Here is a 124,257-nt window from a genome sequence, read left to right as displayed (position 1 = left end):
CCATACAGTGGAATACTACTGAGTAATAAAAAGGAATGAATTACTGATATATATGCAACATCAGTGAATCTTAAAATAATTCTGTTGAATGGAAGACATCACACCAAAAAATAAAAAATAACTTTTAAAAGAGTACATACTGTGTGATAGCACTTATATAAAATTCTAGAAAATGAAAACTTTAGTACAAAAAACAGGTGGTTTTTTGGGGCTGGGGCAGGAAAAGAGCAGGCTGCGATGGAGAGATTATAAAAGGGCGTAAGGAACTTTTGGGGGTATGTTTGTTATCTTGATTGTGTTATTGTTTGAGAGGTGTATACATATGGCAAAACTTATCAAATTATACACTTTATGCGTGGTTTATTGTATGTCAGTGACACCTTAATTAAAAAAAATACATACTGGAAAGACAAGATAATCTTAAGATGCTTGTGTCCTTGTTCTAATCCTGCTAGGACAAACCTGAAGGAAAAGCCACTCATCAGGGAGGAGAATCTGTGGCCTGAAAGTGCTCACTAAATTCGAGGAAATGTTAATGGGGAAGAACCAGCAACAAGACATGGCCTAGTGAAATTACTAATCTTGAAGATTTAAAGTTCCGCAAATTTCCAGACGAAAAGGGAAGCAAAATCAGGTTGCCTCAAACTTCTTCTTGGCAACATTAATGCCAAGACACACACATGGACCAGGGTCTGGAGTAATGCTTCTCAAACCTTAGTGTGCCCACAAAGTCACCTGGCAGCATTGTCAGAGTAGAGTCTCATTTCCACGAGCTTGTAGTTCTGATAATCTCCCAGGTGACGCCAATGCTGCTGGTCTTCAGGTGACAATTTGAGTAGCAAAGCTCTAAAAAAGTGTTTTTTGGGCCGGGTGAAGTGGCTCACACCTGTAATCCCAGCACTCTGGAAGGCTGAGGCAGGTGGATCACCTGAGTTCAGAAGTTCGAGACCAGCCTAGCCAACGTGGTGAAACCCTGTCTCTACTAAAAATACAAAAAAATTTATCTGGGCATGGTGGTGCGTGCCTGTGATCCCAACGAGGCAGGAAAATCGCTTGAACCTGGGAGGCAGGGTTGCAGTGAGCTGAGATTGCATCACTGCACTCCAGCCTGGGGGACAGATCAAGACTCCATCTCAAAAAAAAAAAAAAAAAATGTGGTTCTTTGTAGAACCATTTTATAATTAGGGAGTTAAAAAACTACTGATACCTAGGACCTACTTCCAGAGGTTCTGAAGTAATTGGTCTAGGATTCAGCTAGGCATTGGTATTAAAAAGCAAAAACAAAAACACAACACCCCAAGTGGTTCTAACGGGCAGTTGGGTTAAGAGCCTCTGGTATAGAGTGTGGAGGGAAATGAACTTAGTCGAAGAAGTGTATGCCCAACATGGTACATTCCTTGTAGAGTATCCATCAGTACACACCAGCCCCTTTGGCTGCCCTCCTCACCAACAGCAGTGAGCCCCAGATAGCCACATAAATACTATGTAATCCTGCTCCCCTGCCCAAAGTTGAATTAATCAAGAATGAATATATGACCTGAATGGGACCAGATCACACTCTCTCCCTGTAATTCAGAGTTGAGACAAAGAATAGTCATTTCTTAGCAGGGTCCAACTGTGGACAGCCCTACTCTTGAACAAGTGTCATTTTTTTGTTGAGACAGAGTCTCACTCTGTCACCCAGGCTGGAGTGCAATGGCGTGGTCTTGGCTCACTGCAATCTCCACTTTTGGGTTCAAGCGATTCTCCTGCCTCAGCCTCCGGAGTAGCTGGGAACAGGCACCCACTACCACACCTGGCTAATTTTTGTATTTTTAGTAGAGATGGGGTTTCATCATGTTGGCCAGCCTGGTCTTGAACTCCTGACCTCAGGTGATCCAGCCACCTCAGCCTCCCAAAGTGCTGGGATTACAGGTGTGCGCCACCATACCCAGCTAATTTTTTGTATTTTTAGTAGAGACGGGGTTTCACCATGTTGACCAGGATGGTCTCGATCTCTTGACCTTGTGATCCACCCGCCTCGGCCTCCCAAAGTGCTGGGATTACAGGCGTGAGCCACTGCGCCCGGCGAAGTTGGTTTCTTAATGACAATTCTGGTCTTATCTGGTGATATAACAAAAAGAAAAGAAAAGGCCAGACACGGTGGCTCGCACCTGTAATCCTAGCACTTTGGGAGGCCGAGGTGGGCAGATCACTTGAGGTCAGGAGTTTGAGATCAGCCTGGCCAACATGGCAAAACGCTGTCTCTACTAAAAATACAAAAATTAGCTGGGCATGGAGGCGTATGCCTGTGGTCCCAGCTACCTGGGAGGCTGAGACATGAGAATCACTTGAACCCAGGAGGCAGAGATTGCAGTGAGCCAAGATGGTGCCACGGCACTCCAGCCAGGGTGACAGAGCAAGACATTGCCTCAAAAAAAGAAAAAAAAGAAAAAGAGAAGCAAAGGAAAAGCCAAATTTCAATCATTAGCTGAACTACAGGAGAAAGTCAATCAAGTGTTACTAGCAGACTCTAAAATGGCTGCATAAGGGCCAGAGGAAACAGGGGCAGAAAACTGAAGATGCAGATAATAGGATCGCACAGAAAACGGAAGATGCTGGTAATGAACGGGGTGGGTCAAAAGAGGAGCTATTTGTCTCCACAAGCAGTGTGACAAGAATAGAGTGTAGAGGGAGATGGAGCAGGTCCCTTCAGGGTTGGAAGAAGGCTAGAGAAGAGTGAGCGGGAAGTGGGGAAGCAGCAGCAAGAGTGTGGGAAGAAGAAACAGGAAGTGACCGGGTCTGGAGGAGCGGGCCCAGTGAGCAGCCGGAGCACCGCAGCACATCCAGCAGACTGAGGAGCAACCCCGTCTCTAAAAAATACAAAAATTCAACACATCCAGCAGGCTGAGGAGCAACCCCGTCTCTAAAAAATACAAAAATTCAACACATCCAGCAGGCTGAGGAGCAACCCTGTCTCTAAAAAATACAAAAATTCAACACATCCAGCAGGCTGAGGAGCAACCCTGTCTCTAAAAATATACAAAAATTAGCTGGGTGTGGTGGTGTATGCCCCAGGGCGCAAGCCATCCTCCCACGTCAGCCTCCCAGCTTCTCAGAGGGTGAGCTGGGAGGACGGCTCGAGCCCCAAGGGTCAGCACTGCAGTGGACCATGATCACACCACTGCACTCCAGCCTGAGTGACAGAGCAAGACCCTGTCTCAAAAAATAGGAAAATGCAAAAAGAAAATAGAAAAGGAACCCAAACTGAAAAACCACATCGCCTCCTAATAAAGTTCAAAGACATAATTTTACATTATTGCTCAGTGTCAACTCATCACTTCATTCTCTTTTTCCATAAATGGGACGCTTATAATTTTTTATTACTATCAAGGTAATAAAAAATTTCAAGTCTTAAATTCTTTCAGTGAGCCTTGCCACTGGTCCACCAAATGGCCCTCCTTAAATCCTGAAAGCAGGCTGGCTCACACCTGCAATCCCAGCAGTTTGGGAGGCCGAGGTGGGTGAATCACCTGAGGTCACGCGTTTAAGGCCAGCCTGGCCAACATAGTGAAACCTTGTCTCTACTAAAACTACAAAATTAGCCAGGCATGGTGGTGCATGCCTGTGGTCCCAACTACTCAGAAGGCTGAGGCATGAGAATTGCTTGAACCCCAGAGGCAGAGGTTACAGTGAGCTGAGATCACACCCTTGCACTCCAGCCTGAGGAACAAGAGTGAAACTCCGGCAAAAAAAAAAAAAGAAACCCTGAAAGCAATATTGGACACTTTATCTGATTATCTTCTCCCACAGGCTTTACACTTCTCCTACTTTCTAATTATAATGTCCCATCTCATCATAATCACAATGCCATATGCCCCAAACCCCAAAGTGTTCTGCAAACTCTTCCAACTCCAGCAGCCCCAGAAGGCAGATGCAGAGTGATGATATGGCGCAAGCGTGGACATGAAGAAGAGGAAGTACTGCCATTTCCTACCCGGGGAATAAAAGACGCTCATCGATACGGTCCTCAAGTGTGAGAACTCAAAATGAAGTTAGGAAAACAATACCATCCTCAAGTGTGAGAACTCAAAATGAAGTTAGGAAAACAATACGGTCCTCAAGCGTGAGAACTCAAAATGAAGTTAGGAAAACAATACGGTCCTCAAGTGTGAGAACTCAAAATGAAGTTAGGAAAACAATACGGTCCTCAAGTGTGAGAACTCAAAATGAAGTTAGGAAAACAATACGGTCCTCAAGCGTGAGAACTCAAAATGAAGTTAGGAAAACAATACGGTCCTCAAGCGTGAGAACTCAAAATGAAGTTAGGAAAACAATAACAACTTAAACAAGACCAGAAGACATCAGTATTCCACAACCAGGAGCCCAGTGGAATCCCTAATTTGAGGTGCAATGGGTGTTGAGAACATGAGGGGCTCACAGGGAGTGAGACAAAGGATTCAGGCTATGAGGGGATGACCTCCCAGGAAAAGTGAGATCCTGAAAGAAATGTACTATTTGGACAGGTGAAGGGCTGGCCTTTTCAGATGAGGGAAGCAGCAGGAAGAAAGGCACAGAGGGAGGAAGTATCACTGCATGTGAAGAAGATAAGGGAGGCTCTGGTGGGGCCCGGGTAGAGCAGGCATGTTGGAGAGGCAGAGGAGAGAGGACGGGAGAGTGGCAGTAGGGCTTAACTGCAGATAGCCCTGTTCCATCGATGACTTTCTTCCTAGTATGCCACTTCTGATGCTGAATGAAACTTGCATTCCATTTGAAGGTTTTCCCGCACTCCTTACACTCAAAAGCTTTCTCCCCAGTGTGAACTCGCTGATGCTGAACCAGAGTGATCTTCTGACTGAATGTCTTCCCACATTCCTGGCATTCCTAGGGCTTCTTCCCGGTGTGGATTCTCCGATGCACTATGAAGCAGGAGCCACAACTGAAAGTTTTCCAACATTCGTTACATTTGTAGAGTTGTTCCCCAGTGTGGAACCTCTGGTGCTGAAGAAACACCGAACTGCGGTGGAAGGCCTTGCCACACTCTTTACATTCATAAGGTTTCTCCCCAGTGTGCATTCTCTGATGCTGAATCAGGACTGTATTAGAACTCAAAACTCTTCCCGCACTCCTTACATTCATAGGGCTTCTCCCCAGTGCGAATTCATTCATGGATGAAGCAGTCATAGCTACACCTGAAGGCCTTCCCACATTCCTTACATTTAAAGGGCTTCTCCCCAGTATGGATTCTCTGATGCCGAATCGGTTTTGAATTATAGCTGAAGGTTTTTCCACAGTCAGCACATTCATAGGGCCTCTGTCCACCATTGAGTTTCTGATGCTGAAGAAGGTGGGAATTTTGACTGAAGGCTTGTCCGCATTCCTCACATGAATATGGTTTCTCTCCAGTGTGGATTTTCTGATGCCGTGACAGTTTTGAGTTATATCTGAAGGTTCTCCCACATTCTTTGCATTTGTAGGGCTTTTCACTAGTGTGAATTGTCTGATGCTGGTGAAAGTCTGAATGTGGGTTGTAGTAACTGCCACACTCGCTACATTTATAAAACACCCGTTCTTCAGCAAAGTCCTGCTTTGTAATGAGATGTGTGCTGACACTACTTTCTTCCAATTTCCCGGCTCTCTCTTCCCTTTCAATGGTGGAAGATTTATGATCCTGGACTGTCAAGTCTGTGCAATCTCCTATGTTTGTTTCCTTCCCTGTATCATGGAGCTGTGACTTCCCTAACCTGCCCTTGAAGTCAGGGTGCTGGGGAATGTCCATCAGCAGTCCCTCCACTATCAGTCTGCGGGACTCTGATTCTTTAGAAACGTTTAGCTGTGCAGTTTCTTCCTTAGCCTTAGTCTTGGTTTTACCATCTAGCATGATAAAAGGAAAACACAAGAGAATGCCAGAAGGGAAAGGGATTAATCAGTATCAACTTGCCCTAGACACATTAATTTTTTGAGAGAGACATAGCCACCTGATGGTACCTCAAAGGGAAAGTAAAAAAACTGGAGGTGGAGAAGGTAAGCAATCCCGTATGAATGATAAAAACAGTGTGGATGGCAGAAGATACCGACTGAGGCAAATGGATAAAGAAAAATGGGAATGGGGTGACGTTGCAGGAAGGGGAAGCAATGAAGAAAAGCAGAGGAAGCCAAAGGTGAGAAAAGCGATCTCTAAACCGGAGAAGAGAAAGATGGGCAGGCAGCTCTAGCACCACATGGTACCCAGAGGTCTGGGAGCTGTCTGCGACAGTGGACCTCCAAGCCCAATCAAGGCATAAACCCTGTCAAAGACTTTAAAACACTCTGTAATTTTTAAAGAAATGTTCTCTAGTTCTCTATCACAAGCCTGGCTGGACAGAAAGCAGTTCATGACACTGCCGTTTATGAAGGGTTCATGAGAACACCACAATTTTAGAACCTAAGTGCTGTCCTCTGGGAGACTAACCTTTGAAAGAAACGAAGGCCCAGCCAAGAATCTGCCCAGAACGGAAACGGCAGTTGGAGTTGGGATATGGGGATCATGCTTTCACTGGTAGCACCATAACACAGAAACCTTCTTTGCCTTGTCAAGCACCAGCAATACGACAAATGAAACTTCCATTTTAATGTTTTTTTGTTTTTTTTTTTTGAGACAGAGTCTTGTTTGTCGCCAGGCGCCAGGCACCAGGCTGGAGTGCAGTGGCGCGATCTCCGCTCACTGCAACCTCCGCCGCCCGGGTTCAAGCAATTCTCCTGCCTCAGCCTCCCGAGTAGCTGGGACTACAGATGCGTGCCACCATGCCCAGCTAATTTTTTATATTTTAGTAGGGACGGGGTTTCACTATGTTGGCCAGGATGGTCTTGATCTCCTGACCTCATGATCCGCCCGCCTCAGCCTCCCAAAGTGCTGGGTGGGATTACAGGCTTGAGCCCCTGCGTCCGGCCCATTTTTATGTTTTTTGAGCCTTGTTGACCATGACTCACATTTTGGATCCTAAACCAATACAGACACACACACACCTCACTCACACACCTGAAACAGAAACAATGTCCTTAATAAGAGCGATGTATCCATTTGTTGGTGTAAATTCTTCTTTATGTTGGTGCTCTTTACTTTTTGGTGTATTTTTAGAAAGGCTAATACTGGTTGTTTCTTTCTGTGTGTAATGCTTCTTTCAGAAGCATTGTAAAGCAGGCCTGGTGGTAATAAAATCTCTGAGTTCTTGCTTGTTCATAAAAGATTTTATTTTTCCTTCAGTTGTGAAGCTTAGTTTGGCTGGATATGAAATTCTGGGCTGAAGGTTCTGTTCTTTGAGGATGTTGAATATTGGCCCCCACTCTCTTCTGGCTTGTAGAGTTTCTGCTGAGAGATCTGCTGTAAGTCTGATAGGCTTGCCTTTGTGGGTAACATGACCTTTCTCTCTGGCTGCCCTTAGTATTTTCTCCTTCGTTTCAACCCTGGTGAATCTAATGATTATGTGCCTTGGGGTTGCTCTTCTTGAGGAATATCTTTGTGGTGTTCTCTGTATTTCCTGGGGTTGAATTTTGACCTGCTTTGCTAGTTTAGGAAAATTTTCCTGAATAATATCCTGAAGGGTATTTTCCAGCTTGGATTCATTCTCTCCGTCGCATTCAGGTACACCTATCAAACGTAAATTTGGTCTTTTCACATAGTCCCACATTTCTTGGAGACTTTGCTCATTCCTTTTTATCCTTTTTTCTCTAATCTTTTCTTCACGTTTTATTTCATTAAGTTGGACTTTGACCTCTGATATCCCTTATTCTGCTTGAACAATTCGAGTGTTTAAACCTGTGCATACTTCTCGGAGTTCCTGTATTGTATTATTTAGTTCCATTAATTCACTCATGCTCCACTCTAAGTTGTCAAAAATAAATAATAAATAAATAAAAAGCAGGAGTTGCAATTCTCGTATCGGAGAAAATAGATTTTAAAGCAAAAAAGATATAGTGGTAAAAGGATCAATGCAACAACAAGAGCTAACGATCCTAACACCCAGACACGAGACTTAGATTCAATGAGACAGAAAATTAATAAGGATATCAAGGACTCGAACTCAGATCCGGAACAAGTAAACTTAATAAATATTCATAGAGCTCTCCACTTCAAATACACAAAATATACATTCTTGTCAATACCACATCACACCTACCCATAAGTTTAAATGAAACATTGATTGGCCATTATTAATACTCAATTTTTTTCAAAATAAAGCAATATTTCCATTTACTCTCCCTCTTTCTCTTCCTCTTTCTTCCTCTCCTTTACTTATTTTTTTTTTCTTTCCTTCTCTCAAAAAAAAAAAAAATAAACTTGTAAACCTCTAGATCCAGGTCGGCAATGTCTCTCTCATTGCTTGATTTCCTTCCTTCCCTTCCCTCCCTCCCTCCCTCCCCGCTTCCTCCCTTCCTTCCTTCCTTCCTTCCTTCATCCCTTCCTTCCTCCCTACCGTCCTTCTTCCCTCCCTTCCTGCCTTCCTCCCCCGACCCCCCAAAAAAAAAAAAAAAAAAAAGCGATGTATTCACGCCGGGCGTGGTGGCTCATGTCTGTAATCCCAGCACTTTGGGAGGCCAAAGTGGGCGGATCATCTGAGGTCAGGAATTCAAGATCAGCCTAGCCAACCCTGTGAAACCTCGTCTCTATTAAAAATACAAAAAATTAGCTGGGCGTGGTAGCAGGCACCTGTAATCCCAGCTACTTGGGAGGCTGAGGCATGAGAATCACTTGAACCTGAGTGATGGAGATTGCAGTGAGCCGAGATCGCACCAATGCACTCCAGTCTGGCGGACAGAGCAAGACTCTGTCTCAAAAAAAAAAAAGTGATGCATTCACAATAGGCTTTATAGTATTTTAGACTTTATTTATAGCTAGTACAGTCTAATCTAATTTTCAAATGCTGGTAACAACTTATTGATGAGTTGCGACCCAGAGTTTAAAGAATATGGTTCTAAATGTTCAAGAACAGTGGTCTCAAATGGTGGTCCCTGAACCAGCATCGTCTGAGAACCTCTTAGAAATGCAAATCACTGGGGCTGGGTTTGGTGGCATGTGCCAGTAGTCCCACCTAATTGAGAGGCTGAAGTGGGACAATCACTTGAGCCCAGGAATTTGAGACCAGACTAGGCAAAATAACAAGACCCTATCTTGAAAAACAAAATGCAAATTCCCAGGCCCGCCCCAGTCTACTGAATTTGAATCTCTGGAGGTGTCACCTGGCAATTGTGTTTTAATAAGTTCTGCAAGTAATTCTGATACATACCAGAGTTTGAAGTTTACTACTCCATAAACTAGATAAGACAGATTGAGGCTGCTCTTTTCAGTGTTCAAGGCTGCACCTTCCCAAAAGGCGGCCACTAGCCACATGTGGCTGTTTCAATGTCAATGAATTAAAATGGAATAAAATCAAAAACTCAGTTCCTCAGTTGCCCTAGGCACACTTCAGGTGCTCATGTGATTCTTCTGGCTAAACAACCATGTGCACCTGTGGCAAGAGGCGACACTAAGGACTGCAGGAAGGATGCCAGGAAAGCCGCTGGATCACCTCAAATGCTGGTCAATTTAAGGCACAGATTAAGGCAGAAGTGGGGGAATTAGAAAGGAGCGTTTGCCTTATAGCGGCTCCGAATACCATACAAGATTGACGGAATATGAGAACCGAGCAATCGAATGAGGAAGGCTGTATATCAAATCTCTGATTGGTCTTTACATTTATCTCAATTCAGTATCTTTCATAAAAGAAAACTGTTTATTCCCAATATAGAAACAAGCTTTCTTTCAAAAGCCAATGTAAAATTCAGTGTTTAGGAATTCAGAAAAATTCCACTTAGATATATAGTTTTACACACACACACACACACACACACATGTTCTTACAAAAACAACTTCTAGCTGAGCACGGTCGCTCACACCTGTAATCCCAGCACTTGGGGAGGCCGAGGCAGGTGAATCACTTGAGGTCAGGAGTTTAAGACCAATCTGGGCAAAATGGTGAAACCCTCTCTCTACTAAAATTACAAAAATTAGCCGGGCATGGTGGTGGGCGCCTGTAATCCCAGCTACTTGGGAGGCTGAGGCAGGACAATCGCTTGAGCCTGGGAGGCAGAGGTTGCAATGAGCTGAGATAGTGCCACTACACTCCAGCCTGGGCGACAGAGTGAGACTCTGTCTCAATCAATCAGTCAGTTAATCAATAAGAAGCCAAGTTCGTGGCTGGGTGCAGTGGCTCATGCCTGTAATCCCAGCATGTTGGGAGGCCAAGGAAGGTGGATCACAAGGTCAGGAGTTCGAGACCAGCCTGGTCAACATGGTGAAACCCTGTCTCTACTAAAAATACAAAAATTAGCCAGGCATGGTTGCGTGTGCCTTAAGTCCCAGCTACTTGGGAGGCTGAGGAAGAAGAATCACTTGAACCCAGGAAGCAGAGGTTGTGGTGAGCCGAGATCACGCCACTATAGTCTAGCCTGGGCAATAGAGCGAGACTCTGTCTCAAAGAAAAAAAAAGAAAGAAAACCAAGTTCTTACTATATTGTATTTATATTCCTGAGCTGACCAACCAACAGAAGTCTGTCTGAAATATATACATATATGTATATGTATGTGTATGTATATGTATATGTATATGTATGTATATGTATAGATAGATAGATTACAGATAGGGTCTTGCTCTGTCACCCAGGCTGGAGTAGAATGGTGTGATCCTAGCTCACTGCAACCTCAAACTCCTGGCTCAAGGGATTCTCCAGCCTCAGCCTCCTGAGTAGCTGGCACTACAGGCACATGCCACCATGCCCAGCTAATTTTTTTGGTTTTTTTTGTAGAGACAGGGTCTTGCTATGTTGTCCAGGCTGGTCTCAAACTCTTGGACTCAAGCACCCTCCCACCTTGGTCTCCCAAAGTGCCAGGATATCGGTGTAAGCCACTACACCTGGCCTGAAATCCTTTAGCTTTACAAATAAAAATGGCAGAAAATAAAATGGCTGGACTGGTCTTTTCTAGTTTGGGGATGAAGTTCTGGTAAGCAACACTTCTTTGACTATTTTCATCCCCACAACCATCATAGGACAAAGAAGAACCTTTTTCATGCTAAATTGTTAACAGAAAGGTGGAGGCAAAGCTAGAATGAAGGATGGTGGGTTTTCCCGCTCACCTGTGCACAGGCCTCTCAGGGCTTCTTCCCCACTAAGGGTGCAGGGATCTGGGCCCCAGAGCTAGAATGAAGGATGGTGGGTTTTCCTGCTCACCTGTGCACAGGCCTCTCAGGGTTTCTCCCCACTAAGTGTCCAGGGGTCTGGGCCCCAGAACTAGAATGAAGGATGGTAGGTTACAGGCCTCTCAGGGCTTCTCCCCACTAAGTGTGCAGGGGTCTGGGCCCCAGAGCTAGAATGAAGGATGGTGGGTTTTCCTGCTCACCTGTGCACAGGCCTCTCAGGGTTTCTCCCCACTACGTGTCCAGGGGTCTAGGCCCCAAAGCTAGAATGAAGGATGGTGGGTTTTCCTCTCAGGGCTTCTCCCCACTAAGTGTCCAGGGGTCTGGGCCCCAGAGCTAGAATGAAGGATGGTGGGTTTTCCTCTCAGGGCTTCTCCCCACTAAGTGTCCAGGGGTCTGGGCCCCAAAGCTAGAATGAAGGATGGTGGGTTTTCCCGCTCACCTATGCCTCTCAGGGCTTCTTCCCCACTAAGTGTCCAGGGGTCTGGGCTTCTCCCCACTAAGTGTGCAGGGGTCTGGGCCCCAGGCTGCCTCTCCTTGGTCCAGCTGGAATACCAGATCAGGTTTGGGGAATGGAAATGCTGCTAGAGGAGAAACAAAAGGAACAGGAGGCTGAGGAGAATCACCAGTGACTTTCCTCTCTCTGCTTTGCCAGGTAAAAATAAAAGAGGATGCCCCAGACTAAGTGAAATCAGAGAGAAGTGAATCTGCAGAATCTAAGGAAGGGCTTGAAGCTTGCTCTGGCCTCTAAGAGGACAGAAAGCTCCCACAGTTTCTGGAGGGGTGTACACGAGGGCCCTAGGGGACTCACAGATAGTCAATAGAGCCAAAATCAGCTCCCAGGAACTGGAAGATGGAAGGAATGAAGGCAGTGCACCAGGAACCTTCTCAGTTCTCTCTGTACCCAGGAAAGCCCCCCTGCATTAAGTCTCCATTAGGAATCAGGGAAGAGGAAAGTGCTGTTAGACACCTAAGTGAACCCAGCTCTTTCTCCATCCAGCTACTCCTGGCACAGGGGATTTGGGAGCTCAACCCATAGGGCAACAATTCTGATGGTATTCGAGATCCTAGATCTGCTAAGGAGGAATCTAGTAGTCCCCAAGGGCAGAAGCCGAGTTTCAGAGAGAAAGAAGGACTTACACCAGGAAGTTACATTTGCATAGTTCTCCAGCATCACCTCCCTGTACAGGGCCCTCTGAGTAGGGTGCAGGCTGGCCCATTCATTCTGGGTGAAATACACAGCCACATCCTCAAAGGTCACTGGCTTCTGAAACAAGTTCCTGCTCGAGCCCTGTGTAAGAACACAGGGAGAGGCCTGAATTCCAGGAAAGGGATAAATTTCCTGGAATCCATGGCACTGAGCCCCACGGAAGGTTTGTACTGGCAAGGAGAGCCTCACAGCACCCCAGCTTGGACAGCCCTGAGTCAGCATTCCAACTTTCCATGTGCATACCTCTGCGGCCCTAATACTATCATCCTAAGCGCACAGCCCAGCACCTGCTGTTCTCTGCTTGGTGATCACGTCAACCCATGGCTGGTTCCACAGGCCAGGTATATTTTCTGGCATGCTTTCTAAATCAGCCATAGCATGTAACCATCTTTCACCCTGCCTCCATCCATCCTGAAGCACCTATCATGGCCTTCCACTCAGCTTCTTTCTGGTCTTCCTCCTCTACGTCTTCTGCTACAGATAGGGGGTGATTTCACGGGGATAAGGTTCCTTTTATCCTGGATATTTCTCCCCTTTCTATCATCTTGCCTTATCAGAAGCTATTAACAGTTCTCCCGTGGCTGGATATGTTGGCTCACGCCTGTAATCCCAGCACTTTGGGAGGCTGGGCCAGGCAGATCACCGGAGGTCGGGAGTTCAAGACCAGCCTGACCAACATGGAGAGACCCCGCCTCTACTGAAAATACAAAATTAGTTGGGTGTGACAGTGTATGCCTATAATCCAAGCTACTTAGGAAGCTAAAGCAGGAGAATCGCTTGAACCCAGGAGGCGGAGGTTGCAGCGAGTCGAGACTGTGTCATTGTACTACAGCCTGGGAAACAAGACTGAAACTCTGTTTCAAAAAAAAAAAAAAAATTCTTCTTCCTCCTTTGAAGGTGATGTGCAGTGTTACTTCTTTGTCTCCTAACACACTTCACTCCAGGACAGGTTGGCAAGCTCCCATCCTTCTGCAGAGATCTGCCCACTGCTGTCCTCTTTTTTTTGAGACAGAGTCCAGCTCTATCACCCAAACTGGAGTGCAATGGCACCATCTCCACTCACTGCTTCCGTCACCTCCCAGGTTCAAGTGATTTTCCTGCCTCAGCCTCCCTAGTAGCTGGGATTACAGATGCCCGCCACCATATCCCAGCTAATTTTTGTATTTTTAGTAGAGATGGGGTTTTACCATGCTGCCCAGGCTGATCTCAAACTCCTGACCTCAGGCGATCTGCCTGCCTCGGCCTCCCAAAGTGCTGGGATTACGTTATAAGCGTGAGCCACTGCGCCCAGCCAATGCTGTCCTCTTCACTGTGTGTCTCTCTTTCTGCTTCCCATTAAAACCACCTCCAGCTTCTCAAAGAAGAAGGAAACCATCACAAGCTGTTTAGAGCTTTGTCCCTGTGTCAGTTACTTTTAAACCAATTTGCTCAATCATTATAGCACATCTGTGAAATAAGAATTTGATGGGAATCAGCATTATTAAGCACTTTGAAATAGACTAAAACGAGTCCTCTTTGAGTATTTATTACAAGGGTGTATATGGAAGCAAAAATGTCAAAATGGGCTGACCACTTTTATATAAATTTGTCCCACTGTAACATCTCTCTGACTCACACTGTAGTCTTTCTCAGTCCATCATGTCAACAAGCTTCTCTTTGTACTTAAGTCTCTTCCGAGTGAAGAAATATAACATGAAGTACTAGAAGATTTGCAGTCCTCATTGTAAAGATCATCAACAACAAAAATCATCAATGGATGCTAAATCTAGGAGGAAATTTTGATGAGAAGCAGAATATTTGCATGATCTTAAATGTCTTCTCATAGACTGCTTATTAGTTCCAAAAGGGAAACAGTAATTATACAGTAATCAGATAAAACCCCTTAACCAGGAAGTTCAAATGTGGCTGGCGTGACTGGGGAACTGAATGTTTTTTTAATTGATTTTAATTTAAATAGGCACATGTGGCTAGGGAGTACCTTACTGGACAGTGCGGAATAGATACAGCTGTTAACACCCTTGTCTGACTTCCTTCAGAGTCAGCAACTGGAAACACGGGCCTCACATCTCCATGCCTCTGAAACACTGCTCTGATTATCAGCGCATCCTTTGGTTCCTTGCTTTCTGAAACACTTAGCTTCCTCAGATCCTGCTCTCTCTGTGGTCACCCTTCTTCTGTCCTTTACCTGCACTCACTTTCTTCATTAAGTGGGGCTGCTGACTCCCTTCTCTGGAAGTGGGTTACAGAGGCAGCACAACATAGTGGCGAATGGCACGGAAGTTAGAGCTGTGGTCCTCAACATGGGGCCATTTTGTCCCCCAGGGAGTAGGTGGCAACGTCTGGAGACATTTTTAGTTGTCACAGCTCAGTGTGGTGGTAACAGTAGAGCTACTGGCATCTAGTAGATAGTAGGCCAGGACTATTGCTGAACATCCCATAATGCACAAACAAAGAATTATCTGGCCCAAATGTAAATGCTGCCAAGGTTGAAAAGCCCTGCTCTAAGCCAGACTCCCTAGGTTCAAATAGCATCTCTAATACGCATCAGCTGTTAATCTCGGATGAGACAATTAAACTTTCTCTACCTCAGCTGCCCCATTTGTAAAACTGCGATAATAATAACTATTTGATAGGACTTTTACAAGGATGGCATAAATTATTATCTGTGAAGCACTAAGATATCACCTGGCACATGATATCATATAAATCTCAGCTCTTACTACAACCACAAATGAGATTGGAAGAACTTCCTAGAAGATTCTAAGTGACAAATGTTCCTCTTAGAGATTGTAGCAAAGACTGACAAGTGTGTGTGTGGGTGTGTGCGCGCACACCCCCCCTTTCTTTCTTAGTACTGGAACCCTAATTATACCTGAGGTTGCACTCAGCCCTGGCAACCAAGTGGGGCCAATGAAATGCAATTAGAAATATTGTTGGGGAATTATGGGAAGGTTCCTACAAGAGAGGTTCATGTTCTTTTGGCGGCTCCTCTTCTAGCTGGAAGGCACACACGATGGCTAGAGATCAAGCAGCTACTTTGGACAATAAAGTGGCCTAGAACATATGAAATGCTGCTAGGACGGTAGAGCAGAAAGACAGGGCCTGAGAGCATCCACACTAGCCCTGGATTGACTCTAGACACTTCTGTATGGGAGAGAAGCGTTTACCTTGTTTAATCCACTGTCACTTGGGGTCCTCTTTGTGGAATCTAATCCTAAGTGATTACTGCACTTCACGCAAAGCACAGCCTACCCCCACAGATATTTAAACACTTCCTGACTTGCAAGAATAAATTTTTGCCAAAGTGCTCCAACAGTAGTGGATGGTCCAATATCCCCAAAAAGAAGGACACACACATTGCTTTTCAGTCCTTGGGATGGGGCTTTCTCGTTACATGTTACATCCGCTACATGATAAACTCAGCTTTCTCATTACACGATCTAGGACACTGGAGAAAAACCCAGTAAAACCATCAACTACCACCAAGAACTCTGGAGGGACAAGTGTTCCCAATGCTACATGAATTTGTGCCAAGAAAGGCTGCAGTCTCACAGAGGTTAGACTGATGTCTTCGCATTGAGCTAAAGGCACTGGCTTCAGCTCCAAACTCATCATTCCTCTAAAAATACACCTCCCTCATCAATCCACACCTTCCAAATACTTCCAGTTCTGCCTTCGCTGAATGGTCTGCAGGGCAAACTCCTCCCTTGGAAGTGTCTATTTAACCTCAGAAGTGTCTTTTCTTTGTGTATTGTGACGCAGACAAGCACTCCTCAAATTTTAATTTGCCCCTTAATTTTCCAGATTTAGTAAAAATGTAGGTTCTGATTCAGGAGATCAGACATTTTGCCTAACAAGCACCCTCTATAATGCAAAAGCTGCTCATCTCCAGGCCACGCTTTCAGTTCTTGTGGATGTAGACTCTCACTTTCTAGGATAATTAATTCCTTCATTTCCAACCTACCTGACCCTCTCAAATTCACCAACTCTCATCATCAAACCCCTCGCATACTCTTTTGCCATACTCTATGAAGGATGGTCAACTGAGCATGGGACTGTCCAAGTCAGGCTTCTAGGCCTGTGCTGACTTTCCAAATCTGTTCTGAGTATGGAAAGCTGAAAGAAAGCTCTGCTCACCTGGAACCACAGTGTCTGGAGCATGGCTGATGACCCCTGGCTTCATGCACTGCCCTCTAGGTTTGGAAAAGCAAGAACCTGTGGAGCTAAGAGAGAACCTCAGTGAGACTGTCTTGTCTCCTACACTTCCACCTCTTCCCTCTGTCTCCTGCCATTAGCACTGCAGATGTTCTTAGCACAGTAGCTGCTCCCATTCACCCTCTCCACTGATTCATGGGATGCTGCAAATGCTCCTTCTGCATATTCTCCTGTGGATCTGCTTGGTGACACTGGAAACTCTAGAAAGAATATCTGTAAAATACGAGTCAGGTACTGCAGTGGATTCGTGGCTGTTTAGAAAAAATATTCTTGGCCCCACTATGAATACATTACTAAATAGTTTGTACTGAATGCTGCTAGGGATCATGGCAATCCAAAACAAGTCTCTGGAGAGAGAGCAGGATGTAACGGGGACCCCTAAACAAACCACAGGCTGCACACAAAATGTAAGTGGTGACCTAGCCCTGGGTGACAAGGGTGAGACGCTCAATGTCCCAGTGGGTGATGCTGACCGAAGACCTAACCGGGATCTGAACGCTCCACCCCAGGAAGCAGGGGACCCTATAGTCACAGCTCCCATCCTCCCCATGAATACCGCCGCCCAGAGGACATCAGGCCAGCTCTTCAGAGCGGCAAGGTCGATTGCATCTGAGGACGGGGTGCTGGGCCCAGGCTCGGGCGACCTCTGCAAGGGCCCAACGCCCGACCTCCAGAACAGGTGGCCGAGAGAGGGAAGACCAGGAAACTCTACCCGAGCGTTCGCCAGGTGGCCAAGGCAGAAGCACTAGCGGCCGGCAGTCGGTCCCTACTGCCTCTCTAGGAAGCCGGGAGGCTGGCCCTTCTCTATGGTCCCCCCGAAGCCAAACTCCCACCCTTGCCTTGCCTTCCCCACAATCGCTCTGCGCCTGGTTTGTTTTCTATTTTCTATTGAAATTGGGGATCTCGCTATATTGCGCAGCCTGGTCTCGAACTCCTGAGATCAAGCGGATCCACCTCGGCCTCACAGACGTAAGCCGCTGCGCCCGGCCGCGCCTGGTTTTTTATTTTCTCTTACGGCTTGGTACCCCAACTACATGATAAATTCCTCCATATTTAACAATTAATTCCTACGGCCGGGCGCGGTGGCTCACGCCTGTAATCCCAGCACTTTGGGAGGCCGAGGCGGGTGGATCACAAGGTCAAGAGATCGAGACCATCCTGGTTAACAAGGTGAAACCCCGTCTCTACTAAAAATACAAAAATGACGGCCGGGCGCGGTGGCTCACGCCGTAATCCCAGCACTTTGGGAGGCCAAGGCGGGTGGATCACGAGGTCGGCAGATCGAGACCATCCTGGTCAACATGGTGAAACCCCGTCTCTACTAAAAATACAAAAATTAGCAGGGCATGGTGGCGCGTGCCTGTAATCCCAGCTACTCAGGAGGCTGAGGCAGGAGAATTGCCTGAACCCAGGAGGCGGAGGTTGCGGTGAGCCGAGATTGCGCCATTGCGCTCCAGCCTGGGTAACAAGAGCAAAACTCCGTCTCCAAAAACAAAAACAAAAACAATTAATTCCTAACGTAATTAACTTAATTCCTAACTTCTTACCTAATTTACTTAATTCCTAACAACCTTCCAATGGCTTTATAGCCCCTGTCTCCCACTTAATGACTGTGACCTAAGACCATGGGGTCTGCACTCTTGCTGGCTGCGTTCCTGGCTCCACTCTGTATGGACTTGCTCAAGTCATACACAACTCGTTTGAGAATGGTAAAAGTTTGTAATTTATAAACTCAGTGCATTAACTGAGTCAATTCATGCAACAGTTTTGTAAACCAAAAATAAAATTCTAACTGAATGGACCACTGCTCTCAGCCAAAAGCATTCCAAAGAAAATCTGATGGGAAGTAGAGAGGCTGGACTTGGAATTCAGGAACTACAGATCAGCATTAGCATTAAGACAGAGATCTCGAGACTGACTAAAACTCTATATAGCAATAAGACACCAAATTCCAACCTGACTCTGTAGTCTCACATGACAGCTAGCAGGCCCTGAAAGAAATGGAAGTATTTTACCCTAAAATATATTTCTTTGACATATTTTGAAATGGCCCTGTAAAGCTGTCGCTGGTGGTGAAAATCTACATCCTGTAAAGAGTCCCCTTCACTTTCAAGGTCTTTTCCTTGATCCAGGAGAGAATCTGGATCTAAGAGAGTGTGGCACCTTTTGAAGTCTGATAAGAAACATTTACAAACGTTTCTCTCTGAAGCCTGCTAGCTGGCGGTTTCATCTGCATAGTAAGAACGCTGGTTTCTAAAACTCCTTAACTCAGACATTCCCTTCTATCGATTCCAGGTCTTTCAGTAATAACTCTGTCAACTAAGTGCCAGCTAGAAACCTTTGAATCCGCCTATGACCTGGAAGGTGCCCCCACACTCCCCACTTGGAGTTGTCCCTCTTTTGTGAATTGAGTCAACGTACATCTTACATGTATTGATTTCTTACGTCTTCCTAAAACATATAAAACCAAGCTGTAGCCTGAACACCTTGAGCACAAGATCTCAGGACCCCCTGGGGCTGTGTTGTGGGTCACTGGTCCTCATATTTAGCTCAGAACAAATCTCTTTAAATATTTTAGTTTGATTCTTTTTATGGACAGAGTCCAGTTCTGTACCAAAAGAAGTCAAAATAAGCGCTATATTACTGCTGACATTATTCTTGCATATCTCACATCTCTCCTGTAAGACACTCACTCCCATATCTCTTTGTGCAGTACAGGTTTACTAATAGTCATGGCAATAGTGCCTCCTATTGGCCAGGCATTGTGCAGCTAGCTTGGAGCTAGAGGTCTGGATTTCAAACTGCCTGTTGATTTCTACTTGATTATTCCACAAGAGCCTAAAATTTGAAATGTTCCAAATTAATCTCGTCATCCTTCCCTCATCCCCCGTTCCTCCTCCAGGGTTTCCCCACTTCAGTGAATGCACCAGTTTGCATCCACCCAAGCAACTCAGTCATCTGGTAGTCATCACTGACTCTTCCTCTGCATCTTCTTTCCCCTGGATTACTGTCTTCTCTGGTCTCCAGTATAGACCCCTCCAAATCCTTTCTTTCCACACTGCAGACAGGATGATTTAAAACTCAAGTCTGGATGTGAATTGTTCTGCTTTGCAAAACCCTTCAGAAGCACCTGGATCTTTTAGCTATTTTCCCTTTTCAGATTTGAGAATAGCTGCCCCTAAAACTTTTTTTTTTTTTTAGAAAAAAAAAAAAGATACTATTTTGTCACCCAGGTTGGAGTACATTAGCATCATCGTGGCTCACTACATTCTCTTAACTCCCAAGCTCAAGGAATCATCCCACCTCAGCCTCCTGAGAAGCTGCAAGTACAGGCACACATCACCACACCTGGCTAATCTTTCTCTTTTTTATTTTCTGAGATGGAGTTTTACTTTTTCACCCAGGCTGAAGTAGCGCAATCTTGGCTCACTGCAACCTCCACCCACTGGGTTCAAGCGATTCTCCAGCCTTGGCCTCCCAAGTGGCTGGGATTGATTATAGGCATCCACCACCACACCCGGCTATATATTTTTATTTTTGGTAGAGACGGGGTTTTGATTCTCAGTGTAGAACTAGTAATCCCAAATTGTCCATATTTTCCTTATTACACCGTACCACTTGCCTATTATCAAGCAACTCAACGTGCTTTTTCCTTTACCTCGGTAAAACTTGAATTCAGCTTTTGGTTAGAAAATGAGCATTTAAAACACATTCCTGGCCGGGCATGGTGACTTAACGTCTGTAATCCCAGCACTTTGGGAGGCCAAGGCAGACAGATCACCTTAAGTCAGGAGTTTGAGATCAGCCTGGCTGACATGACAAAACCTGGTCTCTACTAAAAATACAAAATTAGCCGGGTATGGTGGCACATGCATGTAACCCCAGCTACTCAGGAGGCTGAGGTAGGAGAATCGCTTCAACTTGGGAGTTGGAGGTCACAGTGCGCAGGTTGTGCCACTGCACTCTGGCCTGGGAGACACAGCGAGGCTGTTTCGTGTACAGCTTTGTAGTATTCAAATCTATCCAGGATCTTTTACTGCCCCAAATTATCTAAATCTTGTAGTAGACAGAACCAGAAGTCCAGTCTACTATATACAGGCTGAGTATCCCTTATCTGAAATGCTTCGGATGAGATGTGTTCTGATGTTGACATTTTGGGGATGGGACCTAGGTCTATACAGGAAATCCATTTATGCTTCATATGCACCTATCCTTAAGTATGTCTTCCTTACACACTGCTGTGTAACTGCAATGACTATAACCCACCAAGAGGCTAGGCTAAGGATTTCCAATTGCAATGTCACAGCTCAGTTCCAGCTGTTGAAACTTTTTGGATTAGAAATATGCTCAACCTATGTACCCAGAAGGTCCCTCCGCACTCCCCACTTGGAGTTGTCTCCTTTGCGGATTGAGCCCCTGTACATCTTACATGTATTGTTACCCTACGTCTTCCTAAAAACATACAAAACCAATCTATAGCCTGACCACCGTGAGCACTCGATCTCAGAATCCCCTGGGGCTGTGTTGTGATTTTTATACTTGTTTTTTATAAGAAAATTTGCGCAGGCATGGTGGCTTACGCCTGTTATTCCCAGCATTTGGGAGGTCAAGGTGGGTGGATCACCTGAGCTCAGGAGTTCAAGACCAGCATGGCCAACACAGTAAAACCCCATCTCTACTAAAAATACAAAAACTAGCCGGGCATGCTGGCACACACCTGTAGCCCCAGCTACGCAGGAGGCTGGGGCAGGAGAATGCCTTGAACCAAGAAGTGGAGGTTGCAGTGAGCCAAAATCTTGCCACTGCACTCCAGCCTAGGCATCAAAGGCTGCCTCAAGAAAAAAGGCCAGGCGTCGTAGCTCACGTCTGTAATCCCAGCAGGTTGGGAGGCTGAGGTAGGGGGATCACCTGAGGTGAGGAGTTCAAGACCAGCCTGGCCAACACAGCAAAACCCCATCTCTACTAAAAATACAAAAAAAGCCTGGGCGACACAGCAAGGCTGTCTCAAAAAAAATTTTAAAAATCCGCTGGATTATTAGGCATCAAGAGGCTGTCACTTTACTTATCTAGGGCAAACATATTCGTAAAATAGAAAAAAATGTTCTGAAGCTAAAGTGACCTAAAGAAAAAAAAAATGCCTCTTGGTGTTCTAAGTTATCATGATTCCTCATGAAATGAGTTATGACTTTGCAATGTGCACTATCCATCCAAGTATGGGCAGAACGTGAGATTAAGGAACTGATTAATGTTTATTATAATCCTACTATCAGTCTGCCTCCTAACCCAGCCCCAACAACAGGCTTTAAATCCAAACACTTAAACAGATTTGCCAACATGTTGAAAAGAACCTTTATTACTCTGTATAACTGCCTCTTATGCTTTCTTGCCAGATGCCTTTGGAGCAGGTGCTTTCTTGGCTGGAGCTTTTTGACCCTTCTCAGCTTTTGGAGCAGGCGCTGCCTTCTGGCCTGTGGCCTTCTGGGCAGGAGCCTTCTGGCCTGTGGCCTTCTGGGCAGGAGCCCTCTTGCCTGCGGCGGTCATCTTTTTAGCTGGGACTTGAGCGGCAGCTGCAGCAGCAGCCTTAGCAGCGGGTGCTTTTTTGGGAGAAGCTTTCAGGAGAGCTGCCTTTTGAAGCTTCTTAACTTCATTCTTGATTATTCTGTTCCTCTGAAAATTATCAATATACGAAAGCACTTACTGTGTATACAAAAAACAAACTTCAAATTATGCTGGTTTAGAAAGGGCCATTAGGTGGTCTCTTCCCCTACAACTAAATCTAAATAAAGGTAACAGTTCCATTAGAACATCAGGAAGCACAATGAGGGTAAATTCTCCCTTTTCACAGAAAGCTCCCAAGAGGCTGGCAGCTTGAAGTAAGATTTGGGTACTGCTCCCGTGTTAATCTAAAGCTAACCTACACAAAAGTACACATCTTACATCTTACCATTTTCTTTGCCTTCATAACTTTAAAACGATCAAAATCTGTCATCTTGGCTTTCTGTTAAAAATAAAAATAAAAATTATCCCTCTCACAACACCTTGAAATCGCCAAAAAAAGAAAAAGCCAGAGTTCGAGTGCCCCTAAGTGATTACCTTTTCTCTGGCTTCAATCTTCTTGGCCCATCGAGTGGCTGCCCATTTCGTATTGATGTCTGCCTTCTGCCAGGCTTGCCGGACATACTTCTGGCGGGCACTAGAACAAGCCAAGACCACAGAGTCAGGAATCAGCTTTGAAGTCACTCCCTAGCAAGGACACTTCCTTTGTTCCTCGAAAAGCACTCTTCCTGTTACACTTCTTTGTCTGCATAAGACAACATCTGGCACAGTATGTACTTATTTTTATTGTGTTTTGTAAGCCAGAAGAGCTTGTAACTTCAAGCATATTTTAATCATAACTGTAATCCAGTCCCATTTTTTTTTTTTTTTTTGAGAGAGGATCTTGCTTTGCCACCCAGGCTGGAATACAGTGGAGTGATCATGGCTCACTGCCACTTCAACCTTCTGGGCTCAAGCCATCCTCCTGTCTCAGCTTTCCAAGTACCTGGGGCTACAAGTACATACCACCACACCCAGCTAATTTTTGCATTTTTTGTAGAAACAGTTTTGCTACATTGCCCAGGCCGGTCTCCAACTCCTGGGCTCAAGCAATCCTCCACCTTGGCCTCCCAAAGTGCTGGGATTACAGGCGTTAGCCACTGCACCCAGCCCAGTCCATTTTAGGAATTTAAAAACTACCTCTCAACCCAGCGCGGTGGCTCACGCCTGTAATTCCAGCACCTTGGCAGGCCAAGGTGGGTGGATCACCTGAGGTCAGGAGTTGGAGATCAGCCTGTCCAACATGGCAAAACCCCATCTCTACTAAAAACACAAAAATTAGCTTGGCATGGTGGCAGATGCCTGTAATCCCAGTGATTTAGGAGGCTGAGGCAGGAGAATGCTTGAACCCAAGAGGCAGAAGTTGCAGTAAGCTGAGATGGCACCACTGCACTCTAGCCTGGGCAACCAAGTGAGACACTGTCTCTCGAAAAAAAAAAAGTTCCCCAAAACCAAAACCACCCCACTTCTAACCATACATAATTCCACTTTGGCAGGGAATGTGCTGAAAACCATTCATTTTCTTTTTTTATTATTTAAAGACAAGTCTTGCTCTGTCGCCGAGGTGGGAGTGTACAGGTGCAATGTTGGCTCACTGCAACCTCTGCCTCCTAGTTCCAAGCAATTCTGTCTCAAGTCACCTGAAGAGCTGGGAGTACAGGTGTACCCATCACACCTGGCTAATTTTTGTACTTTTAGTGGAGATGGGGTTAGCCAGGCTGGCCTTAATTCCTGTCCTCAGGTGATCTACCAGCCTTGGCCTCCCAGAGTGTTGAGATTACAGGTATGTAATCCAGCTAACCCATTCGTTCTCCTAACAAACAAGGTATTAATGTTCTTATTTATTTATTTAGAGACGAAGTTTCACTGTTGTTACCCAGGCTGGAGTGCAATGGCGCAATCTCGGCTCACCGCAACCTCCGCCTCCCGGGTTCAAGCAATTCTCCTGCCTCAGCCTCCCGAGTAGCTGCGACTACAGGCGCGCGCCACCATGCCCAGCTAATTTTTCTATTTTTAGTAGAGACAGGGTTTCACCTTGTTGACCAGGATGGTCTCGATCTCTTGACCTTGTGATCCATCCACCTTGGCCTCCCAAAGTGCTGGGATTACAGGCTTGAGCCACCACGCCCGGCCATCTGTTCTTTTTTTTTTTTAAATTTTACAGTAAAAATTTATGGCCAAACATCCTAAAAATAAAATCCAGGGTGTCCAAGAATCCAAGGCAGAATTACAAGAGTCCCTAGTGAAAATCTAAGTTACCAGATATTTTCTACTGCTTTGAACTTTGATGTATCCTCAAGCTTCACCTCAATTGTGCTTTCAAACATGGTATGTCATAGCAGCTGCACAGCCATGATCACTCCAGGTTGTTCAAGTGGCATGCTTTCGACCCCCAGTCCCTGAAAGTCCACTATGTGTTAATATACGTCAGGCAGCGTCTGTAGTGCTCAGCATACATTTTTGACTATTTTAAAGCATGCAAAGTTACATTATATCTACTTTATCTGTAACGGCCATGTGATAGGACACATTCCACTGCAACCATCATTGTGGGTTGAATTAACTGTACAGAAACCACCAAAGTGCTTTAATTTATATGTCAAAAAAGAACCACTATGCTACTCGCTGCCTCATTTAAATGCAAGCCAGGGATACAACCTCTCATATAAAATACTGTGTAACACACACACTAAGAGCTTACTTAATGACTTATTATGGCTACTTTAACCTAAAAGTTTCGCAGAGACCAAGGGAAAGGAGGATGGCAAGTCTGAACAGAGGCAAAACCCTAAATTACCGAGGTAGAAAGGTGACCTTAGGACATTTTATTTTTTTTGAGACAGTCTCTCACTGTCATGCAGGCTGGAGTGCAGTGGCATGATCAGGGCTCTCTGCAGACTCAATCTTGCTCAAGTGATCCTCCCAACACAGCACGCCCCCCTGCCCTGCTCCCATGCTGGGGATTATAGGTGACTTGCCAAGGGACCATCTAATTTTTTTGTATTTTTTGTAGAGATGGGGGGGGGGGTTCACCATGTTGCCCAGGCTGGTCTTGAACTCTTGAGCTCAAGAGATCCTCCCACCATGGCCTCCCAAAGTATTAGGATTAAAGGTGTGCACACCCAGGACATTTTAAAAGTAAGTAATCCCTGTTTACTTCTATGACGTAAAACCCTCTGCAGGATGGCTCTGAATCTTTCATACCGTTTACTCTAAAACAAAGTTTTACTAGTATAAAAAAATCTGGGGATGGTAGGAAGGGGTGATGATTGCTGGATAATTACCTGTGTGGAAACTTGAGGATGAAATCAGTGAGCTGCATGCACTTGAAAGGCATGGCCTGTCTCCTCACCTGAGTGCAAGGTCCATCAACCAAAGCCTAGAACGCCAACATCAAGAACTTCAGTGCAAAATCTAATAGAATTAAAATGGTCAGATGGTTCTGTACAATTACTTATCCGTTCAGGGTCATCAAACTCACATTACTATTTAAATAAATTGCTTAGAAAAGACAAGAATTACTCTATTTGAGTCACGTGCTATCTATATGCTGGATCTGTTCTAAACTCACTTTACGTATCTAGTAACTCATTTAAACCTAACCAGCGTTTTAGCCCATAACTGGCTCTAGCTAAAATTCAATGTTAATAGCTAACTCAAGGCTGTGCTTAAAACCCTTACCCTACATTGCCTGTTTCCTCAATGGTAAAATGAAGTTACTACCCTAGCATACTTACCTTACAGTCATCGCGACAATCATTGTTGCCAGCTGCAGTGCACACGTCCAGTACCACGTTTAGTAAAAAGCTATGACACTTACCCTGTTTTGATCAATAACATCTACAATCGCCACCAACTTTCCGGCATGAGGTCCAAAGGAGACGTAGGCCACCCGGCCAACCTCCACGAAGCGCCTGAACACCTAAAATTTGGGGAGAAAGGACAGTGAGACTTATCTAAAAATACTCGCTAGTTTATATGTCACTTTCTGCAGCTAGAGACGACATGGTTAAATTCAGCGAAGAAGAACGCTGCAGGGAAACACACGCCCGAGCGCCAGGCGCCAACCTGAATGGACGAAAACGGGAGACGCCGCCGTAACTAAAGCCCGGTTCCCGTCGCCACCACCTGCCAGCTCCCAGCTCCGCAAGGCCCGGGCGGCGGGACAAGGCTCTCGGACCACGGGCCGCATCAGCAGTCCAGCCCCAGCTGCCGAGGCGCGCACGCGTGGCCCAAAGAACGCCAGGCCTGCCGGGTCCTCCACGCGCTCGTCAGCCGCAGTCCGGGAAGTACCAGATTCCGGGGCACAGCCGGCCCAGGGACCCTCACCATGTGCTTCCCAGGACCCTCCGGGAGCCGTTCCGCGCCTCAGCTTCCCAGCGGAGGCGGAGGTAGAGAGGAAAGATCGCCAGCCCAGAAGCCCGCGATAGTAAGACTCACCATGTTGGCGGCGTTAGGCTAGAAAGAAGGAGGCCCGCCCAACCGTGCGCAGGCGTAGAAGAATGCACCGCCCCTGCGGTGAGACTCCGACGTGGACACCGATTGGTTGGTGCGTGCGTACGCGTGCGTGCGTGCATATGCACGCGCACGCAAGCTCACTGGGAAAACATGGCGGAGCCGGCTGGATTTAAATTGCCTTTTCGCAAAGTTGGGCGGCGAGACTGTTTTTTGATTTGGATTGGAGAGCTGCAGGAACGTCACCTCTTAGTAATTTAGGATTAAGAGTACGGAAGCTATGTCTTCCGTTGATCGCATGCCATTTGACTTCCTTTTTATTTCCCGAGTTTTATTTAAATGTTGGTTATTCATAGCTTAGTACTAGGTCTGTTGCCTCCTCATATTCTTAATTAATCTCAGTAACTTTGTTAGCCTTTTATTTTAAAATAATTCACACTTATAAATATATTGCTAAACGAGTACAAGTAATTCCCAGAAACCCTTCTAGATTCTACAAATGTCAGCATTTTGCATTTGCTCTGTCATTCTACCATTTGAGAGGAAATTGCAGACATGATGTCGCTTTATCTCTACATTCTTTTTTAGAGACAGGGTCTCGCCCAGTCGCCCAGGCTGCAGTGCAGTGGCGGTTCCCTGCAGCCTCTAACTTCTGGGCGAAGACGATCCTCCTGCCTCCGCCTCTCAAAGTGCTGAGATTCCGGCGTAAGCCACCATGCTCAGCCTATCTATACATTCTTAAAATGGGTATTTCCAAACAACAGAGATTCTCTTACATCATCAATAGACTTATCAAAATTAGGAAATTAATATTGCTATTATCTAACCTGCAGTCCTTATTCAGATTTATCAGTTGTCCCTCCTATGTTCTTTGGAGCAAACGGGAAAAAACTTTTTTTCCATATTCTTGATATAATGGAGGATTACAAATTGCATTTAATTATCAGATCTCTAGTCTTTGACTGATAGTTGTAGATTTAACCGTTAAATTTGTAACATGGGTTTGTTGGAGTTTTCCTCATTCGATTCAGATAGTGAAGTTTTGGTAGAAATGCTATGTTCTTGTTGCATCACATCAGAACACATCTATCTATCTACACATAAACACATATTCTATTTAATTTAATTTTTTGAGACGGATTCCCTCTCTGTCACCTAGGCTGGAATGCAGTGGTGATCTCAGTTCACTGCAACCTCGACCTCCCGAGTTCAAGCGATTCTCCTGCCTCAGCCTCCCGAGTAGCTGGGACTACATGTGTGCACCATCACACCCAGCTAATTTTTGTATTTTTAGTAGAGACGGGGTTTCACCATGTTGGCCAGGATGGTCTCGATCTCTTGACCTCATGAACCACCCGCCTCAGCCTCCCGAAGTGCTGGGATTACAGGTGTGAGCCACTGCACCTGGCCATGCCTTTTTAAAAGAGATAGGGTCTGGCTGTGTTGCCCAGGCTGGAGGGCAGTGGCTATTCACAGGTCTGATTGTGGCCCACTACAGCCTTGAATTCAGGGGCTCAAGCAGGTCTGCCTCAGCCTCTGGAATAGCTGGGGCTACAGGGACACACCATCACACACAGGTTCCCAATATCGTGGTGATATTTTATTTTTTAGATTTTACCCATGCCAGTGCAGAGAGATGTTACCTTTTACCTCTTGATTAAGGTCATGGTCTTTGCCATGACAGTTCCCAGACATATTTCAAGCCTTTCCGGTTGTGTGCCTCAGGAAGGCCCGCCCTACTCGTCCAATCACCGAGAGGGAGGGCACTTTGAGGGTAATGCCAGGAATCAAGATGGCGCCCTGAGTCCGCTCTCAGCTACTTCGATCTCTGCTTGAAAAACCACATCCCGTCTGCTACACCCAACCGGTTGGTTCTTCAATCACAGGAAGGGCAGCATAAGCATGACGTCAGGCACAAATATGGCGTTTTGGACGCGCTCAGTAGTTTGCGGCCTCTAATAGGGCACAGCCGGACTTCCAATCACCAAGGAGCGCCATCCGCTTTAAATGTGGAGGCGGGGTACTAGGGGCTCAGGCTTAGGAGACGTCGGCTGGTACTGTGTGCTGTCCTGTAAGCCGTCGCCCGTGCCCCGAGGCCGCGCCCCTTTTCTTTCGCTCGTTGCGAGGGACGGATGAGAAGGGCTGGGAGGGCGTGGAGCCTGGGGTTCTTGCTGTGGGGCGTACACCTGGGGCACTGGTGCCGCGGCCCAGATAGGGGGACAGCAGTAGCAGGTCCCTTTGTCCCACAGTGTCTGCGGTGTAGGCGTAGCCAGCACTGCCTACCTGTAACCAGATTGACCCTGTATTTCTGTCAGCTTCAGCTGACTAGACGTGTCTTGGTTTTTTTGTTGTTGTTGTTGAGGCACTGGGGATGGGGGCGTCAATTTAGCAGACAAATTATTTACCTGAAGCCCCAAAGCAAAAGAAATCTAAGCCAGTGCAAGAATCGAACTAAGAGCTGTGCAGACCCCTGACTTTCTTGTTCCTATAACCCTCCCGAGAAGTGAACCAACCCTAGTTCAGGTGCATTTATATTTAGGAGTGGCAGATGTTTGTTGTTTCCGTTTTTGAAATCTGCAGTCTTAGGCATCCTGAAGCTGAGCAAGACTGTTCAAGCCTAGTCAGCCTAAGACCACCAGAGACAAACCTGTAGTCAACAAAACCAGGTCTATCGACCTTTTTTAACGAGGGAGATTGCACACCAGAGACACCATGGGGGCATTTTACCAAAGGAAGGAAAAGATAAAATTACAGGATTTTGAGGAATTGTAAAGTTTAGATCGAACTTAACTAAAACAGTTTTAATAGCCTCAAAGCAAAGCAGGACTGTGAAAAAGGGTCAACATGAGGCCTAGCCTGCAGAGTGGAGCCGTGGTCCTGTTTCTTTGAAAACCTCTTTTCTGCACCTTTGCAACTGGCTTGTAAACTGAAGCTATGTCTCTGTGTTAAAGTGACTTAGACCCTCCAAGCAAGGTGTTTTATTCTTACTGAGAAAATTTCAAACAGCAAGTTTCTGAGGGTCTTTGATCTTAGATAACAGGGTTTCTCAGTGAGAAAGTGAAAAAGCCATAGTCACTCAGAGGGTGATTATGACACTCTAGATTAAGCATGTCCTTGGCAGCAAGTTTCTTGTTAACTTTGCAGTTATCTTTATTTGTATTTGTTTTTCCTGCCTGACGAATAACCAGGCAGATTTTTCTTCTCAAACTGAACTTGTATTTACCCAGGAATGCTGATGGTATACCAAGAAGGTATTCTGAGCATTATATCAATGGGGAAGTTCTAGGTCTTTCCTTTTGCAAAGCAGGAAGTAAACTCACAAACCATAGGCAATGACACACTCTGGAATAAGAAATAATAATGAAGAGGAACATTGGCCTATTACAGAAATCTGAGTGAGATGCGAATGAAGGTTATCTTAGCAACTCAGTGATTGCCCACTTCCAACTTCCTGTTCCCAAAGGGGCTGATAGACTCGGGAATGGGTCAGGACTCTTGGGATGCAGTGCCCAACTCCTCAGTAGTACAGGTTTGTCCAACACTCCAAATGCCTAGATAGGGTTTATATGTGTGTGTGTGTGTGTGTGTGTGTATGTGTGTGTGGTCTTCCCCTTTAACAAGGAGGTAGTGTTGTTTCTGAAAAAAAAATTTTTTTTTTTTTTTGAGTTAAGGTCTGGCTCTGTCACCCAGGCTGGAGTGCAGTGGTGCAACCACAGCTCACTGCAGCCTTGCCTTGCTGTCTTGAATCATCCTCCCACTTCAGTCTCACAAGTAGCTGGGGCTACAGGCACATGCCACCATGCCCAGCTAATTCTTACATTTTCTTTAGAGATGAGGGTTTCATTACGTTGTCCAGCATGGTCTCAGACTCCTGGACTCAAGTGATCCTCTTACCTTGGCCTCTCACTGCACCGGCCACGTTTTTTTTTTTTCTGTACATATTTCACATCAACGGACTGCAAAGTCAGTAGCTAGAGAGCAGCAAGCAAAATCAAGATTTGACACTCTTTACAACAACATACACAATAGGTGGGGTAATATAAACTGGGAACCCAGGGTTGAGTCACTGGTGTGTGCCAAGTGACTACAACAGTGTCTGGAGTAGAATAAATATTTTGAGTGCATGACTAAAAAGGCAAAGCCTTAGAACATACTAAATGTCCATCGAAAGAGGTCTGTTTAAATAAACCTGCTTACGGAACTGCTGAAGAGCATCAGGCAAATCACATCGCTAGCTGTACTGATTGAGAATGCTTTCCAGGATAGGAATGGAAAGTTCCATGTGTGTTGGAGTCTTAACAACACTAGAAATAGAAGCATGCTGCAAAGAGCTTTCTGAGAGGCCTGCTAAGCAGGTGAAATGCTCCTGTATCACCATGGAAACAGCTCTCCCCAAAAGGAATGACTACAGGGACAGGTGCTGGGTAATGCAGCATAGTGAACATGGTGGTAAACAAGGATGCAGAATGAGGGATGAGGACATTCAGGGAGGAGAGATGCTGACATGGCGCCGTCTAAAAGGAATGAACGTGAATTAATTTATGTAGCAAATACTGACCGCCCCGTGTGTGCCAGAAACTATTCAAGGCATTGGAGACATAGTAGTGAAAGAAACAGGCAAAAGTTCTACCCTCGTGGAATAGACATTCTAGTGGGTAGATACGGAAAATAAACAAATAGTGTGTCCTATGGTGGTAAATGCCACAGAAAAATGAAAAGGTGGATGGAGAGAACTAGGGTGGAATTGCTCTAGGAGGACAGGGTAGTTATTTTAAATAGGAACGTGTGGGAAGGCCTTGAGGAAAAAGTGACACATGAATAGAGAACTTCAGGAGATGAGTGAGCAATTCATGTGGATGTCTGGGCGATGGCACTTCCACGCAAAGGGAACAGCAGGTTCTCTCAGCATGCGTGTGGAAGAGCAAGGAGCCCAATGAGGCTGAAGTGGGTGACTGGGGGGGGAGATAGTATGAGATGAAGCGACTGGAAGGACTTGCTTTTACTCTTGAGATGGGAGCCAGTGGACGCTTTAAATGGAGCAGTGCCATGATCTGACATGTTTTTAAAGATACAGGCTGTTGGGTTAAGAATGCCCTCCTCATCCTAGACTGTAGGAGGCAAGGTTGTAGCTGGAGACAAGTTGGATGGGTGTTAGGTGTTACATCTTGGCTTTTTTTTTTTTAAGGATTAAATGCATTAACATTGTTAAATGCAGTAGCTATATGTAAAAAGGACAGTGTTGGGCCTGAAAACCTGAGTTTTGTATATCTCTGTACCGGCAGGACACTGTCTCAGAGGTCACTGTGGTATTAATGAACAAATATTAGGAGCCCAAGTTGTACCGAATATTTACCAGGGAAGCAGTACTAGGGCTTAAGTTTGTCTTGGCATAGATCCTGCATCAAAAACATTTCTATTATGAAGAACTTCCACATATACAAAAATAGAATAGTATATATAGTAAAATCCCATGTACACGTTACACTTTCTCAATAATTATCTACATAGGGCCAATCTTATTTCATTTCTACTCAATTACTACTCTCTCTTCTGTTTTGTTTTAAAGACACTTCAGATATTTTAGCAATAAATACCTCAGTATGTATCTAAAAGATGATTTCTTTTTTTTTTTTTTTTTGAGACGGAGTTTCGCTGTTGTTACCCAGACTGGAGTGCAATGGCACGATCCTGGGTCACTGCAACCCCCACCTCCTGGGTTCAAGCAATTCTCCTGCCTCAGCCTTCCGAGTACCTGGGACTACAGGTGCACACCACCATGCCCAGCTAATTTTTGTATTTTTAGTAGAGACGGGGTTTCATTCACCTTGTTGACCAGGATTGTCTCGATCTCCTAACCTTGTGATCCACCTGCCTCAGCCTCCCAAAGTGCTGGGATTACAAGCGTGAGCCACTGCTCCCAGCCCAAGATGATTTCTTTAAAAGAAATATAACCTCGATATTATTATCACATCTGAAAATTAACAAAAATTCCGTATTTTCAAATATTTATTCCAATTTTGAAGGAGTCCTTGCACCTTTATCCATATTTTCTAAGCATCTGTAGTTGGTCAGAAACCTTCCAAGAGACAACATCAGTTTTGGGAAGACCAGTATTTAAATTTTTATCAAACAACTACAGAATTGTGGCTGAGAACCAGTCACACACACCTACTCAAATAGAACATTTGTTTAGCTAATCCTTTTTTTGAGACGGAGTTTCGCTCTTGTTACCCAGGCTGGAGTACAATGGCATGATCTCGGCTCACCGCAACCTCCGCCTCCTGGGTTCAGGCAATTCTCCTGCCTCAGCCTCCTGAGTAGCTGGGATTACAGGCACGCACCACCATGCCCAGCTATTTTTTTGTAATTTTTAGTAGAGACAGGGTTTCACCATGTTGACCAGGATGGTCTCGATCTGTTGACCTCGTGATCCACCCGCCTCGGCCTCCTAAAGTGCTGGGATTACAGGCGTGAGCCACTGCGCCCGGCCCTAGCTAATCCTTATAGCACTTATAACAATAGCCACCATTCTGAGTGCCTTACAAATATTAGATCGTTTAATCCTTGCAGACACTCAAGATGTAACCTCTAGCATAGAGGTGATATTATTATCCCTCCTTTGCAGGTGAGGAAACAGGGACAGGGAGGCCAAATAGCATGTGCCCCCTTAGATGGCTAATCAGTGACATGGTTCAGACCCAGAGTCCATGCTCTTAACCATGCAGAATCCACTGAGGGTGTAAAGTTGGTAGGTGGATCCAATTAGGTTGAGGAAATTAGCACTGATCCTAATCAAGGAATAAAACTGCACCGACTCAAACCTAGGAGTTGAAAGAAGTTATAATAATTAAAGGGAACTTGAAAGATAGCTCAAAGTCTTGTGGTATACTTAGTTGTCCAATCGTGATCTCAAACTTTTTATTTTTTGATTTTACTACAATTTGTTTTTATTTTTAGTTGTTGTGTTTGCACAGTAGTTGTATATATTTATGGGGTGCATGATGTATTTTGGTACAGGCATGCAATGCATAGTCATTGCATCATGGAAAATGGGGTATCCATCTCCTCAGGCATTTATTCTTTGTTACAAACAATGCAATTATACTTTTAGTTATTTTTAAATGTACAATTGAATTTTTATTGACTATAGTCCCACTGTTGTGCTATCAAATACTGTCTTATTCATTCTTCCTAATTTTTTTGTGTATGCATTAACCATCCCCAGCTCCCCCCACCACACCACCCACTACCCTTCCCAGCCTCTGGTAACCATCCTTCTGTTCTCTATATCTCTGCGTTCAATTGTTTTGATTTCTAGATCCCGCAAGTGAATGAGAACATGTGATGTTTGTCTTTCTGTGCCTGGCTTATTTCACTTAACGTGATGATCTCCAGCTCCATTCATCCTGTCACAGATGACAGAACCTCTTTCTTTTGCTGGCTGAGGAGCAGCCCGTCATCGTGTGTAAGTACTACATTCTCTCTATCCATCCACCTGTCGGAGATCGCAGACTTGACACACAGACACGGAGCTCCTCATCTCCCCGCCCTCCCTGTCCATCCACTAACCCTTGTTTTGTCTTCCCCGTCTGTGTCAATGGCAACTCCATCCTGTCAGTTTTCAGAGCAGACGTCCTGAAGTCACCCTTGATCTTTCGCTTTTTTCTTTGTTTTTGTTTTTTTTTTATTTGTTTGTTTTGTTTTGTTTTTGCTTTTGTTTTGAGACAGAGTTTTGCTCTTGTCGCCCAGGCTGGAGTGCAATGGCACAATCTCTGCTCGCTGCAACCTCTGCCTCCTGGGTTCAAGCGATTCTCCTGCCTCAGCCCAAGTAGCTAGGATTACAGGTGTTCCCTTCCTCACCCAGCTATTTTTATTTTTTTTTTGCATTTTTAGTAGAGATGGGGTTTTACCATGTTGGCCAGGCTGGTTTTGAACTCCTGAACTCAAGTGATCCTCCCACCTCGGCCTCCCGAAGTGCTAGGATTACAGGCATGAGCCACTGCACCTGACTGATGTTTTGCTTTCACACCCCATATCCAGTCAGACTAAAAATCTTGTTGGCTCTATCTTTAAAATTGTATTGAGAACCTGACTACTCTCCTCCCCTGTTGCTACCAACCTTATGCAAGCCACCACCATCTCTTGTTTGGATAACTGAGTAGCCTCTGTGGTGGACACTTCTAAAATGACCTCCAATGATTTCTGCCTTCTGTACTCACACCTTTGCATCATCCCTTCCCCTTCAGAAAGAGCTGGACCCAGTGACTTTCTTCTAAGGCATAGACTATGAAGTTGTGGATATACTTGTCAGATGAGATTATAAAAGACTGTGACACCTCTGTCTGTCTCCGTGTCTTTCTCTTTCTCTGCCTCCCTCCCTTTTCTGTTTGCTTGCTGTGATGAAGCAAGCGGCCCTGTTGTGAGCTCTCCTTTAGAGAGGCCCACAGGGCAAGAAAATGAAAGGCCCCCTGGCCAGACAAGAGCTGAGGCCCACGGTAATGCAATAGCCTGAAAAAACCTGAATCCTGCTGACCACTGCCCAAGTAAAGCCGGAAGTGGATCTTTCCGCAGTGGAACCTTGAGATGACTGCAGCCCTGGCTGAGAACTTGACTGCAGCCTGTGAAGGACTCTGAGCCAGAGGACTCAGCGAAATTGTGCCCAGAGCTTTGACCCACAGAGGCAGTGAGATAAGAAATGCTGTTGTTTGAGGCCACAGCGTTTTGAGGTATTTGTTAATGCAGCAACGGATACTTGCTACAGTTTCCTGCATAGTCTCCTCCTTCGACCTTCACACTACAGTGTGTTGTCCACACAGCAGTCAGAGATCCTTTTAAAACATAAGTCAGATCGTCATGGCATCAACCTCCCTTCTCAGTGGCCTGCAAGGTCTTTCACAGTCTGATTCCCTGTCCTCTCTTTCATTGTCTCCTGTCACTCTTCCCCTTGCAATTTTTTTCCAGCATGCTGGTGTCCCTGCTGTTCTTCAGTATGGCAAGCAACCTGCTGCCCAGAGTCCACACAATGACTGTCCCCTGTCTTAGGACACTTCCCTCAGACAAGGGTTCCTGCATCTTGCCTGGCTGGCTCCCACATCTCCTTCAAGTCTGCTCAAATGTCACCTTCTCAGTGAGGCCCATCCTGGCCACCCTGTTTCAATTCTAACACAAAGTAACTTATCCCTTTATCACACCATTGTTTTCTTGTCCTCCCTCCTTCTGTTCCTGCTAAAATTTAATCTCTGGGAAAGCAGAAAACTTCTTGTTCTTTGTTGCAACCCAAGTGCCTCGAACGTTGCCTCATTAATTGCTTGCCCTTAGTCATATGTGCTGACTACATGGGTTAAGCAGTTTATTAGTTGTGAAACTAAATCCCGTCTGAAACGTTTGGAGCAGCTTGTTGAAATAGCAAACAGGTATTCTGTGTTTTAAGTTGTGTCTAGGGTAGTCATCCGTGATGTATGTGGAGCCGGATCCTGTGTCCTGGACTCAGATATCTGACCTGTGGGTAATTATATTTGACCCTTCATCTCAGCTCACCTGTGATGCAGGCTCTACTTCTAAAGTTGGGCGAGAGGAAAACATAGATAGCCATCATTAAGTAAATCGAACCCATAATAATAACATTTTGTTGTTAAATGTAACTAATCTCTGAGTAGTTTTTACTAAAGTATTTCTAATGTTTGAGAGCATCTAACACCTTCATCATATTTCATCTGCCCTCAGCCCCTGCTTGGCTTCCCTCCTGTACTTGTCGGTGCCCAAAGTCCGGGAGGGGCCAAGGTGGCAGCGCTGCTCTGAGTGTGCCCACCTGGCTGTGCTGTGACAGTACCCAGGTTTGGCCCCAACCTTGCTCCATGATTGCAGAGGGCACTGGGAGCAGGGAGAGGCCAGGCAGCGGGAGCAGGCACTTTGCAGGGGGGCTTTCCTGGGCCCCCAAGAGCACAGAGACACCTGGGTTTGCAGCCGGGCTTGAGCAGCTGCAGCGGCACCTGGGAAGGGCGGGGCTTCTGCCTGTCAGGTGGAGTGTGTAATCCCAGCCGTGCCTCCACGCTGCAGCCAATGTCTTGGCAGTGGCCACTCTAGATGGGCCACTGCTGCCACCAATATGACATTAATGAGGTAGATTTAAAGTTTTCAGAGGATTTAATTAATCATGACTTTTAGTGGTGCTAATATTTCTGGAAATTTAATCTCTTAAACTTATTTGAACATTCATCATAGAGCAAGCTAGTTATTGTTTCGAATTTACATGAAAATTACTACCTATAAAATAGAATAATAACTTTATAAGTTGAAATAAAAGGTTTAAGAAAATCTAGGTTTTTAAACTTAAGACTTTAAAAATTAAATATTATTTTAATGGCTAGTAACTGTTGATAGTCCTTTCTATCAGCCCCTCCTTGGGCATTTGAAAATAAAAATCTCTATCGACCATTTTGAAAGAATGAGTTCAAAGCTATATCCACGATTGGAGCTTCAGCATGAGGAGGACATGGAGAGCCCAGGAAGCTTGAACAAAACCACAAAGTCACATCTGAACAAGAAGCTGGTTACATTCAATTCTGGTTACCTGGCCCATTAGAGGTGGCATCAGACCAAGAAAAGGCATCTGGAAAACAACTACAGAGGGGAGTTAGTGTGCATCAATTTTATTTTATTTCATTTTATTTATTTTTTTTTTTGAGATGGAGTTTCACTCTTGTTGCCCAGGCTAGAGTGCAATGGTGTAATCTTGGCTCACTGTAACCTCCACCCCCCAGGTTCAAGTAATTCTCCTGCCTCAGCCTCCCGAGTAGCTGGGATTACAAGCACCCACCACAATGCTTGGCTAATTTTTTGAATTTTTAGTAGAGACGGGGTTTCACCACGTTCAGGCTAGTCTTGTGCTCCTGACCTCAGGTGATCCACCCACCTTGGCTTCCCAAAGTGCTGGGATTACAGGCTTGAGCCACTGTGCCCGGTGTGTGCATCAATTTTAGCAATGAGTCTCCTAATACCTGTGGCTTAAACATTTATTTTCCTCTTCTGTAGGGGTCCTGGGCTGGCCTGGTCCCTCAGCTCAGGGATCCAGCTCACTCTCTACATTTCTAACATCCATGAGGTGGCTCTTATTCTCACTACTTCAGGCCTACAGATCCTGCCCTTACACTTCACAGCAGGATAAAGGAAAAGGGCAAAAGGTGAGTGTCCACCGTTTTCTCAGGAAGGGTCTTGGATGCCACATCAGGACACTTCCACTTCCTTCCCATTGGCCAGAACTCAGCCTCATTACCACACCAACAAGCAATGCTGGGAAATGAAGTCTCCACTTCTGGCAGCTGTGAGCCTTGTTAAAAATCAGATGTCCTAGAATTATTACTATGGAAAAAAGCAAAAGCAAATATCAGGAAATGGGTTTTTAGTACTTTACACCTGTTGTGTGGGCAGCAGAAAGCCATAGGAAATGAAACTGTAAATCTTTATATGGAATAGCACAGTTGAAATAGGGTGGAAGTGAGAGTCATAAGTAGTCACTGAAATGTATACAGGAAAGCATGGGCTTGTTCCTGCAACGTCACAAAACTCCAGCTGGGGATTATGTTCAAAACTGAAAAAATGTTATTTTAGATGTGTTCTCTTAGAATCAGCATTAAAAAAAAAAAAACCAAATTGAGGAACAAATTAGCCTAAGCAGAGGTATACACAGAGAGTATAAATGTGGGTCTGAAACTTTTTCACATATATATGTGTATATAAATTTTGAGATGGAGTCTCACTCTGTCACCCAGCCTGGAGTGCAGTGGCATGATCTCAGCTCACTGCAACCTTTGCCTCCTGGGTTCAAGTGATTCTCCTGCCTCTGAGCAGCTGGGATTACAGGCATGTACCACCATGCTCAGGTAATTTTTGTAATTTTAGTAGAGATGGGGTTTCACCAGTTGGCCAGGCTGGTCTTGAACTCCTGACTCAAGTGATCCACCCACCTTGGCCTCCCAAAGTGCTGGGATTACAAGCATTAGCCATTGCACCCAGCCAAGTATCTTTTTTTTTTTTTGTGGAGTCTTGCTCTGTTTCCCAGGCTGGAGTGCAGTGGCTCAATCTCAGTACACTGCAACCTTCTCCTCATGGGTTCAAGAGATTCTCCTGCTTCAGCCTCCTGAGTAGCTGGGATTACAAGCACACACCACCACACCCAGCTAATTTTTGTATTTTTAATAGAGATGGGGTTTTGCTATATTGGCCAGGCTGGTCTTGAACTCCTGACTTCAGGTGATCCACCCACCTCGACCTCCCAAAGTGTTGGGATTACAGGTGTGAGCCACTGTGCCCGGCCTAAAACTTTTCTATAATTTCATCAATGGCATATTCCTAGGAGAAACCATAAAATGTTGAAAGAAACTGCTTTGCTTACGTAGAAAACAACCTTCTTGTATACAATCCTGGGCTGGAAGTTCTTGTCAACAGGTTACCCTTCTATTTTTTACTTTTTATTTTTTTGAGACAGAGTCTCACTCACCCAGGCTGTAGGGGAGTGGCGTGATCTCAGCACACTGCAACCTCCACCTCCCAGGCTCAAGCCATCCTCCCACGTCAGCTTCACAAGTAGCTGGGACTACAGGCGCAGCCACCATGCCCGGCTAATTTTTTGGAGGGTATTTTTTTGTAGAGAGGAGATCTCACCTGTTGCCTAGGCTGGTCTCAAGCTCCTGGGCTCAAGCAATCCACCTGCCTCAGCTTCCCAAAGTGCTAAGATTACAGGCACGAACCACTTCATAACCACCATCCAGACCAAAATACAGAACATTTCTGCGGCTGAATTAAGTTCCCTCTTCATTAGCTCATTTCTTGGAGTCAACCACTATTGTGCCTCTCTCTCTCTCACCATAGGCTCGTCTTGTTTATTCTGGGCCTTCGTATAAACTGTATCACACAGTATGTGTTCTTTTGGGTCTGCTTTCTTCAGCTCAACATTATGTCTGTGAGAATCATTCATGTTATTAGGAGTTCAATCCTTTTTATTGCTGAGTAATATTCCATTGCATGAATATATCTCATTTTTTTTTTTTTGAGACGGGGTCTCACTTTGTCCTCCAGGCTGGAGTGCAGTGGTGCAATCATGGCTCACTACAGCCTCGACCTCCTGAGCTCCCGAGGATCTGGGACTATAGGCACACATCATCATGCCTGGCTAATTTTTTTTTTTTTTATTGTAAAGACAGGGGTCTCACTAGGTTGCTTCCCAAAGTGCTGGGATTACAGGTATGAGCCACCACTCCTTGCCCAGATGTAAAGTTCTATCTATCAACTTCATCTTATTCAAGATGTTTACCTTAGAGATGACTGAGTGGCTTCATTCTGGCTGTTTCTGGCTACCCCTTCATCGCCATGCTGGAGATTTCCTTCCCTTCTTCTCCCACATTCGATCTCCTTTTTTCCTGGAGTCCATGCCTTTCATTTTCTTGGTTTAGTCTCTTCTTTTGGTGGGACACATCCTCCAGTTAGCTCCCTGTAAAAGGAAGCTGTCTGAAAATGCCTCTTCTGTTCTCACACCTAATTGATCATTTGGCTGGATACAGAACTCTAGCTTGGACATGATTTTCCCTCAGAATGTTGAAGGCATTACTCCCACTACTCCCTTGGCTTGTTGCCTCCAGAGTTACTGTTGAGAAAGCTAAGTCCACTCTTATCTTGATCATTTGTATGTGGCCTGTTTTGTTTTTTCCTCTCTCTCTCTGGAAGTTGTTGTGTTTTTTTTTCTTACATTTTTAAGCATGATGTGGGTTCACGGAAGTTTTTTTTTTTTTATAAGGGGTATTCTTTTTCTTTCTTTCTTTTTTTTTTTTTTTTTTTTGAGATGGAGTTTCACTCTTGTTACCCAGGCTGGAGTGCAATGGTGCGATCTCAGTTCACTGCAACCTCCACCTCCTGGGTTCAGGCAATTCTCCTGCCTCAGCCTCCTGAGTAGCTGGGATTACAGGCACGCGCCACTATGCCCAGCTAACTTTTTGTGCTTTTAGTATAGACGGGGTTTCACCATGTTGACCAGGATGATCTCGATCTGTTGACCTTGTGATCCACCCCCCTCAGCCTCCCAAAGTGCTGGGATTACAGGCATGAGCCACCGCTCCCGGTCGCTAATTTTTAAATGTTTTGTACAGACAGACTCTCCTGTGTTGCCCAAGCTGGTCTGGAACTCCTGGGCTTAAGTGATCCTCCCACCTCACCTCAGCCCCCAAAGTGCTGAGATTAGAAGTGTAAGCCATTGTGCCTGGCCTGTGAAATTAATTTTAATAACACGTTTTATTTTATTCAATATATCCAAAACATTATATTAATACATAACCAGTTTCCAAGTTACTAATGACATATTTTACTTTTTTCGGTACTAGGTCTTCATAATCTAGTGTGTACTCTACATTGGTAGCACATCTCAGCTGCACTAGCTCAATAGCCATATGTGCCTAACAGCCCCTTGTGAGAAAATGTGAATATGCTCACCAAACAGGATTATGGGAAGCAGATCCCAGACATAGTATCAGTGTATCCATAAATATTTCAATATGTATCTGTAATATCAATGTCCATATTTTAAAAGTTTTCCTTAGAATAAATTTTTACAAATGTGGTTGTTGAGTTGAAGAATATGCACTTTTAAAACCCTGCAGCTGTCAGGCGCAGTGGCTCACCCCTGTAATCCCAGCACTTTGGGAGGCTGAGGAGTGTGTGATGGAGCCCGTGTCACTCTCATAGTGTATTCGAATCCCTGACCATGGTTCTGAAATCTGGAGAAAGGCGGTAAGACTTCCTCTCTGTTGTGAGAGGTCAGCTTTTGTTTCAATTTGTTTTTAATGGCTAAAACAAGTTGTATTCTCTTACAGTTCTGAAGGTCAGAAGCCTGAATTTTGTTTCACTGGGCTAAAGTCAGCGCTTTGGCTTTTAGAAATTCCTTTTGGAGGCTCTGAGGGAATGATGTGTTTCCTTGCCTTTTCAGCTTCCAGTGGCCACCTGTGTCCTTTGACTTGTCTCTTCCTCCATCTTTCAAGTGCATCACTCAGTATTTATGTGTATTCATCACAACACCTTTTCATCTGTGAGAGGTCAAGTTCTAGTGATGCTTCCAAGTTGGGACACAAGCAGGAACCTGCCAGGCATAGTGGTGTGCACCTGTAGCCCCAGCTACTGGGGAGGCTGAGAAGGAAGGATTGCATGAGCCCAGGGGTTCAGGTCCAGCCTCAGCAACATAGAGCCCATCTCTCAAACAGATGATAAATAAAATAAAAATATGGACATCTTGGAACTCTACTTTTATTTAGAAAATAAGAAAGCAGCTGAGAGAAAATAGAGGGAGGTAAGAATAATGAGAGAAACAGATTTCTGGGTAAAAATGGCTGATGGAACAGAAACATCAAAGTGTATGTCTTCCTGATGCCTGACGAAAACAATAGTGCAGCTGTCCCTAAATACTTGCCTTGTTTCTTTTCCATTTTTTTCTTTATTTCTTTTTTTTTGTGACAGAGTCTCCCTCTGTCACCCAGGCTGGGGTACAGGGACACAATCTTGGCTCCCTGCAGCCTCTGCCTCCCAGTTCAAGCTATTCTCCTGCCTCAGCCTCCTGAGTAGCTGAGATTACAGGTATGCGCCACCATGCCTGGCTAATTTTTGTATTTTTAGTAGAGATGGGGTTTCACCATGTTGGCCAGGATGGACTCGATCTCTTGACCTCATGATCTGCCTGCCTTGGCCTCCCAAAGTGCTGGGATTACAGGCATGAGTTGCCATGCCTGGCTCCAAGTATATTGTTAAACTTTTATTTAGAAAACTGTAAACATAAAACAGCAGACAAAATACTGTAATAAACCCCTGTGTCTCATCACCCCACCTCAAGGACTATCACCATCAAACTATGGGCCAGTTCTACCTCTGAATTCTCCCCCTCCCCTGTAATTTCGAATCAATTCGTGAAAGTGCTGGGTAATTTTATGTATCAACTTGGCTAGACTATAGCACCCAGTGATTCATTAATCTAGGTGTAGCTGTGCAAGTATTTTGTGGGGGTGGTTACTGCCCATAACTAGCGGATTTTTAAGGGGATTTATCCTGGATAATCTGGGTGAGTCTGATTAAATCAGTTGAAAGTCCATAAGAGCAGAACTGAGACTTCTCTGAGAAGGAAGAAATTCCACCGTGAGTTTATGCAGCGGTAGTTCATGCCTGAGGCTTCCAGCCTGCACTTCCTGACAGATTGCCTTACGGACTGAGGACTTGCCTAGCTAGCCCCATAGTCTCGGAAGCCAATTCCTTGCAATACGTCTCTCATATATAACTCCTACTGGCTCTATTTCTCTGGTTGAACTTGGACTGATAGGCCAGACATAGCATGTCATCTGGAAATAGTTCAGCAAGTACCTAAACCAGGGGTCCCCAGCCCCTAGCCAGGCAGTGTACTGGTCCGTGGCCTGTTTAGGAACTGAGCCACACAGCAGGCATTGAGCAGTGGATGAGCCAGCATCACTGCCTGAGTTCCACCTCCTGTGGCCATGGGAACCCTAGTGTGAACAGCGCCTGTGAGGGGTCTAGGTTGTTTGCTCCTTATGATGATCTGAGGTGGAACAGTTTCATCCTGTAACCATCTCTGCCTCCCCTCTCAGCCCTCCACCGTCCGTGGAGAAATTCTCTCCCATGAAACCAGTTTATGGTGTCAAAAAGGTTGGGAACCACTGATCTGAACAGCAGGGATTCTTGGAAAAAAAAAAAAAAAGTAAAGAAAACCAAGATACCGTTATTTTATTTTATTTATTTATTTTGAGACAGAGTCTTGCCCTTCTACTCAGGCTGGAGTGCAGTGGTGTGATCTCAGCTCACTACAACCTCCACTGCCCGGTTTCAAGCGATTCTCCTGCCTCAGCCTCCCGAGCAGCTTGGAATTACATGTGCGCCACCATGTCTGGATAATTTTTGTATTTTTTTTTTTTGTAGAGATGGGGTTTCACCAAGCTGGCCAGGCTGGTCTCCAACTCCTGACCTCAAGTAATCCACCTGCCTCTGCCTTCCAAGGTGCTGGGATTAGAGGTATGAGCCACGGCGCTTGACTTGTACCATTATTTTACCTAAATAAAAATTAACAGGAATTCATTGATAATATCAAGTGTTCAGATTTACAATTATCTCTTTATTTTATAATATTAAAAATATTTTTGCATTAGAAAGAAATGGTTTGATTTCCTAATACTTTTAGAGAGGAAAAATAAAGGGTAAGAGGCTCAACCTGGGAAGAATTTTTTTCCATGGCTCCGACAGAGGGCGGTCAAGTCTCATGTTTCAAGAGAAAAGACAGTCTCATTTCTATGACACCCTTAGTCATTTAGCTCAGGGCTTCTCACATAGTAGACTGGTGAAAGTATGAGGGGTGAAAATTAATAAGTAAATGGGTGAAAGAAATGTGTTTTAAAACTTGTATTTATTGGCTACCTCCATGCCATGCACAGGCTAAGTGCTATATTTTCTCCTAACTATCCCATGAGGTAGGTATTATGCCTGTTTTATGTATGAGGAGGTCAAGGCTCAAAGAGACTGAAAGACATGCTGAAAACCGTAAAGGTTACGGTAAGGAGCAAAGTCTTGAGTTAGCCGAGATCTGCACAGCAGTGACTTTCCGTTGTCGTATAGCACATACAGATGGTGTGTAAATGGTTGAAAAGGGAACATCTGCAACCACTACCTAGTTGTGGAATAACACTCACCCCAGAAGCCCTGCTGTTATGAACTGAATATTTGCAATCCCCCAAATGTATTATGTTGAAGCCCTAACCCCCAATGTAGGATTTGGAGATGGAGCCTTCGGGAGGGGAGATAACTAGGGTTAGATGAGATGATGAAGGAGTGATCCTCATGGTGGGATTCATGCCCTTGTCAGAGCGTGCTCCCTCCCTCCCTCCCTCCCTCCCTCCCTCCCTCCCTCCCTCCCTCCCTCCCTCCCTCCCTCTCTCTCTCCCTCTCTCTCTCTCTCTCTCTCTCTCTCTCTCTCTCTCTCTCTCTCTCTCTCTCTCTCTCTCTCTCTCTTTCTCTCTGTTCCTGAGAGCTCAGAGGAAAGGCTGTGTGGACACGGCATGAAGACCGTCATCTGCAAGCCAGGAATCGAGCCCTCACTAGGAATTAGCTGATGCCTTGATATTGGAATTCCTAGGCTCCAAAACTGAGAAGATTAATTTCTGTTGTTTAAGCCACTGAATTCATAGTATTTTATTATGGCAGTTCAAGCCGCCTAAGACACCCATTTATCTTTTTCCAGAGGCAGCCTCTATCTCCTCCCAAATTTCAGAGTCATCATTTCCTTGCTTTTTTTTTTAAGAGTTTAACTTCTGTGTTTAGTTTTGTCTGTTTTTAAACTTTGTATTAGTGGAATTATACTACATATTTTTGTGTGTGACTTGCTTTTAATCCCCGACATTATGTTTGTAAGATCCATCAATATTAAGCATACATTTATAGTTCTTTTGTTTTCATTGATGTATCAATGGCTATATCACTATTTATTTATTCATTCATTCTGTGGGATAGGCATCTTGGTTGCTGCTAAAACCATTCTTAGGCATGTATCCTGGTATATCTAAGACTATATATCTCTAAGGTATATACTTTGGACTGGAATTTCTAGGTCATTTTGTGCGTGTATCTTCAACTTTATTAGACAATACTGCAGTTTTACAGAGTGGCTGCATTAGCTTGCATTCCCACAGCAGTATAGGAGAGTTCTGAACCACATCCTCACTAAGACTTGCTATTGACTTTTAATTTTTGCTAAAAGAATGAACATATCGTGCTATTTCACTGTAGTTTAATTTGCATTATCCCAATAATGAGATTCAGCATCGTTTTATGTGTTTATTAGACATTTAGATATCTCCTTTTGTAAAGTGTCTTTTTAAGACTATTGCATGTTTAGAAAAATGGACTCATCTTCCTTTTTCTCACTGATTTGTAGGCGTTCTTCATGTAATTTGGAAAGTATTCCTTTATTAGCTCTACATGTTGTGAATACCTTCTTCCACTGTGTGGCTTGTCTTTTCAGTCATTTAATGATGTTCTTTGAGGAACAGAAGTTTTAACTTTTAATGTATTAAGTACTTTCTTATGTTTAATGCTTTTTGTGTAGTATTTAAGAAACCCTTCCCTTACCCAGACTCCTAAAAATGTTCTCCTATATTTTCTTCGAAACCTTTATAGGTTTTTCACACTTAGGTCTTTAAGCTACCTGGAAACGATTCTTACAAATGGAGTGAGGAAAGGGTCAATGTCATTTTTTTTTCCATGAAGATATCCAGTTGTCCTGCATTTCCCACTGTTCTGATGTGACACCTCTGTTATAAATCAGGTGTCTGTATGTGAATGGGTATGTTAGATTACAGAAAGCTAAAGCCAGATTCCTAGGTACTATATGATACTGCCTTTCTGTGTGAAAGGAAAAGTTATGCAATGGGTTTTAGGTTCAACCAGGCCCGAAGCTCAAGCCCCAGTCTCTATCCCGCAAATCACTGGATAGCTGGATGGTGCTGGCCCATACTTTTCCCTCTGAACCCGTGCCTTTTTTTACGTAGCTGTGGTTAGGAATAGACACTATCTGGGATGCTCATCACTTTATCTTCATCACATATTTCACATCAGAAGACTTGCTTCCTTTGGTTGGAGCTTTGGGGCTTGGAGTTCCATAGTTGTGTTAGTTTACTGTGACTATGTAACAAATTGCCACAAATTTGGTGGCTTTAAACATCTTCTTATTACTTTGCAGTTTTGTAGGTCAGAAGCCAGGGTCGGCTCAACTGGGTTCTCCACTTAGGGTCTCTCAAGGCTGAAATCAAGATATGATCTGGCCTGGACTCTTATCTTATCATGCTTCCAAGTTCATTCAGGTTATTGGCAGAATCCAACTCCTTGAAGCTGTAGGACCGAGATTCCTGGTTTTTGCTGATGCCAGGGATTGCTCTTAGTTTCTAGACGTTACACTTAGAGCCTTTGCACATGGCCCCTCCATCCTCAAGTTGGCAATGGCTTGCGGAATCCTTCTCATGCTTTGAATCTCTGACTTCCTCTTCTGGAGAAAATGCTCTGCCTATAAAGCTCTCATGTGATGGGGTTAGGCCTACCTGGATAAGCTCTCCATTTTAAGGTCAACTGATTTGTAATGACATCTGCAAATCCTTTTGCCATGTGATAATGTCACCACATAATTGGAGTAACACCAGAAGGCAAAGGAGAATTCTGTTCACCACAGTAACAGTAACTAACTATGCTACTTGAACCGTAGATTCCACAGTGGTCTCTCTATAAAAATTCGTGTGTGTGTGTGTGTGTGTGAGAGAGAGAGAGAGAGAGAGAGGAGAGAGAGAGGAGGGGGGGAGAGAGAGAGGAGAGAGAGGTAGAAAGAGAAGAGAGAGAGAGAGGAGAGAGAGAGAGAAAGAAGAGAGAGGAGAGAGAGAGAGAGAGAGAAGAGAAGAGAAGAGAGAGAGAGAGATTGAGTCTTGCTCTGTTGCCCAGACTGGAGTGCAGTGGCATGATCTTGGCTCACTCTAGCCTCCACCTCCCCAGGCTCAGGTGATTCTCCTACCTCAACCTTCCAAGTAGCTGGGACTCCAAGTGGGGCCACAACTCCTGGCTAATTTTTGTATTTTTTGGAGAGAAGAGGTTTTCCCGAGGTTTCGCCAATATTTCCCTGGCTGCTCTCAAACTCCTGGGCTTAAGCAATCCCGAGCTGCCTCAGCTACTCCTGAAGGGCTGAGATTACAGGTGTAAGCTACTGCACCTGGTAAAAAATTATTCGGTCCTTGGAAGCTTTTGCTTATGGTTTTGCATTGGAGGGAGAGCAGGAAAAAAAAAAATTCTTCAGTGTTTGTCAGAAAACCTGAAGTACTTCCTTAGCTTATTCTGACTTCCCAAATGAGTTAGAAATGTTGACGAGGAATTGGCTTCATAGGGCTTTGGCTTTCTTTCCTGCACAGACATGTTTTTTTCTTGCAAACTCTTGGTGATTTTGGATGTTATTTTTTTTACTGATATCTCTGTAGTTTATTGCCCATTTCTTACTCATGGAAACTACTTCAATCAACAAATATGAATAAATACCATGTTCATAGCATATGTCCAAATCCAAAATCACACCTGAAAGGTATCAAGCCATAATAGGTGTTTTTAGATGTTCGTTGAATGAATGAGGAGTGATGTACAATAGGCTTTGCCCTTAAGTAGCCTACTATCTCTTTTAGAAATACGCTGTACACATACACCAAGATAAATAACAATGCCAGGACTTATGTGGCTGGTTTTTAAAAGGTGGTCCAGAAGACAGAGTATCGTGTGTGTGTGCAAGGAAAGCTTTGTGGAAGAAAGAAAGTTCTAGGAAGGTCCTAGAACTGGACCTTGAGAAACATACATGATTTGGATGGGTGGGAGGAAGATCTACTATACAGTAAGGAGGATGTGAGCAAAGGCACAGTCTGGGATAGAAGTAGCCATTCCAGATGAGACTCAAGATCTGAGTGTCAGGTTGTGGCCTCGCAGAGGCTTATGATTTCAAATAAGGTACGGAAGTGTTTGATTCAATAATCTCAAGCAGTCAAAGTTTTATCGAAGTGAGGGCACTTGGAACTCTCTGGAATAAAGGTGACATTAATGAATGGGTTTCTTAATTCACTAGGAAAAAAATTCTCTCATAAATATCGCCTAGGGTCCGTAGGAGAAAGAGTACCATGTGCAAGTGAACACACACGCACACACACACCAACTGCAAGTCAAAATAAAATTATAGTTCTTTATTCCATATTCAGCTAACAAACAGCAATATGAAATAATGTTGATTTTTACTTTGTAACCACTGGATTTGCTGGAGTTCTTTCTCATTTGACTTTGGAGATAAATATTCCTGCAGCTTTCTTTTCTTTCCCCAAAGTCAATGCCTACAACTTCTATGCAGAGAGGTCTATGATCTAGGGAAGTGATTGGCTAGTAACTCACAGAGTAGGAGGTTCTGTGTGGGAACATCAAGTATACTTGTGGGAATGGTGACAAAAATACACACACCATGATAACAATGGAAAGGCAGCCCTTTGCTAAGCAGAAGCCTAGCAGAGGCAGTAAAATCTGGGATGCAGTGTCTTTGCTTGGGGTGAATGTGTTTTTATGGGAGGGAGAGCGATACGATGGTGCGATGAGGATGATGACAGACACACAGGTTGCGATCTAGCGACCAGAGCCCGAGTGGGAATTCCACTTGGAGAATGGTCCGTCGTTTTCCGGGAGAACTTTTTGTGTCTCTGTGCTTCAGGACCCACCTGCATGACAGAAGCCTGGCTGTGGCCACTGCCCTGAGGGAAAGAAATCTTCTCCCCAGATACTATATTCTAATAATCTAAGGGGGTTCACTGCTGACAGGATTGCTACAAGAAAGTCTTAAAGACCAATGGGAAAAAAACTATAAAATGAGATATCTGATCAGGCCAAATGCTTACTGGGTATCTTGCCAGGAAGAATACTGAGGGAGGGAAATGGAAACTGAGCCCTGAGGTCAATTCTTCAACATTAAACTGATATATTCTCAACTTACTCTTCCTCTGGGGGACTTAGAATAAAGAGCCTGACCTTGGTGGCCTGTCTTTCTCTGTTCCCCAGTAGATCAGCACATAGGTAGTGAGGTCTCTGAAGAGCACTATGCACAGAGGAGCCAAAGCACTCCTTCGGCAGAAATCAGTATTGGAGAGGCACGCGACCTAGGTGTTTGATTCTAGTTAGTTGTATCTCCTGAAGGCAGCCACTTCACCTGCATTGCCTGGTGGTGCCACCCACGCTGGATCTAAGCAGCCACTGGGTTCCAGGACCTGCTTTGGAGGCTCACTCGGAATCCACTGCATGGTCAAAGGCATGCTGGGACCGCCTCTTTTTTCTGGATGCTGAGCACAGGTATGCAAGAAATGCCAGACACAGCAAGGCTGCCGCTGTGAAGAAGGCGAGGATGCCCACAAAGATAGGTGGTTCTATGGGCAGACGGATCAGAGGGCTTTCGGCTGGGATCTGGTTGGTCAGGCTGAGCATGTAGCCAAGAGACCAGGCAATGCTGCTATTCCCCACCTGTGGAGTAGAGAAGATGGCTCAGTTCTCAGGGCAAGGCTCATACCCAAGGCACACCACTATCAACCTCACAAAGCTCCCATGGGAAATTGTGGCCCAAGGAGGTCAGAGGACTTGCCCAAGTTAAGACACCACACCGTAGCCACAAAGGCTTGGGGAATCTCACCTCCAGCACTGCAGAAGAAACAGTCAAAAGAACAAATCCTCACAATCTTATCACAGCCAAGATTGAAGAAGGCACAGTTAAGAACATTGAAAATGTTCCTGTTGTCCAGAAGTACAGGAGTGTTTGTGGCTTGAGAAAGAGGCTAATGAGTGGTTTACTGATCCCAGGACCGGTTTCTAGGAATAAGAAATCAGCCCAAATGGGAAGCCGACTATCAATTTCTTCTGGTAGTTCTAACCATTTTTGCTTTACATGTTTTTAGGGTGTTTCATCAGGTGTATAAATGTTTTACTTTTGCCATCTTGAACATTTTATCATTATGTTGTAACCCTCTCTGTCTAGAATGAAGCTCTTTGTCTTTATGACTGCTTTGCCAGATATTAGACAGTTATACCAGCTTTCTTCAGGGTAGTGTTTGATAATTAGGGGCTATTTCTCTATATATTTTTTTCTTCTTTCCTGCCTTAAAAATGATATCTGTGGCTGGGCGTAGTGGCTCACTCCTGTAATCCTAGCACTTTGGGAGGCCAAAGTAGGTGGATCACCTGAGGTCAGGAGTTCAAGACCAGCCTGGCCAACATGGGGAAACCCCATCTCTATAAAAATACAAAAATTAATCAGGTATGATGGCAGGTGCCTGTAATACCAGCTACTTGGGAGGCTAAGGGAGAAGAATTGCTTGAACCCAGGAGGTGGAGGTTGCACTGAGCTGAGATTGTGCCATTGCACTCCAGCCTGGGAAACAGAGAAAGAAACTCCATCTCAAAAAAAAATAAAAGAGGATATCTATGTGTTCCCTTTAACGAGAAGAGAATTTTAGGTTACTCTTATGTCCCTGTATCTTATAATTCCTTACTGCACCCTTACCATGTTGGATATTTTCTACACTTGGGTCATATAAATGGATTCTTCTTGTATACTTTTCTTTAGTGTTCGTTTTCTGTATTTTTAAATACACTTTTTTTTTTTTTTTTTTTTTGAGACTGAGCCTTGCTCTGTTGCCCAGGCTGGAGTGCAATGGCAAGGTCTCAGCTCACTGCAACCTCTGCCTCCCAGGTTCAAGCAATTCTCCTGCCTCAGCTTTTTGAGTAGCTGGGATTACAGGCAGGCACCACCACAATCAGCTAATTTTTTGTATTTTAGTAGAGACAGGGTTTCACCATGTTGGTCAGGCTGGTCTTGAACTCCTGACCTCAGGTGATCTGCCTGTGTCAGCTTCCTAAACTGCTGGGATTACAGGCGTAAGCCACAGTGCCCAGCCTTTTTAATATAAATGTTAAGCCACAGCATCATTTATTCTTACTCCCTATGTTTTTGTAACATCTCCTGGATTTCTTTCTCTTATTTTATTACTTCCACCAAAAGTATTTTCAATATAAGTCTTTGTGCAGCAAATCTTCTTAAGTCTTTTTATACCTTCACATATTAATTTCACATACAAATTTGGCTGGATATAAAATTCTTTACAATTAAAGAGAGGAACTTTTAACTTAGAATATTATGTCAATTCAAACTGGTATTCAAATGGGAAGTCATTCTCCATCTTATAATAAACTTTACTGGTAATTAGATTTATTAGAAGCAAAGTTTAGCAAGTACATGCTACCAACAGTCCTTATGTCTCCAGACAGCCTTATTTTTTTGTAGATGAGTCAGTTTTATTTAGGGAAAAGTAGATAGTCACAGGCCTAATGCAGGATATTGGTTGGTTTCATCTAATATTGCTGAAGCTGGTATTGAAGAGGCTGACTCCAGGCATCCTCCAGGCTTCCTACCAGCTCCTCCTGAAATGAGAAAATTCTCTGGGACCTGGGGAATATACTGCCAGCTGAACATATTCACAAGACTGAGCCCTGCCTGGAAACAAGGTGTGAAGGTTCTTTCACTGGTCACCAGCTGACAGCTGTGACTTCAGCTTTGGACCATTCTGGTCACTTGACCATCATATATATATATATATATATATATATATATATATATATATATATGTGTGTGTGTGTGTGTGTGTGTGTGTATATATATATATGTATATATATGTGTGTATATATATGTATATATGTGTGTGTATATATAATACATAATAAAAACATATATTTGTAGATATAAAAACAGTGAACTAAGAATATCTTCCCCATCCCTCAAATCTTTGTTAGTAAATATAATGACTTCAGGTTCATTGAAAGTTTATTTAATGCTAATGCAAATCCATCAGGCTCTAAGGCCTGTATCTTACTCTGACATAGGCATAAAATGGAGAAGAATTCGTTACTATCCTCTTTAAAAAAATTGTTACATTTAAAGACTTTTTTCAGGATGAAAAGTCTCATATCCTCAACATATTTATTTCTGAATTCAGCAAACGTTGACTAAGCACCTTCAAGGCTCCAGCCCTGGTGCTGAGTGCTGGGAATATGAAGATACTAAGACAAGCCTCTGCCCTCCAGGGCTGCCCAGTCCGCTGGCCGTTGGCTTCCAGGCTTTTCCAGGAGGATGGACACCTGTAAGCAACTCCTCTAAATTCTCCACCATCTCTTCTGGGAAACTCACAAGGGATCGGTCTGATTGGCTTTCACCCGGTGAGTGTAACTCAGTGCCCTCTTCCCTTCTACATTTGTTCTACATACATACATACATACAAACCTCGCTGTTGGGAAGAAGGAGAGAAAATGATTTGTGCCGTGACTTACTTCTTTTTTAAATTGTATTTGGGGCCAGGTCTCCTCTGTGAATTTGTAACCGTTCACAAGCAAGTGGTAGATATAGTTGGCTGAGAAGCAGTAAGAGCGGGCGTATACCTCATCAAATTTGGGGAGCAGGAGTGGGAGCTGAAAGGAGGTTTCAAACAGCTGAGAGGCAGGGCAAGCACGTATGTTTTAAAAGAAACAACTTGGATTAAAACATATTTTAAAGAATCTTATAATAAAAATGACTTTATAATACAATCATACAATCATGTAATATAATTATTAAAATATCCCTGTATAATATCACAATATACTAATCTTTAAACTCACTGAGTGCTTATTATATGCCAAATATTATTCTAACCATTGTATACATAGTTATACCATTAATTCACACTACAGGTATGGGGTAGGTTCCCTTCTTCCCTTTATTTTACAGCTGTGCTGGAACTAGAAGAGCATAAAGGCTAAATTCAGAATATACACACATGAAATAGATTCTACCATACTTTTTTTTTTTTGTACTGACATTGAGCCTTTCTCTTTAAATACTGACCTCACTCCAATTCTGTGAGCAGAAATTCCAGGTGCTGGAGTTGAAGGTGTCCAGGGAAAAGCTACCTGAAAGATTTAAAGCACTGGCTGTGTAGTAGAATCCTGCAAAAGCCTGGAAACAAGTAATATAGAAGGAAATTAGTTTTCAGAATGGGGTTTAATAGAAAGGTTTACGGGTGAGGAGTAAGAAGGTGGCTAACAGGTCAGCAGAGGAGAAACAGAAAAGTGTGAAATAAATATTCCGCAGGGAAAGAAAGGAGCCTTTCAGAAGGTTTTGCTCTTACCACAAATGGCCCTTTAATCTTTGGCTGATAGACCCCGTCAAAGGAACAGGTTTCTTGATCACGGCAAGCTTTGAAGTCAAATACGGAAGCCACCTTCGCATTACATAGTGATGCGTCCCCAGTTCCGTCAACAGCGATGAGATCATCGGGGTTATAACTTTCTGGCCTCTGGTCCGCAGTGCACAGGCTGTCAAATACATGGCCCATGGTGAAGCTGGTGCTATAATCCCGAGGGTAACAGGGATTCGTGAGGTGGGTTTTGGTAGGAGAATTCTGTAGGTGTAAGAGTGAGGTGTTAGAAACCACTCTTTTGTGGAAAGCCAAGTATTTCCCTTTTGCAAATGCTCACTATCACTACCCTCAAATGCCAAGAGAGAAATAAAAAATGCTATTCTATGTCAGCATGTCCTTGATCATAGGTTGTGTAGATAATTGAAGTAGGGACAGGAAAAAGTGTGTGTGTGTGACAGTTACCTTGTGCCAGGCATAGCACTAGGCTGTCCCTCACATTATCTGATCCAGCTTAGGGTAGCTATGAACCAGGGTTTATGAACTTCACTTGTGGTGTTATTCTCACCGCACTACATAGTTCCGTATATTACGGATGAGGAAACAAGATCCAGACTGATGGAATTTACTCACTCAATATTGCATCAATTTATGATGCAGTCATTTGTATGAACCTTCTAAGTCAGGGCTTGGCAATACATATTTGACCTACGAAACTGTTGGTCAGGCAGGTCCTTACATGCATTTGTTGGTAATCCTCATCTCAGCTGAATCTCTACTCTTAGCTGAGTCAGAAGCCTCTAAGGGCAGAGCCACCCTATCAGGCATCTAGAGGTTACCAGGCAAATTGAAGACTTGTGTCCCTGTCCCTGTGAGCTGACTGTGAGAGGCTGTGTTCACTCCTCCACCCCCAGTGCTGGGCTCACATTTGGAGACTGGCATTCTCAAGCCTAAATCAGACCTCAGAAAGGTGAAGTATTTACTTCTCTTCTGTGGACGGCTGGATACATAATCATTGTTTAGGAAACACTGTATAAGGACATAAACACACAGTCACATGCAGACAGACAGAAACACACATTCTGCAGGGCCAGTCAAATTTAGATGGTTAGCTTCCCTGACCTTCACTCGCCCTAGTAAAAGGAGGATTTCACTTGAGCCTCCACATTCTACCCCTGCGAGGGTCAGAACCAGAGGAAAAGGATATGGATACTACGCACCACTAGCAGTAAAAAGAGCTGGAGAAAAGAGGGTTTCCCAGAACTTCTCTCCCAGAAAGAAAGAAGCATGTCCGTTGAACTACTTTAATGAGCAAGTGGGGATGAGTGGTAAGTATTGAGACCCCTGCCAGGGAGGGTTAATTGTGTTACCTGTGGGGTTTGCTTTGGCTGACTGGGGGAGGGAGGTGGAAGTTAGGGTGGGAGCCATGGAAGGTGACATGGGTTGACTTTGTCTCATGTCAAATTGTAATCCCAGTGTTGCAGGAGGGGCCCGGTGGGACGTGACTGGGTCATGGGGTGCGGATTTCTTCCTTGTTGTTCTCATGATAGTGAGTGAGTTCTCATGAGATCTGGTTGTTTAAAAGCATGTGGCACCTTCCCCTTCGTGCTCTCTCTTCCTCCTGCTCTTGCATGTAAGATGTGCTTACTGCCCCTTCACTTTCTAGTATGATTGTAAGTTTCTGAGACCTTCCTAGAAGTAGAAACCTGTATAGCTCACAGAACCATGAACCAATTAAACAAACCTCTTTTCTTTATAAATTACCCAGTTTCAAGTATTTCTTTATAGCAGTGTGAGAACGGATTAATACAGAAGGGTAGTTGAGGGTTGCCTGCAGGGTTCTCACATCTGTCCTTTCCTGGCAGTGCTCAGACTCTCCTGACAATAAATGTCCCATGGATGTGTCCTGGGGCCTCAGCCTTTTCTGGGAGGATTCAGGAGAGGTTGGGGGAGGGGCCATAACCGGAAGCTGAGTTCTCACAACCCACCCTGCATGAACACTGGGCAAATGCAGGGGTCTGAAGTCGTGAGTACTGCTGAAGATGCGCTTTTGTGATCCCCTCAACTCCCCTTCAGGATTGAGTCTGCTCCTGTCTGCAGTTATCAGAGTAGGTTGGAGGAATGTAGGTTAACCTACTGATGTGTCCATTGTGTTCACAGGCTAACCCACCCTAGCCCCCTGCCCTCAAGTCCTGATTTCCACATACTCCTCTAGGTAGTCAAAGTCCCCCTCTTCCTCTCAGCCACCCAGCCACGGCTCAGATTGACGTCCCCTGAGCACTGGAGTTTGGGTCTGGGGTCTCATCTATGGAGTCGGTGCCCTCATGAACACACACTGCATAACGCTGAGTTCGGCATGAGCAGCAGCTTGCCGGCCGATGCCTGGAGTGGCCTTCTGGGTCCTGAGCATTTCCCAAACGAACTACTGACCAACCTGATGGAATGTGGTTGCTCTGAAGTTCTATCACATAAGGGGTATCGAGCCTGCCTAACATAGACCCGTCTAAAAGGAGGCTGAGCCTGGGGAGGGCTCGGCCCTCTTCCCCTTCAGCATGCATTTCTCTTATGACCACTAATATTATTTTGCCTACACCCAGGGGAGTCTCAAAATTCTCAAGCTTATTTAGCTTCTGGTTTAAAACGGTTTGTGTCCGTAGAGGGATTCCAGGTCTTGAGTCATTTACAAAACATGTGAAGCTCTGGAACTTCCCTAGACTTCTTACTCAAGTTCACTGGAAGTGGTAACATGGGGGAGGGGGAGAAAGAGAGAGAGAGGAAAGGGACTTGGACCCCCAGGAGTAAATTGGAAAATGCTGTTATTTCCATTTACCTTTCAACTGAAGTGGAGAGGACAGACCCGAGAAGGCAGGGCATTCTCCCCTCAGCTCCAGCCCTCAAGAGAACACCTGCCACCCCTTATCCCCACCAAGTACCTGCAGGAGCATCGCCAGAAACTTCTTCTCAGCCTCATTCCGGCCATAGCACTGGAAGCTGTGTGTGTAGAGCGTGTACACGTAGCCATACAGGGACACCTGCATGATGTCACTGGTGTTCAGGTCCACCTTCTCTCCTGCCACGAAGGATATTTGGGTGGAGGCACCACCTAAATCCAGGGCACCTATGGTTTCCACTCCATGCGGGTGCACCCACATGTGCCAAAGGTTCTTCTGCACAGTGAGAAAAGGAAGTGAGAAAGAAGGCCAAAGGCACCATCTATGTTTGCCCAGAGTTCTCCACCCAAGCCTCATCTCCTACTGCTAAGAAGTAGGACAGAGGGAGCATTTGGGGCCAATTCTCTCCTTTTCTTTCAGAAGTGGTGAATTGAAATGCTTACAGGAGCTGGGCAGGTAACAAAGGTAAGTAATAAATGAGTGAAGTAGATTAGGTTTATTAACAGGGAGTGGTGGGGTCTGCGGCAAACTGGAGAATCCACAAATTACACACTCTGTCCTCGTTACCATCCAGGAATGTGAGCCTACTGTGACCATGTCCTCCAATTTTGGGGAGGAGTGAGGAGGTCAGGAGAGCTACAAGTATGGATTTTTATATGAAATTTACCAAATGTTAATTATGGGTAATGATTTTAAAACTTAAAATGTATTTGAAGGGGAACAAAATAGGTCTTGGGCTACACATACTCTGGGTAACTCCTGTTTTGTGCCCCTTGTAACATGGCAGTTGTCTCTTGGAGTCAACTTTCCTCTGCACCAAGGGAGCAGGGAGTACAGGGATTGGCCTGTGAGGAGAGCTGGGAACACAGGTGAAGACTTCCTTCTGTCTCTGGGAACTTAGGGATACAGACTTCCTGAGGGCTTTGTAAATTCCAGATGGCCATGGAGCCTGTCTGAAGGGTTATTCTTCAGCTGCCCTCCCAGAGACCCATAGCCTAGTGTTAAATTTAGATCTCACCCTCTTCAGTTTCTTACAAGCTAGTAAAGGGATGAGACTTCCCCCCTCCCAAGCATTTAGTCCTGTTTATGACCATGTTTTCTCCCCAGCTGTATATGTCTTTTCTCAGCTATTGTCTCACAGGTATTTCCCTAATGCATTACCTGATAGGAATGATACAGGATGGATGTCCCTGATGGGATGTGCCTCTACTTAGCCTGCCACTCACAAGGGATAGAACAAACAGTAAGATTAAAAACCATGCGTTTGCTTCCACACACCTCCAGGAAATTTCCCATTAAATAGTTGGCTGTGATCCATCCATATACCCCTTCCTCTTGCCCAGAAATGATTTGAGCACCCCTAAAGTCAAAGGGCTGGGACTTGAAGTAGCTTTGGATGCTTTCAAGGACTTCATTAGCTGCTGTTTCATTTTGCAACCTATGCAAGGCACAGAACAAAAAAGTCTGAGTGCCCACACAATACGAGTCTGAAAATGTGTAGTCTCACTCAGGTGAACATGCAAACTTCCCCATCTCCCTGCTGGTGGGGATGAAGGACTTTCCCCATGTGTGCTGTACACCACAGTCCCTTTTGCAAGTTGAAGACTTCTGGGGCAACCGTGAAGGCAGGATGCACTTGTCACCTGTCAAACTGCCAAGCAGGAAAATCACTTTCAGTAAAAGTACGACTTGTTCTCCCCACCCACATCATCTGTTCCTGTATCAAAAGAGCCTCCTGTTTAACTGCCATTGCTCTGTCTCAGATCAGCAGAGGAAAGGAGATCGTTGAAGGCATAAGAGTGGCATAAATAATCTCTTGGAGGCACCATATGAAGAACCCTCGTCTGACCAGAAGGAAAGGGAGCTTGGTTGGAAGGGGGGAAGGAAGAACATTGAGTTTTCAGCTGTTTCTGCTTCACTCTTTGGGAGGGCTTCAGCATGAAGGGATATGACAGTCATCATGGCTGCCACTGGATTGAAGAACCGCCGGTGTGCTGACCCACGGAGGATTGGCGACACAGCATTATACCCCTGGTGACAGAGTGCTATGGCGTCCATCTGCTGCCACTTTACCCTATGAAAGAAAGCTCACTTGAGAGATTATTTCCTCTTCCATCTCTGGGTTAGGAAAGTGAGGGGCACTGGCTGACTCTTGGCTCAGGAAGAAGAAGGCGCAGGGCTGCAAGCAGAATCCATCCCAAATCAGGGGCTGATTCTCACTGCTTGGAAAATAATTCAAAGTTTTCCCAGTTTCATCAGTTTTCATCCCAGCCAATTCTCATCGTTTTCTTTCCTATTTTACTTGTCTAGTAATTAAAATATCAGCTAGTTCCTCAGAAGAAATAGATCATCATCAGAAAACAGTTTTACAAGAGTTAGCACTTAATTGATTCAAAGGAGATACTCACCTTTTCCCTAAGGGATAAGCTTTCTGTTCCAGGGCTTTTGCCATGAGCTATACATTGCAGAGCCTTTTAATTATTTTTCACTGAAAGACTGGGGGCCGGGGCGGGAAGCAACCAAGAAAAATTCAGAGCCCGTTCAACCACAAAGCCTATATATGTACAAACCCTACTGGTAAAACAAAGATATTTTAGAGTAGCTTTTACAGACATTTAATAGAATTGCACCAATATTTCTCCCTGATTATAGTCACTTATCCCATTCATATTGTCGGTATTGCTCAGGTCCTGTTCTGAAACTTGTTACCTGAAGTCAAATCCCAGGCAGAGTAAGCAGCTTCCTAATATATTCTGAAATGGGAAATTCAGCCTGAAAATGTGAATTGAATAGAGGGAAAGCAGAAGGATTTCACAAACTAAGCTCTAAGCATTCAGTCTCCAAGTTGAAAACCTCATGAGCACATCCTGCTGCTGGCTTTTCTGTAAATAGCTCTACATGTGTCGTGTTAAGGAAGCATCACTACAGCAGATGAGAATTTTAGGTCCATGGAATTAATAGCCTGTAAAGGGGCTGCCTTGTTGTGCTCTCTGAGATTATGTGGTTTCAGCTCCTCCCTTGTTGGAAGAACTGTTTTTATAAGAAGGAAAACGAAAAAGGAAGGAGTTTTGAGGTCATTTCTATTACGCTAAACTAATTTAGAAATACACTGCAGATTCCGAGAGTGAGCAAAGAAATCTAAATTCCTTTCACATTTAACGTGGTCAACCAGGAAATCAGATTAGAAACAAGAATCTAATGGAGAGTACTTCATGATTTCTTTTAATGACCCTGTTAAAGTAGCTCTGTTTGTTCCTTTTTGAGATGGAGCCTCACTCTGTTGCACCGGCTAGAGTGCAGTGGTACCTCGGTTCACCGCAACCTCTGTCCCCCAGGTTCAAGTAATTCTCCTACCTCAGCCTCCAAAGTAGCTGGGATTACAGGTGCTTGGCACCACACCCAGCTAATTTTTGTATTTTTAGTAGAGATGGTGTTTCACCATGTTGGCCAGGCTGGTCTTGAACTCCTGACCTCATGATCTCCCAAAGTGCTGGGATTGCATGCGTGAGCCATCGCGCCTGGCTGCTTGTTCTTTTTATATTTTCTTAATGCCCATACGTAGATAACTTTGCATGGTTGGAATTGTAGATAAAGTGCCTTTGAAGCAGAATGAGTGTTGTCTTCTTTGATAAAACCTTCTGCCAATACTTGGAGTAGCCTCTACCCTGAGTAGATTTAAGTTTGATGTTTCTTTTTGGAAAGTTTTTAAAAAATATTAAGGTCAAGGAAATGCTATACTGGAGTAAAAAGAGAAAATGCATTCAAAAACAATGCAATTGGTCTAGAAGCCATGACCACAAATTTAGAAGGAACTGATTGAGTGAGCAAAATGAGATGCTTCTTTCATAACAACTCCAAAAGCTTTGGCTGCTTTGAGGTACAGACATGCCCTTGTTTTAAAGCAGGTTTCAGCGGTATTTTGTACACGAGCAGAAGCTACATAGCTATGGGTTGTACTTACTACCAAATTTAGCTGGTTGTTCACAGGTGTCAAAATACCAAGTGTCAAACTAGAGTTCTACCCCATGAGCAGATTTCATATTACCTGTCTTTTTCAGAGTTCTCAGTAAAATTACCAAGGGAGAGGGAAAGAATTTTAGAAGTGTTTCTTTCTGGATATTAAAGATTAAAAGTTTCCCAACCTTTAAAGCCCAAATGTATGGCAGAATATGGGCTTCTTTTTGAGGGACAGGGGTTGTTCCCAGAAATAGAGTTACATTCCCGGCGAGGTTCAACACATTCTCTGCTATTTCGGCCAAATGGGCTGCTGTGTGCCGCACAGCCCTTACCTCAGCAGGCGCATCCCAGCCGTGGCTCCCAGGTGAATGGGGGTGGACCCGTGGAGGCGGGATGGAACCTGCCCCTTGACTTTTTGCATGCAATCCTCAAAGGCTTTGGGGACATCTTGGGGGTTATTTCCATAGCTGGAGATTCCCGAGCCTGAAAAGCAAGCAGTCAGCATCTCTCAGCACTTCCAGGAACCATCAACCAGTAATAAAACTTTTAAATGAAAAACGAATTGGCCTTGAAAATTATTGGGGTTTGGAAGGGGGTTGAAAACAGTTGGATGTGCTAAGTCCTATATGGTCACACTGACAGTCTACTTGCTATCTCTAGAAGGAATGAATTACAATTGTGGAAACAGTAAGCCAGGGCCTACTTTCACAAAACGTTTTCAGTATGAGAATTTCAAATATAAATAAAAGTAGAGAAAATATATCTTGAAACCCATGGATCTATCTCCCAGCTTCAACAATGATGGACTTATTATTTCATCTGGGCAGTCTTCCACTTGCTCTCCACAAAGCAAAATGCAGATCTGTCATTTCATCCCCATATTTCAGCATGTATCACAAAGGGTAAATTTCTTTGGAAAAACCTAACTATAGTTGAATTATTACACCTTTACCAATGAAATATATTTCTTTTCTTTTTTTGAGATAGAGTCTCACTCTGTCACCCAGGCTGGAGGGCAGTGGTGGGATCTTGGCTCACTACAATCTCCATCTCCCAGGTTCAAGCGATTCTACTGTCTCCTGAGTGGCTGGGATTACAGGCACGCACCACCACACGTGACTAATTTTTGTATTTTTGTAGAGACAGTTACACTATGTTGCCCAGGCTGGTCTCAAACTCCTGACCTCAGGTGATTTACCTGCCTCAGCCTCCCACAGTGCTGGGATTACAGGCGTGAGCCACCATGCCTGGCCAAAAAAGTAAATTCTTAATATCATTAACTATCTAGCCATGGTTCACATTGCCTCCATATTTATTCTCATTCTCATCCTCTCTTGTCTCTTTCTCCTCCTCCTCCTCCTTTTCCTCCCTCCTTCTTCCTTCAACCACCACCCTCTCCTCATTTGTATAAGTTAGGATCCCAATAAATTCCATGCAGTGCAATCTTAAGCCTCTATTTATTGGTTCTGCCTTCCCTCTCTATTTTACCTCCTAATTATTAAAAGTTTTCCTTACAATTTCTTTGTCCTGCACAATTTCCACAGTCTAGAGTTTGTCAATTGTACCCTCACAGTTCAATTAACATCTTACTTGGTCTCTTGTATTTCTATAAATTGTTAATTGAATGTAGAGGCTTGATCAGATCAGGTTTGAAATTTTTTTAAAAAAATATGAGGGTTAGTGTGGACTTACAATAGGGGACACAGTGTCTGGTTGTCTCTATTTTTGTGCCATTAGCATCATCAATGATAATGGCTTAGATCCATTATTTCATTAGGGGTTGCAAATGGTGATATCTTTCTCTGTCCCTCCCTCCCTCCCTCCCTTCCCTCTCTCTCTCTCTCTTTCTCTCTTTCTTTCTATGGAATCTTGCTCTGTCACCCAGGCTGGAGTGCAGTGGTACAATCTCGGCTCAATACAACTTCCATCTCCCAGATTCAGGTGATTCTTGTGCCTCAGCCTCCTGAGTAGCTGGGACTACAGGCTTGTGCCACCGAGCCTGGCTAATTTTTGTATCTTTTGTAGAGACAGGGTTTGCTATGTTGGCCAGGCTGGTCTCAAACTCCTGGCCTCAAGTGATCCACCTGCCTTGGCCTCCCAAAGTGCTGGGATTACAGGTGTGAGACACCATGCCTGACCTGTTGCATTTTTCTTTTGAATTTTAGGAATTACTTTTTTTTTTTTTTTTTTTAGATAGAGTCTCGCTCTTGTCTCAGGCTGCAGTGCAATGGCACAATCTCTGCTCACTGCAACTTCTGCCTCCCTGGTTCAAGTGATTCTCCTGCCTCAGCCTCCATGCCTGGCTAATTTTTGAATTTTTATTAGAGATGGGGTTTCACCATGTTGGCCAGGCTGGTCTTGAACTCCTGACTTCAGGTGATCCTCCCTCCTTGGCCTTCCAAAATGCTGGGATTACAGGCACGAGCCACCACTCCTGCCTAGGAATTACTTTTTAAAAACATGATTTTGTTTTATAGTTATTAAAATAATTACGTAGTTGTAAAATCAGATCTACAAAACTAGGTATATTCAGAAATATCTAGATTCTCTCCTTGTCTCCTCTTCCTATAAGTAGTTTCTTTTTTAAAAAAAAGTTTATCCAATGTTTGTTTAAAATAAGCAAATACATATATTTTTAAATCACCCCAACTTTTAAATTAAGGGTAATTTCTCCACTATGTTTTTTTGTATTCAACAATACTTCTAGTGTCCATTCCATAGTGGTATATAAATATCCTCATTTCTTTTTACAGTTGCATTGCATGCCATTGCTTGGAATCTAACTTAATGTATTCTCCCGGTAGAGGCTCTGAGTTTAAATAAGTCCTACTTTAAGGAAGACACTTCCTTGTCTTTATAGGACAGACAAGGAAGATGGAGACAATATGGTCCCTCTGGAAACTTCCTTGTTTGGAATTGTTAGAGCCACTGCCTCCTTCACCTGCCCTTTCTTAACCTTTCCCACCCATCCCCCAACTGCCACAAACCATTTAAAAAAACTTGGGCACTCTAATGACAAGTTTTCCTTGGATGCGTCCATTAAGATGCACAGACATGTGGATTTCATCCACAGCACCAGAGAAGCAAGGACAGGCTTTCCCAGCCTTGGCCAAGGCACAGGCTCTAATGTGATCTTCCCTCCTGGGGGAATGTCAAGCTACAACAGACTAATGACAGCACCATAAGCTGTGGGCTTGATGTGCTCAGTGGCTTGATCTCAGGAGTTCAGAACTGAAGTAGCTATAAGAAACTCTAGTAACAATAACAACAAATCAATATATATGTGTGTGTATACATATGTATATATACACACATAGTTTTTTTTTTTTGAGATGGAGTTTTTTGCTCTTGTTGTCCAGGCTGGAATGCCATGGTGTGATCTTGGCTCACTGCAACCTCTGCCTCTTAGGTTCAAGTGATTCCCCAGCCTCATCCTCCCAAATAGCTGGAATTACAGGCACGTGCCACCAAACCTGGCTAATTTCCTATTTTTAGGAGAGATGGGGTTTCACCATGTTGGCCAGGCTGGTCTCCAACTCCTGACTTCAGTTGATCTGCTTGGCCTCCCAAAGTGCTGGGATTACAGGAGAGAGCCACTGTACCCAGCCTGTATGAATAATTTTTAATATAAAATACACTAATACTAACAAAGTAATATTTTCCCCTCTGGAGGGAAGGATCATGGATGATCTAACTTCGTTTTCTATTGTTAGATAAAGATGGGGTCTTGCTATGTTGCCCAGGCTGATCTCAAACTCCTAGGCTCAAGTGGTCCTTCTGCCTCAGCCTCCTGAGTAGCTGAGAATATAGGTGCACATCATTGTGCCTGGTTCCATTTTATTTATCTGCATTTTCTGATTTTCATACAATGAAAATATATTATTTTGTCATTAGAAAGTTATTTTTAAAAAGACATACAACTCTCTCAGTAAATAAAACGTGAGATTAAGCCCTCAGGCACACTCCTATGTGATAAATGATATAACAGGGTTTTATTTTCTTTCCAAAATGCCAGTAAAACCAGCAAAAACAACAAAACTACACTGAACGCCACGGGTCAGTGTTCACGTGACTCTCAGTTCTATTCTGCGAATCTGAATCCCCATATGCTGATCATTCTGCTTCAACAGTTAAACAATGCATAGCCCAACGTATTTTCATCTATATACTCTCTTTCTTCCATCTCTATGAATTATTACAAAGAAAAATTCCAGGCATTATGCAAACACGTTAGTACGTGTTTCTGAGAAAGAAAGGCTCTGAAAAATATAACCACGATACCTAAGAAAAAATCACTCCTAAAAAAGTTCTTAATATTATTAAAGACATGTCACTGTTCAAATTTCCCAGAATAACTTTTTCTTTGTAGTGTGATGCAGAAACCCAAGGCCATACCTTGTATGTGCATTTGGATTCTTCTTGAGATTCTTTAATCTGGAGCAGTTTTCCTGCCCACCCCCACCCCTTTTTTTCTTACCATTTATTTACTAAAGAAATCACTTTTGGTGGAGTCGGTCTCTCATTTTGGATTTCACTGATTGGATCCGTGAGGTGTCCTTGAACATGTTCCTTTAGCTCCGGTGGTTTTTTTTTTTTTTTTAGACGAATTTTCGCTCTTGTTACCCAGGCTGGAGTGCAATGGCGCGATCTCGGCTCACCACTACCTCCGCCTCCTGGGTTCAGGCAATTCTCTTGCCTCAGCCTCCCGAGTAGCTGGGATTACAGGCACGCGCCACCATGCCCAGCTAATTTTTTTTTTTGTATTTTTAGTAGAGACAGGGTTTCACCATGTTGACCAGGATGGTCTCGATCTGTCGACCTCATGATCCACCCGCCTCGGCCTCCCAAAGTGCTGGGATTACAGGCGTGAGCCACCGTGCCCGGCCTCTCCTGTGTTTTTTTTATAAACTGGGAGTTATGTCTAGAAATGTGATTAGATTCAGATTTGATTTTTTGGCAAGAGCACTTGCTAGGCATGCTGGCTTTTTCCTAGGGTACATCGCCACACTAGGGGCATATCATGTCTGTCGGACTTCTCAGGTTCTAAGCTCCCCATCACTTTTCACCTAGTTGCTCACTTCCTCTTTCTTCAGATACCTGGGATTTGGCTTCTGACCTTCCTTTCCCCTCACTGGCTGTCACTCCTTCCAAGTTCGTTTGCTGGTTCCTCCTCCTCTCCCCAGCCTCTCAATACTGAAGTGTGTAAGGCTAAGTCCTCGGATCTCTTTTCTTCAGTATCTACTCACTCCCTAGATGAGTGGGGGCTGAATATCGTGTGTATTCTGATGACCCTCGGCTTTATTTCTCCAGTAAAGCCGCCCCTCTCCTGAGCTCCTGACTCACCTTGCTGACAACTCCACATCACTATATAGATCAGGACCCAATACCTGCTTTTTTAGGGTTTGCAAGTGAAAATAATTTTTGCATTTTCAGATAGTTGGAAAAAAATCAAATGAAGAACAGCATTTCACGACGTGAAAATTATAAGAAATTAAAATGTCAGTGTCCACACGTAAAGTTTTTTTTTAAAATACAGATATGCTAATTAATCTACATATTGTCTATGGCTGTTTTTATGCTAAAAGGACAGAGTTGAGCAGTGATGACACAGACTATATGGCCCACAAGTCTAAAATATTTATCATCTAGCTCTTCACAGAAGAAGTTTGCTGTCCCCTGACTCAAATAATTTATAGCCATCTCCAACTTAATATGCCCAAAACCAAACTCTTTAAGCCTAGTCTTGCCCCCAGTATGCTCCACTCCTAGTGTTCCCCAATCCCATTAAATGGCGTTGTGACGCACACAGTTGCTCATATCCAAGATCTTGCTACGCACTAGCAACCCAGATGCCTCACATCAAATCCATCATAAAACCACGTTGGCCCTACCTTCAAAATACCTCCAAAATCTAAGCACTTCTCACCCCCTTCCCCAGACCCATCATAGACCAGGGTTCCTCAACCTCGGTGCTCCTGACATTTTGGGGTAGACACTTCCTTGCTGTGAAGGCTGTTCTGTGCATTGTACAATGCTTAGCAGCCTCCCTGGCCTCCACGCACTAGATGCCGGCGGCAGCACAGACCCAGTCATGACAGTCACAAAGATCTCTAGACATCGCCAAATGTTTCCTGGGAGGCAAATTCACCTAGTGTTGAGAAGCACTAGTCAAGCGCGAACTGACCATCACCTACTCTCTCACCCACATTGATTTAACAGCACTTAACTGGTGTCCTTGCCTCTAATCCTAGCCCCTGACTGCGTGTTCTATATCAACTGAATGATCCATTAAAAACGGAAGTCATATCATGTGAGTTCCCTGGTTAGAACCTTCTAAAGGCTTCCTAACATACTTTGAAGAATCCTCGTATGAGTCAAAGTCTAACCCTTGTGACACCTCAGGGTCCTCCAAGGAGCTGGCCTTGGCTATACCTTCAGTCTCATTTCTCACCTTTCTTCCAGCCACACTGGCCCCTTGGCTTTTCCTGGAAAATGCTGAGCAGCTTCCCCGCTTGGCGTCTTCCCTTACCACGCCTCCACTCAACATGTTCTTCCCCCAGGTTTCATGGCTCACCGCCTCACCTCACTTTTGTCTCGGCTTAGCTGTCGCATTCTTCATTCTTCCCTGACAATGACAACCCTGTTCCAAACAGCAGGCCCACTCTCTATTTCCCACCCTGCCTGATTTCTCTTCACATCTTGTCTCCCTACTCATTATATGCCCATTTATTTTTTTGTCTATCTTCCTCATTGAAATGCAACTCTCTTAACACATAACTACAGATTTTGTATATATTGTTTATTTCTAAATTCCTGGTGCCAAGAACAGTTTGTGCCAAACAGCAGGCACCTAATACATATTTATTAAATCAGTCAACCAATTAATCAATCAATGAGACTTTCAAACAAGCAGACATGAAGTAAGGAGATTGTGTGGCCCAATCTGAGCTAAGCGCGAGCTGGTCTCTGGATAGCGGCTGGTGAGGGGCAAGATAGAATGTTTAAGCCTTGAGGGTATGTCACCAGAGGGCCTATCTGGATAAGGTCCATTCAGCCTCCTAGGGGGAGAAGGAGATGGGGTTCACAGCCTCCTGGGATACTTGTATGGCCTCATGAGAGGAGCATTGAAATTGCTATTTCAATACGGGGAGAGAGGGTTAAAGAGACAGCACAAAACTTACTCAAGGGGGAACAGAAGCAAAAGACACACGCCTCAGCTTCAGCTCCGGCCAACTATTGGCAAAGGATGGTTTTTGGTTTGTTTGTTTTTTGAGACGGAGTCTTGCTCTGTCACACAGGCTGGAGTGCGGCGGTGTGATCTCCACTCACTGCAACCTCTGCCTCCTGGGTTCAGGCAGTTCTCCTGCCTCAGCCTCCCGAGTAGCTGAGATTACAGTCACACACCACCATGTCTGACTGATTTTTGTATTTTTAGTAGAGACGGGGTTTCACCATGTAGGCCAGGCTGGTCTCAAGCTCCTGACCTCAGGTGATTCACCCACCTCAGCCTCCCAAAGTGCTGGGATTACCAATGTGAGGCACCACGCCCGGCAGCAAAGGATGTTTTTTAATATTATGGTGACCTGGTCTCTGATGCAACTCTTTGAGGCATTTTAATGGAGGAGATAGTCAAGTTTAGGCTCTAATGGAGCTTAAGTAATTTTTAGTCACTGGTTTAAAGGAAAGGCAGCAGCAGGCATGAGTAGTGCAGACAAGCTGAGACCCAGGCAGAGAACTCAGCACCTCTGGGGGGTGGCTTCACCGTGAGCAGCCAGAGGTGCAGCCACCAGCACAGAAACTGTCAGCAAAGGCAATGAACTCATGGTAAACAGTAGCAACTGAGGGTTGATACCCACCAGAAAGAAATTTCTGAGGGCCTAGGCATCTGGGAATCCCTGCTGGGTGAGCAAGCATTCACCACCCCCTTCTGTTCGGCCAAGGCATGGGAGTCCTGGGAAGTTGGCAGCGGAGGAACCAGAAACCCAAATTATCCTTGGAGAAGCCACACGTCTTTGAGGGGACACTTACTGAACTTCAACTCTGTAATTTAAGCTCTAGGTTGTGGCCTTCTGTTCATTTAGAATATATATGGATCCCTGAGGCTACTGTGATCAAAGAAGGGAGGATCCATTTATGGATGTGCTGTGGCCTCCATCACTCTGTGCCTCCTCAAATCACGTATGCCATCCCGGGTGGGCCAAGGAACCCTTCCGCAAGGGACTGCCGTGACGCCTCCCCACGTGAGTCTTATCTTTCCCTACAGTTGTAAGGCTGTCAAGACTGACTTGGTTGAATTGCTCTCCTGGGTCTAAAGACAGAGATCTTGTTAACTGTGGGACAGAGTAATGAGTGGCAAGAGGGGTCACCGGGAGCTCTGGATTGTGCTGCCCCATGAACAACAGCTTTTGAGCACTGCTGTATGCCAGGCATTTCCTTTACATTATGTCATTTAATCCTCAAATCACCCCTATGGGGAAGGTACAACTGTGAGAAGACAGCTTTCCACGTGTCTCTTGTGTTTCCGTCTGCCGCAAAAGGCAGGCATGCTCACTGCCCACTATAAATGCTCCCCTAAAATCCCAGACGTCCTTTCTGTGACTGAACCTCTTGCATGAGTATATACTATCTGTCTCTCTTTCCATCATCTTGGGCACACCGGGACTCAGAACCAGTGTAAGAAAATGCTGATACTCTGGGCTACTCCTGTGAGTAACAAATTGTCCTTCGTTTCTGACCCAGGAGTCTTGTGTCTTTCAGCACCTATGAAAATATGGTCGGGTAAAATCTCAGACCATTCACAGTTCTTGATGCCACCCTTTCCCATGCATACAGATGAAAAAACTGAAGCCCAGAGAAGGGAAGTGACTAGGGCAAGTTTACCCCACTGATGAGTAGCAGCACTAGCAAAGATCTCCTGTTTCCTGACTCCCAGTCCAGTGCTTACTCCCTGCCTCCAGGCAACACCTCAGGACCTCTCCCGGCCTCCAAAACACTTAGAACTCTACCTTGCTTCCCTTTGCGACTCCCAGCCACGCTTCAGTCCTTACCTTTCACACTACACTTGAAGGTCTGACTGACCACTCCGGTGTTATTCTCTTTCTCTGCTGGCCACTGATACACGTAGACTGTGGTTCTGGAAGACCCAGCATCCAGCACAATTCCATACTGAACAAAAAGGGAAAGGGAGAGTCAGAAATGGGCCGGACTCTGCCGAGGGCTCCTTTCTCAGTGGGCTGCTGAGAACCCGGAGTACCTCAATCCACACTGCTTCACTTGGGTGGGGGCTGATCAAGAAGAAGAACTATTTTCTCCAAACCAATTTTGTCTCCTTGCACTGTGGGGAAGGGATGAAGTAAGGCAGGGCAGGTTCTAGGACGTGGTTGTTACTTTGCTATGCATTAGAATCACCTGGAAAGCTTAAAAAAACCCCAGTGCCAAGGCTACACCCCATACCAATTAAATCAGAATCTCTGAGACTGGGCCCAGGCATCAACAGGTTTTAAAGGTCCCTAGGTGAGTCCAACATTCTGCCAGGGTTGAGAGTTTTACTTCATGGATCTCGCATACAATCAGGTTGCCTGATTCTTCCTCATCCCGACCTTTGAGGGGAGGTACAAAAACCATCTTCGTCTCAGAAGGAAAATGAATAATCACCCACATGCCCTCTATTTCCACACTTCCAAGCTTATCAGTCTGGAAATAAACAACCAAAAGAAAACTGTAAGAAGAAGCTGTAGGAAGTTTTCACATGGGAGAGGCATTTTGATGTTTTTTTTTTTTAGATGGAGTTTTCACTCTCATTGCCCAGGCTGGAGTGCAATGGCCCAATCTCAGCTCACTGCAACCTCCACCTCCCAGTTCAAGCAATTCTCCTGCCTCAGCCTCCCAATGGTGGGATTACAGGTATCTGCCACCACGCCCGGCTAATGTTTGTATTTTTAGTGGAGACAGGTTTCATGTTGAGCAGGCTGGTCTTGAACTTCTGACCTCAGGTGATCCACACACCTTGGCCTCCCAAGCTGGGATTACAGGCATGAGCCACCATACCTGGCTGAGACATGTTAATACCTGCATCAGTGCTCAGAATTAAAGTATCATAATTAAGGAGAAAAAAAGCAAAATAAAAAATAATATTGACATATTGATCCCACTCTGGTAATGTGTATGTGAACAAATGAACAGGCAGGTGTTTCTGGGCAGTGCTGGGGCTGGCTGTGCTATGGCAGGAGAGTAGGCTGGGGGGGTCCTGAACTGATTTGCCCAACTTGAGCAGGCACCAGGAAGCTTCACCTGGGAAGGCTTGGCCAAGCCCAGGCTCTGGACCGAACCTGACCGGCAAAGAGCATGTATTAGAAGTCTATAGAGTTTGGAATGAGCAAGGCATACCTAAGCCCAGAATCCGCTTGTGCTGAGTCATCCCAGGGCATCCACAGGCCTTCAGGGTGGCTTGAAAAGACCCCCCTCTGCCACCTTTGGGTCAACCTAGCTTGTCCCTCAGAAGACAATGAAGTTGGGTTTGGAGGCAGGCTGACTCAGACGGATTCTCAATTGTATGGTGCTGGGTAAGATGCCTGACCTTTCTGGGTTCCCTCATCTTTAGAGGACTTACTTTCAGAAGTAAAGAGGAGGCTACATGCTTGGTGCTTAGTGGCTGCTCATAAATACAGACTATTAGCATGTATAGAAAAGCCAGTTGAGCAAAATAAATAAATAAAATTACAAAACAAGAAAAACAGAAAACACAGAATCCCTCAAATCCAACTATTGGGTTAGCCCTTGTTATATCTTTTCTAATGATATATGCATATATATATCTGGATACATATATATGTATGTGTTTAGATGTATGATTTGAAATCAACGTGCTTTATACTGCACATTGTTTTTTTTAAATGCTCTTTTCTCCTCCTCCCCCTCTTCTTCCTCCTCTTCCTCCTCCTCTTCTCCTCCTCGTCCTCCTTCTTTCTTCTTTCTTCCTCTTCCTCTTCCTCCTCCTCCTCCTCTTCCTCCTCCTCCTCTTCTTCTTCTTCTTCTTCTGCAATGCTCTTTTCTTGTTGTTTTTTTGAGATAGGGTCTTATTTTGTCCCCAGGCTGGAGTGCAGTGGTGCCATCACTACTCAGTGCAGCCTCAACTTCTCAGGCTCAATCGATTCTCAGCCCCAGCCTCCTGAGTAGTGGGGATTACAGGTGTGCACCACCACACCTGGCTAATTTCTGTATTTTTTTGTAGAGACAAGGTTTCAGCATGCTTCCCAGCCTGATCTCGAACTCCTGGGCTCAAGCAATTCACCCACCTCAGCCTCACAAAATGCTGCTGGTATTACAGGCAAGAGTCACTGCATCTGGCCATGCAATGCTATTTTCTTAAAAAGTATATCATGGACATGTCTCCCTGATAGTAGAAACCGATTGATATCACCATTTTCTCTTTCTTTCTTTCCTTCCTTCCATCCTACTTGCTTTCTTTCTTTTTTTGAGATGGAGTTTTGCTCTTGTCATCCAGGCTGGAGTGCAATGGCACGATCTCAGCTCACTGCAACCTCTGCCTCCCAGATTCAAGTGATTCTCCTGCCTCAGCCTCCCGAGTAGCTGGGATTACAGGCACTTGCCACCATGCCCGGCTAATTTTAGAGATGGGGTTTCACCATGTTGGCCAGGCTGTTCTTGAACTCCTGACCTCAAGTGATCCACCCACCTTGGCCTCCCAAAGTGCTGGGATTATAGGCATGATCCACCGTGCCTGGCCTGATATCACCATTTTCATACATTCATTGTATTCACTGTTAGATACAGCATAATGTACCCAATTCCTGGTTCTATACATTTAGGAGGTTTCCAACTTTCTATTATCTATATTACAAATGCTTGTTTCATTTGAAATGGGACCAAATTTTTAAAAAGTTGCTCCCAGCTCCTGAATCATGGCGTCTCCATTATTTTGAAACAGATCATCTGTGTTCACTGGTATGCGAACTTGGACAGCCTCTTAATCCCAGCCCTCGAGTGTGATGAATGTTGATGGGGATCCTGACCTGACATCCCCCATGGGGAACAACGGTGGCATTGTTCATTATCTGTCCCAGGCAGCGACTCACTGTGAGATTAAAGCACAGGTTGAAACTAAAGGCAGGAAGGAAGCCAGGCACTAAAGAGGTCCGACCTCCATATTCTTGGTCTGATTTCTTTCCTCCCTCCTGCTGCTGACCTGATCACCACCACTCCAGCCAGCCCTGTCACGCCTGGTGCTCACCCATAAACCATGAGGAGAGAGAGAATAGGAGAACAACTGTCACCTTCCTTTCCTCAAATCTTTATTTCAACCCTTCAAAAAGGGTGCATGTTTTCCCTGTGTAGAAAACTCAGGGGTGCTGCGCCAAGATTGGAGAGAAGGAAGAGTGTCCATTATCTTTTGTAATTCCACCTGGGACCCAGCTTTCAGCAGGATGTGCAGCAGTCAGACTGCCCTGTGAGCCTGGAGAGACAGCTGCCCCTCCAGCTCCTGCTGATGCAGGCCCACCTCTACCCACTTGCACTGATCTAGCCCCACCATTATTCACTGACATTTTCAGAAGTGGAAAACATGGTCTTTGGTTTTCAGAGCTCTTTTGCCTAAACAGTGAAATTCAGTGTGATTATTTTGGGGGAGAGGGGATGGGAATGAATTTCAGTTCAGCTAGGCAGGTGATGTTCAGATAAAAAGTAATAAGTAATTCTCTGTCTAGCACAGTGTCAGAAAAAACGTGGCTTGAATACAGACCTGAAGATGTAGGTTAACTGAAAGGAAACAGTCTTCCAGCTTAGAAATGTATAGAATCAGGAAATTGGCTAAATTATTCTGTATGTAACAATGAATGCAATTAACGTTCACTGAAAGGGCCAGTCTCCCAGGTGTAACCAAAAGCAATAGCGAAAGCAGAGTCATAAGGTCAACCTTCTTCGATTTGTTTATTGTTACCATTATTCCTATAATAATAAGAACAGTAGTGGTAATAAACATTGTCTGGCACTTATTCTAGGCACTGCAGAAAGTGCTTTGTGTTATAATGTATATGTTATCATATCCTATCATTTGACACATGGGCAAACTGAGACTTACAATAGAACGTAAATGCCCAAGATCACAGACTTGGGATCGAGCCTGAGTCTAACGGACTCTAACACCTGTGCTCATAGCCACGATGCTTTCACTGAGCTCGAAGGAAACCCAGTCCAATGGGGTGACTGTTCAGTGATCAGGTGCATTAGACTTTCTTACTGAAACAGAAAGTCCGCTGAAAGTAAACTCTTGGTTAAGAGGTGTGCATATCTGCCTAGAGAAGAGGACCAATTTGTATAAGGAGCCCAAGGCTTTCTGGAACAAAAAAAAAAAGAAACTAATTATCCAACTCTTGCTCTCCAAGAAGTAAACCAGGGTGGGCTACAAGACACCAGAAGTCCAGGCTGATGAACAAGGCTCAATGAGGGTTAAAAGGAAATGATTTCAACACAGACTGGGCCAGCGGTTGTGCTTTGGAGAGTAATGGCTGAGCATGGGAGTGTAGACTAAAACGGCTTATAATCTTGCACCCAGTATGGGGAACTCATGCGGGCTGAGCAGGTCACAGTGGAAAAGCCCATCCTTCAAACCTTAAGACTGTGCAGAACCATCTTCAACAGTGACATCACATGGCTGCAAGAGGCAGTACAATGGTACTGACCATCAGACTGAGAAGCTGTAGAATTCTTAGATGGTTATGATCGTGGGTAGGGAGGGCGAAGTCTCAAGAGGAAGGCATGGGACTTCATGATAATAAAGCGGGGGAGTGGGAGCTGAGTGAAAATTACCAGTGATGGCATCATGTTTACTCTTCCAGCTTGCGGAGCAGGTCAGACCAGTAACGCAAGGGACTCAGACATTTTCGCCCCTTGACTGCGTTTTAATAGTCCTGCTCATAACCTCACATAAACCAAAGTTAGGCAAGCCAAAGTGAGATTTAATCGCCAGACAGGACCTTGCATGAGGGGCCTCTGTAACACTTCAGGGCCCTCCAGACAGGCTGTTGTAGAGCTGGCCCTTTAGAGCCGGCTGTCCAGTGCACACAAAAGCAAAACGGGGCTCATAGTATAAAAAACCATAAACATAACAGTTTTAAATCCCTCATATTTGCTCAACTTCCTCATCCTGCAATCCTCTTCAAAACAAAACAGAGAGAGAGAGAGAGAGATATCTCAATATCCTGAGAAAAACTTCATGTGGAATGCTCTCTTCCAAAGCTGTCATTCTGTTTCTGGTTCAACTGGCCCAGAACAGCTGTCTTTTCTCACATTTAATGCACTCAATTAAGCAGAAAGGAGCTTCCAAGCTCATCTTCCCATGTTTCACAATTTCCTGTCCCTTGCAATGGTGGCTAGGGTCTGTTAGCAAGATTTGGAAGAGATTTAAAATCCCCTCTTTGAACTGCCTGCTAACTGGGGGGAAGGGGAGGTGTCTCCTGGATCCTCCAAACCCTTGTTTAAGGCCACTGTGGTCTGTTCTCTTTTCTTTTTTTTACAGCAGTTCTGCCATTTTCAGTCTGTGTAACCATGGGACACTATTTGTCTTTCTGTTCCTGTTTTCTCACCTGCAAAGCAGGGATAGTAGCAATATTATTTACATGGAGTAGTCACTGGCAATTCTCTGCCCACATTCGCTCAGACCTTAGTACTGTGATGCACAACTGTCCATCCTCCACCTGCTGATGTACAATCGTCCATCCTCCACCTGCTGATGTACAACCATCATATCCTCCACCTGCTGATGTACAACCATCATATCCTCCACCTGCTGATGTACAACCGTCCATCCTCCACCTGCTGATGTACAACCATCCATCCTCCACCTGCTGATGTACAACCATCCATCCTCCACCTGCTGATGTACAACCATCATATCCTCCACCTGCTGATGTACAACCATCATATCCTCCACCTGCTGATGTACAACCGTCCATCCTCCACCTGCTGATGTACAACCATCCATCCTCCACCTGCTGATGTACAACCATCCATCCTCCACCTGCTGATGTACAACCATCATATCCTCCACCTGCTGATGTACAACCATCATATCCTCCACCTGCTGATGTACAACCTTCATATCCTCCACCTGCTGATGTACAACCATCATATCCTCCACCTGCTGATGTACAACCATCATATCCTCCACCTGCTGATGTACAACTATCATATCCTCCACCTGCTGATGTACAACCATCATATCCTCCACCTGCTGATGTACAACCATCCATCCTCCACCTGCTGATGTACAACCATCCATCCTCCACCTGCTGATGTACAACCATCCACCCTCCACCTGCTGATGTACAACCATCATATCCTCCACCTGCTGATGTACAACCATCCATCCTCCACCTGCTGATGTACAACCATCCATCCTCCACCTGCTGATGTACAACCATCATATCCTCCACCTGCTGATGTACAACCATCATATCCTCCACCTGCTGATGTACAACCATCATATCCTCCACCTGCTGATGTACAACCATCCATCCTCCACCTGCTGATGTACAACCATCCATCCTCCACTTGCTGATGTACAACCATCATATCCTCCACCTGCTGATGTACAACCATCCATCCTCCACCTGCTGATGTACAACCATCCATCCTCCACCTGCTGATGTACAACCATCATATCCTCCACCTGCTGATGTACAACCATCATATCCTCCACCTGCTGATGTACAACCATCCATCCTCCACCTGCTGATGTACAACCATCATATCCTCCACCTGCTGATGTACAACCATCCATCCTCCACCTGCTGATGTACAACCATCCATCCTCCACTTGCTGATGTACAACCATCATATCCTCCACCTGCTGATGTACAACCGTCCATCCTCCACCTGCTGATGTACAACCATCATATCCTACACCTGCTGATGTACAACCATCATATCCTCCACCTGCTGATGTACAACCATCATATCCTCCACCTGCTGATGTACAACCATCCATCCTCCACCTGCTGATGTACAACCATCCATCCTCCACCTGCTGATGTACAACCATCATATCCTCCACCTGCTGATGTACAACCATCATATCCTCCACCTGCTGATGTACAACCATCCATCCTCCACCTGCTGATGTACAACCATCCATCCTCCACTTGCTGATGTACAACCATCATATCCTCCACCTGCTGATGTACAACCATCCATCCTCCACCTGCTGATGTACAACCATCCATCCTCCACCTGCTGATGTACAACCATCATATCCTCCACCTGCTGATGTACAACCATCATATCCTCCACCTGCTGATGTACAACCATCCATCCTCCACCTGCTGATGTACAACCATCATATCCTCCACCTGCTGATGTACAACCATCCATCCTCCACCTGCTGATGTACAACCATCCATCCTCCACCTGCTGATGTACAACCATCATATCCTCCACCTGCTGATGTACAACCGTCCATCCTCCACCTGCTGATGTACAACCATCATATCCTACACCTGCTGATGTACAACCATCATATCCTCCACCTGCTGATGTACAACCATCCATCCTCCACCTGCTGATGTACAACCATCCATCCTCCACCTGCTGATGTACAACCATCATATCCTCCACCTGCTGATGTACAACCATCCATCCTCCACCTGCTGATGTACAACCATCCATCCTCCACCTGCTGATGTACAACCATCATATCCTCCACCTGCTGATGTACAACCATCCATCCTCCACCTGCTGATGTACAACCATCCATCCTCCACTTGCTGATGTACAACCATCATATCCTCCACCTGCTGATGTACAACCATCATATCCTACACCTGCTGATGTACAACCATCATATCCTCCACCTGCTGATGTACAATCATCCATCCTCCACCTGCTGATGTACAACCATCATATCCTCCACCTGCTGATGTACAACCATCATATCCTCCACCTGCTGATGTACAACCATCCATCCTCCACCTGCTGATGTACAACCATCCATCCTCCACCTGCTGATGTACAACCATCATATCCTCCACCTGCCTGAAAGCTTTCTCTAGTGGCCTGAGTCTACCTGATCACAAAATATGCCAGAAGGACTAGAGAGTTAACATCCAGGGGACAGCCTCTCAGCTAATGACTGATGGAAGGTGGTGAATGAATATGCCCTTGAATGGGACATCTGGGAGGCATACGGCCTGTACACCCCTTGATATGGGGACGCTCTGAGGTGAACTCTGCACCAGCTCACAGGGTCCCCTGCAGGACTGAATCCCTGCTGCCACAGTGCTCACCTGCTGCCTAACAGGCCCTCTCTGCGCTGCCTGACTCCTCTCAGTTCCCTAGTTCCCCCCACAGTGCTTCCTGGCATCGTCACCAGATGATCTACTTGCACTTATATCTTTGACTTTGGAGAACCCAACCTAAGACAGAGGCATTCAACACATGTGGTTGTTTCCCAGTGCCCTCTAGACTGCCCAAGGATCTATTTTTCTCTACTCATTTTACTAGTCTTCCATCTGATTCCTCCATAAACCCTCCAGCACGAACAGAGGACTCGCCTGTTACTGTCCAGAACAAGTGGAAGTCATCAGCTAGCAACTGCCTTAACCAACCCACTTCCAACATTCGTAGGATTAGAGACAAAGTTTTATGAACAGAGGCTTCTGCCCTGTCCCTTTCCTGAACCTGTGTTCTTCCCACCCCTGGCAAATCTACAGAATAAAAAGCCGGAGCACCTGTGTGTGCCAGACCACACAGCCATGCTCCGTTTACACTCCCTGTAAGCAGCTGCCTCTTGGCCACTCCTCAGACCAGTGGTGATGTCCACCTTCTGGAGGTACACGAAGACCCGAGATTCTGAAATCTTGGGCACCACAGTGTGTTCTAGAAGGGGAAGCACGGGCTCTAGGTAGGCATATTCCTTTGTGTCATAGAGATAAGCCTGAAGAGCAGCTAGAGCTGGTCTTTCTGAAATGTGGGGCCCAGGGCAGGTGGCCCAGCTATCAGGGTCTAAGGGTGGGACTAGGCTTAACTCCTCTCCCTCAATCCATCAAACCTTTCTGCATCTGCATCCATCCTCCTACCTTCCCACCTGTGAAAGGCAGGAAGTGTTCTCCTATCTGAGGCCAGTCCCTTCCCTCCACCTGGGATCTCTGTTCATAACTCAGGATCAGTGAGAAAGGAGAGGCAGTGAAGAGTCCTGGCCTTGGAAACAGAAGGGACCGGGTTTCAGTTCTGGACTGGTCATTCACTGACCAAACCTGTATTTTCTCACTTTCAAAACGATAGTCATGGTGCTTGCCTTGCTCACCTTTTATGGTTGACATAAGAACTAAGTGCGATAATTAGGGAAAAGTGCTCACTTAACTGAATAGCACTATACAAAGTGTAAAGAGATACTCTTAGTTGAGGCCAGGTGCGATGGCTCACGCCCATAATCCCAGCACCCTGGGAGGCCAAGGCGGGTGGATCACCTGAGGTCAGGAGTTTGAGACCAACCTGGCCAACATGGTCAAACCCTGTCTCTACTAAAAATACAACAAAAAAATTAGCTGGGCATGGTGACAGATGCCTGTGATCCCAGCTTCTCAGGAGGCTGAGGTAGGAGAATCGCTTAAACTGGGAAGGCGGAGGTTGTGGTGAGCCGAGATTGCACCACTGCACTCCAGCCTGGGTGACAGAGCAAGACTCTGTCTCAAAAAAAAATAATAATAAAATAAAAATAAAAAATACGTTACTCTTAGTTGCAGTCCCAATTTTATATACAGTAGTTTATAGAAAGCAGTTCCTGGAGCTTGAAAAAACAGCTTGTTTTAGGCCTCAGCTAGTATCTTTGAACAACTAGGTAATTTGCTTTCTTCTCATTATTCGGTGATTGCATAAGATTTTTTTTTCTTTCTTTATCCATGTTATTCATGAGGGCTGAGATTCTTAAATAAAATATCCTATCAAAGAAACAAATGCTATTATATTATCTAAAGAAGATTTTACTCTAATCCTTTAGAAAAGCTGCCTTAGAATGTTAGTTCAAACCCATCCACAGAGTCCAAAACAATACCGGTTGCTTTTCTTTTAAAAACTTCTATGTATTTCAAATATTGCCTTTGAACAGTCACTGACAAGAGGAAGATATGGAAAGACTTGTGAGGTCAAGCTTAAATGTTAAATGAGATTCAAAGAACACAGCTGAATTATCTGATGCCCATGGCACAGCTAAGAAGGGTTTGTACCTTTTTAATGAATCAGAAAACAAAGAAGAGTTATAAAACAAAGACTATAAATGGACCTTAAAGCCTAAAATATGTACCATTTGGCTGTTTTTGAAAAACGTTTGCTGATCCCTCCCCACAATGATTGAAGGACTCACGAACTGGCTTCACCTTTCATTTGTCAGCCTCTCATGGAATCACTGTCCATCGCCAAGGGCATCCTCAGAGCCAAGCCTGGGGATATTTTATGATTCTGAGCCCAACAGTCATTTGGGGATGGACTTGTTGAGAGCTAAGAGAGGCCTCTGGGACTAAGCACAAGGTCCTGAGTAATTTTTTGGGGGGGTTGTTGAGGGAAGTGTTGGCAGAATCACAGCACACATTCTACACTCAGGAACAGTATTACAAAGAGAGCTTAAGGAGACCTTCTCAGGTCCTTGATTTTTTTGCTCACTCAGCCTAGGCCAGAAGAGGTGCCTGGGTCTCATGGTCTTCACTCATTTTTTTTCTTTTTTTTTTTGGATTTTTTATTGTTGTTGTTGTAGAGATGGAGTCTCTCTATATTGCCCAGGTTGGTCTTGAACTCCTGGGCTCAAGCAATCCTTCTGTCTTGACCTCCCAAAATGCTGGAATTACAGACATGAGCCTTGGTCTTTACTCCTAATCAGGGTTGTATGGTTGGGGGAACAGATAAACTGGGCAAAATGGGACCTGCACTAACTGGTAAATCTGGTTCGTTTTTTTTTGTTTTTTTTTTTTTCTGGTAGAGATGGGGTTTTGTCATGTTGCCCAGGCTAGTCTTGAACTCCTGGGCTCAAGCAATCCACCTGCCTCAGCCTCCCAAAGTGCTGGGAATACAGGTGTGAGCCACCACACCTGGCTGAACTGGTGAATCTTTGAAAGCCGTTTGCAACTCTTGGTTACAAATTTTAGCTTTGGAGTCAGAAGTCGAAGCAAGACCACAGTCCTTGGAGAAGATGTCACTACCTGCGATTTGCAGCCTCAATTATCACAAACCCAGGATATCCAGACCTTCTCCTTTTAGTCTTACACAACCTTCTCATGGCTCCAGCCAGAGACTGAGGGGAAAGGACTTCCTGCTCCTCTAACTCATGGTTTTGGGATAACTGGTCTCTCCCCTCCCTGCCCAGTGCCTCCCTTTGTTGCCAGTCCCTTCACACTTACCTTCAGTCCTGGCGGGAGGACCTCCTGCCTGTGGATCTGGATGACAGTGATACTCACAAGCACCACAATACTCACAAGCAAGACCACCACGGCAATGATGGTTGGAGTTCGGTAGAGGGCCTTGAGGCCTAAAATGAGAAGACCCAGAAGACACTTGAGGGCAAGGTAACAACCGGGCACTGGCATTCTTTGTAGAATTGAGGCACTGGCCCCATAATCACGTGCATAAACCACTTTCTCTGATGTTAGCAAGACCCACACTTCTAAGAAGGAGTAGTAAGTAAGCGTCCCTTTTCCCCAGCTTTGGGGGAAGGACAAACAATACCCATGTGCCCTTTCCCCCAAATTGTGTGCTAAAACAATGTTGCAGAGAGGGTGTGCATGGTCTAGTTTTCTGATATTTCCCAAAGCATATTATGCCTATTACTGGTCATATCTGAGATGAATTACAATAATATTTGTTTTACTTTTTTTTTTTTGATGAAGTCTTACTCTTTCGCCTAGGTTAGAGTGCTGTGCCATGATCTCAGCTCATTGCAGCCTCCACCTCGCGGATTCAAGCGATTCTCCTGCCTCAGCCTCCTGAGATTACAGTGCCTGCCACCACACCCGGCTAATTTTTATATTTTTAGTAGAGACAGGGTTTCATCCTGTTGGCCAGGCTGGTCTCAAACTCCTGGCCTCAAGTGATCTTCCTGCCTTGGTCTCCCAAAGTTCTGAGATTACAGGCATGAGCCACAGTGCCCAGCTAACATTTCTTTTAATGGAGATTCAAAAAAATCTATTTAAAAAAAATTAAACGAGGTAATAGAATATTTAATTTAAAATAATTTCAGTTAAAGAAAAAGCAATTAGGCTGGGCAGGATGGCTCACCCCTGTAATTGCAGCGCTTTGGGAGGCTGAGGTGGGTTGATCATTTGAGATCAGGAGTTCAAGACCAGCCTGGCCAATATGGTAAAATTCTGTCTCTACCAAGAAATACAAATATTAGCCAGGTGTGGTGGCATGTGCCTGTAGTCCCAGCTACTTGGGAGGCTGAGGTGGGAGAATTGCTTGAACCCAGGAGACAGAGGTTGCAATGAGTCGAGATCATACCACTACACTCCAGCCTGGGTGACGGAATGAGACCTTGTCTCAAAAAGAAAAAAAAAAATTAGTACTATACTATACTGAAATTATTTCATTTATTTGAATTTCTAAAGCAGGCAGTTAACAGAAATCAGAATAGTGATTGCTACGGGGTGAAAGTTGGGGCAGGGATTTACTGGGAAGAAACGTGGACACTTTCTTGGGGTAATGGCAACATGCTATACGTTATAGGATTGTGGAGTATATAGATGTGTGCATTTGTCAAAACTCATCAAACTTTTCAAAGTCCTTTGGAGAAAACTTCAAAATAAAAGCAAATCAGTGTCTTAGGTATAATTTCCCGTTAAAAAAAGATTCTTTTTTTTTTTTAGACAGAGTTTCGCTGTTATTACCCAGACTGGAGTGCAATGGCATGATCTCGGCTCACCGCAACCTCCGCCTCCTGGGTTCAAGCAATTCTCCTGCTTCAGCCTCCTGAGTAGCTGGGACTACAGGCACGCACCACCATGCCCAGCTAATTTTTGTATTTTTAGTAGAGACAGGGTTTCACCTTGTTGACCAGGATGGTCTCGATCTCTTGACCTTGTGATCCACCCGCCTCGGCCTCCCAAAGTGCTGGGATTATAGGCGTGAGCCACTGAGCCCGGCCAAAAAGATTCTTATAAATTGCTCTTACTATTCTATATAGACCAATGGAACAGAACAGAGGCACCGGAGGCAACACAACATATCTACAACTATACAGTCTTTGATAAACCCAACAAAAACAAGCAATGGGGAAAGGATTCCCTGTTTAACAAATGGTGTTGGGAAAACTGCCTAGCCATGTGCAGAAAGCAGAAACTGGACCCCTTCCTGACACCTTACACTAAAATTAACTCCAGATGGATTAAAGACTTAAACATAAGACCTGGCACGATAAAAACCCTAGAAGGAAATCTAGGCAAAACCATCCAGGACATAGGAGTAGGCAAGGACTTCATGAACAAAACACCAAAAGCATTGGCAACAAAAGCCAAAATAGACAAATGGGACCTAATCAAACTCCACAGCTTCTGCACGGCAAAAGAAACAGTCACTAGAGTGAATCGGCAACCAACAGAATGGGAAAACATTTTTGCAGTTTACCCATCTGACAAAGGGCTGATATCCAGAATTTACAAAGAACTCAAACAGATTTACAGGAAAAAAACAAACAAGCCCATTCAAAAGTGGGCAAAGGATATGAACAGACACTTTACGAAAGAAGACATATATGAGGCCAGCAGTCATATGAAAAAATGCTCTTCATCACTGGTCATCAGAGAGATGCAAATCAAAACCACATTGAGATACCATCTCACGCCAGTTAGAATGGCGATCATTAAAAAATCTGGAGACAACAGATGCTGGAGAGGATGTGGAGAAAAAGGAACACTTTTACACTGTTGGTGGGAGTGTAAATTAGTTCAACCACTGTGGAAGACAGTGTGGCAATTCCTCAAGGCCTTAGAAATAGAAATTCCATTTGACCCAGCAATCCCATTACTGGGTATATATCCAAAGGACTATAAATCGTTCTACTATAAGGACACATGTACACGAATGTTCATTGCAGCACTGTTTACAATAGCAAAGACCTGGAATCAACCCAAATGCCCATTGATGATAGACTGGATTGGGAAAATGTGGCACATATACACCATGGAATATTATGCAGCAATCAGAAATGATGAGTTTGTGTCGTTTGTAGGGACATGGATGAATCTGGAGAACATCATCCTCAGCAAACTGACACAAGAACAGAAAATGAAACACCGCATATTCTCACTCATAGGTGGGTGATGAAAAATGAGAACACATGGACACAGGGAAGGGAGTACTAAACACTGGGGTCTACTGGGGGGAAAAGGGGAGGGCCAGTGGGAGGGGGAGGTGGAGAGGGATAGCCTGGGGAGAAATGCCAAATGTGGGTGAAGGGGAGAAACGAAGCAAAACACACTGCCATGTGTGTACCTACGCAACTGTCTTGCATGTTCTGCTCATGTACCCCAAAACCTAAAATGCAATAAAAAATTAAAAAAAAATGCTCTAACTATTCTAAAAACATACTTTTAGAAGGCAAGAACACCCAACTTGGCACAACTTAAGATTTATCTATTTCACTGAATAGAAGTTATACCTAATTTTTTTAAAAAGATAAAAAGATACTTAGTGAAAATGTTGACTAACTAATAATCTTGGGCCGGATAAAGTAGCTCATGCCTGTAATTCCAGCTTTGGGAGGTTGAGGTGAGAAGCTGCTTGAGGCCCGGTGTTAGATGCCAGCCTGAGCAACACAGTGAGACCCCCTAACTCTACAAAAAACGAAAACCAAAATCCAGTGAGTACGTGGGCACATCTGTAGTCCCAGCTACCCAGGAGCTCAAGGCTGCAGTGAGCTGTGCTGCTACACTCCAGCCTGGTGACAGAGTATTACTTGTCTCTAAAATAAAAGTAATAATAATAGTCTTACTAGAACTATTGGGACATAAACATAAATGACACCCAAATGGCTGAAATATGATGAACACTAATAGAAAGATTAATAGATTCTTTTAATTCTAATATATATCGAATCAATTGGCTATCTAAATGTAAATTAATTAAAATAAAATAAAAACACAGTTTCTCAAGGTTACTAGCCACATTTCCACTCTTCAATAACCACATGTGGGCTAGTGGCTACCACACTGGACAGTGCAGCCATAAAACCTTTTCATCAATATAGGAAGTTCAGTTGAACAGCAATTCAGTAGATCCCGTCTCATTCCAGAACATTATTCCTAGATTATCATAACCTATGCTTTGCCCCTTCATTATTTCCATAAGACAATTTTCTCAGGAGAAAAAAGGGCGTGTCCACGATCCTACGATAGAATTCGATCCAGCCCCCAAATTCAGTCACATCACAACACTTGCTACAGGAGGGTAGTCATACAGTTCTTTGTGGCTCAGAACAGCTAACTCCATCTCAACTGACTCTTCTGCAGTCACAGACACTCCTTGGGGTGCAAGTTGGTCACTTTCCACCTTAATCGTCCTACCTTGTCACTGAAAGTGTAAACTGGTACAGCATCAATGGAGGGCAATTTGTCAATATTTATCAAAACTGCAAATAAGCATCCATCCGACACAGTCGCACTTCTGGGAATTCATCCCACAGAACTAGCCCGACGTGTGTAAAAGACTTAAACACAAGGCTACTAATTACGGAATTGCGGGTAATAGCGATGGAAAGGAGAGCTGCCTGCCGTGGAGTTGACCTGCAGAGCATCGAAAGAGGTCCTAGATTACTTTTCCATGACTCCAGATAAAAGTACAGGAACCAGCCAGGAACCAGTTAATCCACAGAGGCAAACTTTTGCATCAGCTTTCAAAGAATGCATTTATCAGTGTCAGTTATAGAAGTTTAAGGGATTTTTCCCCCTAACAAAATGTGGTAGAGATTTAATCTGCCGAGTTAAACTTGTACTTTGGAGGGAATGTTAACAAGTTAGTCTACATGAGTGATGTTACAGTCTCTGCGTTAACATTTCAAAGTGTTTGGGGGAAAACCTAAAAATCTAAGGAAAACTCAGATTTAAGTTCCTCAAGCAAAATATCCCTTTACAAAAATAAAAGTTCATGTAGATTGCCCTTACCATGCTGACATCATATCCTTTTGGAAGACAAGGATACAGAATTTAGGGGCATAACTAAAGACCGTCTGTTTATGGGGGACGAGTGTGCGATCTGTAAGCAGTTTCCCGACCGCAGCTACGTGGCTGGCCTCCTAAGTCTTGCTGTGTTTCAGCAGTTTTTAAGTAAAAAGCTATGATTACCTTAAGCAAACCCTTGTTCCAGCAGAAAAGCTTATTACAAAGCAAAATGGACGAGACCAGGTCTCATTCATTTAGGAAATGCAGCCTAGAGCTGTGCTGTCATTAGGGCTGAGCAAACATGGTAATTGCAAGGTGCCTACCCAAGCGCGGGGAAGCCGGAGCCTTCCGGGCTTCCACAGAAGCAACTCCAAAAAGTGCTCTAGAGGCAGGCAGGGCAAGCATAGAAGAGGCGTGTGTGTGTGTGTGCGTGTGTGCCTGCGTGTGCGTGTGTGCCTGCGTGTGCGCCTGTGTGTGTGCGTGTGTGTGCCTGCATGTGTGTGTGTGCCTGCATGTGCGTGTGTGTGCCTGCATGTGTGTGTGCCTGCATGTGCGTGTGTGTGCCTGCGTGTGCGTGTGTGCCTGCATGTGCGTGTGTGTGTGCCTGCATGTGCGTGTGTGTGCCTGCATGTGTGTGTGTGCCTGCGTGTGCGTGTGTGTGCCTGCATGTGTGTGTGTGCCTGCGTGTGCGTGTGTGTGCCTGCATGTGCGTGTGTGTGTGCCTGCATGTGCGTGTGTGTGCCTGCGTGTGCGTGTGTGCCTGCGTGTGCGCCTGTGTGTGTGCGTGTGTGTGCCTGCATGTGCGTGTGTGTGCCTGCGTGTGCGTGTGTGTGCCTGCATGTGCGTGTGTGTGTGCCTGCGTGTGCGAAAAATCCCGCACTTGTGCCTGCAGAATCAACCACAACACGGACCCATGGTGAAGGGTGGGGGTGTTGTGGGCATGCTGCCAGCAACGTTCGGATGGGAATACAGGAAAGATCCAAGTACTTTACAATTGATCACAAAATCAACAATACAGTATTCTAAAGCAAACCTTACACACAGCTAGGTAAGGGAAACCACAAGGGCCAAATTAATGGATTGTAAAAACCGGAAAAACCATTTAAGTGAAACATGCATGTTAGTCCTTGCTTTGCGTGGCTTTGTTGAAAAGCATTACTTTTACCTGAGGAGTGCCGGTGGCGAAACCCAGCTGAGCACTGAGTCTCAAATCAATAAAGTTAAACAATCCTTTTAGGGGACATGGATGAAAAACCGTCGGCGGAAGCTCGGGTTCTCTTGTGATTTGGCAAAACGAGGCTTGCTGCCTGCTGGAGACACTCACCTGCTGGCTCACACGGTTGGCGGGTCAGCACGGTGAACATCTTCTCCCCCATCTGCAGGTGAGAGAACACAGAGTGTCAGGAAGTCCTCGGCCCCGACTTCAGAAGTTTAAAGGTCAAGCACAGGTTAAAACAAAAACCCACTTTACTTCCTCCAAATGAAAACCTCATCCCGGCAAAGGTCAGCCCAACCCCAGAACTTCAGAGTCAGCCCCAAATCTGGAGCTTAAATCCATGTCATCTCCCCAAATGCAAGGAAATGAAAAATGGATTTGCTGAAACTACAAACTGAAAAGATTTTCCAAAAAAAAAAGGTCTTTTTCTGTAGGCTGTTGCACCTGCGCACACACCCGAGGCAGAACGAATGCCCCCGGTACTAACATTCAGCGGCAGGGGCGGGCTTGGCTCCAGAACGTCAGCAAGGAAGGTTTGTGTCCGTGGATCGCGAGCCTGGAGCCGCCCTTTAAAGCTCCGTGAAGCGCGTCTTCAGGGGCCGGCTGCAAACTGCGAGGGGATGCCGGGGCCCCGGGATCCAGCCCCACCCCGCCCCCGGACCGCGCCTCCGCCGAGCGCACCCCGGATCTGTGCGGGCCTCGGTGCGCTCGCGGCCGCCCGTCGCGGGAATGACAGGGACAAGATGACAGGAACCAGGATTTGGGGCCCACGTGCTCAGTCCCTTCCTCTGGCCCTCCGGGGAAATCCGATTTCGCTTCCTGGTCTCCCAGCTCTCAGTCTCACGCAGCCCCCGACCCCTTCCTCGCGGCTCCCGCGGCGGGTCCCCGCGCCTTACCTGCGCGCAGCCGATCCGGGGAAGGCGCCCAGCGCTGCCGCAGAGGCGGCCCGGGGCCAGCGCTGAGGAGGTGACGGCCCAGGCGCGGGCGGGCGGGGCGGCCTCGGCCTGGCACCGCCCCACACCCGGGTCCAGGCCCAGAGCCGTCTCGCCTCTGGTGGCTCTCACCTTCACAATTAACCCCCCATGGAAGGGGAAGGGAGAGCACGCGCCTCGTGCCGAAACACCGACCCTGCCCGCCCCAAGAGCCTCGGTCCCTCCAGGAGAAGCCAGGCAGCTCTTCCCCTTCCCTCTCAGTTCCCTCCACCCTCACAGCTACCTGAGCCGGAGAGGAGGGGGCCTGGCCCTGAGATCCCTGGGAGCCTGCGTGGGCCAGGGGGAAGGGAGGTGTCTGTTATCTGCCTCCCTCTTGCATCTGTGTCAAGACAAGAACCTTTGATCTGTCTTCTAGTTACCTCCATGGTCACGGCAACCCTGGGTGGGGGGAAAATGGGAACAAGGCCAGTCAGGAACTGGGCACTCTGTGGTGGGCACTCGACCCGGTGCTCTGTCTCTCCACCGGGTGGAGTGGAGTCGAACACCTTTGATGCTAGGAGTGAGGCCAGTAGGCAGGCTGGCCCCAAGGTCAACAGGGCCTGAAGCAGGTACTATGACAAGCACATTCCCCTTCATACTCGGCAGAGCCACCTTGGTCATGCTCAGGGACATTCTTGCTGTTTACTGAGCAATGCTCTGCCCCACCCCATTTAATATGGGTGTCATAAGGCCAACATTCAGGACAAGTACAGCCTGGAAGAGGCAAAAGAGAAAAGATGTCAAAAAGGCAGCATGTGGGCTGTGGGATCCGAACACCTCAGGAGTCTGTCTCAGGGTACAGCAGCAGGCAGCCTATGGCTCCTCTGCGTGACCCCAAGGACCCTTGGAGTGATCCCAGCAAGAGGCCTAAGCAGGCTCCGTTGTGGTCCCTGCATGCCTGGGAGGAAGAGCTGGGCCCCTGGCTATGCGCTGCGATGGCCTGCTGTCTCCTGGAGAGCCACTAATTTCCTGTCCTGGGCAGGTGGGGCCCAAGCCCCTGAGATAAGAAGTCCTTAAGATAGGAATGCCCCTGCTTCGAGACCTCTGAGGCCAAAGACATGGACCCCAAGCCTGAGCTATGTTGTGTGTGCCCGTGTGTGTGTGTGTGTGTGCATGTGTGCGTGTCTCTGTGTGTGCATGTAACTGTGTGTGCATGCATGTGTCTGTTTGTGTGCACATGTGTCTGTGTGTGTATGTGTGTGCATGTGTGCATTTGTCTGTGTGTGTGCATGCATGTGTGTGTTCGTGCACGTGTGTGTCTGTGTGCGTGCGTGTGTATCTGTGTGTCTGTGTGTGTGCATGCATGTGTCTGTGTGTGTGTCTGTGTGTGTGCACACGTGTCTGTGTGTGTGTGTGCATGTGTCTGTGTGCATGTGTGTTTGTGTGCGTGTTTGTGTCTGTATCTGTGTGTGCGTGTGTGTGTGTCTGTGTGTGTGCACCATGGTCAATCACCCAGAGTTGGATGGAGGTGTACTCCGTTGGGGGATTGGAACAGGGTCTGCACTGGGGGTATCAGACATTCAGTTAATACTTGCAGAATTAAAAGACTTGGTTTTTTTGAAAGCTGTGGGCCAATGAAACATAAGGTATATGGCTGAGAGCTGAGGGTCCCTCTGCACCCAGGGGGCTGTAAGTACACACAGCCTGTGCAGTGCACCCAGACCCGAGGTCAGTAAGATCAGCCCCAGTGGGTGAGTGACTAACCTTAGCATCCCTAGTGACTTCCCAGGGCTGGGAAAATGTTCCCAGGCCTAATGGCCTTGAAATGCAGTTAGTGCTAGTGTCTAAAAATAACAGAGATTAGTCCATGCCAGCTTTCCTCTCTGTCTGCATCAGTCTGCAGACCTTGTAAGTGTGAGCATCAGCGTCCTTTGAGAGCCCTGTAGTCTCCAATTCTCCTTTTACTTTTCCAAACTTTTCTGGAAACTGTCTGCTCCAGGCACTGTGTCAAACTCCTTTGTAGCTCCCAAAGTCGACCTAGTCATTCAAAGGCATTTCCTCGTCGACTTTCCACATGCAAGAACACACACACCTTTGTGGGTTTTCCTGATTATAAAATGATACAGATTTGTCTTACCAGCTATCAAAACATATCATAAAGCTACAGTAATAAAAACAGCCTGGCTTGGGCACAGGAATATACTGAGAGATCTAAAGAACAAAAAAAGCCATAACAGACTATTGGATATAGGATTGTTAAGATAAAGAAGAATTGACATAACATGTTATTCCATAACTGGTATTGAAACTACTGACTCATTTGGAAAAGAATTCTAATCACTCATCATACACAAAAATAGATTTTAGGTGGTTTAAAAATTTAATGTATAAAAGAATTTAATGTCCTAAGAAAATGTAGAAGAATGTTTTTATCATCCTTGGGAAAGAATAGTTTCTTCTACCATGTCGTCAGAGCAGGTAGAGAAATAAAGTCAACAAATTTGAATCCATGAAAATGAAAAACAACTAAATAGAAAGACACTACTCTCCCCACTAAAAAAAAAGTTCTCAGGAAATACCTATGAATGTGACAGCAAAGAGTTTAAAACCATAATATATACTGAAGTCTATAGAAAAATACGAATATCTGAAATAGAAAATGGCCAAGTCACATGCACTGGCCAATTTACAAAAGAAATATGAATGGCTGACAGACATGGCAAAGATGCTGAGTCTCATTATTCACCAAAAATTGTCAACTAAAATTTTAGTATCTTTAAACAAGATTTAAAAAAAAAACTGATCAGCTTAGCAAAGTCTAAAAAGATCTAGGCCAGGCATGGGGGCTCTAGACATTGCCCAATGTCCAGAGGGTAAGATTTCCCTGGTGAGAACCACTGGTGTAAGCTACCATGCTCTCTCTTCTGGATCTTGGCAACAGTCTCACAAATCTCTCTGTGTCCACTTTCTTCCTTTCTCTTCCATTTTTTTCCCAAGCCACCAGGCCCCATCTCTTTAAAACCCAGGTCTCTCTATGTCCAAGCTCTCGGTAAAACACTCTTCTGTGCTTTCCATTTCTTGGTGGACACACAGGTGAATTGTCAACGTGACCTAGAAGCCCCACAAGGTATATTCTCTCTCTCTCTCTCCAGTCCCTATCAGCCCATGCTACCTCCTTCTTGCTCCGAGGACAAACCAGCCTTCTTTCGGTTTTTAAAATTTATCATGTTTACTCCTGCCACAGGACCTTCGTACATTGCTTTCCTAACTGGCACTTGTTTATATTCTTTTCTCACCTCAGTGATTTCATTGTTATTTCCCCACCATCCCCTAATCTGGATCATACACCCAACCTGGGTCAAATCCCTCAATCATGTGCTTTGAAAGCGGGCATTCCTTTCTTTCAGCTACAGTTTCATTACAGTCATTGTTGAGCAAATGACCCCTGTTGCCTATCACCAAAGCAGCAGTCCCAGGATGTTAATCTACTGTATGGTTTGCAGGTGTCCCTGTCCCCCAAAAAAGATGATTCAGGTACTGGATGGAGAACACTTTACTCAGATAGAGAAGAGACAGGACAAGGTTAGCTTCGGTGATGAATGTCTGTCCCCATGGCAGCACGGCTGACCCTCCAGCTGATGCAGGAAGATGGACTGTTGCTGGAGGTGAAGACCCTCAACCCATCCCCGCAGGGCCAGAAGTACAGAAAGCTGGAGGTGCGCTTGATGGTCATTGACCCATGCACTGAAGAACAAAGAAGTACACATGAAACCCGGAACAAGGAAAGATATTACAAAACAGGAGATACGCCGAGTACAGGCTGTGAGGACTCTTCATCTCTGTGCAACAAAATGTTCCAGGCCCAAGGCCACCCTCTCTTTTTCAAAAAAAAATTTTTTTTTTTTTGAGATGGAGTTTCGCTTTTGTTGCCCAGGCTGGAGCACAGTGGCGCAATCTCGGCTCACTGCAGCCTCCGCCTCCCGGGTTCAAGTGGTTCTCCTGCCTCAGCCTCCTGAGTAGCTGGGATTATAGGCACCTGCCACCATGCCCTGCTAATTTTTGTATTTTTAGTAGAAATGGGGTTTCATCATGTTGGCCAGTCTGGTCTCGAACTCCTGACCTCAGGTGATCCACCTGCCTCAGCCTCCCAGAGTGCAGGGATTACAGGCGTGAGATATCACACCCGGCCAACCCAAGGCCACTCTTATGTAATCATGCAAGGGGCAAGAAGCTGTGCACAACTGCCTTTCACAGCAGGAATTCTCTCATTTGTCTTTCTCTGTCCACTAGACAGTGAACCATATGCAAGCAGAAATCATCCTTTTCTCAGTGCCTAGCACAGTCAACCATCTAGTGAGCACTCAGTAAATACGTGTTGAATGAATAGGATGCTCTTCTATAGATTAAGAATATTAACGCTTTTACTACCTTATATGATAATTACTTTTCTCCAGTTTTCTATTTAAGACTCAACACTTTACAAGTGACTGCTGTCTCTCTGATTGCATGTTGAGGCGTGCAGTATTGGAGATAACTCATAGCTAACTAGAGACCAGAGGGACAACCAGGTCATCAGAGAATGTTACACTGGTAGTTAGGAAACCTGGCTTTTACTCTCAACTCTGCTGATTACCAGCAGATGTGCGAGCCTGGACTTCTCCACAGACCTCTAGGACCCTCAGTTTTCTCATCTGTGAAAGGAAGGCACTAGATGAATCAGACAGCCTGTGATTCCATTATTTTTGAAAGCTCAAGGCTAGAGATATATATCATTAGCACAGTGGGAATAGTTAGAGTTTGGGGAGCAGGTAGAGATGAACAGGAGTAGAGGGCTAAGAGTGGAGCCTGGGGATGGAAGTTAGACTGCCAGAAGTCATGAAGAGAAGATGAGAAAGAAATGAGGCAGCTGTGTCATGTGTACGTGCGTGCGCATGTGTGCACATGTCCCACACAACCCTCATTCTGTCCCCTCCAAAGCAGACCTCACCCTCCCCATTTTCACCAGACTTAAACTCTTCTGAAACTTATGACTTTCTTCATTTTTCTTGATGCATCTTGTTGGTCGAGCAAATTTAACCAGCACAAGGAACAAACAATTTTGCTCTCAATTTATGATCTGGTAATGTTTTTGTGGATGAACAGTTGTAGACAAAGAAGTTGTGTCCAACTAAAATTTCCAAAAAAATTGTGTAAGTCTGAGTTCTGTAGAGAAACGGAACCACATATATGTAAATAGATTTATTGTAAGAAATGGGCTTACATGGTTACGGAGACTGAAAAGTCCCAGAATCTGCAGTCGGCAAACTGGAAACCCAGGAGAGCCCACGATCTAGTTCTAGTTTGAGCTTGAAGGCCTGAAAACAAGGTGAGCTGATGGCAGAAGTTTCAGTCCTAGTCCGGGTTGAAAGGCAGGAGATGACAGCTAGAAGACATCAGGCAAAGACAGTAAATTCTCCCTTATTCCACCTCTTAAAAATTATTTATTTTTTAGAGACAGGGTCTCACTCTCTTGCCCAGGCTGGCATGCATTGGCACAATCATAGCTCACTGCAGCCTTGAACTTTTGGGCTAAAACTCCTGGCCTCCTCCCTCAGCCTCCTGAGTAGCTGGAACTACAAGTGTGTACCACTATGCACAGCTAATTAAAACAAAATTTTGTTTGGTAGTGTTGTGCTCTTGCTATGTTGCCCAGGCTGGCCTTGAATCCCAGGCTTCAAGCAACCCTCCCACCTCAGCCTCCCAAAGCACTGGGATTACAGACGTGAGCCACTGTACCTGACCAATTCTGACTTTTTGTTCTATTCAAACCCTCATAGGATTGGATGAGGTGTACCCACATCGTGGTGGGCAAACTGCTTTACCCAAGCTACTGATTCAAATGTTAATCTCACCCAGAAACACCAATACAGACACACTCAGAATAATGTTCAACCAAATATCTTGAATCTGCCTCAGTCTAGTCAACTTGACACATAAAATTAACCATCATAAAATCCAATTGCTTTTGAAAGAAATTTTGATTCTGGCCCTAGATCCAGGTCTTGCCTGAGTGGAATCCTCCTCAATCATGGCGAATTAGCTTTTAAATGTGATATTGAATTGGTGTGCCAGCGTTTTGTTGAAAATTTTAACATCTGTGCTCATCGGAGATATTGCCTTGTAGTTCTCTTTTTTGTTGTCGTTTCACTCTGGTTTTTTTTTTTTTAGAAAAAAGCATTGTTTATTTTTTCTAACAGATTATCTTTGGAGCAATTTTGCTTTTATCACTCTGGTTTTTATATCAGGGTAACGCTGGCCTCATAGAATGAGTTTGGAAAAATTCTCTCTTTAATTTTTTTGCAATAGTTTGAAAAGAATTGGTATTATTTCTTTAAATGTTTGGTAGAATTTAGCAATAAAACCATCAGGTCCTGGCCTTTTCTTTGATGGAAACTTTTTATTATTCAATCTCATTACTTGTTATTGGTCTGTTCAGGCTTCTCCCTATTCTTAGAAATTTTATTTAGATTTTACCATATTTGTGCGATGGACCCCTTTGGCAGTCTGGTTAAGCTGATGGATATTCTCAGAAACATGTTATTAAATATATAAAATGAAACAGAATTACAAAGAAATTCTTTATATTAAATGCATTTCAAAATGTTTTCAAAATTTTATTAGTCTGTTGTCATTCTGCTAATAAAGACATACCCAAGATGTCTGGGTAATTTATGTAAAAAAAAAAAAGAGGTTTAATGGACTCACAGCTCCACATAGCTGTGGAGGCCTCACAATCCTGACTGAAGGTGAATGAGGAGCAAAGTCACCTCTTCCATGGTGGCAGGCAAGAGGGCATGCGCAGGGGAACGCCCCTTTATAAAACCATCAGATCTCATGAGATTTATTCCCTATCACGAGAACAGCATGGGAATACCCAACTCCATGATTCAATTATCTCCCACTGGGTCCCTCCCATAACAGATGGGGATTATGGGAGCTACAGTTCAAGATAAGATTTGGGTGGGGACAGAGCCAAACCATACCAAAAATCAAATTTGTGGTTTAACATATATATGTATGTGCTTCTTTATTAACTCATTACATAATGAGATCCAGAAGCAGCTCTAACCTCCACTCTGATTTTAAAGTGTGATGAACATAAAGAATTTTTAAAGACATCCATCACAACCATAATGTGACCTGAGAATATGTGTGATTTCTATTGAAGATAATGACATAGGTCCTGCCAACATTGTGCTTCATTATCTGTGTTCATAATTGAAGGAAACATTACATTTTCTATAAATAAAAATGCATTTTTTTCCCATGTGAGGACACAACCCCCTGAATTCTCTATGTGGCCCCAAGGCTAAGAACCCTGAAGGACTTATCTCCTTACAGCAAAGGTCAAGATGTGTGGGTTTCCTGCTCAAACTCTTTTTATGACTCATTCATTTAACAGTGATCTCTTACTGCCTGCTGGAATGAATTCAAAAGCAGCCTGGCATTTAGAGATCTGTTTTTACCAATTAATTTTTTCTGCCTTAAAACATTTACATAAATGATATTGCATATTCTATTTTTTGGCCACGTGTCTTTTTCATTCAAAATGTTTTTTCCTGAAATTTATCCATTTCGATACTTATAGATTTAGTTTTAAATAGGCTGCATAGTATTCTATTATATAAATAAACTACAGTTCACTAATGCTTTTCCCTATTTGTGGACATTTTGATTGTTCCCATTTTTGCATTGTTTGCAAATGATGTTGTATTGGTTTCATTATTTTTATTTTTACATGAACAAATAAAGTTTTTAGTTTGAATGCATTAAATATCGAGAACTAACCCTCATGCAAGTAAACACTTTTGGGGTTCCTGAGAACTTCTGTATTAAGCCAATTTCTACCCAAGCACAAAGGGGCACACACTAAGCCCCTTTTAAGAATTGGACTCTGTCTGTGCCAGGGACCAAGCAGGCGTGGGCAGGTCCAGTCAAAGCCCTTTGGTGGGATTGAGTTTATAAACAAGTGCCTCACATGTTTCCTGGGCACCAAGTTTAATTGTAATTACTCTCCAGTTTTTATCACCTGGTTTGGGGAAATGCAATTCTATACTCCTGGCTAGAATATGCCTGATTTCCTTCTCCACTTGACTGGCTTCAACTGATCTCTTTCCACCCGGCTGGATTCCGTATTGTTTTCATAGATTTTTTTGTCTGGCTCTCAGCCACAGTTCTACTCTCATTTTATTAACAGTCCTCTCTATGTTGTACCTTCATTCGCAATTATGGGTAATTTTATTCTTTATTTGTATTATTTTCTTCTATTTTAAAAAATACTTTTGTTATTATTTTTCTAACTTCTTGAGCAAAACACTTGGCTTACTATTTTTTAAATTTCTGTCTTTCATATACTCATCTAAGACTCTACTGTTTACTCCAAGTGCTGCTTTAGCTATACTTAACAAATTTTCATATTTAATACTTTTGTTATTATTCAGTCCTAAATATTTGATGATTTCTATTGTGATTTCTTTTTGAAATTTTTTAAACAATTTTTTTAGACAGAGTTTCGCTCTGTTGCCCAGGCTGGAGTGCAATGGTGCAATCTCTGCTCACTGCAACCTCCGCCTTCCAGGTTCATGCGATTCTCCTGCCTCAGCCTCCCTAGTAGTTAGGATTACAGGCATCCACCAACACTCCCGGCTAATTTTTTGTGTTTTTAGTGGAGACAGGATTTCATCATGTTGGGCAGGCTGGTCTTGAACTCCTGACTTCAGGTGATCTGCCCACCTTGGCTTCCCAAAGTGTTGGGATTACAGGAATGAGCCACAGTGCCTGGGCATCTTGAATTATTTAAAAGTGTTTTTTGTTTGTTTGTTTCCAAAAGTATACTATTCAAGAACTAACTTTTTATAACTGCTATTGGGAGTTTTATTGTGCCATAGTTAGAAAATTTGGGGTTTGGGGTTTTGACATTTGATAGTTCTTAAGACATCCTTTATGATCATATTCTGGCTCAATTTTGTGGTTATTTTATTGAGCTTGAAAAGAATTGTTAATATTTAACTTAAAAATGTGTTTGTATGCAGAAAAATTCCGTTTTTGGTGTACAGTTCTATGAGTTTTCACAGACGCATAGAGTCATGCAGCCACCACCCCACCACCACAATCAAGATACAGAACATTTTTTTTTTCTTTGCTTTTTTTTTTTTTTATAGGCAAAGTCTCACACCTGTCACCCAGGCTAGAGTGTAGCTGCACGATCTTGGCTCACTGCAGCCTTGACTTCTGGGGCTCAGATGATTCTCCCACCTCAGCCTCCAGAGTGGCTGGGACTACAGGTGCATGCTACCACACCTGGCTAATTTTTTTTTTTGCCAGGTTTCCCAGGCTGGCAGAACATTTTCAATGCCCTCTCCCCCACCCAGATTCCCTTGTCCTGCTCTTTTGTAGTCACTCCTTCTCTATCCTCCTGGAAACCACTGATCTGTTTTCTATTTCTTTAATTTTGTCTCCTTCAGATAGTGTATAAATGGAACATATAATATGTGACCTTTTGAGTCTGGCTTCTTTCACTCGGCATAATGCATTTGAGATTCATTCATGTTGTTGCATGTATCAACAATTCATTTACTTTTTACTGCCGAATGGTACTCAGTTTATCCATTCACCAGCTGAAGGACATTTGGATGGTTTTCAGTTACACTGTATGTTCCTAATTATTGGGAGTAGAATTCTAATTATGTTCACTGTATGAAGCTTACTGGGTTGTTTATATTTTCTACAGGCAGAAAATTCTTGCCGTTTGGATCCATCACTTTCTGGGAGATTTTTGTTCTAACTTCCTACTATGATAATATAGTTGTGGGTGTTTCCTTATAAGTCCTGTGATGTTTTCTTTAAATATCAAAGCTTATTTTGTTAGATTTGTATAGGTACAGTATTGCTCTATCTTCTTCGTGAACTATTCCTTTTATCATTAGCAATACTCCTTTTCACTACTCATAATGCTTTGATCTTAAAGGCCTTTTTACTAAAAGATTAAAAGACATAAATGCTGCTATGTCCTTTGTGCATGAGATACATTCTCCACCCTTCTCTCCCTGCTCTGGCCCACAAACTGCGTCACCCAAGCTCTCTTGCCAACTGCCTTGTGGTTGGATTGCCAACGGGAGGCAGGAGATGGAAGGGTAGAAAAGAGAGGTTAATTACTTGTTGCCCCTCCCTGCCTGCTCCGAGCTGCACTGTCTGGCAGGAGACCTGTTCCTCCATGACTGTGGCTCCTGACGAAAGCACGTCTCCAGAGTTCCAGCATTCCCTGAGCTCTGGCAAAACTGTTCTTCCCCTTGTCCCTTCTGGCCCTAGTGGCAAGAGCTTCCCTCTGTTTCTCATCCCTGTTTTAGTTCCACAACCCTGCCTCCTTCCGTAGGTTGTTCTTAAAGTCTTTGGAACCATCTGATCTGATTCTGCTGAGTCCCAGACTGATCCACACGGTAGATTCTTTTCATCCTTTCACTCCTCCAACGCTGCCTCAATCTATTTCCAATTTTATGTCGAATTTGTGATTACTGATATTTCATTTATTTTTCTAGCAACTTTTTTAGTGACTTGTATTTACTGTGCTTTGTCTTTTTCTTTGCTTTTTTCCCTTCTTTCCTGCCTCCCATTGGAATTGATTTTGAGTTTCCTTTATTCATTAGTTTTGAATGTGTGCATTCTATTTGTATTCCCTTATTGGTTACCCTTTTTTAAACATGTATACTTGATATAACAAAGGTTTAAAATGTATGCTTGATAAGGATAATCAACATCTTAATTTTACTCTCCAGCAACTCATGGTCTACAGAATGCACTGCACTCTCCTTTCCCATCTTCAGCTTTTGCTGCCATGCTGTGCTGGTGTGCCAGGCTGCCATAAGTAATCACCATGGACTGGGTAGCTTAAACAAGAGGAATTTGTGTTCTTAGAGCTCTAGAGGCGGAAGTCCAAGATTAAGGTGCCATCAGCCTTGGTTCTGGTGAGGCCTCTCTTCCCGGCGTACAGAAGACTGTCTTCTCATTGTGCCCTCAATAAGAAGCGAGAGATCTATGTGTGTGTAGGGAGAGAAGGCAAGAGAGGTTCCTCTTTTTAGAGGTCTATGATCTTTATCAGATTAGGAAACTGCCCTTATAACCTCATTTAACCTTAATCATCCCTCTAATGGCCTATCTTCTTCAAATACAGTCTTATTGGGGATTATGGCTTGAACACATACATTTTGAGGATATACGACTTACTTTATAACATCTCTGTATTTCTCTGTCTCTTTCTCTCCTTCTACCTCCAGCACTGTAAGAAAATAAATACACCTGATATCCACCCGCAGTGATCTAAATGATCCAGAGATACTTTACTTTGTATTTTTTTACTTTTTCAGAAGTAATCATTTATTTTTAAAGTAAGCTTTCATTTTAGAATAGTTTTAGTTTTACAGAAAATGGCTAAAATACGACAGAGCATTGCTGTATACCCTGTGCCTGCTTGTCCCTATTGTTGACATTACCATGGCACATTTATCACAATCGATAAATCAATATCAACGTAACATTATTTATTAAAGTCTGGATTTATTCAGATTTCTTTAGTTTTTACCTAACCTCTTTCTTCGTCCCAGGATCTCATTCAAGATACGACATTACATTTAATCACCATATCTCCTTGGGCTCCTCTAGACTGTGTCAGTTTCTCAGATTTTCCTTGTTTTCAATGACCTTGACAAGTTTGAGAAACACTGGTCAGATATTTTGTAACGTGTCCTTTAATTTGGGCTCATCTATGTTTTTCTTATGGTTAGACAAGAGTTATGAGTTTTGGGAATAAAGACCACAGAGGCGAAGTGCCATTCTCCTCACGTCATATCCAGCACACATGCTACCAACATGACTTGTCACTGATGGTGCTGACCTCCATCCCGGGCTGAAGTAGTGTTTATCAGGGTCCTTCACTGCAAAGTTAATCTTTCGCTCTCCTTTCCAATCCATACTTTTCAGAGGGAAGTCCCACACTTAAGGTAGGGAGATATGAAGCATAATTCCCTAGCCTTGAGGGAAGAGTACCTACATAAGCTATTTAAAATTCTTCCATACAAGAGATTTACTGTTACATTCAATTGTTATGTTTGCCAATATCTTTGCTTGCTATTGCTTCTTTTAAAATTTTTTTATTATGGACATTTTTTAACAATATGCAAAAATAAAGAAAATAGCATAGTATTATCTAGCTATTCTCCAATAATTCTCCAAAGCTATTCTACTGCAATTACCACATTGTCGATCTTGTTTCTTTTATACTCCCCTAGCCAGCATTGTTTTTTTGCAGAATTTAAAAGCAGATCTCAGATATCCTGTCATTTCACTAGTAAACTGACAAGAACATTAAAAAACAACTCCCATCCCCTCCACATAGCAGAGTTAACAGTAACAACACCATAAGGCCAGGCGCAGTGGCTCACAGCGGTAATCCCAGCCCAGGAGGCCGAGGCGGGTGGATCACTTGAGGTCAGAAGTCCAAGAGCAGCCTGGCCAACATGATGAAACCCCGCCTCTACTAAAAATACTAAAATTAGCCAGGCATGGTGACATGTGCCTGTAGTCCCATGTACTGGGGAGGCTGAGGCAGGAGAATTGCTTGAATAGGGAGACAGAGGTTATAGTGAGCTGAGATCACACTCCAGCCTAGGCAACAGAGACTCTGTCTCAAACAAAACAGAACAGTAATAGTATCAAACGATAGTTATCTTTTCATAGTTGGGTTTGTGTGAATCAGAATCTAAACAATGTTCGTATGTTCCATGTGATTGTTGTATCTCCTAAGTATTTTTTAAAATTCTATTAGCAGTCCTTCCCTACTCTTTTCTCTTTCTACATGTAATTGGTTTACTAGACTAGCTTGGCCACTGGTCTTCTAGACTGTCCCACATTCTGGATTCGGCGGATTACCTTCTTGCCGTATCACCCACCTGTAAATTAATGATTACATCTAGAAGCTTCTTTGGACTCAAGTTCACCTGTTTTGCAGAATAATTCTTTATAAGTGGTTGTATAGACTTACTCTTTATCATGCTGTGTCACAAGGTGAATAATCTCTGGTTGTCCTCCTGTTTTTAGAAATGCTACGGTTGGGCAGTGGGTTCAAGTGTCAGCCTGATTCTTCCATCGTACAGATTTCCCATGAGTCACTCAGTTAACGGTTCCAGTGACCTTTGATGATGATTTCTGAGATCCGCTATTTCATCAGGGATTTCAAAATGGTTTGCTGCTAATCCTATAATTTCTAGGATTTATTGGCTGAATTTTTCTTTATAAACAAGAACTTTCTCTCATCAACTATTTGGTTACCCTGAAATATCTTTTATACAGGTGAGGCAGGATATATGATTATTGCTTTTTATCTCTCTACTTGTCTTTTTATCGACTTTTATACTCCCCTAGCCAGCATTTTTTTTTTGCAGCATTTAAAAGCAAATCTCAGATATCCTGTCATTTCACTGGTAAACTGTGTTTCCATCATTTGCAGTCTTATTCATTCTTAATGTTCAACTGTTCTATATTAGGCCAGGGGCAGTCTCTTCAAGTGGGTTCTTACACCCTTTTGACATATCTCCATTAGTGTGTTAAACACCTATTGCTGTGTAACACAACTACTTCACAAAATGACGATATTTCTCTCTCAACGATATTTATGTCTCACAATTTCCATGGGTCAGGAATTTGGGAGTGGTTTCGCCAGACAGTTATGCTCAGGGTCTCTTGAGGTTGCAATCAAAAAGTTAATTGGTACTGAAGTCATTTGAAGGCTTGATTGGGGCTGGAAGATCCACCTCTAAGTTGGCAACTTGGTGCTGGCTCTTCACAGGGCTGCTTGCGTAGCCTCATAGTACAGTGATTTGCTTCCTCCAGAGTGAGCAGAGAAAGAAAAAAGGTAGAAGCAATAATATCCTTCTTGACTTAGTTTTGGAAGTCACATACCCGCTTCTGCCATAGTCTGTTGGCCATACAGACCCACCACGATTTACCATGGGAGGGAGCTACACAAGTCTGTTGACGCTGGGAGGTGGCCATCCCTGGGGGCTGTACCGGAGGCTAGCTACCACACAGAGCTTCTTTCCTTTCAGGCTGATCAAACGTCCCAAGTTCATCAGGTTCCCTTCAGCCTCAGACTTGAAATTAGTCATTTCTCTAAGAAGCTCTGGTTGGCTTTTAGTGAGACAGGCTTTAGAGAGTGCAGTCTCACCATTGCTGCCTGCAGACCATTCCCTTCCTTCAGAATTCAGTATCTCTCTTAAAGAAACACTTCCTTCAGTACTTACTCTACTGTAGGAATGCCATGCACCATGAGTCCTTATCCTAAAATACCGTTCTATGATTGGTTTCTGAGGTGTCAACTTGGCTAGACTGAACTACCATCCCCAGAATCTCCTTTACGGTGTGTTTCCAGTTATGGTGGGCTGCAAGGAATATTCTCCCCCAGAGCTGGAGGACGGAAGAAGAGAGTACCCATCCTGTAGTATACACACCTTCCCTCAACTATTCGAGTAAACTAGCTTAGGTACTGCTATGAAGGCGTCATTGGGAAGGCCATTCCCTGCGTGGGAGACTCCAAACAGTTATGGGTATGCGATGGCTCCCCCTTCTCCCTGGATCTTTATTCCCTGATTGCCGTCTGTGGACAATAAGCTTCAGCACCTGCCCATGAAGTTCCAGCCTGTTTGTGATCTTCCCAGCCCTCACAGTTGCATAAATCATTTCTGACAATCTCTCTCTCTCTCTCTCTTTCTCTCTCTCTTTCTCTCTCTCTCGCTCCCCACTCCCTCTCCTCTCTCTCTCTCTCTCTCTCTCTCTCTCTCTCTCTCTCTCTCTCTCTCTCTCTCTCTCCCCCCCTCCCTCTCTCTCTCTCATCTCCTACTGGTTCTCCTTATCTGGTTCAACCCCAACCGGTTGCTTGGAATTGCTTTGGCTATTTCAGCTCTTTTGTTGTTGTTGTTGTTGTTCCGTATGAATTTTAGCACAGTTTTTCCCCCAACTCCAAAATTCTCCTTGGTGAGATTTTCATTTTTACCAAAAATGATGTTGGTAGCTTGATAGGAATGGCATCAGATTTGTAGAGTGCTTTGAGCAGTATGGCCATTTAAATGATATTAATTCTTCCAATCCATAAGCACGGAATGTTTTTCCATTTGTTGGTGTAATCTATGATTTCTTTCAGCAGTTTTGTAGTTCTCCTGGTCTTTCACCACCTTGGTTAGGTGTATTTTATGTTTCTGAGGCTATCGTAAATGGAATTGCATTCTTGATCTGGCTGTTGGCTTGAATATTATTGGTGTATAGAAATGCTACTGATTTTCGTACATTGACTTTGTATCCTGGAAGTTTGCCAAAATTATTAGTTCTATCTAATAGCTTTTTGGTAGAGTCCTTAGAGTTTCTTAAGAATGGAATCATGTCATCAGGGAAGAGAAATTTTGACTTCCTCTTTTCCTATTTGGATGCCTTCTATTTCTTTCTCTTGCCTGATTGCTTGGGCTAGACTTCCAGAATCATGTTGAATAGGAGTGAGAGTGGGCATCCTTGTTTGTTTCAGTTCTCGAAAGGAATGCTTCCAGTTTTTGCCTGCTCAGTATGATGTTGGCTGTGTGTTTCCCAGAGATGGCTCTTATTATTTTGAGGTATGTTCTTTCAATGCCTAGTTTTTATCATGAAAGGATATTTTATTTTATCAAAAGCTTTTTCTCTGTCTATTGAGATGATACTATGGTGATATGATTTGGCTCTGTGTCCTCACTCAAATCATCTCAAATTGTAATCCCCACATGTTAGGGGGGTGCTGGTGGGAGGTGATTGGATCATAGGGGCAGGGTTCCCCTCCCCCTTGCTGTTCTCAGGATAGTGAGTTCTCACTAGATCTGGTGGTGTTAAAGTGTGGCACTTCTTTCCTTGCTCACTGTCTCTCTCCTGCTTCACCTTGGAAAGTGCCTTGCTTCCCCTTAGCCTTCTGCCATGATTGTAAGTTTCCTGAGGCCTCCTCAGCCATGGGGAACTGAGTCAGTTAAACTTTTTTCTTTATAAATTACTCAGTCTCAGGTAGTTCTTTACAGCAGTGTGAAAACGAACTAACACGTATGTCTTCTAATTCGGTTTATGTGGTGAATCACATCTATTAAGTTGCCTATGTTGAACCAAACATGTATCCTACGAATGAAGCCTATTGTTTATAGTGAATTAACTAACTTTTCGATATGCCGTTGAATTTGGTTTGCTAGTGTTTTGTTGAGGATTTTTGTGTCTATGTTTAACAGGGATATTGATCTGTAGTTTTTTGTTCTTGTTGTTTTTGTGTCTTTGCCCAGTTTTGACATCAGGATGATGCTGGCTTCATAGAATGAGTTAGGGAGTTCCTACTTCTCAATTTTTTGAAACAATTTCAGTAGTTTTAGTACCAGTTCTTTGTATGTCTCGTAGAATTTATCTGTGAATCCATTGGCCTGGGCCTATTTTGGTTGGTAGGTTTCTTATTACTGATTTGGTTTCAGAATTCAATATTGGTCTTTTCAGTGTTTCAATTTCTTCCTGATTCAATCTTGGGAGGTTGTATGTTTCCAGGAATTCATCCATTTCCTCCAGATTTTCTAGTTTGTGTGTGTAGAGACATTCACAACAGTCTCTGAGGATCTTTATGTTTCTGGGGAAATCAATCGTAATGTTACCTTTGCTGTTTCTCATTGTGCTTATTTGGACCTTTCATTTTTTTAATGTAGTAAGTGTCTATCGGTATTGTTTATCCTTACAAAAAAACAACTCTTAGTTTTGTTGATTCTTAATGTAATTTTCTGGGTCTCACTTTTCTTCAATTCAGCTCTGATTTTTGTTATTTCTTTTCTTCTCCTAGCTTTGGGCTTAATTTGTTCTTGTTTTTGTAGTTCCTCTAGGTGTGATGTTAGATTGTTAATTTGAGGTCTTTCTAACTTTCTGAGGTAGGCATTTAGTGCTACAAACCTTCCTCTTAACACTGCTTTTGCTGCATCCCAGAGATTTTGTTATGTCGTGTCCCTGTTTTCATTTATTTTAAAGATTTTCAAAATTTTTTCCCTTGATTTTGTTCACCTAAAAGTCATTTGGGAGCAAGTTGTTTAATTTCCATTTAATTTTGTGTTTTGAGAGATCTTGGTGTTGATTTCTGTTTTCATTCCACAATGATCCAGTATGGATGATATGATTTTGATGTTTTTTGAATTTATTAAAACTTGCTTTATGTTCAAGCATGTGGGAAATCTTAGAGTATGCTCCATGTGCAGATGAAAAGAATGTATATTCTGTGGTTGACAGGTGGAATATTCTGTAGATGTCCGTTAGGACCAATAGGTCAAGTGTTGAATTTAAGTCCAGAATTTCTTTGTTAGTTTTCTGCCTTGATGATCGGTCTCATGCTGTCAGGGAAGTGCTGAAGTCCCCACTATTACTGTGTGGCTAAGTCTTTCCATAGAGATAGAAATACTTGTTTTATGAATCTGGCTACTCTAATGTGGGTGCATATGAATTTAGGACAGCTAAGTCTTCTTGTTGAGTTGAACCTTTTGCCATTATGTAATGCCCTTTTGGTCCTTTTTTATACTGTTGCTGGTTTAAAGTCTGCTTGATCTGATATAATCATAGCAACCCCCATTCTGTCTTCTGTTTACATGGTAGATTTTCCTCCAACCGTTGACTTGGAGCCTACAGGTGTCATTATGTGTGAGATGGGTCTTGAAGATAGCAGACAGACAGGTCTTGTTTGCTTTTATCCAACTTGCCATTCTGTGCCTTTCAAGTGGGAGCAATGATGCCATTTACATATTTCAAGGTTAGTATTGATATGTGGGGTTTGATTCTGTTGTGAAGTTGTTCGCCGGTGCTTTGCAGTGTCTATTGTGTGGTTGCTTTCTAGGGTCTGCAAGCTGTATGCTGAAGTGTGTTTTTGTGACAGCAGGTGCTTTTCTTGTGCTTCCATGTTTAGAACTCCCTTAAGAATCTCTTGGGCTGGTATAGTGGTAACAACCACTTGCCTTACCTTACCTTAGCACTTGTTCATCTGGAAAGTATTTTATTTCTTATCTGCTTATAATGCTTAGTTTGGCAGGATATGAAATTCTTGGTTGGTGCCTGTTGCTGAACTCTGTATGAATGGGATTGCATAGTATGTATTCTTGGTCTAGTGCGGTTTCTTAGTTTATGTTTACGGGGCATGTGCATGTTAGTGCAGGCTTGCATGCTGCTGAGTCTTGCTTGCCTTTTTGGTGACACACTGAATACAAAACCAGAAAGCAACAGCATGCACTGTGAATAGACATGCTGAGTCATAAATGTTCTACAATCTCTAACTGCAAGGTTTAGGGTAAGGCAACATCTTGACTGAATTGGCTACATTTACATTTATTTCACACACAAAAATGGAAATAAATGCCTTGGTAAACTTTGTTTAATAACTTCCATTCTTTAATCACATTGGATGCTGATTTGAAGGCAAAATAAACTCCGTTAGGATAGCACTGGCTAGGTAGCTGCTGTAACCCATTTTTTCCAGCATGCAGGCTGTGGTGGGTACTGCAGGCTGTGGTGGGTACTGGCAGGCTGTGGTGGGTATTTCAGGCTGCGGTGGGTATTGTAGGCTGTGGTGGGTATTGCAGGCTGCGGTGGGTATTGCAGGCTGTGGTGGGTATTGTAGGCTGCGGTGGGTGTTTCAGGCTGCGGTGGGTATTTCAGGCTGCGGTGGGTATTGCAGGCTGTGGTGGGTATTGCAGGCTGCAGTGGGTGTTTCAGGCTGTGGTGGGTATTGTAGGCTGCGGTGGGTATTGTAGGCTGCGGTGGGTATTTCAGGCTGCGGTGGGTATTTTAGGCTGCGGTGGGTGTTTCAGGCTGCGGTGGGTATTGCAGGCTGCGGTGGGTATTGCAGGCTGCGGTGGGTATTGCAGGCTGTGGTGGGTATTGTAGGCTGCGGTGGGTATTGCAGGCTGTGGTGGGTATTGTAGGCTGAGGTGGGTATTGCAGGTTGTAGTGGGTACTGCAGCCTCAGGCTTTTCAAGGATGAAGGCCACCTCCTGTTGCTCCTGTCTCATCACAGTACTGTTCTGCCTAGAAACACACCCAAAAGAAAATCAGAACTGCTCACTACTGGTCTCAAACTGGACAGAAGTCTCTCTTTTCCTCTTTCTCTTCTTTTCTCGTTCATTATTGTGACATGAGCGTTGGTGCAGGCAGAAGAGATAAATGCTGCCTGTCCCACAGGCTGTTTACCCTTCATGTCCTAAAGGCAGTGTGACTAGGTGGCGCCAGTTCAGGCACAGTCATTCACTAGTTGTGTGACTTGGGCAGGTGACACCATTTCTGTGCCTCTATTTCCTCATCAGTGGAACGAGGATAGGAACAGTACCTGTGTCACAGCATTGCTGTGAAGAGTAAATGAGCAACACATTTACATACTCATATAAAGCACCTAGAACAATGCCTGCATGGAATAACCTTTCAGGAAATATAATACAAACTATTATAATTGTAGGAACAATGCTTACGGCCTATGAGTTCTTCATGCAAATATTTGAGAGTTGAAAACATTGACTTTAAAATATCAAAGGAAAACCTCAGAATGAAATAAGTAAGTATTAAAATACGCTTTGTTGCGGAGATATTTACTACCCATGAATATTCCCAGACTTTCCCACATTTTCTCATCTCCTTGCAGCTGGCAGGGCCTGAGGCTGCTTCTGGTGTGACTGGAAGTGGCCCTTGTCACTTCTACCACGAAGTATTTAAAAGTCAATGCAGGACTCTCCATCTTACTCCTTCCCAGTTGGGGATACTGGAGAGGTCGTGTGTACTCATTGGTGCAGCTGCAAGACAGCGATGCCTTCTGAAGTCCGGGTTCCCAGTGACTATATTTATGAGGCAGAGCTCCTCTAAACTGCAATGCAAAAGTAGTAAGCCAGAAATAAACTCGCATTACACTAAGCCCCCAAGATTTGGGGGATTGTTTGTTCCCTCAGTGTAGTCTAGACTAACCTGACATACTAACTTATGTGTCTACCTAACATAACATGCCAGCTATTTAATTATACTCAACCCAGTTCAAGCTGACTCTTCCTTAGTTGGATGTAAATTATATAGAATAAAGGCTTCACAAGAGTAAGGATTTTTTTTTTTTTTTTTTTTTTTGAGACGGAGTCTCGCTCTTGTTACCCAGGCTGGAGTGCAATGGCGCGATCTCGGCTCACCGCAACCTCCGCCTCCTGGGTTCAGGCAATTCTCCTGCCTCAGCCTCCTGAGTAGCTGGGATTACAGGCACGCACCACCGTGCCCAGCTAATGTTTTGTATTTTTAGTAGAGACGGGGTTTCACCATGTTGACCAGGATGGTCTCGATATCTTGACCTCGTGATCCACCCGCCTAGGCCTCCCAAAGTGCTGGGAAGGAGTAAGGATCTTAACAAGGGTAAGGGTCTTAGTTTTGTTCAATAATGTATGCCGACTTCTTACAACAGTGCCTGGGACAATATTATTTGTGATATAAGTGCATTTTTAAAGTTTTGATAAGACTCTGAGTGGGAAGAATGCTGAAGATATACAAAGGTCTTAAAATAGCTCAGATGAGTTTTGATACAGTCAGGAATGCTAGCTATGTTACATGTTGATAAGAGAGAACTCCAATTCTTTAGGTCCATCCTATAGCCCAGCTGATGAAAAGAAGATAAAATTCAGAGATGGATGAAACACATTTCATCCTTAAGGCCTTTCTTGTGTTCTTTCACTTTTAAATTCCTCTGCTATTACTCTTTACAGGTAATAGACAAGAGAACAGAGCAAAATGTATTCCTTTGAATAGTGTTACTTAAAAATTACTCCAGAGCAAAGTCAAAAGATGTAGGCTGCTAGCCTACACTTCCAACTTAAGTTTTTAGTTTTAATTGTGAAGTGTAATGTTTTTAAATATAGCAATTTCAAGCTCTAGAACCTTCACACTAAGATGACAATGGCAATTACACTGACAGCTCTAGATATTAGCATGAACTCAATACCAAAAATAAATCAGTCCATGAATAATGGAAATAAAAGAAAACTGGCAGTTTTAAGAAGTTACCAAAATAGAGCAGAGAAAATGGAGGGAAGAAATTATCAAAGAAGTACAACGACAATTTCCAGAATTGGAGAAAAGAAATGTCCAGATTAGGCCAGGTGTGGTGGCTCACGCCTGCAATCCCAGGACTTTGGGAGGACAAGGTGGACAGATCACAAGGTCAGGAGTTCAAGACCAGCCTGGGCAACACAGTGAAACCTCGTCTCTACTAAAATACAGAAAATTAGCCAGGCATGGTGGCAGGTGCCTGCAATCCCAGCCACTTGGGAGGCTAAGGCAAGAGAATCGCTTGAACCAGGGAGGCGGAAGTTGCAGTGAGCCGAGATTGTGCCATTGCACTCCAGCCTAGGCGACAGAGTAAGACTCCCTCTCCAAAAAAAACAAAAAATAAAAACGAAATAAATGTCCAGATTAAAAGTGCTAAATAAAAACATGCCATTGTGAATTTTTAAACGATTGATGATGGAGAGAAGGGAGAGGAGGAAGGGAAAATGAGACAGGGAGAGGGCAGTGAGAGAGAGAAAGAGAAAGAGAAAAGGTAACTTACAAGGAATGGAAATGATATTAGCATAGACTTCTTAATAAGGCTGACTACTAGAAGATGGTGAAATGTTGCTTTAAGATTCCCTCCTTCGACCAAATAAAATGATGATAATAACAAATAGTTGCAATTTGCAAACAAGTTACTATCTATTGATTATTTTATCAAGTGTCAGGACCTGGGCTAAATTCACCACATTGGTCTTATTTAATGCTCACAACAAATTTATAAGGTAACATTATGATTCTGATTTTACCTATGAAGAAGTGAAATATATTCCCATTTTACATATGAAGAAGTGAGATGCAAAAAGATTAAGTAACTTGTAAAAGGTCAGCGTTGGAGGCAAAATGTGACAGTTTCCAAAAATTATAAAAATACAATGATTATGCAGTGAGATGTTAGTGTCACAGCCAGCATACAGGGTGAGAGAGTGAAAAGACAGAAGAAAAGGACCCAAAAGAGAGAATTTTACAAAGATGACTACCTTTAAGGTGTAGAAGAACTATAATCAGAGGTAGAAACTGTTGATTAATTGTTAGCTCTGTTTCGCTCCTATCTTACGTGAGCCAGACTGTCAAGTCTTTGATACTGGGGAACATGTCTGATACTTGGCATCCACTGTGCTGTTGGGCATATAAACAAACACTTGTCTCCTGACACACAAGCTCGCTACATTAAAACATGTTTCCTACTGAATGAAGCTTATTTATACCTTTAGCTCTCACTTACTTTGTAAAGAGGGAGTTCAAGGAAAGAATAGTCAGGGTGTTTTGGCAGCCCTGGAGAGGCAGTCATGTCCCTTGGGGAAACAGAATTTAATTTACCTTTTTCTAAGTAGAACTGTGCTGGTAACAGAGTTGCAGTGAAAAGTTAGTGAGAACTAAGGAGGCTGTTAAGAAGGGAGTGAGTAACCTTGAGTGCTGTAGTTGATAACCAGAGTTGATAATTTCAAGATAACCAGAATTCTTAAAAAAAATTCTGGGGGAAATGTGATCTATACATTTGAGCATTTGAAAAAGTTGGACATGTAACAGACCTATTGAATCACTTGAGAAAAAAAATCACAGGAAATTAAGCAAATAAAAACGGAGGGAAAGTAGAAAACAGTAAGAGGAAGGAAGAAAATTGTAGACCAACTTAATTCACCATATATAATACTTAACTTTGGCTATTTGTTAAACTAAAAACTGTGATACAACCAGCTTGCAAAGAAGACACGGGAAGCTAGTTGTCATGCTGTAGAAAAGGATTAAACTTTCCAATGCTGTAATTGGAAATTAACAGGCACTCTCTCAAGCCGACACATTTGGAAGTAGCAATAAGAGCATCCTATTTAGAAATGTGAGGCTAAGTATGAGAAGCAGGTGACAGAGTTGAAAGTAGGTGCCTCTAAAGAAGTAGGGAAATAGTGATAAGTGGGGCAGAGAACTGTCTTTTAATACTATTGATTTTTAAGTAATGTGCCTGTATTGTTTTGTTATTAATTTTTTCCAATAGAAAGTCTTTTTACATGTTTCAAAATTTAAGTGGTATAATAAAAATTCGGCCTTATTTTCTATTTCCTACCACCTAGCTTCCATCTGTACAAGCAACCAACAGGTTTTTGGTTGTATTGTGTATTGCTCCAAGGATAAAACATGATGGTAATAAAAACTCGTCTTTGGCACGTGGGTGAATAAAATAATAAAAAAAGACGATTTGTTTATATTGTTTTATAAAAATAAATAGTTTCCAAAAAGTTGAAGCAAAAAGGAAATCTGCTGAGACATAGCTCCTACAGTCTAATGAAATAAATTCACTCTCAATGCAATGAAGCAATTCTTGTGGAAAGTTAATCGAATGTCATGATTCTTGGAACCATTGACCATGTCACTGTTGAATAAAAGTTTTTCTGGAAAAGATAATTATATCATTAAATTAAAAATCAAGAAATTTGCAATTCTTATAGCTCCCCTTTCTTTCTCAGCAGTGCAAGTCCCAGATTTTAAATTTCTTGTATTTGCTGCCATTTTCAGAGTGGAAGTATTTTGGCTACAAGCCAAATCGTGTGCCCTTAAATGTGATAAGAGACCCTTCTTCTCGAGCTAATGGGATTTTGGCGGCTGGTTTAACTAAAAGTCAATTACAGATGTTGATAAAGACGAGAGGAAATTTTGGGCTGCTTAGCTTGTTATTAATCACCACGTGTTTCATATAGTACTTAGTAAACACATTCCCTCAAGACTCAGGATTCATTCTCAATCATGATACTTAGTGGATAGAAGAGTCCAAGGAAAGCAGTGAGGAGAAGAAGAACAGCATCTCAAATGCCCAGTTTTATTGCAGAGAGAGGCATGAGAAGTCCAGTCCCTATAACTCCGTGATGGCCATGTAATTTGCCATGTTTATCACAAAGGAGGTTCCACATAGTCTGTAAAGGTCTGCCATGTTGTCTGCCATGGTGTCTGCCAGGTGCCAGTGCTGGGCTATGCTCAGGAGCTATAAAGAGGATGAGTAAGGCAGACAGGGAAGTTGCCATTTATTATTATTATTATTATTTTTATTATTATTATTTTAGCCGGAGTTTGGCTCTTGTTACCCAGGCTGGAGTGCAATGGCACAATCTCGGCTCACCGCATCCTCCGCCTCCTGGGTTCAGGCAATTCTCCTGCCTCAGCCTCCTGAGTAACTGGGACTACAGGCACATGTCACCATGCCCAGCTAATTTTTTATATTTTTAGTAGAGACGGGGTTTCACCATATTGACCAGGATGGTCTCCATCTCTTGACCTCGTGATCCACCCATCTCGGCCTCCCAAAGTGCTGGGATTACAGGCTTGAGCCACTGCTCCCGGCCCGCCCTTTATAATTTTTTGTGATGCCAACTAACTGGAGAACTTGATGGCATCACACATTCTGGAGCTGGAAGCTTTCCTAGAAGTGATCTTTCCTACTGGGAGCCAGGGAAATTGAGCAACTGGCCCAGAGCTTCACCAGTATTTATAGAACTGAGATAAAAATCACCTTTCAACCTGCTTGCAGTCCATGCAGTAGATTATTAAAGGTGTAAAAGAGCCATAGATGCTGATGTTCTGCACCTCTTTTTATAGTTAAAACAACAACACCGACAAAGACTTCATAGGAAGGCTCTGGAAATGTGATCAAATGGGCTCCTTACTTTTTCCAACTGAGCAACCGGAAGAGAGAAGGAAACCAGGAGTGTCACAGGGGATTCATATGGGGGCAATTTCCTTTCTTTGTCAGAGAAGAAAATTGTCCCCATAGGAATCCCCCCAACCCTCCTGCCCAACAGCACGGCTTACGCGAGTGGACATGCTTGGAGGAGACCACAGCAATAAAACCCTCAGGAAGTAATGGATGGATAATGGAAACTGCAAGGGGAGAAATCAGGACATGCAATAACCAGAAATTAAGTCGAGTCCCCAGTGACATCCATAGACAAGGTGGGAAAAGAAGGGAACGCATGTGGACTGAAGGAGCGGGAGCATTGCAGGTTGCCGTGCACTGAGGAGCAACTCCACAGGAACTGCTGTCCTCACAGTTTCCGAGAGAACAAAAAGCAGAGTCCTCAAGTGAAAAGTATGTAGTTTGACAGGCTCAGGACAAAGACTGGCAGCCTTTTTCTATTCTGTCAAAAGCTTCTGGTCCAGAGGGAATAAAACAATCAGGCATCTTTAAAAAGTAAATGGTAACTAAATTACACCTTTGAAACAGAAAATAAAATACATCTCACACAATTTTTAGAAGAATTAGGAACCTGAAATATTAAAACATGCAATTGATAGAATATATTCACTAGCTTCATAGTGATGCTAATTCAGTTTCAGGGATCAAGGTAGAGGTGAGGAAATGATAGCAGGAGGAAGAAATCCGAAGGGAAGAGAAGGGGCTCAGGAGGAAATAAACAGAGAAGGAAATAGTGGTGGGCAGAGACAAAAAGAGTAAGGAAAGCAATGACAAAACAAGACATGCTGACGTGCTTGAGAGAGACAAGTGAAATTTCAAAGGAATAATATGATGATGTATATTTTTGGAGATGGAGTTTCTCTCTGTCGCCCAAGCTGGAGTGCAATGGCACAATCTTGGCTTCAAGAATTCTCCTGGATTCAAGGTGTTCTCCTGCCTCAGCCTCCCGAGTAGCTGGGATTACAGCACAAGCCACCATGCCCGGCTAATTTTTGTATTTTTAGTAGAGATGGGGTTTTGCCACATTGACCAGGCTGGTCTTGAACTCTTGACCTCAGATGATCCACCTGCCTTGACCTTTCAAAGTGCTGGGATTTCAGGCGTGAGCCACCATGCCCAGCCTGAAATAACAAGATGATCTTTTTGTCTGCCATTAACCCTACCTCTTCCATCCCCAACACCTGTAGAGTCCAGGGTTCCTGGTTCTCTCATTCAGATGAATCAAGCCCCCCAGCTCAGCACCCACCCCCACCTCACAGGAGATCATCACAATCCAGACTTCCCACCTCCCCAGACTTCTACTGTAGATTTTTTGAACCTCTTGTACCTACAGAATATTGTCAAACTATGCATCTTTCACACATTTTTAAGTTGTTTACTTTTTCATCTTGAGATTAAATAATTGCAAAAGATATAATTTCAGTGTACACATATTACATGTGAGCCTTAAATATGTTTTGGTCAAAATATTATGGCTGCAGGTTTTGCTTATCTAATTTATGGAAATATCTGCCATACAATCTAATTGGCAACGCCAGTTCCAGTGGTCCAAACTATCCACCAAATCAGGCTTGCTTATTCTCAGAAGAAGTCTGACTGCATTTTAAAAATAAAATAAACATGCTCTATCTGCTTCTTGACAGCCACCTCACTGTACAGAAAAGGTAGGGCCACAGCCTCCCTCAGGAGCAATGCGTTTTCTACTTGTCATTTTTTTCAATGTCCCAGAGGTGTTGATGTCCCAAGGTTCCCTTTGGAAACTCTGGGGTGTGTGAAACATGAGACTTTTCTTGGTACAAGGGCAGAAGGAGAAATAGAAGATCACAAGCACCTTCTCAGACAGATCCATTTAGGAAAGGGTACACAGGGATGTTGAGGATGTGGAATCCTGCCCGCTCTCACGAAGCCGTTGGCTCACCCGGGAGCATGAGTGCCGTGTTGAAGATGGCCATCTGCTTCCCCACTGAGCTGCATGTTCTCTTCTTCTTTGTCCTCGATACAGTATCCATTCTTCCCAACTTGCCCACACCCCGTGTATGTCTCCTGCCTCAATCACATCTGGGAATATTCTCCCTGCCTCCTTGCCTTTGAACTCTGCTTTCCCCCTCAATGTCTATAGTCTTCCAAAGAAGCGACTTTCTCACAATCCAGGGTGGGGAAGTGGTTATTATGGTGTCACCCCACCCTTTTGTTAAAACCTCTGCTCTGTTGCTAGTGGGAATACAATCTGGAACAATCTCTATGAAGGACATTTTGTTCATATTTACCAAATTTGCAAATGCATATACCTCTACCAAAAAATTCTACTTTCCTGGATTTATCCTCATGAGGAGCTTACGGCCAACTACAAGGTTAGAGGGTACACTCTTCACACAAGATGATTATCATTTCTGACACAAATTTTGAGGGGTCCTACCCTCAGGTTTGAGAATTCACTAACGGGCTCATGGAACTCACTGAAACCTGTTATACTTGATGGTGATGGCTTATTACAGGGAAAGGATAGAGTTTTTGCAGGGAAAGGACAGAGCTAAAGATGAGACAAAGGAAGAGAAGCATAGGGCAGAATCCAGGCAGGCTCTAAATTCAAGCTTCTGTTGTCCTCTTCCCATGGAGTCAGCATGTGTTACTGTCCCAGTGTCAATGTGTGACAAGGAAGACACATGTGTATTGCTAACCAGGGAGGCTTACCCAAGCTTCAGTGTTCAGAGTTTTTGCTCAGGCTCCATTATATGTGTAACTTATTATTTGGATTCCCTGCATGATTGAATGATATGCATGACCCAAATCTCTACCCTGAGTCACATGGTCTTTCTGATATGGCCAACCTTGACACTAAGGCCTCTGGATATGAATAACTCTGCCCTAAGATCTGGTGTGGCTAGTCTCCACCGTAAACAAGGATCCTCCTATCAAGTATGACATAAATGACCTTTTAGCAGCCAAAGGCAATCGTCAGAACTTCTTTTTGGGCAAGATCAAATTATTGACTACACAATCCTGCGTATACATTCACACATGTACAAAATGATAAACACATAAAGCTTATTAAGCACCGCATTTCCATAGCAAAAGTTTTGAAACAACCCATCTCACAGCAGAGTAGTAGTTGCACAAATCTATGTTTATCAAAAGTGATGTTTTTTTGGCCAGAAAAAAAGAATGATGGATCTCATTGTGCACTGACATAGAACAATATTTTGCTAAGGAGAAGAACTAGTGTTTATTTCCATTGTGTGAAAAATATACAGATTTACAAATTTGCTGGCAAATGCATAGATAACCGAGAAACTAACAATAGTGTTTGTCTGTTGAGAGGGCAGCCGAGTCACCGGATGACGAGCTAGGAGAAAGATTTTTCATCTCTACCCTTTCATGTCTTTTGGATTTTGAAGCATGCCACTTAAAAGAATCCCTGGTTCTTGGAGGTCCGTGCTATGACTAATTCTTCCTTCCCTTTTTGTTGGCTGCAGATTTCGGTAAGATACCATCATCAAGATAATGCAGTCTCTTTTAATTGCTGTTTTGCTAGAAGATACTTTAAAACATTCATATAGGAATGGGTGTTGAATTGTATCAAGTGGTTTTTCAGCATCTAGTGAGATACTGTATGGCTTTTACCCTTTAATCCCTTAATGCACTGAATTCAGTAATAGATATCTTATTGTTAAATCATCTTTCCCCTTTTAGAATAAATCCATTATGTGTTTCTCTTTTAAACCACTGCTGAACTCACTTTGCTAGAGTTTTGTTAGGATATTTTTTTTAACTATATTCCTCAGTGGAAGTGACCAATCATTTTCTTCTAATTGACTAATTTTGGCCTCAGGTTTATGACAGGTTCATAGAGGGGTCGTGGAAATGTTCATCTTTTTCTACGCTGTAGAACAACTTATGTAACATAAAAATTCTCTGGTCTTATTTAACCATTTAACCTCAGGTACCTCATTTAGGGTAAATCCCTGACTGCCTCTGCTTTTCTGAGTATTTTCTTAAACCAATTTTGATCATTTATCTTGCCCTAAACAATTATCCATTCCCTTGATATAAAGTTTCATATAATTGATTGATTTAAAAAAAAAAAAACTCTTTGGCTCAAGCCTGTAATCCCAGCACAGCACTTTGGGAGGACGAGGCAGGTGGATCACAAGGTCAAGAGATCAAGACCATCCTGGTCAACATGGTGAAACCCCGTCTGTACTAAAAATACAAAAATTAGCTGATCATAGTGGCGCGTGCCTGTAATTCCAGCTACTTGGGAGGCTGAGGCAGGAGAATTGCCTGAACCCAGGAGGCGGAGGTTGAGGTGAGCCAAGATTGTGCCATTGCACTCCAGCCTGGGTAACAAGAGCGAAACTCCATCTCAAAAAAAAAAAAAATTCTTCCATATTTGCTATTGTTTCTCCTTTTCTTTTCCTAATGTTGTTGTAGTGTGTGTGTGTGTGTGTGTGTGTGTGTGTGTGTGTGTGTGTTCTCTTGGTGAGACCTTCTAAAATGCTTTTAAATTTTAATTTCTTTTTTCTAATTTTTGGAAGTTGCCACAGTCAGGAAACCTTAGGCACACCCACATTGAATAATTTGAGGAGAGTTTAACAAAGGACAGTTTACACAGATGTGGGCAGGGTATAGGGAAATGCAAGGGGCTAATCATAAGGGGCATTATAACTCCTAGACACGAGTTGGCGGACAGAGGCAGCAGAGACCGAAAGCCGAAAGAAGTGGGTCATGGAAGAGCCTCCTTGAGAGGAGCTCAGATCTGCCAATGAGAGACACAGGCAGATGCCTGCAGAGACCAAGTTGAAGAAATGAATGTTCTGACCTGACTCTCCTCTCCCTCATAACTGCAGCTCATGCTCCCCTCTCGCCAAACAATTGGCACCTCTGGATATAGTATATAGAGATCAGTCTCCCGGAACCAGAGCCATGTGGAGAAGGGCGGAAATGCTGGGGTAACTTCAGTGTCCTGCAGACTTCCACCATCTTTGCCCTTCTCCAACTTACTCTGTGTTCTTTGGAGAAACAGATGGAAGATGCTCAGCACAGGTTGTCCTTCTAAAGAACTCGGGTTTGGCCAGGTGCAGTGGCTCAAACCTGTCATCCCAGCATTTTGGGAGGCCAAGGCAGGAGGATCACTTGAGCCCAGGAGGCTGAGACCCAGCCTGGGCAATATATTGATACCTTGTTTCTACGAAAAAAAAAAAAAGCTGGGCATGATGATGCATGCCTGTAATCCCAGCTATGGGGGAGGCTGAGCTGGGAGGATTGCTTGAGCCTGGGAGGTCAAGGCAGCAGTGAGCCAAGATTGCACCACTGCACTCTATCCAGCCTGGGTGACAGAGCAAGACTTCTCACAATGAAGAAAAAAACAGAACACAGGTTTGATTTTACTGATCTATGCTAATTTTTCTATTGTAGTTTTTGACCTTTATTAATTCTTTTTACTAATTACTTCAGTTTTACTTGTTTTTTTCGTAGATTCTGTTTCATTATTTATTCTAATAAATTAATGTAAACCTAAAAATTTTCTTCTTAGTGCCACTATATTGTAGATTGTACCACGGATTTTTTTTATATATCACAATTTTTTTCTAAGATAATAATTTGTGGTTTCCTTTTTTTTATTCTTAGATGAGGAATTATTTAGAAAGATTTTTATTTTTTCCTCTGTATTTTATTTATTAAAAATCCAAAAGTAGGCAAAACTTGCTTTTGGTGTCCGAAGTTGGCTAACTTTGGGAGGAGGGGTTTGGGGGTGAGAAATAATGAGGACTCTGGGATGCTGTTGGTGTCCTTTATCTTGACCCAGATGTAATTACATGGGGTGCCCTCTGTGTGAGAATTCATTGAGCTTATATTAGTCTTCTCAGGCTGCCAGAACGAAATATCATACACTGGGTGGCTTAAACAGTGAAAGTTTATTTGCTCGCTGTTTTATAGGCTGGAAGTCCAAGATCAATGTGTCCACCAACTTGGTTCCTGCGGGAGGGTTCTCTTTCTGGCTTGCAGATGGCTGCCTTCTCCTTGTGACCTCACATGGAAAAGAGAGAGTTCTAGTGTCTCTTGCACTTCTCCTAAGCGCACCAGTTCTATCAGATTAGGACTTGACCTTATGACTTCATTTAATCTGTAACATCTCCTCACAGGCCCTGTCTCCAAACACAGTCACACTGGGGATTAGAGCTTCAACATAAACATTTGGAGGGGAGCACAGTTCAGTCCATAGAGAGCTATTCACTTACAATTTGATCATTTTTCTGCATGTGTGCTACACTTCAATTTAAAAGGTTTATTCAGTAAAGTGAAATGAAAGAGAAGATGGTGAGCATCGGATACCTGAGTCCCACAGTCACACCTGCTCTTGAAAGAAACACATGGACCACATAACCAACTTGCAGAGACAGACCAGTGCTCACAGCCAGTGGAAAACTCAGCCAGGTCCCTAGGCTTAGGCTCTTGGCATGACTGCCAGTTGGTATACTATATTGGTTTTTATTTGTATTATTTTTATTTATTATTTTTTATTTATTTTTGAGACGGAGTCTTTTCTTTTTTTTTTTTTTTTTTTTGAGATGGAGTCTTGCTCTGTCGCCCAGGCTGGAGTGCGGTGGCACGATCTTGGCTCACTGCAACCTCTGCCTCACAGGTTCAAGTGATTCTTCTGCCTCAGCCACCCAGTAGCTGGGAGTACAGGCACATGCCATCACACCCAGCTAATTTTTGTATTTTCAGTAGAGACGAGATTTCACCATGTTGGCCACAATGGTCTCAATCTTTTGACCTCGAGATCCGCCTGCCTCAGCCTCCCGAAGTGCTGGGATCACAAGCGTGAGCCACCGCCCCTGGCCGAGACAGAGTCTTACTCTGTCACCTAGGCTGGAGTGCAGTGGCATGATATTGGATAACTGCAACCTCCACCTCTTGGGTTCAAGTGATTCTCCTGCCTCAGCCTCCTGAGTAGTTGGGATTACAGGCACCCACCACCACACTCGCCTAATTTTTGTACTTTTAATAGAGATGGGGTTTCACTATGTTGGCCAGGCTGGTCTCAAACTCCTGACCTCAGGTGATCCACCCGCCTCAGCCTCCCAAAGTGCTGTAGTTTCCTTTTTTGGTTCTTAAACTAGGAATTATTTAGAAGGATTTACAAGCATAAGCCACCATGCTTGGCCTATTGTTGAGTCGTTATTTTTAATTGTTTTTCCATAAATATTTTCAATCTGCATTTGGTTGAATCATATATGCCAAGCCCATGGATACTAAGGGCAGACTGTATAGACAGGGGAGAGAAGAGCCCAGGACTAAGCTTTGGGAAACACACATGATAAGTCTGGAAGAATGAGAGGAACTGGGAGAGGACAGAGAAAGGGGCACCAAGGAAGTGAGAAGAAAGCTGAGAGGATGGTGTCGTAGAGGCTAAGAGTGGAAAACAAATCAGGGAGAAAGAATGTAATATTTGTTTTGAGGGTACAGCATTTGATTTTATTGTGTTGTTTGTTCTGAGACAGGGATTCACTCTGTCACTCAGGCTGGAGTGCAATGGTGTGACCTTGGCTCACTGCTACCTCTGTCTCCTGGGCTCAAGCAATTCTCCCACCTTAGCCTCCTGAGTGGCTGAGACTACAGGTGCTCACCACCATGCCTGGTTAATTTTTCATAGTTTTTGTAGAGATGGGGTTTCACCATGTTGCCCAGGCTGGTCTCGAACTCCTAAGCTCAAAAAATCCGCCTGCCTTGTCCTCCCAAAGTGCTGGGATTACAGGTGTGAGCCACCATCCCCAGCCATATTGGATATTTTTATTGTTATTCGAATCTTCTATATTCTTATTTGTTTCTACTCTGTCAATTGCTTCCTTTTTTTTAGAGTAAAGTGAAAGCAAGTTTATTAAGAAAGTAAAAAAAGAAATAAAAGAATGGCTATTACAGAGGTAGAGCAGTGGTATGTGCTACTCAACTATTATACTTACAATTACTTCCTGATAGTATGCTAACCAAGGGGTGGATTATTCATGAGTTTTCCAGGAAAGGGGTGGGCAATTCCTGGAACTGAGGGTCCCCTCTCCTTTTTAGGCCATATATGATAACCTCCTGACATTGCCATGGCATTTGTAAACTGTCATGGCACTGGTAGGAGTGTCTTTTAGCATGTGAATGCATTATAATTAGCATATAATGAGCAGTGAGGGTGACCAGCGGTCATTCTCGTCACCATCATAGTTTTGGTGGGTTTTGGCCAGCTTCTTTACCACATACTGTTTCATCAGCAAGGTCTTTATGACCTGTACCTTGTGTCAACCTCCTATCTCAACCTGTGATTAAGAATGCCTAACTTCCTGGGAGTGCAGTCACATAGGTGTCACCCTCACTTTACCCAGACCCTATTCTAGATGGAGTCTTTCTGGTTCAAACATCTCTAACATATTTTTCCCCTTCTTTTTACAAGGGAACCCTTAATCCTAAGGGTTGTAGAGGGACAAAGATCCATCTTCTGTAGCTTCTTTAGGCTGAATAGGGGTGATGATACTCCTGTCTAAATGTTAGAGTCTCTTGTATTCAGGGTGGAGAGGAGCTCAGTCAGAAAGCGTCAGTATGGTGAGGACCATTCATAAGTTTGACAAAAGGTGATATCTGGAGGATTAGTGTTTAATTTTAGAAAACATTCAGTAAACTTATCCTGCATTCCTACACAAAGGGTGCAACAGCAATATATTCCGCAACAGTAAAATGGAATACGTAAAATTATCTCAAGTAAACTAAGAAGGTTTTCCCTGAACTGCACAACTGTTGGAACCAAGCTGATATGGGGTTGCTAGCCAATTCCAGCATGTGCCCAGAATTAGAAAACTGATCCCGATTTTTATATTACTCATCCCTCTTGTTTCCTCTGAGCTGTAGCCAGAGATCACTGGTTGGTTCACAGGAATAAGCGGGATTTGTCTAAATTGAAGAAAAAACTCAAAAACAACTGATGAGACTAGAATTTAATAACAAGTGTACTGGCCAGGCTCAGCGGCTCTCACCTATAATTTTAGCACTTTGGGAGACCAAGGCAGGTGGATCACTTGAGGTTGGGAGTTCGAGACCAGCCTGACCAACATGGAGAAACCCTGTCTCTACTAAAAATACAAAAAAATAGCTGGGCATGGTGGCGCATGCCTATATTCTCAGCTACTCAGGAGATGGAGATAGGAAAATCACTTGAACACAGGAGGTGGAGATTGAGGTGAGTGAGATCACACCATTGCACTCCAGCCTAGGCAACAAGAGTGAAACTCCATCTCAAAAAAACAAAAAACAAGAAACCCACTAAATGTACCACAGTTTTTGAAACATATTTTTTCCTCTCTCCAGTCTCCCATTTTTACTAAAGACAAATCATGGTAAGACCAATTTGGTTTATTATACCTGGTCTGATTAGTTGTATAAAGTACGGCAAGAATAATTATTTTTCACATAGGCTTTTAAAATTGGCTTTGGCAGAACTTTGTTCCGTAAAATGAATCTCAGATAAGACTGCTAAAAGCTGAGCCCAGTCATGGGTTTGTAGTGTCAAATACTTGTGAGTTGTGTAAATTTCTCTTCTCTTGAGATCTTAAGATAACTTGGGACTCCTGCTCCTGTTAGAAAGTGACATCCTTTACTTATCACAGGTCAGGAACCCTGCACAGGGATTATGTAGACAAGGTATGAGGCCAGTTTTCCCAAGGGATTTTATTGGCTCTATGAGTCAAGTTTGATTCCTTAAGGAAAAGAAAGCTATTCCAGTCAAAGCCTTGGTAAACTAACCATTTCTCCAATTGTGTCCTGTTGCAAAAGAAAACATTCTTATTGCACTTATGCAAATAATCATATTGCCATAAATTAAGAATACTCACTAATAGTTTCCAAATTGAGGAGATATCAGGTAGAGAAAAACAAATATGCTCCAAATTTTGTTAACAGGAGTATACTTTACTCAATCGTTAAAAGCGGTAAATAGCTCAGAATAAAAGCTTTCTTTGCTCTGAAAAACAAAACAAAGGATTAGCAACATCTTAAGCAAAAAGTCAAAAAGACTTCAGTCTTCTATTAGTTCAGTCGATGCAGTTAACTACCATTCTGTTTGACTTCATGAACTTTAAAAAATTTTTTATTTATTTATGAGACAGAGTCTCACTCTGTTGCCTAAGTTGAAGTGTAGTGGTGCCATCCTGGCTCACTGTAACTTCCACCTTCCAGGTTCAAGCGATTCTTATGCCTCAGCCTCTAAGTAGGTTGGATTATAGGTTTATATCACTATGCCAAGCTAAGTTTTATACTTTTAATAAAGATGAGGTTTCACCATGTTGGTCTGGCTGGTCTCAAACTCCTGACCTCAGGTGATCCACCTGCCCTGGCCTCCCAGAGTGCTGGTATTATAAGCGTGAGTCACTGTGCCCACCCTGACATTCATGAACATTTTAGTTCTCCATGAGAGGCCTGAAAATTGTTTCCTCTATTCTAATGTCACAATCTCCAAAGTTATTAGAAACCTGCCCACAAGGGCACCTGTCAAAGTTCTATAGCTAATTATAAACCACCTTTGAAGAGGATCAAAACCAGACAACAATTGTCTGTGGATGACAAAAAAGTCTTAGGACAGTCATTATTAACAATATAATTGATTACGAATGTTTGTTACTTCTGTGACATACAACCATTTTACATAACAATAATAATTATTAATAACATATACTAAGTCATATCAGAATTATAGAAGTTTCATGTATTTTAGAACACATATTAGTAACATATTTATACAGATACAGCCCAAAGATAGCCAAGCAGCATTTCATACTTGACAATGCTCCCTGTATGATTTTTATACCAAATGAGTCAAATATATCTTTTTTTGACTTTAGGGGACCTAACATCTAAAGAATTAATTAGGTCAGAAAAGACATAATTTATAATTTCATTTTGGAAAGTTTGTCAAATATTAAACATTTAAAACAATTGTTATTATAAAATCAAATCCCTGGTCACTATACATTATTTATTTGGCCAAAATGATAACTCAAAGATTTTAAAAAGCAAAAATTTTACTCATTAATAGAAGACTTAGTTTTCTAAACGATCTTTTATCTTTGTCTTCTTTTTCCTACAGTTTATTCAAGAGGCAAACAGAAATTCTTCATCGTTTTAATATTACATGAAAATCTCACTCAAAAGAGAAAGCCTAAATTTCGCCATTGCATTATTGCACTATTGATGTCAAACCCGTTCTTAATACAACCATGTAGGCAGATATATCCAATCTTAATCGGTTTGACTATAAGGTAAAATTATCACAAACCTTTTATGACCCTTTACAATTTTCTGTTAAAGAGCAGATCAGTGCTCTAAGAATACCCTGTTGTGCTTTTAGTCCAATGTTCCATTTGTGGAGAAACAGAATAATACCACTCAAAATTTAGTCAGTATGTTCACACAGAGAATTTCTTGTAGAAGATTAATCTTTCCCAAACCTTTCACAACTTGCTCAAACCTTCAGCTTTATCCTAACTTAAAACAATACTTTAACCTTTTAATCTAAGCCAAAAAATCCACATTCCCATGCTTTCTTATCTTTTACCAAAAACACAATTTTACTTTCCGTACACACCTTGTGTGTAAAACTGTTTCTTCAGTAGCCTCAATTACATGTTATGATGTTAACTCTTAGCAATTTTTATTTTTGGTGAAAAACCTGGTGAGTAAGTGATTCTAATTATGTACCAGGTGTGGCGCTGAAGACAACAGACAGAAGTGCAGACAAGGTGTGACTCTTTCCAGCATAGCCAAGGGGCTTAGATAACTCCACATGTTCCCAG

The 124,257-nt window shown here is 43.8% G+C and overlaps 3 protein-coding genes, 1 long non-coding RNA gene and 1 other non-coding gene across 9 annotated transcripts; 1 reads left to right on the top strand and 4 right to left on the bottom strand.

Moving 5' to 3' along the window:
- Positions 1 to 4,282: 4,282 nt before the first annotated feature.
- Positions 4,283 to 12,750, bottom strand: ZNF619 (zinc finger protein 619). The gene is given in 7 exon segments (XM_078354732.1): positions 4,283 to 5,091; positions 5,093 to 5,853; positions 11,130 to 11,190; positions 11,718 to 11,773; positions 12,001 to 12,095; positions 12,097 to 12,118; positions 12,330 to 12,750. Coding segments are annotated over 7 exon segments (1,962 nt in total). The 5' UTR covers positions 12,622 to 12,750; the 3' UTR covers positions 4,283 to 4,416.
- Positions 12,751 to 14,024: 1,274 nt separating this feature from the next.
- Positions 14,025 to 17,385, bottom strand: LOC103788916 (uncharacterized). The gene is made up of 3 exons (XR_013528772.1): positions 17,327 to 17,385; positions 16,537 to 16,622; positions 14,025 to 14,164 (listed from the first exon to the last, which is right to left on the bottom strand). It is a non-coding gene; the product is annotated as an uncharacterized LOC103788916 (transcript).
- A 4,554-nt stretch (positions 17,386 to 21,939) lies between these two features.
- RPL14 (ribosomal protein L14) lies at positions 21,940 to 26,678 on the bottom strand. Of its 2 annotated transcripts, none has more exons than XM_008984067.4 (6): positions 26,539 to 26,678; positions 26,030 to 26,131; positions 25,494 to 25,588; positions 22,708 to 22,807; positions 22,559 to 22,612; positions 21,940 to 22,281 (listed from the first exon to the last, which is right to left on the bottom strand). In XM_008984067.4, exons 1-6 carry the CDS (start codon positions 26,539 to 26,541, stop codon positions 21,988 to 21,990), a joined length of 648 nt encoding a protein of 215 aa, XP_008982315.3. In that variant the 5' UTR covers positions 26,542 to 26,678; the 3' UTR covers positions 21,940 to 21,987. The 2 variants fall into 2 exon arrangements, with proteins under 2 accessions (XP_008982315.3, XP_002759803.3); XM_002759757.6 differs by having other exon boundaries at positions 26,650 to 26,678.
- A 1,768-nt stretch (positions 26,679 to 28,446) lies between these two features.
- On the top strand, positions 28,447 to 52,504 carry LOC108588894 (uncharacterized). 2 transcript variants are annotated; one of them, XR_008477473.2, is made up of 5 exons: positions 28,447 to 28,531; positions 33,983 to 34,129; positions 37,696 to 37,844; positions 43,621 to 43,713; positions 52,369 to 52,504. It is a non-coding gene; the product is annotated as an uncharacterized LOC108588894 (long non-coding RNA). The 2 variants fall into 2 exon arrangements; XR_001907957.5 differs by having other exon boundaries at positions 52,281 to 52,410.
- ENTPD3 (ectonucleoside triphosphate diphosphohydrolase 3) lies at positions 48,420 to 87,639 on the bottom strand. Of its 3 annotated transcripts, none has more exons than XM_035277816.3 (11): positions 87,156 to 87,639; positions 86,777 to 86,828; positions 80,704 to 80,831; positions 69,352 to 69,469; positions 60,637 to 60,787; positions 57,626 to 57,785; positions 56,390 to 56,623; positions 53,448 to 53,720; positions 53,165 to 53,275; positions 52,612 to 52,749; positions 48,420 to 49,758 (listed from the first exon to the last, which is right to left on the bottom strand). In XM_035277816.3, exons 2-11 carry the CDS (start codon positions 86,826 to 86,828, stop codon positions 49,522 to 49,524), a joined length of 1,602 nt encoding a protein of 533 aa, XP_035133707.3. In that variant the 5' UTR covers positions 87,156 to 87,639; the 3' UTR covers positions 48,420 to 49,521. The 3 variants fall into 3 exon arrangements, with proteins under 3 accessions (XP_035133707.3, XP_035133706.3, XP_035133709.3); XM_035277815.3 differs by having other exon boundaries at positions 87,565 to 87,639; XM_035277818.3 differs by lacking the exon at positions 48,420 to 49,758 and adding an exon at positions 51,472 to 51,708 and having other exon boundaries at positions 87,565 to 87,639.
- Between the last annotated feature and the right edge of the window lie 36,618 nt (positions 87,640 to 124,257).

This window comes from Callithrix jacchus, chromosome 17 (assembly GCF_049354715.1).
Source record: "Callithrix jacchus isolate 240 chromosome 17, calJac240_pri, whole genome shotgun sequence".
Lineage (NCBI taxonomy): Eukaryota > Metazoa > Chordata > Mammalia > Primates > Cebidae > Callithrix > Callithrix jacchus.
The sequence above is the reverse complement of the archived record's forward strand: the minus strand, read 5'-3'. Positions and strand labels throughout refer to the sequence as shown.

Excerpts from the sequence above, each read along its gene's own strand:
- RPL14 (XM_008984067.4), bottom strand. Across the intron at positions 22,613-22,707 it reads AGATTGAAGCCAGAGAAAAG|AAAGCCAAGATGACAGATTT; the intron begins GTAATCACTTAG and ends TATTTTTAACAG. Across the intron at positions 22,282-22,558 it reads TTATGAAGGCAAAGAAAATG|AGGAACAGAATAATCAAGAA; the intron begins GTAAGATGTAAG and ends GATAATTTTCAG.
- ENTPD3 (XM_035277816.3), bottom strand. The coding sequence starts at position 86,828 with ATGGGGGAGAAGATGTTCACCGTGCTGACCCGCCAACCGTGTGAGCCA. Across the intron at positions 57,786-60,636 it reads GCTGGGATGCGCCTGCTGAG|GTTGCAAAATGAAACAGCAG; the intron begins GTAAGGGCTGTG and ends TGCCTTGCATAG. Across the intron at positions 53,721-56,389 it reads TTCTGGCGATGCTCCTGCAG|AATTCTCCTACCAAAACCCA; the intron begins GTACTTGGTGGG and ends TTACACCTACAG.